The 144,179-nt window shown below is 34.3% G+C and overlaps 1 protein-coding gene across 2 annotated transcripts; it reads right to left on the bottom strand.

Annotated features, from left to right (window-relative positions):
* Positions 1 to 76,581: 76,581 nt before the first annotated feature.
* On the bottom strand, positions 76,582 to 137,866 carry LOC149533686 (uncharacterized). Of its 2 annotated transcripts, none has more exons than XM_089803244.1 (7): positions 137,747 to 137,866; positions 137,351 to 137,488; positions 108,378 to 108,454; positions 107,987 to 108,258; positions 105,726 to 105,803; positions 105,431 to 105,493; positions 76,582 to 76,984 (listed from the first exon to the last, which is right to left on the bottom strand). In XM_089803244.1, the coding sequence occupies exons 2-7, from the start codon at positions 137,458 to 137,460 to the stop codon at positions 76,934 to 76,936; spliced, it is 651 nt and encodes a 216-aa protein (XP_089659370.1). In that variant the 5' UTR covers positions 137,461 to 137,488; positions 137,747 to 137,866; the 3' UTR covers positions 76,582 to 76,933. The 2 variants fall into 2 exon arrangements, with proteins under 2 accessions (XP_089659370.1, XP_089659371.1); XM_089803245.1 differs by having other exon boundaries at positions 108,008 to 108,258.
* Between the last annotated feature and the right edge of the window lie 6,313 nt (positions 137,867 to 144,179).

The raw sequence follows: 144,179 nt of genomic DNA, 5'->3' as shown, positions 1-144,179 counted from the left end.
GTTGTTGATTCTCTCTTGAAATGGGCTCTTCCACATTCCTCTTGTAGTTGGGACCCTACTAAATCTAAGGCTTGAAATTGTCGAAAGGTGGAAAAAATCAGTATGTAGACTCTCACTCACCTCCCAAATGGTGGGTGAGTTGTCTACCTATTATTGATGTGGACTAGAAGTTGTGTACTAGTTTGTTTCTAATGATCTTTCTCTAATTTGTTGTACATGTTGGAATATTTAGGAAATGAAAGATGTTGAGGAAGGGGGTAAATGTGTATCCAATCAAAATTTGGAGAGACACTCATATAGGTGGGGTTGTTCATGCATTCCCTAGCAACAACCCACTTAGCACAATCATCATTTTCATCAATGCATTCATCAGAAGTGCCCATTTTAATGAAGTCATATGCCTTCACATGTATCCATTTTTTAGCAAACCACTTCTCTCCTTCTATAACAGGACAGCTTCCATGCAGAATATTTTCATCAGCTATCCCATTTGGAAAAAGACTGAAGTACAAAATAGCATCACCTTTTCTTGGCTTCACTATATTAAAAAAACAACATGAATTTCATTTTTGACTTGTACTACAATCATCTCACAGATCATTTTAGTTTTGACTATGAATTAGAAAATAAATTATATTGATAAAAATAAAGAATATAAGCTTCACTTCATCTTTCACTCTGAAGATTATTAAATGTAAACACGAATGCTTAGTCAATGTTAATTTGGAGAAAAAAAAAAATCGAAAGTATTTATACTTGAATATCCACCTTTGGCACATTCTGACCAAGAACTATCTTTTAACTGGCCATCACTTTCCTGACTACCCAACAAAGATAATTGAATAATATTTGTAAGAGCTCACTTACATTTTATGACATGGATTAACCACATAAAGTGGGTGTTTGATGCAAAGAAATTAACCTCTGAATAGGGAAAAATAGTCTCACCCCCCTTGATCACATCTAATAAATACATGAGCACTGTGGAAATTCAATGACTACCCACATCTTTGTTAAACTTATCATGGAAAAAATCAAAATGAGGTTCATATTTTTGGCCATTTTCATCCTTGATAAAATTCATGTCTAGAAAAGTCTTGTCTCAACCACAAAGAAATTATAACACCCAAATATCATGAAAAAGAAAATTAATATTTAACCTAATTAAAAGATACATTTTCTAACAAATATGATGCACATTTAGAACCATTTTATGTATTCAATTCAGTCTCAAACCTGGGTCTCCAAGACAAGCGAGTTACACGAGTTGGATTGAAGGTATTAGATTCTTCAATGGGATATTTGAATGCATCACTTTGAGCTCTTACTCACATTTTCTTCCTAACAAATAATATCAAAATCAAGAAATTATAAATAATATTATATACATTTGAAGCTAAATTGCTCGTGTAGTAGATACATCATAAATCCAGTTGTCAAACAAAGAATAGAATTCAAGAAAAGCCTAAAAAGTGGATGCCGATCTAAACTCTGACAAATTAAAAAACTAATATAAATCATTGAGTATATTGCTTACAATGACAACAAGAGCATACTTTATGTGAAACAAATCAAGTATTTTGGTCTTGGGCAGATTTTCCAACTCCTCTATATATTTCTATATAATATATTCAATAGATTGATAACCTAATATCAGCAAAAATCAACTATTTTTTTAACGTCTTCATTGGAACTGATTAACTCCAAATTTTTACTCAAATTTTAGCTTAAATTGAAATTGGAAGCTAACCTAGTTGATACTGGTGAATGAAAAAAAAAAAATTTCTAGAACAGACAAAGATACACACCAGGATTTCAGTTGCTTCATATGACACATCACATTGGCTTCCCCTAAGAGCTTTTGATGCTTCTTTAAAATCTTTATCACTACCAGCCTTTGCATGGAATGCATTGATAGAAAATGTATTAGAAAGAGCACCACATTTCGAACATGTAGGGTTTTTTAAATCCAATATTGTACAGTTCTTAGATGGTCATTTTAAAACATCTCACATTAATATGAATATTGAGTGTGGAAAATAAGACAATTTTGGCTATTTAATACTTTTAGTTTAGAAAAAAAGTCATAAATTATGTTCTTATCGTAAAAGAATACTACGACTTAAGAAAAAAAACTACACAATATTAAAATATGACATCATGTTTTAAAAACTAAAAAGGTACCTGTAACGAAGAACTTCATTTGGACTTGCTAATTGGTTGTCACTATTAACTATAAGCTTATCTTTAAAGTTTGAGCTTCAATTGGTTTTGAGAATGGTTTAATATTCTCCACTAAACAAGGCCAACCACATGAAGGTGGAAGCTCATTTGGCCCCTCCCCCCCCAACATCACTCTAAATTCCCCATTAACATTTAATAACATTCATTCATTCATCCATTTTTGAAATATGACATTCAATCATTATAATCACATGATAACATTCATTAACACACAACATTCATGAATAATTCATTAACACAAAATTCATTAGCGCGCAACATTCAAGAGTAAGTCATTCATGAATAATCCATTAACACAATATTCATTAACACCCAACATTCATGAATAAGTCATTAACATATAAAATTCATTAACACACAACAATCATTTCTTTTTTGCTTTCTTGTTGTTTTTTTTTCATGAAATTTCTAAGAGGAATATCAATTTCCTCGTCATCCCCCTGCTCTACTGGTTCTAATGCATGTCTCCTCCTCATCCATTGAGGAACATCATGAGGTCGTTGCACCAAAGGGGGGTCCACTACAATAACAAGTACTTCATGAGTTAAATTCACACCACTTTATATTACTGAATTATGAGTTTTTATTTAAGTAAAAGAACTATAAATCAAAAAATTAATTTAAAAGAACAAAACATAGATTTTCTTTACCTGAATATGCGACATGAGCTACTTGCTGATCAGTCTGAACATCTTTCAGCACTCGTTCATTAGCATGACATGATTGATCTATATCCTTTAAAATATACACAAAAAGGTTACACCAAGTTCAATTAAAGATGTTAAATTGTATTAATAATTACATATTTAGTTTTAAATAGTAAATGAGTACCTCCATGGATAGTATGAGGCACATCAGGGGCTTCATGATGTGGCGTATGATCTATGTCACGATTAACAAGCTGCATTGCAATGTTATGCTATTATTATCAAATAGATTGTTGCTCAATTATTCAATTTCTAATATATTTTTGGCATATTTACCTGTGCACACAATGCAAGAGACTGTTCGTTTGGGGAAATGGAAGCTTGTCATAGGAATTTAGCCACGGCTGCATAGCCTTGCTTGAAGGCAATTCTTTTGTGTTCTTCAGTGGCCTCTAAATTAAAATCAGGGCCCTACATTTTATTTGCATTTTTTATTAATTAACAAAATTATTTGTATTTTATAAATATTTTTTCTCTGCAATTTATTTATTGCTACTTACAACTCGTGCTTTGATTTTAGAATATCCCCCAGAGCCAAGTTTGTGCTGCCCAACCTTTTCCAGCCTGGCCTTTGTTGCCTTTGATGTGTCCTGCAACCTATGAAATGTTTGAAATATGTTAGATGATATAGATATAAAGATCAGTACTAATTAGTGCATTATTACATTAATGTACTAGTAGTTAATACTATTGCATACGTTCTCACACTTGTTGGTGTAGTTTCTCTTCGATCATCCGCCCCTTTCTCCTTTTCATCCAAAATGAACTCATTCCATTCCCTCACTATAATAAATGGAGAATGCTTGTACTTCGGGTTTAGGATGAGACTCTTTCTATATGAGTCTTTCACAACCTTAAGATGTTTGCAAGCTTTTTTGTAACATTTTCTTATGATCAAAAATATTATTACCAAACTCATGCTCTAAATCTTTGATAAGCTGATCTTTTAATTTTTTATCTTGAAAGTTCCACCTTTTAAGAAAAAATGCAAAATTGTTAGATATAGCTAGTAAAAGAAAAGACCCAAATGAAAGGAAAAATGTTGCACCAATCAATGATATGAAAAAAAAAAATAGTGGGATAAAATTAGTTCACTTATGATGTTCCACCTTGTATGTATGGTGGGCCTGAATATTTGCATTGTGAGGTGATCATAAAGCTTCCTATAAAATGTATCATTTCCTACAAAAAATGTCATGGGATAATCAATCCAAAGCTTCTTATGAATAGGTAAATGCATATTACAATATATAAAAAATTATTTAAAGTACCTAGAATCTTAGGACATTTTAAAGGAATCGATTCATCATTGTCAATCAACAATGATGTCTGCATAGCTCCCATGCTAGAAACACAGGTAGCTCCAAGAAATTATGGTGAATTATTGCCAATACTTGCACTATGATCTATCTCTGGTGTAGTAGATGGTACATATCCTACCATAAAAAATAAAAAAATCCACTATGTGGTGCACCCAAGATAAAAGTACAAATTATCAACTCATAATTAACACAAAACCAAATATAGAAAAATAAGGATTTACCAGTTGGACATCCCCTTGTTGCCAACATTGCAGTCGGCAATCTCGTATGGATGTCTATCAACCTCCTAGGAGTCTCCTGCACTTGATGACTTGAACAATGCATCATTAGCAAAGACATTCTGAAATAATAAAAGAGTTAACTTAAGAAGTTTTTGAATGTTCGAAATAAAAGATTCCTTGTAACTTGTCAACTAAAAGATTATTTTACCAGTGGCAATCAGAGCTCTGCTACTACCACCCTCACTGTGTTGTCCTTGACCAGGTTCTGGATCAGTTGCCAAAAAATCCTATAAGAAGAACACACATTACATATTTTACTTCACAACATAAAATATTATAAAATATAAATCTTTATTGAACTTTTGTTATAACTAAAGATTCATAACTGCTTACTTCATAACGACAAGCTTGCGCTCTCAAATTAGATAGCCTCTTCATCATCTACTCGGATGGGATATTTGCTTCATCCAAAGTTCTCATTATTTCTAAATTAATTTTTTAAATTTTCTTCTTCAACATTATTGTTACATTAGGAGTTTCTACAATATTGTCATCAAAAGGGGTAGCTAGTGGCTTTGTAGTTACTGCAGGTGCTTTTCCCTTATCCTAAACATTAGATTGTGAGAGGAATATCAATAAAACTATCATAAAAACTCAAAAATTGTAAATAAAATAATGTAATAATATAAAAAAATTCAACTATCTAATTTGTACAATTTCAATAAGGTTTACCCTTGCTGAAGAATGGGTGGGAGCAGCATCCTTGTGGCCTCTATCATCTGTCGGATCCATATTGTCCTATCACAAAGATTAAACATAAAAACTTCAGCTAACTAAAAGCAATAGACAACAAAAAAAACTTATTAACAAAATGGTATATAGTACTTATAACCCTAATGATAGTAACTTTGTTTGTATCTATGTGATTTAAATGGTAATCTATTAGCAGTTCTTCCCCTGCACTTATTGATTTTATTGCACAAACAAAAAATTCATTCCCCTCACACACCTCAAATATGTAATTGGATTGCTTACTAGTTGAGGAAGGTTGCTTACTATTTATAAAACCTACAATATTACCTATTGCTTTTGGTTTCCCATCAATGTACATAGAAAATCTTTTACGTTGATCATTTTCTTTATGTTGTATATAATTAGTTGATAGTGCATACCTACACATACTTTTTTTATATCAAACAATCTACATCCAATCACTATAATTGTAACATGGACTGACAAGCTTGAACAATTCGACAACTTTTTTGTAACATACCTTTATCCCATCCGTGGAAAATAGACCCAAACCATGTAATGAGGATGAAGCAATGCGAGATATCCTCTCATTAACACAAAAATCAATGTTAATTGGAGGTAGCTCATTGGGTACCCATTCTTTCTCAATGTGTGTGTACCAAAAAGGGTACCTTGATGTCACCTTTGGTCTCATCATCATAAGAACATGACCCCCCATTAGCAAGGAAAAATTTTATGCGTTTATCAATTTTTTTTCTAATCTTTTGACCTCTAGTTGATCTCCCTATTTTAGTTGTACTACATATAGGGCTTTCATCTACCATTTCCTCATTTCCCTCATGGCACCTGCAATCCATCAAATGGAAATTTCATAATATCTAATCAATATATATAGAATAATCAAGTCGTGACTTATACGTGTAGTTATTTCTTGTCTATACATGAGAGATATAAAATGTAGTAAGTTGAAAGTGATTATACAATTATATTTCTATATGGACCTTCTCTGTCTATATATACATTATATGATTATATAATATGTCTATTTATAACATATGTGGTCAATGATAAACAAGAAGAATATAAGAAAATTATGTCTATTTATAGACTTATACCTATTGATCCATGTGACTGTGCACGATCCAGGCCAAAGGGGTGATGATGTCTATAGTCAATTGACTGTTTGCAAAAAGAGTGATAATTAGACACAATATAAACAATGGTAATTATAAATAACATATGTTGTAATCATTAGAATTGAACACAATAAATATGTAATCATATTTCCTGCATATGTTAATAATTTATCTTAAGTTAGCTAAAAAGTACATGATATGTGTATGCTACAAATAACTTAGAAGACAACATGAATAATATGCAACATCATAAACATGAACAAATTTACCTTATATATGGAATGCAAGATCGTCAACAGAAGGGGTGACAATGTCTGTAGTCAATTGACTATTTGCAAAAAGGGTGATAATTAGACACAATATAAACAATGTTAATTATAATTAACATATGTCATAATCATTAGAATTGAACACAATAAATATGTAATCATATTTCTTGCATATGTTAATCATTTATCTTAAGTTAGCTAAAAATTAAATGATACGCATATGCTACAAATAACTTAGAAGACAACATGAACAATATGTAACATTGTAAACATGAACAAATTTATCTTATATATGGAATGTAAGATCATCAACAGAAGGGGTGATGATGTCTGTAGTCAATTGACTATTTGCAAAAAGGGTGATAATCAGACACAATATAAACAATGGTAATTATAAACAACATATGTTGTAATCATTAAAATTGAACACAATAAATATGTAATCATATTTCCTGCATATGTTAATCATTTATCTTAAGTTAGCTAAAAATTACATGATACACGTATGGTACAAATAACTTAGAAGACAACATGAACAATATGCAACATCGTAAACATGAACAAATTTACCTTATATATGGAATTCAAGATCATCAATAGAAGGGGTGATGATGTCTGTAGTCATTAATTATCTTCATCATCATCATCATCATCATCACCATCATCATTGCCATCACCACCATCATCATCGTCACCATCATCATCATCATCATCATCATCATCATCGTCATCACCATCATCATCACCATCATCATCATCACCATCATCTTGATCTTCATCATTTGCTTCTTCATCATTTTCGATATCTTTTTCTTCCATAACATTATACTTTATCAGCCTTCCTCTTGGATCATGTGTAACAACAAATGACCAACCCTATTTATGTGGAAAACTCTAAGTAAAACACTTTCTCACATTGGCTTGGAAAAACATAGGGCTCATCTCCAACTAGCTCAAATGACCTTGTATTAATCATTGTAAATCCATTATCATGTTGAATAACCATTCTATCTGGATCATTTTGATTTAGTCATAACATATACCATTTGATGACGAATAGAACTACTTTGAAGGAGTTAAAGTCACACTCAATTATATCATCCAAGATTCCATAGTATTGATTTTGAGATTGTTAAGGATGTATGTCATTTCTAGATGATATATTGGTGACCTTGAAAACTGCAGTTATCCTAGAATCACAAGTTTTCTTTGTCATCCAACTTTTTATGAAAAATTTGTGGCCATGAAAGTACATAGCTTTGTGGTGCTTGACCTAAATTTTTTGAAGCGTGTGTAAATTATTTGAATCGTGAGTTGATACAAAACATATGTTGACTTATGATCATTAATAAATTTCTACATACCTCTCCACCTCTTAAACCCTTTACTAGATCAACTACCATCGGCGTAACATTGGAATCTCCATTACGATGAGCTTCTGTAACCAATGAAGCACCACCTTCCCATGTTAATGAGCAACTATTTTGTTGAAATTGTTCAATCCATATTGTCATCTAATCAAAGAATGTTCGCAATATACAAATGTATTGCATCCCACTCCCAACCACCTATATCAAAAAAATACACCAATTATAAATAACTTATATTGAAGATTTATAAGAATTAATTAACTACAATAACATCTTAGATTTACCTCTCACTTTCCTCGATCTACCTTTTCCCATCAAGTACTCCCCTTCAATTTTTTTAATTGAGTTGGGATCGCAAATACGATCTACATGGATCTTTACTGCAAACTTTGGAAGATATTCACTAATGTACACCATGGTCTGGTATACCATATATCCCTCCACCATAGAACCCTTATGTTGTTCTCTCTATCGAACCAAGCCTTTCAAAAATTTCAAGCGCCTCTCAACCATCCACATTGACCTAGTTGGTACAGGTCCACACAATTCAATCTCCTCAGCTTGATGTATGAGGTAGCGTTCTTTTGCATTGAAAAAACTTGGAGGTAGACACTTTTGCATTTCACACATAAGAAGAGGAATTTTTCTCTTCCAATATTTTATATCTTTTTTATTGATTTCTTTAGATGACAACCACCTCACATATTTTCCAAGATCATATATAACCTATTTGACATTGTTGGCAAAGTGGTGTGGGAGAGATAGAGGTAGAACGTACTACAATATTTATAAAATGATCTTGTCAATATTTAATAAAAAAATGCAATTAAAACTACATGCAGTATACAAATATATAGTGAATACAAAATAACTTGAATTATCTTAATAAATGTATGACAATCATGTGTTTTCAACCCTAGCCCAAATTCACTTTTCTTTGATATGAGATTGTTTATGTTTGCAGCAAATCCTGTGGGAAATCATATTTTTTTATGACTTCTTTTATAGCATTACTCTACTATTCTAACAATAACCAAGGGCACTTGTATCAATTTAGTCTCCATTTTTATTTGATCAAATGCCATTTTTCATTGCATGGTTGGATTCTTCAATGTCACTACAAGTTTTGATAGTTTGGTCTTTGTCATGCCTTCCATCCAAGATTTTCCATAATGTCTCTGTTACATTCTTTCCAATATGTATAGGATCAAACAAATGCACAATTGGGAGTTGTTCATAGTACAAAAACCTAGTAAATTGTGTAGGATAAATTTTTAATCCTTTTGCAAGTTGGTCATTGATGCCTTGACGACCTTCACAAGCATCAATTACATCATCAGTAAACAAAACACAATATCGAAATATAAGTTTTAAATAAAAACCATTAGATGGAATGACATTACCTCAATGATTTATTTTATTGTTCACCAACTTCAATAGCTGAGGTATCATTCTCTGTGGCTTTGACATAATCTCTTCTTTCCCATTGAAAAGATGTTTTTCGATAATTCGGTACTTATGATTTCTATTTAGAAAGTGTCTATTCTCATCGAACACTTGCTTTCTTAAACTTTTTGAATGATGAGATTTCATCTTTGGACCACAAACTAGACATGCAAATTTTCCCTTTTTCTGAAGACCTACAAGATTGTGTATAATTGGGTTAAATGTGTTAACTTTGTGTTGTCACTATAACATACCAAAAAAGAGGTGTTAAGAAGAGAACATACCACAAAAATGTATTAGCCTAGGGGCATCATGTATTTTCCATACAAGCATTGCATGAAATTGAAATCATCTTTGTCCTATTGGTCTTATCAACTTGTTGATAAGGGGTACAATATATACATTGATATCTTTAACTTGGTACTTACCTAGTTGAATGAACGAAAATATTACATAATTATTATTACCATTTTGATGGATCAGTAATAATAAATTAATTTAGATGACCATTAAATCAAAAAATACCTGGAACAATCAGTGTCAACATTATGTGCTCTCTCTTTATGGACAACCAAGGAGGTATGTTATTGTTGATAACAAAAATAGGCCACATTGAGTAAGTAGATCTCATCTCTCCAAAAGGATTGACACCGTTTGCTGCCAATGAAAGCTTGAGATTACGAGGTTCTGCTTTAAAGTGTGGTCATTTTTCCTTTATTTCCTTAAATGCCAAACCATCTATAGGCATTCACATAATGTCATCTTGACTTCTATTGTGTGCATGGTAATCCATAAATTGTGCCAACCTATTACACCTAAATAATCATTGTAGACGTGGAATAATGGCAATATGTTGAAGAACCTTGCGAGGCACCTTTTTTTTTAATCAATCTGATTGATATCTACTAGTATGACAAATAGGGCATTGTGTTGCAAATTCATGCTATTTATGCTACATAATATGATTGTTCAGATATTCATGTATTGTTTGATACTCCATTCCAATATCTTTCATGATGGCAGATAATTCTAGGTACGAGTGAGGTAGAATGTTTGATGGTGGTAACAAACTCTCACCTATCAACCTATGACTAAAAATATAATTTGTTAATTTCAAAAATATTAATTGCTACACGAACCCAATGTTAATTGTAGAGGAATTATGAGTAAAATAATGAAAGAAGATGGCATACCTTAACATACGTGTCATTGCTATGTTGGATAAATCATTCATAACCTTCAAGTTCACCAACAATAATATAGTGGCAAGAAGAGTTGTTTTAGAGCCTTCATATAGGGACTCGTGTGCCTTCTCAAGTATAGGTACATCAAGCACTGTGTCAACATCATCATCATCATCATCATCTTGATCATTGTGATCATCTTGATAATCATGATCTTCATCATCGTGGTCTTCTTCCATGGTATCATTACCTTCTACCTCAATATTCACACCTCCATGTTCCCTCATTTGGAAATTCGCACTCTCTAAATTGTTATGGTCCATAACATGAAACTCAGGGATGTTGACCTATATGAAAATGATGACCTTATATTAGCCATGACCATGGTGTCATCATCAAATCATGTCTTATGTAATTTATAAATTATTAAAATACATACCAATGGATGATATTTGTTTCCCCCTTCACTATGAACGTGTTGCCTACAATGTTCCTCAGCTATTTTGATTAGATATCTTCAAATCTTTAAGCCCTTACAATTTTTGCAAGGACAATAATATTTTCCATCACCATTTCTTTTTAAGTTAGACCACAGTCTAGAAATTGTCTTCCTATTTTTTTGTGCATTGATATCGTTAGACATGGTCTTTCTTCAATGGAATGACTCATTGGTGGAAGAAGGATGATTTTTCTGCAACTTGCAAATGGAGTAGTAAGAGGAAGACACATATAGAAATGACTACTAAAGTGAGACAGATAGAAAGAGGTATAGATAGAGAGATAGATTGATAAAGAGATAAAGAGCAATGTTTACATCATCTCCAAAAATGGGAAGGAATACGCCATGAGACCACTGCTAGAAGATAGGAAGGAGATCCAACATGCATCTAGTATGATGATGCTTGGAGAGAAGGAGTTTTTGAAGACCCTCAAGGTGAAAAACACCCCTTGCTTTACCATAGTAGTAAAGCCAAAACTTGGAGAAAAAGGAAAGGAGTTAGGTCTGTGAACCAAGTAGGAGTTAGGACATATTTCATTTTCTTGCCAAACTAATAAACCTCTAGGGTGAACTGGAAGGGAGTTCAAGCCCTACAATTCTATGCCCTCGGCAATCTAGATAGTTTAGCTTAGAGGTACCCATTTCTTTATAGGCAGATGCAAAGAATGGTCCAGAAACAAAGGATGGCTTGGCTGAGAAACTTTCCTACATGTTGGAGTGGGGTCAGCCCAAGATATTTTTGAATCTTCGAGAACCTGGTAAAGGGTATCTGGAAAGGTGAAAATAAACAAGCATTTTTTAGCTACAAAGGAGGAATTGAGAGCATTATAAATAATGAAGAAACTTAAATCCATATGGCTTCACCTCTATTTACAATTTGACCTTTTTGCATGTGAAATATGACAATATATAAAATTTCTAGTCACATTTTTACTTTAAAAAGAACACCAAATATACATTTGGTACAATATCTTCTTCAACTTCTTCACTATCAGATTCTTCAGAATTGCAAGCTCCTGTGCAGAAAAAAGATGAGATGTACTAAGTAATTTTTGATGGGCAATATTTAAACAAATCAAGTATCAAAAAAAAAATTATGAAATTCAATTGCTTTATTATGTACTAAATATTTGGCTTAACCATGGAGTATCTCATCAGAAGACTCGTCCACACTTGATTCTTCTTTACCATTTTTTAAAGTTGCAATTGACCCATTCTTCGCTACAACTGAGTTATTCTTTCCCAAAGCACTTGGTTTTTTATGTGTTTCCTATAATGCACTTTGAATAATATTAAACACAAATTTCTTATCTCTCTTTCAAAAAGTACAAAAAAAAATTTATAAAATGAAAAATGTCACTATAGTATAGCAATATTTAAAGATAAAAATCAAATATCTATTAATGTTATGCTAGAAAAGTACAATGAATGTCTTCATCATTTAGAGAGCACCAATTTTTTTGTTTGATTTTCAATTTGAAATAAGGCATTTCAATTAACCATTTGTTCACTATTGAACATCAAAATTCCATAAGCTTTTGATTCCACTAAAACATGATTCTATTCTACAAATAATTATCCACAACAAAATGACTAACCTCCTGAGAAGAAGAAGAATCATGCTCTAAATATTTTACTGGCAGCTTCTTTGCAATGGCAAGATTTTTGCTTACAGGATGCTTCACCTTTATCTATAGAGAATTAACCCAAAAATGAGTACCATAAAGTCAAAACATATTTTATATTATCAATATGATGTCCCTTATTAAATTTATGAAGTGTCATGCAAAGATGTGGGGTACAGTTATGTATAATCCTATTGGTCTATGGTAACCATATACAATCCTTTGCTATGTTATAAAACTCTTTTAAAAGGGTATCAGGAAGTGTCTTTAGATTGTCAAACATTTTGAGGAAAGCTAAAGTTGTCCCCATTCCAAGCATGCAATAGGACTGACAGGTAGGGTATTGTGCATTTGAGCCAAATTTATAGAAGTATGGTATTGTCTTAGAGTCTTAAAGATCCCTGTGCCAGTTAATTGGGTGTTTAAGAAACCAAGTCAGCATCTAGGAATATTTTGATAGACTTAAACAAGTTAATTCCTTGAATAATTTGAAGTTGTCGATAGGTACAAGTATCTAAGTCTCTTAAGTTTGCAACTATTATTGTGTATTTAATACCAACCACCCTTCTTCTGCATTAGTAGTTATCATAGAAATTGCTCTAATTTGATTTCTAATTGTTGGAACACAACAACCTTTAGGAATCTATTAGGGAACTATAAATAACTTGGGGTCAATATGAAATGATCTTCTATTTTTGGAATTAATCCCTAGGTGGATTTGGGCATACCCGACAAGGTGACTTGATGGTTATAGGGTTTGGATAGAGGAGTAGTTTGATTGGTTTGTGCCAATCAAGGATTGAAGTATGCATAGAAATATCTAAAGGTATAGTTTCCAAGAACTAATAAGGATTTGAATCTTTTTTTGTTCCTTTTGAATCTTTGTAAGGCCCGTGAACAAGTAAAGTCTTAAAACCCTTGTAAGTAGGCTATTTTATAGGAATGAGTTGTACGGAGGGGTTGAAGAACTAAAACCTTGAAAATATTCAAGCACTCTAACACCATAACTTAATTGGTATCTTCTTGAGTTTTTTTTGAAATATTTTCAAAATGGAAAATTTGGACGCCTAATTAGGGCAAAATGCTACTAGCCCTAAAATAAGGGTTTAAGGAGATCGGTAAGAAACCATGGAATTTTGTGAGAAAGAACACTTTGAACCTAATCAAATAGACTTGTATGGGATCCCTCCATCCTACTACAACACTCATGAATTCCTCACTAAGTTGAATGAATCTTGATGCTTTGAGTCTTGCATCTTGTTAAAGTGGAATATTGAAGTAGGAAATTGGTAGAGATATCCTTGGAAAGAATAGGAGGATTAAGTAAAGAATTATCCTAGTATGGGGTCTTGGAGTAAACACTAAGAAGGCTTATTAGTGAGCCTTGTGAGGTCCTAGTAAAGGTTAATTAGTATCTGCTTACCATTATGACAAGTTGACAACTATAAACTTCCGAAAACATTCCATACATTTTTTTGGCCCCAATTCATAGTTGTCAAATTATTTTTGTAAAAAGAAAAGCAATCAATCTATTCAACAAGAGAAGAGAGTTAACTAATTTACGTCATTTCTTTACATTATTTATAAAGATTGTCACTTCTAGATATATATGAGATTGTTAATTTCTTAAGCTTTAATATTGTTTCTTTATGTGAACTCTACTTTGCAGATTCTCAAATATGATAATAAAAGCATTCAAATTTGATATGTGCTTCAATCTTTCAATGAAGCTTTCAATACTTACCTCATAGCTGCTAGAGGCTTTGGAGGTCTTTGAGCTCCCATTTCTATCTTTTGCTATTTTAAACCTTATGAAGACAGTGTAAATGTATACACTTCAGAGAAGTTAATGGAGGTCATCTGAATTATCAAATTCCTATGAAAATGGAGTTCAATTTATTACGATATAAGTTAGTTGACTTCATGTGAATAATGCATCTATGATGATAATAAAATACTTAAGAAGAATTCATTACAAGCAATAATATAAGAAAGACAATAAACTTATAAAGTATAAATCTCATATCAACTACAAATTTTACTTACTAAATAGTGCACAGACAATTCTTCTATAAATTGGGCAGAGCAAGCTTTTGAATAAATTATACTTTGAAACAAGGAATCACCATTTGGCCTACAATATACACCAAGCATCATGCACTCCTTGAACTTAACACGGAGTTTAGTAGAGGAGAAGCACTACAAAGGAAAAAAATAATTCCATATTAATTGCATAATACTTACTACCTAGCACAGAGGAAGCTCTTCTGGAAAAGTTCCACAAACCTCAATTAAAACTTTGTGAATGGCCCATTTCCTATTGCATAGACTCCTTCAAGTTAAAAGGCAATCAACCAAGTTGATTTGATAAAATGCACCATCGATTATGTACAAATAAATATAAGCCTGAGATTTAACATAGAATATATACAAAAGCCAATATAAATCCTATTAATTTAATAAATATACTTACCCATTAGTGATCTACTTGTAAAGGGAAATTCCATATAAATCCTGGATCAACCTTCTTTGCAGGGCATTTTTCAAGTTTTATGCCAATACATTACTATGCACCAGTCTATCAACTAGTTTCTCCTCTCTCAAATTCTTCATGTAATTGCATAAGGATCCATAGTTCATGCATGTTTTACCATATCTATTCAAATCTCCCTAATAGAAGTGGGATCTTCTCTATGGAGATTAAAACACTCAATACAAGCTTAGGGGAGAGTACCAGAATCCCCAATGTGCCATTTAGCTGTGGGATTAAAATTTGAGGACCTAGTTTTATAGGTTAAACATTTGTTGGAATATATTATGTAATGGGGTTGGGGAAGGGGCCTATTTTATTCACCTCACAACTTGGTAAACTTGTTGGAATAAAACTTCTTACTACTTGGTGGACTACACTATTTCTCTCCCCACACAAGTTAATTTATATTGGGGTAGACACCATTGAGGTAGTCATTTAAGAAATTGATTAGCTACTCTCCTTTTCTAAGGAACATATTTATAGAGACCTTTTACTACATTTGGATAAAGAAAGTTTTTTTTGATGGGGTTCTTCTTCCCATCCATCCCAAGGTTTGGATTATTGATGTTCAGGGAAATGGGAGAACTATCATTGATTTTGGCACCACCTTGACCTATATTGTAAAGCCTACATACCAGATAATCCTTGCAGCATTCAAAATGATTGTTGTGTCTGATAATAAGACTTGTACAGAGCTAATTTGATCTATGATTCAATATCTCGGGTATTTCCAGACTCTAATTACCAAAGCTTGCAATTATTTTCAAGGGTGGCACAATATTTAATTCTCCTCCTTTAAACTATTTCATCAATGTTGTTAATGACAAGTGCCTGACATTATAGGGTGTCTCTTCTCTTAGTGCTTTCTCTATTCTTGGTAAGATTTTGTAGCAGAACTTGTTTATCATGTATGATTGGGAATTTTCTAGACTTGATTTTTCTCATATTTATGTATGATAGGTGATTGTTGTATGATATATATGTGTAGAAATCCTATTTCCCTGTGATCTACTATGGTAATCATGAACTATTGTTAGTTCACTATTGACATTAGGAGAGAAAATCAGTTCACTATTGACATTAGGAGAAAAAATTGTGAAATCGTAGTGTCCTAAGACAATTCCTCTGTTAGGTTTAATGTCAGATCAGAGGCAAGACAATAACCTTCATAAAAATATAGTAGATTACTTAGACTCCCAAACACACAACTCGAACCACATAGAAAAACTCATAATGTATACTTCAAACAAAATATCAAAACCAGCCCATCATGTAAACTAACTAAATAGAGCAAAAAATGAAAGCAAAGTTTTTTTAAGTGACAAAAGATTGTTCAACCACTATGATGGTCCTACATCACTAAGTCACAAGTGAGCTTTATGAAGCCACTACAGGACCTTAACCACATCCTAAAATTGAAAGTAAAATTGGGAATTTAATCTAAATATACAAGTCACAAGGACATCTTGCATATTGATGTTGATGTTTATTGACATGGATGAAGCTCTTTAGGATTAGACGCTTATGAGATATAGTGCTTGCTTCTAGATTATTGAGCCAAGGAGCAAGTTCACCGGCTTGTGAAAGGAATTGAAGCTAGTTTGAGCATATTCAGTCTGATAAGGGACTATGGTTGTCTAGAAGATTGAGAAATCTTGTTTATGATTGCACTAATTTGAAGTGTATGAACAAAGTGACAAAAGATTCATCAATATCTTCTTCACAACTCAAAACCATTTTAGAAGACAAAGTAGCTATGGATATTCTAGAATATATTTGAGATTAATACAATAGCAAACCCTATGATGATGATATTGAGCCAAGGCCAAATTCCATCAAGTACTCTTGATATTTTAAAATATGATATGAAAAGCGAAAGGTACTCCATATAAAAAGTGAAAGGTACTCCATAGGAAGTTTAAGAAGGATTTAATGAAATAGATTTTGGACACTCATTTTTTGAAAATAAGACATGTTAAAATTGGTGTTGAACATACTTCTAATGGTCTAATTTTGATCACTTTCTGATGGCTTCTCTATTTGGATATCTTGTATATTTGTATTATGGATTGAAAATAAATTTATATTATTGTAGGCATTTTCTAGTTACGAGAAGAATTTTCTTTGTATCCTTGTTCTTATATTTTTGTAATTGTTTTCTTCTCTTAAGTATTATGAGATGGATTTTAACATCTTCCATAAATGTCAATGAAAAGTTATTCTTATAGCATGTGGGGTTTTTTTTAGTCTTAGATTTCAAATTCTTTCTTTTTTTGCTTACTGCAGCTTGGGGTTTGTGCTATATTTCGTTTCTGCCATGCAATTTGATTCTCAATTATTTCTCTCATATTATATCTTATAAATTTGTTCATCGAGTGATTGTTCAATTGTATTCATATAATATACCCATTATCAAAGTCCATTTCTTACAAAAAATAATGGAGGATGTTTATTGTAAGGAATGGTGCATTTGGAAACACTAAAATAAATAGACCCTAAAATATATGTCACCCAAAAACTCATTATTTAATCTTTGACATCATGATACTACCATACTATTTTTAACATTATAATACTATGATGCAATGCACAGCAAACATTATAATGTTGTGATGCAGTGCACAACTGAGGGAAAGAACTACTACACATTTGAGTTTATTGCCAAGGCGCCCAACTAAACACGGCATGCCCTTGGAACTATGGCTATTGGGAATGGTATGTACTCATAATTTCCTCTACAATGGTTTTTTTTCCAAAACATCATGCAAAAAATTGTTTAATTAATTTTATCCCTTGCATTTAAGACTACTCTTTTTCCTTAGAATTCATTATATAAAGAATAATTAGGGTTCATAAATTATTTTCCACCAAATATGAGGGAAAGGGACAACGAGGGATGTAGGACTTTTTTGAGTTTTTAGGGTGTAGAAGATTGTAATTAAGAAAACGGAGAAAATTATAAGAAATTTCAAATGTTCATAAGATAAGGTAGTCATCATATATGTTATAGAACACTTTTGCATAAAGTTAGAACTAAATTGAAATTTTCACATGAAAGCAACTGAATAGGAGTAATAAAAATTTCAATAAACTCTTTGTTAATGTATATGTATTATGTATATATATGTATAGCAACCAAATGTTCAATGACTACAAGTATCAGTTGCAAAGCTTCAAACAACTAAAACTAACTTCAAAATTGAAATTAAAACCAAAAAATAGTAAATGAATATATTTTTCCACAAATTGTCTATACCTTCCTTTCTAAAGAATCTTTTATGCTATTTAAACTAGTGGATGGTTTGCCATTCCTCTAAGCACTGCATAGATACCCTTCTTTGTCTATCAAGCCCACATTTAGATTTTAATGCAACCATGTTTGATCCTATGAGAACTGGTAACACATTAATTATACTCCCTTTATACTATTTCTTTTTTGCTATAATATGGTGTACACAACAAGGGGATCAAGTTTTCGTATGCTCTACTAATTCACTTATATTTTCATCTGCTTTACTAATTGAAATGACTCTTGTCAATGTTTAATCATCTTGTGGACTAAATTGTTTGCAAGCAAGTTTTAGACACTCACAACTAGGGAAAATGAATGGTGTTGGAGCAAAATAGAAAACAAACTACGGACAGTGGCAGAGTCACTTACATTATTCAATGTGTTAAAAAAATGTTATTTCATCCCTCTGGTAGGTTATTGTTGATTAAGTCCACTACATAGATGCCAAGGGTTTGAAATGTTGGAATTCATGTTAATTTAGAGTTTTAAAACTTTTATTGGCGCATAAGAGTTAAGACATGAATGTTGTTAGGAAGACTAGATTTAGACAAAAAACTCTTGGCACAACAAATCAAAATGAAGGACACCAGTCTCAAATTTATATTAAGGGTGAAGGAAATGAATTTGATAAAGTTAATGCACCAGAATTTGACACTATATATAGAATCATCCACAAATAGGAGGGTTTCCCTAAGGCATAAGGTAACCATCATAACTAGGGCTTCTTCAAACTATGCCTTCCCCCAATCAATCCCCAATCAATCATTGTTTAAACAAGAAGGTATCAACATAACTCACCTATTCACCTATTCACTGATTGCAACGTGAAGCCAGGAAAGTTTGTGTGTGTGTGCTTGAATGACGACCAACAGTTCTAGTTTAGGGATGTAGTAGATGGGTTTCCAAATGCTCCAAGGATGAAGAATCCACTTGAAATCCTTAATTATCTGTAGAATGATGCTTGATTGGTATGGCACGAAGTGAAATGCACTTAGCTAACTTGCCACGCTTAACTGATCAAATGCTCCAATGAAATGCCACTTTCTTTCTTTTTTGTCTTTATGTTGTCCATGTTGGTCGCAATTGCGACCAAGACAAAAAAAAAAAAAAGAATTGGTTGCAATTGCGACCAACGTGGGCATGTATTAAAAAAAAAAAAGTTTCCTTTATAATGTTGACCAACCAAGCCATTTAAATTTGTTGGTCCAAATTTTAGGTCAAAATTTAGGGTAAAATCTACTAGTGGGCTTTGGTTGCAGCCCAACCATGGGAGGCTCAAATTGGGCCGTTTGCTTTACCCCAACATTCAACCCTCCCTAAAAGATCAAGCAAATAATTCTTGAAGTTTTCTAGTGACACAAACCATGACCCATATGATCACATTAAAGCAGTTGCAGTTGCCTGTGGAATTCGTGATGTATAGTAGGAGAACATCTTTGTTAGATTATTTGTTGGAAGCCTCACTAGAAGTGCAATAGATTGGTTCTAGAATTTTCTAGATGGTTGCATTACCTATTGGAACAATCTTGAGGTAAAACTTATTCAAAGGTTTATGCCTACACTTGATGTTGTTGAATTGCTACTTAATTTCTTCCAAATTAAGATTAAAAAAGTGGTAGCCATGAGGGATTTCATTGATAGATTCAATAGAAATGTTGATAAGATTCCTCTAGCTAGCCAGCTGAGTGAGAATAACCAGTTGTGTATATTCATTGTTTCCATGCAAACTGAAGTTAGATTCTTGCTTCTACAATTAAAAATACAGAGGTTATATGATGTTCAAAGGGAGGTTGTTAGCTTGGATGATGATATGATCATAATTGGGTTAAGATGTACTAAATCCTCATAGGTAGAAATATGTACTTATGAACAACAACATTATCTAAAGGTGAAGCCTGCTCAAAAAAAGCTTGTTCTCAAAGAAGCAAAATCAGCACCCCCTATTTCTATTTTTCAAATCTAACAGCATTTAATTAAGAGGATTTGCTAATGCCTCCTGTGATTGAAGACAATCTGCATGATTTGGCTAGAGCATATCATTTAAATTTTGATTATGATGATGAAGATTTTCAAGAAACCCCATTAGCTGAAAATGATTCTTTTAACATGTCAAAATGTTGTTTGTATCTGAAAACAATAATGAGCACATTCCTCAATCATTTGATCTAATGAATTTCCTTGGTGTGCCTCTTGTTGAGGAAAATCTTGGTGGTGATAAATTAATTGATAGTTTACTAATGGTCTCTTATTTTTAGAATTTGAATATTTTTCTTTTGGATCCTCTAATGCAATTTCAGCCACTAATATTGTTCAGGAAGGTATGACAAATCAACAAGACCAAGAAAAGTGTAGCGGTGATAATGGTAAAATAGACAATGCCTTGCAGGACGATTATGAATATTTTCAATTTCATTACATGAGAAATGAATAATTGCAACCCCAATCATCATTGACCTGCTCGAGTGGTGATTCTTTACATAAGGTAAAAGTAATTGAAAGATACTTGTTAGATACTAAACAAGAAGATGCCCAAAAGTCAAGTATTGACTAGTTTGACACATTGATTTTGGATAAAGAATTTTCATATTTGGATGCAACAAGGAAAGATGAAGTTATTTCAGAAAATATTGATCCTATGTTGAATGAAGTGCCTACATATTTTCAGAGTGCTTTAAATGCTAAAATATTCTCATATGTCAAGTTTAATCCGTGTACTAGAGGTTATCTTGAGAATGATGTAGTATCTTCATTGGTGATGTTGGGGTATTATTTTGTTGATCCAAGAAGTTTTATGTAGAGGGAACATGAAAAATTAGAATGCTATAATGAGATATGGTTTTTTTGGGCCTAGCATTTTGATTCAAAAGTTTATCTAGAGCATGGTGTTTAGATCCATACTCATGACTAATGTCGTATGGTTGCTTGGAGTGATACATTCTATTTTTCAACCTCCTTTTTGTACTGATACATACTTTCCTCAACTAGTTAATGGCTTTCCATGAGCAGCTAGGTGTGTTACTCAAGGTATGGGCTACTTTCCCTACCCTTTGAACATAATTTTTTTGTTGTACTTAACGGTAATTTTTTTGGTGTTGTGTAGTTAGTTATTTTTTCTTGCTGGTAGTTTAGGTCTTGTTGGGTTTTCCCCTACTCTTCCTCTCTCTATGGGAAACCCCTTTGGTCTCTATTGTACATAGACTATATTTTTAAATGGCTAGACATTGGTCTTTTACCAGAGATTGTTGGATTCTTCATGTCCCTTACGACCCACAACCCCAATTAGAGACAATTATAAGCATACTTTCAACACTCAATTTTCAAACTTCAAAATCAACCCCATAAATCAATATTCAATTGGTTTTTATTACTAATGATGCCTTTGTAAATTTTGAACTATGTAGAAGTAGTTTCCTATGCTCATGACTGAATTTGAACTTGAACTTGAACCTAAAAGTTCAAATGTTCAATGTTCAAAGCTTGAAATGTAGTTTAGATATGTAAGGTGCATGATTTAGAGTTTAGATTCAAATTTCAGGTTCAATTGTAGAAGTTCAAGGTTCAAAGTTTGAATTTTAAAATATTAGTCTTGGTGCAAGGGAAATATCTCCAAATTCAACTATTGGATTTTTCTCATTTTGGATATGTTGTTAAGAGACAAAATTTTCAAACTCTCACTAGAGTGATTAAAAAAAAATTATCAAATGTAAAAGATATTGATGTTTTAGTACGAGCCTATCAAAACAAATAGATAGCCTAAAGTTCATGTAGAACTTGAACCTTGAACAACCAATTTCAAGTTCATTGTTCAAAATGTGGTGGTTCAGAGTTGCAAACAATCTAGTGGTTCAATTCTAAGGAGAAAATAATTCAAATGGTTCAACTAGTTCAAGTGTTTAGATAGTTTAAAATCATCTTGGTTTGAAATTTTAGGTTGGAAACTTGTCATGTTGAACTTGAACCTTGAACAAATAAGTTCAAGTTCACAAGTTCAAACTGTCCATTTTTTAATAGCAACAACCTATAACAACAAATTTTCCAATAGGAAACAAAGGGTCTTAGTGCAAGCATCTTAAATTTTAATCCAACAGATGGATTGAGCTAATTTTTGGATATGATTAAGAAAATATAGTTATATAAATGCTCTCCAAAGATTTTGTTTAGATTCTCAACATATCAAACCTTGCACATGCTTGACTACAACACTGTCAAAATTATCTATGATAGTTACAAAATGCTAATAGAAATATGATAGTGTGGGGGACCATATCTCCCAATCCCACCATTGGATCAATCTTATTTTTAGATATGTTTGAAGAAACCTAATTATGTAAATCCTCTCCAAATATTTTGTTTTTATTCTCAATGGATCAAAAATTTTACATGTCTAAGTGTAACACTATCAAACTTATCCATAATAGTTACAAAATGATGACATAAATATGTGTCATGTTTCGGGGGATATATTTCAATCGAACCATTCCATTGAGCTGATTTTTGGATATACTTTATAAATCCTAGTTTTGTAAATCCTCTCTAAATGGTTTTTTCAGATAATTTAGATATTAAAAGTTATTAGCATTGGCATGAACTATCAAAATTATCAATGACAATTATGAAATCATGACAACATCTCATCACCAAATTGCATATTTTGGCAGATGTATTTTATAAAAAAGAAAAAGGAGAGGAAATTGAAAAGAGGAGGGAAGAAAAAGAAGAGGTTTTCCAAGAATTAGTTATGATAACTAAGAAGTCACACGAAAGTTAAGAGGATAAATATGCAACAAAACATCAAAAAAAGGGTTCTTCTTTTTCACAAGTCATGTGGCTACAGGGAATAAGACATTTCTATTTGTAAAGGGAATAGTGAGAGTTGTTTTATTTTCTACAAACTAATTGTAATAGCATGGATGAAATAATAGTATCATTGTTTTGTTATTTTTTTTGAATAAAAGGAAATATATTTACATGCCAAATCTTGAGGTCTGGGTACTTATTTTTATAGATAAAATAGATCATATGGTCTTTTCTTTCCTATTTCAAATGTAGTCATGTTGCTCATAGCTTGTAGAAATGAAGCATTTAATCTCTTTCATTTCCTTCCTTACATGAAAGGTTCAATAAATGGTCATGTGGCTTTGTATACTTTCCTTCTTTGTTCTATTCATAAAACTTGTAATCGCATTCTTTCCATGTTGATGGATGAATGTTAGAAAGCCTTCGTGTCTTTAGGTAAAAGGCATAACTAGTCATTTAATTCACTATAAATCTTTATAAGAGGGAGCTATGGCTTTCAATTCAAAGGATAGTTATCAATCAATGATAACTCATCCAAATATTAGTATCTTTTTGTTCTTTTGTTTGGTTGTTTTGGGTCATATGTTGTATTTCTTTTTGAAGGACAAATGAGTTTACTAATAGAGGTCATGTTAGGAAAGCCCATAATGGACATGACCAAATTAATGATCACCCTAGGAATGAAAGAGGTATTCCAACATACAGATCAAGAAGAATCATTATTGATAACATTACTTAAGCAAATGAGCTACTTAGAGGCTACCCAAACAAAGTAGTGGGCCCTATTGACTTGAAAAATCTAGAGGTCACTCTTGGAGCTACATTGGGCAAAAAATAGATAGGCCCATAGATGGACTCATTTTTGGAGGTGACATGATAGTTTTGAGGAGAGGGGAGTGCAAAAAATATATGGCAATTTGAACCCATTGCACCACATCTAGTCAAGTGTTGATAAGTTGGTTTCTATAGTGAACCAAGAGTTTAGGCTTATGGATGAAGTACATACTTATACCAAGGACTTAAATGCATTAAGATAAATAAAGGGTCAAAGGTATCAGATGCTTATGGAGGTATACACTGGTGAGGAGCTAGATAAGCTTGATGATTGGATTGAAAAGATGTCAACATGAAATAAATTAATGGAGGGATTGCATGAAGAAATCCATCGGATTAAAAACAAAGCTCAGGAGAAATTTTTGGAAGTAGAGAGGTACTATAACACCATGTGCCTTGATATTTTTGAAGATGAATCTAAAACCAATATTTTTGCAGTCTAATTAGTAGTCCAAAAATTCAGAGGAACATTCGAAGAAGCTTCATTAGAAGATGACATCAGACAAACTTTCAAAACTGAAGAAGCACTATTGTAATTGGACACTAAGATTGGGGATTTTGTAGAGACAAGAATATAAATTAGTAACTACTGACAAGTAGTGAAGAAGAAGTATGATGCTTTAGATTTATCCAAAGCTAATCTAATAGAAAATATTATTGAGAAATTCAAGAATAAACATCCAAACATCATTTTGGTCTAAAGGGGAAGAAAACCTAGATGGTGGAAATTCAATTTAGACACTTCAAATATTTTTTGAATTTTTTGAACTTGTCACCAAAGTGTGCTGGTGTGATTTTCACAGAGGTGCACCGACAATTAGCTACCAATTACTATTTTAGAGCATTAAATGCACCAGAAATACATTTTTACAACAATTCAACTCTCATTAATGTCTAAAGAAGGCTAAGCTTCCATTTTTAGAGCTCCTAAAGACTTCTAGATAATCTCATAGCTTCCTTCTTCTTATCTTCCTATTCTTTCATTCTTTTTGTGTCATTTAAATGCTCATGCACCCATTAATGGATATAAAAAAGGGTGGAGACCTACTTAGGACTATTTAGAGAGTTAGTTTGTATATAATTAGATTTGTTTTATTAGATTTTAGCATGAGTTTTCATTTTGAGAGATCTCACTCCTAACACAAAGGGAGGAGACAATGTCTTATAAATACATGGATGCAATATGTACTCTAGGCTATTATTTTGATGTAATAGTATATGCTATTGGTGCTCTCATTCTGAGTTTAGTAAATCTTGCCAAAGTAAGTTATTTTTGTGAATGTATGTTCATGAATAATAATGAAGCCAAAGGTTTTATTGTGTTGTTATGATTGTGCAACCTTTTAGTTTTGGTGTTCTCCTTATGTTAACAAATTTTTCTATTGTGAGGAATTGGAGAAATGATCATCTTTTTTCTTGCATAGCATCTTTCCTTGCATAAGTACACTCTTCGTGGCCTCATTATTTGATAAACATGAAACATATTTAGTTTATATTGAGTTCCCATTGATGATTGCATCAATGGAGTTAAGGAAGCACTACTCCTAATTTTATTAGTTTGCTACCTGACCCTTTTGATAATTTAATTTCTAGATGTGTTGTTATCTTGGTTTATTCTTACTAGGAATTTCCCTTTCAAGTCATTTTATTTAATCTCTCCTTAGTCTCTCTCTCTTAATTACTTTTCAAATACTTGGTTAGAATAGGAATTCATATAGTTGCATCAATAAATTGCATTCATCATAAAATGGAAAATACAAAAATATATATCTTTTGTGGTTACATTTCTAACAACAAAAGATTATCCAAGGTTGGTTCGAACCAAAAAAGGTCTCCTTGTGAACATACACATTTATCTTCAATTGAGGGAACCCAATAGGTTGCAAAACCACCTAGAACCTTGGAGTTGGTCCTTCAAAAGGATCCTTGTCATTCAACATCTTACAAAATGATCCTTGTGATTCAACTTCATGCAAAATGACAACTCAATAAAAGTGGTGCTAGAAGGAGGGCTTGAAACCATTTGGATAAGGAAAGCAAGTTGTTATTTGAAAATTCTCCAAATTTTGGAAGTTCAAAAAAATATGTCTGACACTATGAAAAGGTGCATAGGTGTACTTTTTGAAGAGGTATGCTTTTCTAGAATCAATACAAATTGGAAGATCTTGATCCACCATCTCCATTTCAGTGAGATTTAAGGTCTTCACCCAATAGACACAAGTTCCTATAATTTAGTCATTTTCACAAGCATCACAATGATAAGGGGATACCCAAGATTTTTCCACTCCTATTCCAAATATCATCATCTTCAATTCCACCTCAAAACCAACCTCCACTAAAGACATTTTTTGCTAACACAGTAGATTCACCAATCAACTTGTAAGGAGAACTCAATGACCTTCCCAAGAATCCTAAGAAATTCTGCCCAAGATTCATCTACGAAGAGACATGAATAACTAAGAATCATATCAAGGTATTCAAAGAAATATGCAATCAAAAATAGATTCAAGAAGAGGATGTAGTCCTCCATTTATTCTCATACACATTGGGAGAAGTTGCCTTCAATTGGTACATATTGCATACCGCAAGTTAGAGATACCCTACACCATACCTATTGAAGCTGCAATCCAAATTTACTTTAATGCTATGGACCACCTTACTATCTTGCTAAGAAGACTACCTACTATGAACATTGAAAAATTGGAGAGAGTCTTCGAAGAAGCAATAAAATTTACTAAAAAAGCCAATCCTAATGGAGGAGGATTGATGGTTCTGGTCCAAGCTAGTATAATAGTACTGACATATCCTATTGGAGTGCAAGTGGTGACTATTCAAAGCATTCTAATGAATCTAATTCCACTACAACAAGAACCAACTATACCAGTTCCAACCATAACCTACCCAGGTATGAATCTCCAAAAGCTACATTCTTTGAGCATAAGGCAACGACATCCCCTGAAGCAAAAAATAATGTTACAACTGAGATCAACCAAATGAAGAAGACTATATCTCAGATTACCTATGAGCTAACCCATTTAAGGTTGTCAGAAGGGAAGAACAACTATTTTCAAAGAGAAAATGTAGGCCCTTACAACAACAACTATGGTCAGAATTACAACAAGAATTTTAGTGGAATGCAAGGAATAATCTCAATCCTCCAAATTGTAGTAAGGGTTTCAAAAAACATAATCGACAATGGAATACCCGTCCAAGCAATGAAGTGTCCTTGCAAATAACAAAAATAATGCTCAATTTGTGGACATCAATCAATTTGACACCAGTCAAAATATGCCTAATGATGGTGGCTCATATTTCAATGGAAATCAAGAAGTGAACCAAAATTTACAAGGCAATAATAATGAGCCCCCTATGTAGTTCAACACTATGCTATTATAATCTTATGATTCTCCAAATAAACCTAAAATGGAAGAACAAGTAAATGAATTATTTAACTTTCTATTTAGTCAAGAATCAAATCCTCAACTAGAAGAGATTTGAGAATGATAATCAAAATACTTACAATTTGTGAAATCGAGGGAAACCCATGACAGATGGAATTCCTCCTCCATTGCAACCAACACTTGTAGATTCAAGAGCTAATAACAATCCAATGCCTACTAGAGAACCCTATGTTGGGCAAAAAAATTAGAACCAAGGAAACATATCTATGATACTAATGAATCATGCTTGGTCAACTGAAAAGTATAATGCAATTGTAGATATAAAAAGGATGAAGGCTAATATATCCTTGTTTGATATGCTATAGAATCAAGTCCTAATTAGAGGGAAGCACTGTTTAAGACTCTTGATCATACCAAGGAAATGCTTGCTATAGGCCATTAGAAGATAGTATCAAACAAGTTAACACTTCTAAGGCTATGTTAACCAGGTAGAAGTGCCTCCTTTCTTGCTTGGTCATAGAATTTTTGGAAGAAACCTTCACAATTATCTCATAGATTCAGGAGCTTCCTATAATGTCATGCCACTTTCAATAGCTCAAAGGTTGGGAGCCACCCCTCAATATGCAAATTAGATAGTGATTCAGCTTGATAAAATAGAAGTAAAAGTTATTGGGGTATTTGAAGATGTTCAAATATAGTTAACTATGGACCCCATAATTTAAGACATCATAGATATACACATGATGGATATTTGGAAACATATGGTTTGTTACAAAGTAGAGAATGGGCCCGATGTCTAAGAGGATGGTCCTAAATTGATTTCACTCAACTATGGTTACCTTGGAAATGATTGAATAGTTAAATCAAGATAAACGTTGAGCCAAAGCTCATATAATGATCACATAATACAATGCGCTGAATGAAGTAGCATTCCTTTAATTAGACCTTGGTTCTTATAGGGTGATGACTCTTGACAAAGCTACAGTTAAAAGAAAAGACAATTTTAATAGAGAATCCATGAACCCTACCTTGAGAAAACAGGTTGTGACTCAGTTCATAGACAACATGTTTGTAAATTTGCAATGCATAGGTGAAGAAGTGGACCCAAGTATTTTTCTACTTCCAAGAATTTGCAAGTTACACAAAGTAAGTCATTCAAAATTTGAGTCCTCACAGTTCCAAGAAGAGATTTCTTGGGTATTGACTCAGATAATGCATTTGAAAAATGGTCAATCTCCAAGTGAGATACAAAAGGAAAATTTAAGTACCACATGTCTATCTTCAGTCATGGAGAATGATGAAGAGGAAAAGGAAGATCTTAATGTGTCATATAGTGACACCTCTTCAGATGGTGGAGCTTTGTCTTGTCCTTCACCAAGGATGATTAAAGTCTTAAGGAGAAGACATTTTGTAAAAGGCCAACGTTGGACCTCAGTAGTTTTTCATCCTAAGCCACAAATTGGTAAAATTATAGAATTTATTGGGGAAATTCAAGATCAACAAGAGAAACAAACAACCTCCATATCAAAGGTAAACAATGGTAGCTCACCAAGTCTTCCATGTGAAAGATTTCAATGGATCCCAAAGAAATAGTCCTTCAAAGTTCAATTGAAAGAAAAGATTCAAACAAAATAAATAGAAATCAAGAAAGCTAAAAGATCATCTAATTTGGAAACTCAGGTTTCATGGGTCTAAATGAAAATTAGGATCTATTGTAGGTATTGAACTAATTAATCCTAAAGGTAAGTATTTTTATGTTGTATATCATTTATAGTTTATATGTACTAACAATGTTGCAGAATATGAATCCTTGATTCATAGACTTCTCTTCGCATTAGAAAAAGGCATCAAAGATCTCATAATAGAAGGAGATTCTCAATTGGTGATTAGACAAGTTAAATCAATCTACTCTTTCAATAATAGAAGACTACTTGCTTATCAAAAAAGAGTTTGGGATTGAAGCCCTAAACATAAAGTCCATCTCCAGAAGGAGAAACATGGTATCTGACACCCTTGACATTTTAGCTAGTATATTATAGCCCATTAAAAGAAAAAAAATCAAAAGGTTTTTAGTCAAATTGGTGGCTGCCCCGTCTAATCTAGATAACATTACTAACTTCCAACTCTTCCAAGATGGCTAACATATTCTTGAGTTCATTATGTGCAATGGTTTTTTCAAAGGACAAGAGATTGATGATACTCCGAATGAAAAATATAAGGATGATGAACTACAAGAGGAAGACAAGATTATAAATTTGAAAACCAATACTATTCCTAAAGGGATGGTAGAGTCAGAACCTATCTTCGATTGAGATGAATCAACATGTAGCAAAAGAACTGTTGAAGAAAAAGGGATCAAAGAATGTGAGTCATATAATCTAGGCACAGAGGAAGACCCTAAGTTGGTGAGAATTGGAAAGGCATGTAATCCTCAAGAATGAGAAAGTGTGCTTCAATTGCTTACAAAATAAAGAGATTTCATAGCATGGAGTTATGAAGAACTAAAGATGTATAATCCTAAAATCATCACTCATGACATTCTGTTGAAGCCTGATGCCAAACCTTTTCGTCAAAGATAGAGACTGGTGAATCTCATTATTGACCATTAATAATGAAAGGGGTCCAAAAGTTGCTTGGTGCTAAAATCATCTTTCCAATCTAACATTCTACATGGGTTTGTAACTTAGTTCTAGTAAGGAAAAAGACCAAAGAAATATTTTTTTGCATAAATTCGCTATTTGAACTTAGCATCCCAGAAGGATAGCTACCCATTTCCCTCATTAGATGAGGTATTACAGATTGTAAATGGATCCAAAATGATGTCTTTTCTAGATGAATATTTAGGATACAACTAGGTGATAGTAGATTAGGAAGATAGGTTAAAGATTGCATTTACAACAAAATGGGGAACTTTTGCATATAGAATAATGCCATTTAGATTATTCAACGTAGGAGCCACATTCAAAAGAGAAATGGATAAAGCATTAAAAGGACAAATAAATAAATGTATACTTATCTATATGGATGACCTAACCATCATTTCAAAAGATCAGAGTACTCATATTGTTGATTTGGGACTAGTTTTCAACAAATGCTGGAGATATGACATATCTCTTAATCCTAAGAAGTGTTTATTTAGGGTTACTAAAGGAAATCTTTTGCGTCACATTATTTTAGAAGTTGGGATATTCATTTACCCTAAAAGGGTAGAAGCTATTATGAAGCTTTCATCTCCATGTAGTCACAAAGAGCTTAACTCTTTATTTGGGAAGATTAACCTTGTGAGAAAGTTTATTAGTGGGTTCACTAAAATAGTTTGTCCCCTCAATGACTTTCTAAAGAAAGGAGCAAAGATAGAATGGGTTCCTAATATAAAGAATTCTTTTGAAGATATCAAAATAGTTATCTCCACGACTTCAATACTTGTAAGTCTCGATTATGATTTACCTTTCAAAATCTATTCTTCTTCTTTGGAACACTCATGTGTAGGGATTCTCACTAAAAAGAAAGAAAAATAAGATGAGAGACCTATCACATTCATGATTTGTCCACTAAAGAATGCTGAATTGAACTATTCCAATAAAGAAAAATAATCTTTCACCCTGATAAAGGTAGTTAAGAAAAATTTTCATTAAATACTCAAGAGTAAGGTATATTATATTGTGTCAAATCCTACAATAAAATCAAAATTGATGAATAATGAATTACACAAAAGAATAGGAAAATGGATGGCTATATTATAAGAGTTTGATTTGGAAATTCAACCAATGAAGTTGGTGAGAGGACAAGGGCAAACCAAGATGATATTTGACAATGAGATCAATACTGACAATGAGATTAGATTTGATGATGAAACCAAGACTAACAATAAATAAAGGATCATAGTGTGTCAAGTGGACATTAATGAAGAAATAATCACAAATATTTGGTATCAAGATATTGTGTACTACCTCTTATAGAATCAATACCCTAACTGGATGAATAGTTCCCAATGTAGAGGAATCAAGATGAAATGTGAATTCTATATGCTTCAAGATAGGAAACTTTATAAAAGAAACTATGAGGGAATTTATTTGAAATGTTTGGGTTGTGAGGAAGTGAAAGAGGCATTGGAACAATATCATGATAATTATAGCATGAGACACGAATCAAAAGAGGCTATGACCCATATGATTTTGATATAAGGTTAATTTTGGCCTACAATTTTCAAGGACACATTTGAACATGTACGCTCTTTCTACACTTGTCAAACAAGTGCTAACAGGGAAAGACCTCCAACTATGCCACTATAATTAGTATTTGAAGTACACCCTTTTTTCCAAGTGGGGGTTGGATTTATTAGAGCAATAAACCTGCCATATCAACATGACATATGATCATTCTCATAGCTATAAACTATTGTATACACTGGATGAAGCTGAAACTTTTTGAAACTACATAGAAAAAGTGGTTATTAATTTCTTGGAAGAGCATATTGTCACTAGGTTTGGAATGTTGTTCTTCCTTTTATACAATAATGGGTCATCCTTTACTTTAATTTTCCTTACTCAATGGGAATTAGATGATCAGGTCATAATCAAGTTCTCATCTAATTATTGTCCCAAAGGGAATAGTGTGGTTGAGTCCATCAATAAGAACTTGATCGTAGTGATAAAGTGCTTGCTAAAGGAGAACCCAAAATATTGACACACTCAAATGAAATATACACTATGGACAGAAGGATTCAAGATTAAGAACACTTTGGGAACATCACCATATCTACTTGTCTATGAATAAGAATTGATATTGTCACTTAATCGCAGGATTCTAGTGGTTAAAATTCATGAGAGGGTATGATGAGGATGATGACAAAGTTCAAATTAGATTGATGACTCTCTTGGAATTGGATGAGAAAAGGACAACCACTTTAGAGCATATGTTGAAACGTCAAGCTATCATAAAATGTTGGTTCGACAAGTGAGCCACAATCAAATCTTTTAGAATCTTTGACCCTATTCTCTTGTGGCACAAGGCAAAAGAAAAACCACAAAATCCCACTAAGTTTCAAAGCTTTTGGATTGGCTCTTATCAGATTGTAGAGATTTTGGGAGAAAATACTTTTAGGATAAGTTATTTACAAGGGGAATTGGTCCAATTTCCAGTTAATGGTTAATTTCTAAAATATTATTTCAAGGCCTAAAAGTGAAAAAAAAAATCAAAAAAAATTAAAAATAATAATAATTTACTTTTTGCATGTGTGTTTATTTTCTGCAAGTGTGTTTTCTTTTAGTTGTGTGTTTTATTTTAAAGTTATGTCTATCTTTTCTTGTCAGTGCCGAGGTTAGGTGCAATCAAGACTCTTTCTTGATGCATTTAATAGATCACTATTTAAAAATAAAATTGTTGAAATATAAAAACCTATCATGGGAACAATCATTATTTTCTCACTAATGTCAAACCTACTACTTGTTGGTAACAAAATTGCTAACTTTGGTTAGAATGTTATTATTTGATTGATTGATGAAGAGGATTTGAAAAGCAAGGATAACAAGAGTACCTAGTGAAAGGTTGAGTTATATGGTTCATAAAAGGAGCATTAAGACCAAGTCTTTGATGATATAGTGTATTATTTATCTACTTAAGGTTACAATGAAAGGACACTAAAGCAAAGACACAAAGAAGTCTAAACAAAAAGAATGTGTTTCCCAAGCCTAATCAAACAAATAGTGTAAGCCAAGCACTTAGTTTAGGATGAGTTGAAATATGGTATGTGTCAAGCATCAAAAAATGGAAGTATTGACTGAGCAAGATTTAGTTTATACCAAGAAACCTAATGTTGACCGAGCATCAGAAGTTAGTTATTGTCGAGTGACATCATAAAGAGTTTGAATGAAGATTTGATGAATTTGAGCTGACATAAGTTGATTTCTTGAATTATGTGAATCATGTTGATGATAATCTTGATGAGTTGGTGGCATAGAATTCAAGATAAATTGTTTGAAGATGAATTTGATGAGGATTGTAAGAGAAGTTTCTAGAGGGAACATAATGGAAGTAAGTGAGGATTCAATGAATCTAACCTAAGCCTAAGATGGACAATTTTGACTAAGCAACAAAAGATAAAAATTATCTATTTAAAGAGATACAACCCCAGAAGCAAGTCTAAGTCTGGAGTCTGGAGGTGTTTCTTCATATGGTGGTTGAAGGAATGAACTTGCAATTGGCATACTAAGCAAGAAGGCTTAAGGAAGTGAAGGCTTTAAGGGTAAACAAGCAATCAAAGATGAATGGAAATGAATGCCAAGCAGAATGGAAAGATGAATGAGTGATCTCAAATTTGCAAGTGAGTTTTTTTGTTATCAGATTAAGTCTTACTTTTACACTCTAACAATTATATCAGTCTAGATAAATCTTTTGGATTAAGGTTGACCTAACAATCACAAGTAAATCTTTTAACCAAGTGACCTTCTAATAGAATGTTCTAAAGTCCTTCAACAAGGCTCACTTCTAATTGGGTGAACAAAATCCTTTTAATCAAGGTCATATTTAACAGTGTGCACTATAACCTTAAATAGGGTTGGCTCCTCACAGAGCTCATTTTAGATGAGTTTAACAAAGGCTATAAATACAAGGGAAATAAAGCTTAATATATTGTTGAAGAAGAGTCTAATGATGAATCAGATGATCATGATGAAGAAGTTGTCTATTTTTCTATGAAAGATGATTCAAATGAAGATGAGGCAACTGCATTAGTATCTTATATGACCAAAAGTGACAGATGGATCACTGATAGTGGATGTTTTCATCACATGACTAGTGACAAAAGTAAGTTCATGACTCTTTAGCATAATAATGGAAATAGTGTTAGATTTGGTAATTATGCACCCTGTCTAGTGAAAGGTAAAGGATCAATAAGATTGACAGACAAGATCATGTGTGATAATTCTTACTATGTGGAAGCACTTAATTATAATATTTTGAGTGTATCATAATTGAATAGTTTAGGATACAAAGTTGAATTTGAACACAAGAAGGAAAATATCTATGATATTGATGGAGAACTCATTGGAAGTGCTAAGGAGACAAGAGGTAATATGTTTTATCTTGACATGACTAAAGAAACCTATTTAGTTGTACAATTTGATGATGTGTGACTATGGCACAAAAGTTTATGTCATGTAAATTTGACAACTTGGTTAGTTTCAGTAAGATGAAAAGAGTTAGAGGTTTTCCAAAATTGAAGAAACCTGATAAAGTGATTTGCAAACAAAGTCAGTTAGGCAAGATGATAAAATCTAGTTCTAAGAGTAAGACTCATACTTGAAATGAAATACTAGAATTAGTTCATACTGATCTATGTGGACCAATTGATGTGAAAAGCTACACAGGTAACAAATATTTTATTCTATTTGTTAATGATTACTCTTGAATGTTGATAGTGATATTTTTGAGATAAAAATTTGATGATTTTCAAATGTTTAAGTGGTATATGGAAAGAGTTGAAAAGGAAACTAGTTATAGCTTAAAATGTCTGAGATCTAACAGAGGTGGAGAGCTTATATCAAATAAATTCAACAATTCCTACAATGATAGAGGAATTAAAAGACAAACTTCTGCACTAAGGACCCCTCCACAAAATGAGATAGCTGAAAGGAGAAACATATCTTTGATGGATTGTGCAAGAACATTGATGATGCATAAGAATGTTGCCTTGAAATACTAGAGAGAAGTTGTCAGTATAATTGTCTATACCTTGAAATGAGTACGAGTCAAGAAAGGTACAAATTTCATACCTTTTGAATTATTTTATGAATACTCACCCAATGTCAAATATTTTAAAGTATTTGGAATTGAGTACTACATTCTAAAGGACAACATAAATGGAAAACTTGATGCAAAAAGTGAAGAAGGTATATTCCTAGGATATTCCACAAGAAGTAAAGCTTATAATTGTTTAAATACTAACACTAACAAAGTTGTGGAAAGTGCAAATGTAAAAATTGATGAATATATAAAAATACATGAAGATGAACAAAAGAAGGAATCTAAAAATTACAAAACCTTTATGTACTACTATGATGGAATGTCTTCTAATAATGATTATTTTGAGAACCAAGTTGCTAATTAACAAGAATCAATGACTTCTAAGTCACTTACAATGGATAGTGAGTTACAATCAAAAGTTGAGGTACATTATGATGCCAAGATTGGTTTACAAGAAAGGAATTTCAAGTTACCTGGTAGACAAGTACACAATAAACCTAAGATTAAACTTCATGAACAATCTATTATTGAAGAAAGAAGAATAGAGCCAAGATTATTAAAATATGTTAGAAGACATCATCCTGCTAAATAGATAATTGGAGAAAAAGAGGATGGACCAATGAAAAGGAATAGATTAAGAAATGAAACATGTTTGTTAAGCATACATGAACCTAAAATAGTGAATGATGCACTAGAGAATGAAGACTAGATTCAAGCTATGAAAGAAGAAATTGATTAGACTGAGAAAAACTAAACATGAACACTAGTACCGAGATCAAAGGACAAGAATTTTATTGGAACAAAGTGGGTATACAAAAAAAAATTAGATGAAAATGGTAAAGTAACACAGAATATGGAAATATTAGTCTACAAAGGTTATGCACAAGAAGAGGGAATTGACTATGGAGAGACATTTGCTCTAGTTGCAAGATTGGAAGGAGTAAGAACTCTGCTTGCTTATTCTACTTATAAAGGATATTAAATTTTATCAAATAGGTGTTAAGTAAATATTTATGAATGCTATATTGGAAGAGGAGGCTTACATTAAACAACCTTGAATGATTTGTTGATCCAAACAATATAAACATGGTTTGTAATTTACACAAAGATTTATATGGTTTAAAGAAAGCTCCCAAAGCATGGTATGAAAGACTGCACAATTATCTTCTAAAGATTGGTTTTTACAAGATTGATGACAATACTAGTCTATACTTGAAGATAAAAGGAGGGAAAGGAATTTTACTAGCTAAAATATTTGTTGATGATATCATATTTGGAGGAAAAAATGCATTATGCAAAAAATTTGCAATGAAATGATGAAAGAATTTGAGATGTCTATGTTTGGAGAAATAAAGTTCTTCATTGGATTACAAGTATATTAGATAAAATATGATATTTACATTACTCAATCCAAGTATGTAAAGGAAATCTTGAAGACTTTTGGTATGGAAGATTCAAGACCAGTTAGTACTCCCATGGTGACAGGACATAAACTATCCAAAACTGATGATTTTGCTAAGGTAAATAAAACATTGTTTAGGTCTATGATTGTAAATTTGCAATATATAGTTCATAGAAGACTTGATATTTGCACTAGTTGTTGGGATTGTTGCAAGATTTTCTACAAATCCTAAGGAGAATCACTTAATTTTTGTTAAAAGTATTATGAGATACCTTAAAGGGACAAAAGACTATGGTCTATACTATAAGAAGAATGACAAGTTTGACTTGAGAGCCTATATGGATGCAGATTGGGCTGGAAGCATTGATGACAGGAAAAGCACAAGTCGTGGAGCATTTTTCTTAGGAAAAAGATTAGTTTCCTGGACCATCAAGAAATAAAATTGTATTTTATAATCTACCGTTGAAGTTGAATATGTGGCTGCTACAATGAATTGTACAAATGTGGTATGGATTAAACAGTTACTCAAAGGAATGAAGGAAGAAACTACTAAACCTGTGGTAATCTATTGTGGTAATAGAAGTGCTATAAACATATCCAAGAATCATTTGATGCACACAAAGACAAAGCACATTGCAATAAAATATCATTATTTGAGAGAATTAGTTTAGGACAAAGAAGTGAGAATGGAATATGTGAATACAAAGGAAAAAATAGCTGATATATTCACAAAGGCTTTACCTAAAGATGTACATGAATATCTCAAAGGTAAGCTAGGGTGATACCCCTATCTAAAGCTACTTTAAAAAGTAATAGTAGTGTTGGAATGCTTTAGAATAATTAAGAGGGGGCCTAAATCAACTATCTAAGGTCCAAGTGTATAGATAAAACTTTTTAGTACTTAAAAAATATGCATGCATGCATTGATCATCCAATATCTCAAACCATAGTATATTATTGTTCTAGCTCAAATGAACTTTGCATAAATGTAAACATGAAATACCACAAAATAATTCACACAATTTGACACAAGGATTTTATTTGGAAACCCACTTTGGGAAAAACCACTAGTAACATGCTACTATTTTTCACTCTTTTGAAGTGAGCTATATGAGGAACCAACCCTGTTAAAGGTTATAATGTACTGTTAAATGTGACCTTGATTAAAGGATTTCAATCACCCTATTAGGAGTAAGCCTTGTTAGAGGACTTTGAAAATTTTCATCAGAATTTCACCATGTTAAAAGATTTACTCATGATTGTTAAATTAACCTTAATCCAAAGGATTTATCCACACTGCTTTAGTTGTTAGAAACTAACAATAGGACTTGATCTAATAACAAAAAAACTCACTTATAGACTAAAAATCTCTTATTTAGTCCTCCATACTAATTGGCATTCAATCTCCTTCATCTCTAACTTCTTGTTCACCGTTCAAGCCTTCACCTCCTTAAGCCTTCATGCTCAGTATGCCATCTATAGGTTTGCTCCTCCAGCCACCAAATGAAGCAACACCTCAAGACTCCTTGTCTCTCTCTGGTTTGCACTATGACACTTTTCTTCTAGCTTTTTATCTCCTTATGTAGATAATTTAGATATTTTTCTTCTTAACCCCAATCGTCCATCTTAGGGTTAGGTTAGATTCATCAAATCTACCCTCTTGTCCATTTTATTTCCTCTAGAAACTTCCTTTACAATCCTCTTCAAAGTCATATTTAAATAGTTTATCTTGAATTTTTTGCCACTAGCTCATCATATTCATCTTCCATACACTTCACACGATTCAAGAAATCAACTTTGTAAGCTCAAATTTTTCAAATCTTTGATCAAACTCATTTTACGAGCACTCGGCAATAACATGCTATTTGCTAGGCAATAATTGTGTTCTGATGCTCGATCAACACTAGGTTGTTTGACATACACTAAGTCTTACTGGTGCTTGACACACATTAATCTTTCTTTGCTCAAAACCTACTAGATTTATCTTTGCTCAACACATACTGAAATTCCTCGGTCACAACTAACTTTCTGCTCAGCCTACACTAACTTTCTCAACTTCCACTATTTGCTCGGTTAGGCTTACCAGAAACATTTCTTTTTGTTTAGTCTTCTTCTTGTCTTTTCTCAAGTATCCTTTCATTGTAGCCTTAAGTAGATAAACAATACACTATATCATCAAAATATTAATTGGTCTTAGTGCTTCTTTTATACACCATATAACTCAACCTTTCTCTAGGTACCCTTGTTATCCCTTCTTTTCAAATCCTCTTCATCAATCAATCAAATGATAGCATTCAACCCAAATTAGCAATTTTCTTACCAAAAAGTAGTAGGTTTGACATTAGTGAAAAAAATAATTATTATTTTTATGATAGGTTTCATCAATTTCCCTCATTTCTATACTTCAACAATCTTCTTCATTTCAACAATCTTCCTCTTTAGCATTAATGGAAAACCAATACCAACAACAACACCAAAAAGAAACTTAATACCTTGTATTGAAATCCCCCCTCTATCAAAATCTATCCTTCTTCTGTATAGGCTACAATCTCTGTTCTTCTTCTTCTTCAGATATCCAGTGTAACTCTTCTTCTTTTTCTTTCTCATCTTTCTTATCTCTCTCTTTTTAGGTACTAACTCTTCCTCATACTTGTAGTAATTTCTCCCTAATTTCTCCTAATTTCTCCCTGTATTCCTAATTTCTCCCTCTTTGACAACAATGCCAAAGACTTGACATCTTCTCATGTAGATATTAGCAATTCAGGTTCTCCCTCTGTCACCTTGCATGTGACTGTAAATCTTTTGTCTCAGTTCCTTCCTTACTTCAGATAGATCCTAAAGTAAGATCCACTGCATCAAGTTGTAAAGTATCTCATTTAATTCAATTGATGCAGGGCACTACTCTTGCTTCTTAAGTCTCTGTGGATAGGGGTATCACCCCTAGTTTACCTCTAAGATATTCATGTGCATTCTTAGGTAAGGCCTTTGTGAATATATTAGGTAATTGTTCCTTTGTATTCATATATTCTATTATCACTTCTTTGTCTTGAACCAACTCTCTCAAGTAATGATACTTGATTGCAATGTGCCTTCTCTTTGTACGCATCACATGGTTGTTAGATATGTTTATAGCACTTATATTGTTATAGTAAATTACCATAGGTTTAGTAGCACATTTTTACAATTCACTATAGTAGGCACATATTCAGCTTTGGTAGTAGATTGTGAAATACAAATTTGTTTTTTCCTAGTCTGGATAACCAATCTTTTTCCTAAGAAAAATGCTTCTCCACTTGTATTGTTTTTGTCATGAATGTTTCCAGCCCAATCAACATCTATATAGGCTCTCAATTCAAACTTGTCATTTTTCTTGTAGTATAGACCATAGTCTTCTATACTTTTTAAGTATCTCATAATCCTTTTAATAGCCATTAAGTGATTCTCCTTAGGATTTGTAGAAAATTTTGCAAAAATCCCAACAACTAGTGCAATATCAAGTTTACTATGAACTACATATTGCAATTCTCCAATCATAGACCTGCACCATGGAAGTACTAACTAGTTTGGAATCTTCCACACCAAAAGTTCTCAAGATTTCCTTTACATACTTGGACTGAGTAATGTAAATACCATATTTCATCTAATAATTTTGTAATCCAATGAAGAAATTTATTTCTCCAAACATAGACATATCAAATTCTTCCATCATTTCATTTTCAAATATCTTATACAATGCATTTTGTCCTCCAAATATGATATCATCAACAAATATTTCACCTACCAAAATTCCTTTACCTCCTTCTATCTTCAAGTATAGATTGTTGTTGTCACCAATCTTTGCAAAACCAATCTTCACAAAATAATTATTTAATCTTTCATACAATTCTCTCGGAGCTTTCTTTAAACCATATAAAACTCTGTAAAATCTACACACCATGTTGTTATTGTTTGGATCAACCAATCCTTCAGGTTGTTCAATGTAAATATCCTCTTCTAGTATACCATTCAGAAATGTTGACTTAACATCCATTTGATAAACTTTGAATCCTTTATAGGTAGAATAAGCAAGAAGATTTCTTACTCCTTCCAATCTTGCAACTAGGGCAAATGTCTCTCCATAGCCAATTCCCTCTTCTTGTGCATAACCTTTGTAGACCAACTTTACCTTGTTACTTCAACATTCTCATCCAATTTTTTTATGTACACCCACTGGGTTATAATGACATTCTTGTCCTCTGATCTTGGTATTCATGTCCATGTTTTATTCTTCTCCATATGACCAATTTCTTCTTTCATGGCTTGACTCAATCTTCATTCTCTAATACATCCTTTAATGATTAGGTTCATGTATGCTTAAAAAACATATCTCATTCCTTAATCTATTCCTTGTCATTGGTCCAACCTCTTTTTCTCCAATGAGTTTTTAGCAGGATAATATCTTCACACATATTTTGATATTATTTACTGTGTTTTTCTTTCTTCAACAATAAGTTGTTCATGAAGTTAAATCTCAAGTTCAAAATTTACTTGTCTATCAGGTAACTTGACATTCCTTTCAGGTAAATTGATCTCAACATTAGAATGTATTGTTCACCATTTTTTTCCCCCATTCAGCCCATCACTAATAACTGATATGAGAGATCTTCAATGGGCTGATTTCTTTGAGGTGGGTTAACACACTTTTTTGTTGGGTTAACATCTCATGTTAACTTGATCTCTTCATGAATCAAGTTGGCTCGGTCCCTTCATGGTTCAAGCTAGTTCAACTTGTTCATTGACCAGGTTGGCTCAATTTCCTTCATGTATTGAGTTGCAAGTTAACACACATTTTTTGCCAGGGTTAACATTTTGCATTAACCATTTCCACTATTTCAAAGAATGACTTTGCTACTCTTTCCAAAATCACAAAATCGCTTCTACCTCTTCAACCAAACATTCAAGAAATGTGCCAACCAATTGATTTCTTCCACACGGCAAATCCTTCTTATCTAGGTTGCTTTTAATCTGATGGCAGTTGTATTTTTACATCATTTCTTAGGCCTCTATGAAGATACGATGGCCATTATATCTTGAGGCTTCTTTGGATATTTTGAGTGTATCTCAACCATCCATTAGAGAATAAAGAAGATATGCATCCACAGTTGGGTTTTATTCAGTTGTTAAGGAGATTTCTCGTAGCATCTGAGTTGTTCATTCCAAAATAAAGATCTACATCAATGGTTCACACCTTTTATAGGAAAATCAAATTTATTCCATCAGTGTCAACTCTGTATTTTCACGGAAGGTTAACTTGCATTTTATCCCATCCCACATTTTTTGATGGTGGTACAGATTTATTTGTTGTGGCTATGGCACATTACAAGGACTATTCTTTAATGATGAATGACATTCTTTGGCCTTGTTTTCTCGACATATATGAATCTTCATTCCTTATTAATTATTTTAATGATCAAATCTCATGCAATTTGATTTCTTATGGCTGGGTGCATTTCTTTTGCCCTTCCTATCAATTCATCATAACACATTGATTTCAAGATCAAACTTTGTTCTAATATTCATTTATTGCTAATCTCTGCAACTTCACTCCATCTTGTGGGGTTTGAACTTTAAGTTAGATCTGAGTTATGCCTAAACTCTTTAAAAGGTAATTGTAAATACTTTTTTAGGTTCTTCTCCATTTGTATTTTGCAGCAGTATTATGCTCTGCAACTTTTTCCTTCCATTAATAAAATATTTGTTCCTTACCTTTTCTTACCATTCCATTTACTAGTGCATGTATTTTCCTTGTAGTGAATCTTTCTTTTCAATTTTCTTGATTCATTTGTTGTGTTAAGTCTATTAGTAGTTGCTACATAGTGAAGTTCCTTTCCTTTCAACACCTCAACCAGTTCCAAACCTACATGTGGTTTCTTGGAGATTGAATAGAGTTAAAACTAGTGTATTTTGGTACTTTCATTAATGTGTAGTGCAGTTATAGGTAGAGTTGTAACCATATTTCTATCTTGGTGCATCAACCCCCCTTTCCTTTTTAACATTTTAATTTATGTTCTCCTTCTCCCTTTTCCTCTAAAGAAGTAGTTTAGGTGCACCTTGATAGTAAGGAAGTTAGCCTTCTCCAGAGATTCAACCTCAAAGTGCAAGTCTCACACTAGGAGGTCATTTCCATGTTACACAAGGTCACCTAAGAAGTAGTTCCTCAAGCAAGGGTGTAGAATTTTGTGTCAACAGTTTTTGGCACACCCGATGGGACAAACATTTTCAGCTACACAAGTCCATTGGAAGCCATTTCGAAATCCATTCACTGAGATTTTGGGTGTTATTCTTGGTGCAATCAGCCTTTAGAGGCATTTCATCAAACACCATGGCAACTCTAGTGCACATCTACTAGTTTAAAATAGAAATAGTGTTGGTATGTAAAGATCAACTTTGATCTTTTGTGATTTTTCAAAGTTTTCTATGAGATTGCAAATTTTATGTAGCTCTAACCATGGACCTATTTCATAGAAATAACTACTATTCCCCCCAATATCATGACAATACTATTCCTCAGCCATCATATTGCCAATTTCAATCTCACCCCAAAGCTGGCTATAGCTAATCTGTTCAAAGCTATTCCTATCCTCCCACCCTTTCTCCACTAGTCCCAACGTCCCTATATAAAAATCTTGAAGATATGATGTTCGACTTTCAAAAGAAGATTGATTGGATATTTCATGAAAATACTGAGTAGTTGTTGGCCTGTGATAGGTGGCTTGATGAGGTTGCAAGGTGGAAAAATATTGAGAGACATTAGGAGGAGATTCCATACCAAGCCTATCTCCAACAAGAAGCAAAAGACAAGGAGAGACAAAGACATGTTGAGGAGAGACTTGCTATGCAAGTTGTTGTAGCAAGAGAGGAGGAAATGAGGCTAATTTGGCTCATTTTTAGACCAAGGAAGTAGAGGCAACCCGTTCTCCAAGATTTGTCATTCCAAGCTTCAAGAAGCCCCCTCCATTACAACAGTTTGTTGTTGTACCCGCACTCCTCGTGCGAGAGAACTAGCTGGGTCATGAGCCTTTCATGCCTGTCACCATTTCACTCTTTAAGGGTCAACTAGTTCTATGGACTCTTGATGGCCCAAATAAGGAGTTTTGGGAGAGTGAAAACAAGCCATTACCTAAGGATGAATTTTTGTATCTAAGAGGTAAGATAGGGGTCATTCCCCTATCTAAAGCTCACTAAATGAAATTTAGTGATGCATCAGCCAGAGTATTGTTGAAGATCATTCAGTTGGTGCAATATTGACAAGGGTATATTGCAAATTAATCAGTACTTGAGGTACATTGCTATTAACTGATTATTGTCTTTGGCATGAGATGTCAAAGAGGGAGAAGTTTGTTGTCATATCTCATAGAAAGAGTCGTCAAAGAGGGAGAATGAACTTGGTAGAAGTTCTAGCAGACAAAATTTTTCTGATAGAGGGATTTCTCATGGATAAGAATTAGAATAAAACTAAAGACATGTTACTTTATTCTTGCTCCAAAATTTCATTGTGTTATGACATATTATGTTGCCATCAATGCCAAAGAGGGATATTTTTGGAACAATTGATTAATTGTATATAGTCTTTAATATTACACAAAATGTCATACCATTACTAGTCAGTCCATGTTGAGCTCACTCGGGCATTGAAGACAGTTTTATGTGTCTACTGAGGGATCTAGAGTTTTCCTAGTTTAGAAGGTAGTATCTATCGACTTCACTTAGGCACCAAAGGTAAGTCTATGAAAGATGAGTGTTAACTGAGCTCACTCGGTTAATGAAGGAAATGTTGGATGGAACTAGTTTTAACCAAGCTCACTTGGTTACCAATGGAACTTAGCAAGTATATAGTGTTAACCGAGTTCACCTAGTTAACACAAGAAAATCATTTCAGAGTTAGTGTCTACTAAGCAAGGTCGACGAATGAAGGATTTTCTTGTTCTGGCATATTGAGTTCAATTGATTTATCTATTAGTTATAGCTAACTAAGAAGATGAATATTAATTATTCTAAGTTTTATTTGATCCAACTTGACAATATGAAAGATATAAATAAAAGGTCAAGTTGAGGGTTAGAACATATGAAGTGTGAATGCATGGAGGATTTTTGAAGATCTAATGATGCTAAGAGGAAGCGAATTAGAAGGATAAGCAAAATATCCTTGAGATGTTGAAAGGATACATTTTATTAGGAAGAATCAAGTACAACCCAAAATTGAGATATGTAATTAGCAATTCAGTTGCATCCAAATCAAGACATATCATTGTTACTTCTAACCATTGTAGCAGGGATCTAAATCTCTTAAAAGATTTTTCTTAACAGCTATTTATAAAACCTCTAACAAGGTGGTAGTTCTATTAAATTGTCTAAAGACCTCTAACAAGGCCACTCCTTATAGGGTGATTAAATTCTCTAATAGGGTCACACCTAGCAGTTTGTTTTGTAACTTTTAACAGGGTTAGCTCCTAATAAGGCTCACCTTAGAAGAGTGAAAATCTGTAACTAGTAATAATTGGTGGTTTTTCCAAATTGGGTTTCCACATTAAATCTTGGTGTCAAATGTGTTCATTTTTTGTATTTGTTTTCTGCTAAGTTAAAGTAATAAGTAATCACAGATAATATCTTAATATTTTCATGTTATGTGTTTACCGAGCATTCTTAGTATTTATTAAGTTACAATATTTTTTGTGAGTTTGTCGAGCATCGACAGAATTTCATTTTCAGAGATTATTTTGTACTAACATCTAAGGGATCTGAGATTTACTTTTGTAGTAATGGATTCACTCCTCCCCTCTCAGTTACTCCTCTTACATTTTCAATAGGTACATGGCCCTATTCCTAAGGGTGCATACTTTTATGTTATCATATGAGTTAGTTATGCTATGTAAACTTGGGGCCTATCCTAAGTATTTAGTTTTTTGAGTGTTTATTTAATGTGATTTTCTATTTAGTGTAACTTGCTAGGATGACTTGTGGCTTGGTTTGGTATAAGTAGAGGGTCTTATCTTGTCTAGAGTTATTCATTCATAATGGATTTTAGCATGGAGTAGTTGAGAGGAGCAAAGTCAAGCATAATTGTTAGCTAAATGTGGGCTTGGGAAGAAAGAAGGTTGCTTGGTGGCTTGCAAGCACAAACTTAGATTATTCTAGGGGTTTTCTACCAGATTATGGTTGTAGGCTAGCTAGGAGTTGCATCTTGTGAGGTCTTGTAGAACTGTTATTGTAATTTTTGATGTATTTGGTTGTAACCCAGAAGGCCTTATAGTCAGGCATGTTGGATGTAACTCTAATTATCATATTCTGAGAATATGGGTTGTAATTGTTCCAAACATTTGATTCATTATTATTCTTCCATTGTATGGTTATTTTTTGGGTGCTAGGACATCTCCTTTGGGGGATCTTCTTGTACTACATCAATTATATTATAGACATGGTGGAGAGAAATATCATACAATTGAGATACATTAGCACGGATGAGAAAACTATTGATATTTTAATAAAGCATCTCTCTAAAATAAAATTAAATCACTTCAAAGGTAATCTTGGTATGGTAAAAATGTAATTATGTTTTGAGGTTGAGTCTTAATAAATTTTAATGTTGAAATATGTTTTATGTTAGATTCTTTGTTTATCATGTGAGTTACTACATGATTTTGTAGAAACATCATGCAAAGTCATAATCTTTCAATGATGTTTGGTTGTGGTTATTATTGTAAGGTAATGACCTTAACAATAGTTTAACCTACTATCATGATGGATTTCATATGGTTGATGTCTATAATAGATCATGATAGTTCAAATCTTTTATGTAGTTAACTAAGTACTGTGAAACTACAATGAGTAACATTACTAAGATATGTCATGGTGGATACTATGAGAGTTAGTATCTGTGGATATACCATGAGTAGAAATCTTCTTTGGTAAGCATCATGAGACATGATGCAAGTGCACATACCAAAGATGATATAAGTATGGTGAATATCACATGGTTGATATTCATGAATATACCATACTTCTAAAGATATTGTGAGGTAACATCTAAAATGGTGGATCAATGTTGTTATCCTTAAATACACTATTACTTTGATTATCATGTTGAGATTATATTCCTCTCATAGTACGTGAGATAAATTTCGTATTAAAAAAATCATCCCTTAGTTACAGTTTTTCATGAAATGGTACATTAAAGCTACAGCATTGGTGGGGCATGTCTCATGTAGAGACATTTCCCTACATGGACTAAGGCCATGTAGATACATGTCTCTACATCAAGCATGTCTCTAATATATATATATATATATATATATATATATATATATATATATATATATATATATATATATATATATATATATAGTAATTTTCCCAAACACTCAAAACACACATAAATTATTAGTGTTATTACAAGTTGCACCAATCATTAACATTTATACATTTGCATCTCCATTCAAATCAAGCATTCATACTTACATTTTGATAGCCCATATCTCTTACATGAATCTACAAGGAGAATTCATGCCATTGCAAAGGGGATTCAAGAGATAATTCAGTTACCATATACCAAGGTAATTAAAAAAATCTCTATCAATCATATGATATTATTAACTTAACACTCAGATGTCCTAACCTCTATCAATATCATCTCTATCAAGTGTATCCAAGGGAACCTCCTATCAATTTAACATTATCATGGGTGAGGTATGCATTGTGAATGGCTTAGACCAGGGAAAGTAGAATGAATATGATGTTATCATCTATATACTGAAGGATCATCCTTGCGTAGCTTGGGATGACCATGTTGACCATTCACATGGGACCCAAGGATATATTTTCCAATTTCATTATGATTTTTGAAATAGACTTTTTCAAGTTCAAGTTGTGAATTTCTTAGACGACCTCCATGGGAGTTATCTCTTTGGTAGTTCACAAATGCCTAAATCTCCCACAAGAATAGACTATCCATATAGTCTAGAATATTGGATTCCATCCTATAGTATCCCATGGGGGGTTAATCTTATTTATTTTAGGTCTAGTCTAATTGGTTACCTACATCCATAATAGGATAATACATTCCTTTCATATCAAGCACACAAATTTAGGGAGATGAACTTTCATGTTGTGGCATCTTCACATATTTATCCCTCTTGTGAGGCTTGGTGGGCATCCTCTTCTCCTTCTTTGTTAGGGGCTTAGGGGAAGTGCATACCTAAAAGGATACTCCCTCAGCTCACCCACTAAAGGTCGTACAACCTCCAATTATGTCTTACTACCTAAATGAAAGGAAATTTTACTACCTAAATCTAAGGTGTGTACGCTTCCTATGCAAACAAATGAAAGGAACTTTTACTACCTAAATATAAGGTGTGTATGCCTTCCACCATCCCTATCATCCTAGATATTTCTTACACTATCCTTTTGTGTCATGGAATGAAGTATCATAATAATGCACAATATTATTGACACCTACCACTCAACCTTTCAAGGTAGCTCCTATTCCCCTAGTTTTCCATGGAGAAAAAGGAGGATTATCTCTTATAATTAAGCATAGCACCTCCTTCATTTACCCTACATCCTACTCTATCAGTTGGTACCTTTTCAAAGTTGACAATGACATTAATAACCTATCCTATATAAAAGGATTTCACTTCTCCCCTACAACCTTTCCAGCTAAGTCTACATTTACTTCAAGACTATCTTGCATGCAAGCATAAGCTTCGTCAATCAGAGAGGGACTTAGCTCATGAGATTTTTACAAGGGGAGAGAACATATCTTATGTTCCTTTGTTCATTATTTTCATGTATACTTCTAGCTCCACTCCTACTTGTGTTTCTCGCCATCTCTATATTACCTTTATCAAGTGTCCCCTTGCATTAGGAGTGGTCATTAGACCTTCCACCAATAGTCTAGAGGTTTACTTCCCCTTTAAAGGATCCATCGCTGGGTGAAAGCACAAACCTGTGTCACCATTTTTGATATTTGGAGGGGTTACGGCCGAAATAGTTTCGGCTATAACTATTATGGCCGAAAAAGTTTCGGTCGTACATATGTGGCAAATTTTTTCTGCGACGTGGCACGCACAGTTATGACCGAAACACTTCTAGCCGAAATAGTTTTGACCGTAACCACCATGTTTCAAATGACTCAAAATATCATAAAAATAGCCAAAAAGTGATTGACGATAATTTTATACACTGGGGGGTTACGACCGAAACCCTTTCGGCCGAAACTATTACGGTCGAAACCGTTTCGGCCATAACTACCTATGTGGCATCCTAGGTGGCAGCCACACAAGAAAAAATAAGAACTTCTGCAAACTTCTAACTTTGAAGGCCAATTTGACTTACTAAATTGAAGTTTTTTTTAAAACTAAAAATATAGTTTTGTAGGTCTCGGAGTCAAGATTATGATTATATAATTTTTTTTTAAATTTTGATTAAGGATAATATATTATAATTTGAAAATAGTACAAGTAGGTATTTTAAGATTTAGGAAGATGTTTATTCAAAAATAAGAAAAAAATAGTAAATCATGTTCAAAAATTATTATTTTTTAATGTTGCACTAGAGGAGAGAGTCTTCTTCAAGAATATGTAATTTGTTTTAAAAAATATATAGATTTGATGGAAAACGTTTGACGGGAGAAAAAAATTGTCAATTTTTGATAACTTTGACTTTGACCAGTTATAACTTAAAAAATATTAGCTGAATTTCAATTTTTCTTTTTTGGTGCACTAGGTATACATGTTGACTCTAACATATTCCAAAATCAGACCAAAATATGAACATTTTCATTTTTTTTTTTATGGGAACAAAACTCTATATTTTCAGCATTTAAAAAAAATTAAAAAATAGACTTTAAAAATTAAAAAATAGATAAAATTTTCACTTAATTTTTTTCAAAAAAATTATAAACATAAACTTTATCTAATTTTACACATTTCATTAGTTTACATCATCTTCAAATTCCAAGCACAAATGCCACTTTTATGTCATTAAAGTTGAAGACTTTAAATTCTGATATCACTTCTCCTTTATAAAAGGTGACACAGGTTTGTGCTTTTACCCCACTGATCACTACTCTAACATTCCTCCATTTCCCAAACCTATAGACATTTTGCATGCACAAAACATCTCTAGTGTAGTCATGCATGTGCATCCTATTTTAGCTCCATCTTCTCACCATCATGTCAACCTAATGAATATCATAAATATAGATGCACTAGATTGGAGTGCCTCATCTCTAGCTTCTAAGCACAACTTTGAGCATGTTCCTACTCTAGAGTTTAGATGCCACAAGTCTGCTTCAATGAACCCTTTTGCCCATTTTTATTCTTATAGTGGAAAGATTTGGCTTCTCGTAAGTTCATATTGGTTTCTTTTCTAGATAATGGAAGGGAATATTTTTCATCTAAACCTCTGCATGGTTCTCTTACAAGCATCGATGCTTGGGTTTTCAATTGATTGGAGGTGACTCTTACATTGACAATAATTTTTAGATGACCCTTCTCACTAACCATGATAGAGCTTTTAGATGATGACTTATTAGGTGCTTTATCCTTGGACTTGTCTACTATTGACGTCCCTCAAACTACGTTAGAATTTCTAGCATTGTAGTGTTGAACTACTGCCTTGTATGATCAAGTTCGGGAGGACGAGGATTTACTAATTTAAAACCTATGAGGATCAAGATTGTTTCTACATTTATAGATTAGAGTGTACATGTAGGTGCTCCCCAATGCTTGTCTTTTAATGTTGTTCCCTCCTAGACAACATTTCTACTCTTTTGGTACCTAGAAATAGGGGGTTTTCTATCATACACTTCTTCCATTTTTTGTTTAGGTCTTCTATTCTTTGTGATATTAATTTTTGGCATTTGGAGATGATGCAAAGTGTTGGGGTTATTTTGGCACCCCTTCCATGTTGACTCATTTTTTCCTTTTTTCATGTTTCCTTCTCAAAATTATACCTCGTATGGTAGCAATAAAATATCCCCGAAGAGTAGATATATGTTAATGCTTCTAAATTCTAATGTCAATTTAATTGGATCCCTATATCTTTGTGCAATTTGTGGAAACATGTGTTAGCCATCAGGAAGTGACATTTCATGACATGATCCCATAATTTTCTATAACACATCATCTCTTTTCTTCCTTGGAATTATTTATTCTCCACTCTGAGCATGATACTTCATCATAAGGGGGTTTTATTATGTGTGTCTCTAATCCTATTTGTCTAATGATGTCTCTATAGCATAGGATTTTCTAGAGAAAAAAAACCTAGTTTTGGCATCATCTTCTTTTGTGGGGTCCAAACCAAACCACTAACATCTATCATTTTAAACTCAAATATCTCCTTGAAGGGAGAGATCAATGGCTTTTAATTTTAGAAGAAAATAAACTAGAAGATTCTACCCTATCGAATAAGGAGTGGAAAATGTTAGATAAGAAGGCATTAGGAATCACTCAAATGTAATTGTTATAATATTTCCTCTTGAATGTCCCTACAAAAGATAGAACCTACAAGCTCTAGAGGAAAATTGATGATATCTATCAAACTAAGAGTTTCTCTAACAAGTTATTGTTGGGCATTTGAATTCTTTTAATTTGATTTTTTATGTCAAATTTCTCCAATAGATGTTAAGATGGAATATCAAGAGAATGTATCTTGTTAATTTTTTCTTTTTCGAATTCTTGGGATATTTAAGTGTTGTCATTTGTAACAGTGGTGTAGATCCAAAGATGTGGAGAAAGGATATGAATGTTCGCACCCAAGATGCATTTCATGTGTGAGGAAGTCCTAAGAGAACAAAACTATTGAAGGGGATATGAAGAAGGATAATTCAAAAGGATGTTCTAAGACCTTTTGGAAGTGTAGAGTGAAGTGCTTGAATTAAGGTAAGAGAGGACATGTAAAGGAGTGCAAATATAAGAAAAAAGCATTGATACTTGCATGAATAAGTACTCAAATGATAGTGATTTTGATACTTTATTTATTTCATCTAATTCTATTAGTAATAATTCTTATCTTGTCAATTCAAGTGATTCCTAGCATATGAATCCTCACAAGGAGTGGTTTTCTAACTATAAGGAATATTATGGAAAAGTTTTTCTTTATTGATAGCCGCTTAGTGTGGATTTTTTGCAAAGGAGAGTTAAAGTTTTACTTCAATAGTGAGAGGATTGCTTTCATAACAATATTTTACATATTTCAAATCGCACAAAAATTTTATTTTTGGTTTCCAAGTCAAATGATTCTGGAATGCATGCGGCATTTAATAAGTCTCATTGCAGTTTGGTAAGGGGAACTATGATAGTTGATTTATTTTGTATTGATAATGAACCTAGATCTTATAAGGAGGAACTCTCTTCCAAAGAAAGTGAATATTGGATGTAGACCATATAGGAGGAGATGAGAGTGTTGGATAGTTGTAACACAATATTTTATTAGTTTACTCAATGGAAGAAAACTCACTAGATGCAAGTGGGTATGTAAGAATAATTTTGGAGCAAATTGGTAACCAAGGGATACTCTCATAGAGGATGAGCTAATTTTGGTGAAATATTCTCTTTTTTTGCTAAGTTAATTTCTACTAGATTCTTGTTGACATTTTTTGTCACCATTTATCCCATTGTAGATAACCGATCAAAGACATCTTTCATGGGATAAGTTCTGTAGTTTTCAACCAGGAATAGTTGTGTAGTTTCAAACATTCTCAGGTGCACAAAAATATAGTGCAGTTTTGATTGTCATAGGAGCTATATCAAATGAGTCCAATATCGAAAGAACACTTTTCTACTCATTTGACATTCACAAGTCAAAAAATGCAGTGCAGTTTCGTGCCTACGGGACATTGTAGGATAGATTTATGAAGGGAGCTTTCAAGTTGCGATCCTACGATCAGTGCAATTTCATGCATCGAAGGAGTTGCATCTTGAATGAGTTTCTCATCAAATGAGCATTTTTTCACTATTTTGATGTTGTGAAGTTGTGGCCTTGCGATGTTGTGGTATCCTTGTTTCATGTCGTTGTGGGGCCACTTTTTGTTGCAATCATTATAGTTTCATGCTTTACATAGTGTCACAAGTCTTTTGTGCAGAGAGAAGTTGTGTTGCAATGGCTCATAGGCTGAAACTATTGTGTAGTTTTGTGCCATGGTTATTTTCTCTCTTGACTATTTTGTGACCCAAGAACCCAGTATTTATTGCCAAACTATAGTTTTTGGCTTTTTTAGGTAACGTAAGTGGTCTTCCTTTATTTTTTACCACTTGAAAAGGGTATGGGCATGATTTTATTGATTTTATGAACATTTATTGGCTCATTTTTGTCACTTCATGAGCAGATTTGTGTACAGAATCATATTTTATCTGATTTCTTTTTTGATTTGCACTCTATAATCTTAACTCCAATTGTGTGGAAGTTTGAATTGTATTGTGGTAATTGAGTTATGTCTTATCTCTTTAAAAGGAAACTTTGTGCATATTTTAGGCTTTCTTCTATGTTGTATTTTTATAGTAGTTTTATGCTCTGCAACTATATTCCTTTTGTCTACTATTAATGAAATTTTTGTTTTTACCTCTTCTTGTCATTCATGATTTGTGCATGTTTTTTGCCTTGTTTTGAATGTTTATTTCCTATTTCTTAGGGTTATATTTTGCATTTAATCTATTGATAATTATTGTTTTGTGAAAATATCCTTCCTTTCAGCATTTAATCAATTCCAAACATGCATGTGAATTCTTAGGATATGGAATAGAGTTGAGATCTATGTATTTGGATATTTTATTCATGTTTTGTGCATCTATAGGAAGGGATTGTAATCACATTTCAATCTGGTGCATCACCTTTCCCTTTCAAAAGTTTATTTTCAACATATCCTTCTCCCTTTTCCTAAAAAGTTGTAGTTTAGGTGCATCCTAATTGTAAGGAAGTTGGCCTTCTTTGGAGATTCAACCTTAGAGAGAAATTCCCACAATTGGAGGTTGTTTCCATGTTACATGAGGTTGTTTGAGGGTCATATCTCAAGCAAGGGTGCAGATTTTTGTGTCAATAATTCTTATTATCTAATAGTGTTTCTTATGATTCAGAGATAGAGTAAATGGATGTTAAAATTGTTTTCCTGCATGGGGATCTTGGAGAATAGATTTACATGTGATGACCTAAAATTTTTGTTGAGAAACGAAAAAGAAACCTTGGTTTTTCGGTTAAAGTGGTCGTTGTATGGTTTGAAACAATCACTTGAGATACGGTACTAGAAGTTTTATGCATGTGCATTAAAATTGGATTATATTATAAAAGAAGAATGTCATGGTGCTTATATTAAGATTATTGATGATAAGTTATTAATTAACGTTGTGTATGTTGATGATATGTCATTATTTTTTGGCACATTTGATATGAGGGACTTGGGGTTCTCAGATATATTATTGGGATAAAAATTAGTTGGGATCAAGTTCACAAAAGTCTTTGACTAAGTCGAAGTAAGTATATTGACACCATTTTGCAGATATTTAATATGTAGGATTGTAAGCCAGTGAGTATTACATTTATAGTTTTTGCTAACTTGAGTTCAAACATGTTTTATAAAACAAATAAAGATATTAAATATATGTCTAATGTTCCTTATGCTAGTGTCATTGATAGCTTAATATAAGTAATGAATTTTACTAGACCAAATATAGCCCAAGTAGTGGGAGTTGTAAGGAGGTTAATGTCTAACCCTAGTAGAGAGCATTGGACTTATGTTAAAAGGATTTTAAGATATTGCAAGGTACTTCTCATTACTATTTGGTTTATTGTGGTATTGATGATGTGAATAAGTCATTGGATATGCAATGTTTTATTGATGTAGATTGGGTAGGAAAAGGTCCATAGGTGGCTATGTGTTTTGCTTAGAGGTGTAGTGAGTTTGACAACTAAAAGATAGGTTACAATTGCATGTTCCACTACTTAAGAAATGTATGTAGTCTCTACATGTCTCTAAGGAGGTAGTATGGTTACAAAATTTTGGTAATGGTACTGGTTTTTATTGTGGGATGGTAAGAATTGTATGATATAGTTAAGAGTTTCATGTGTTTGGAAAAAGATCCTATGTATCATGCTTATACTAAGTATATTGATGTTTAGTGTCGCTTTGTGTGAGAAATGGTTGAAAGAGGACACACAAATAGTTGAAAGAGGACAATGTTTCAGATTCTCTCACAAAAATCAATAACCATGGATATGTTATCTTGGTGCAGCAAGGCCATGACCCTTAATCATTGTACTTGATTTCTATGTTCCAACTATGCAGGGTAATTTACAATGTATGATGTCAACTGGGAGAAGGTTGGGATTTAGGTGTCATCAACTTTGTAAATCCTTAATTTATTATTTTCCTAATATATTTTGTAATTTTTCGATAAGAGGTAGAATCGGTTAGCCAATAAAATTGAAAGAGACCATGACGAAAAAGTCAATTTTACAATTTGTAATTGGCGTCCCCTCTCAGTATCCTCTATTTTGAGGTAACTAGACTTTTGTTAGAGGTTGTAAGAGCATCTATGATAGTTATTTCTTGTAATAGCAATAAGAGCATCTATATGAGGTTATTTTATGGAGTGGGCATGAGATTTTTCCAGGTGGTTTTATTGCTTTGTTTATAGGATACCATAATGGTATTCATCCTCACAAATCCTTATAAATCGGTGCCTTAAGCTAGAGTTATTCATTGAGTCTTGTTCAATTTTTAGGGTAACTGGGTGTCATCGAATTTTCTACATGGGTCTATAGAGAAGAGTTTTTGTTGTTGTATTCTTCATTGGATCAATTATCATTCTTTTCATAGTTGATTTTTTCCTAAAAGGGTTTCTCCCCTTAAATCTGGTGTTTTACGTGCAATGGCTTTCTAGTTCTTATTTTTGATATTGCAATCACTTTATTAATGGTTAATCTTTGGTATAATTAATTTAAGTTCTTCTTGCAAGCTTTCTTCACCTTTTTTTACAACTATCTATCGAGGTGTAAACACAAAAGCAGAGGTTTGACTAGGGCAAGCTTCTTTACAGCCACAACTATTTCTCTTTCTTGTTTGTGTGCATGTTTTCATCACAAGTTCATTTATTTGAAAGCTTTGGTTGGATCACATTATCAACCATCGAACCAAGTTTATCATAAAATACATAATCAGTGGAAGCAATACATGATACAATTTTTTGATGTCAAAAAAAGGATAAGGTTTACTATTTTTTCTCCAACGAAACTATCATGACCATGACTAGATGTCATGATCCCTAGCATTCAATTGGAGATCCCATTCCCTAGCCTTGACATTTGACTAGAGATGCCCTGCCATGATCCCTAGTATTTGACTGGAGATGCCCTGCCGTGAATAAATCCTCCACTTGCAATGAACATGCAAGTAAGGAATGGAGAATTTATGAATCATGATCCAATCTGTGTCTCCTTCCCTTATAGAGGGGTTTTCTCTAGTTGATGACCAATTGTTTAACAAAATACCTCTACAACTAGGTTATCCACCATATGACAGATTGCACATGAATTGGTTGACAGAATGTCTAGTAGCATATCTACTTTGTTTTATTCAAATACGGCTTAGTATTGCTTATTCATATATGCTTGGTATTGTTTTGAATCATGGACCCCCCACCCAATCCAATAACATTACAGTAGATAGTTGACCACTTGAAATTATTAGAGAAGGATAATGTAGCTCTGAAAGTCACAACTCTTTCTCTCTCAGCAGTTTCCCTAGGTCTCTTAGTGCAGCTCTAAAAGTTTGAATTAGTGAATCAAACTCTCCAGGATACTATTCACTCCCTATTGCAATCATTAAATAACTTGAACCAGCAAGTTGTGGCTAATTCTTCACGTATCCATGACCTCTCTGAAACTTTCACCACACACACAACGGGCATTACAAAAGATATCAGCTCCATTATTGATGACTTCAAGGACATTGAAAACCTCAAGGATAAGCAGATCAAGCTTGTTAATAAACATTCATCTCTTTTGAATGAAACAGAGCAACAAATTAAAACTTGTGCAAAAACTCCAACACTACGTGTCTGCCAGAGATTGAAAAAATTGTCCAAGAGAAGTTGGCAAAAGACTGAGTTAGGGGCTTTAGGGAACTCAACCTTTGGGTTAAAGGTCTTCCTTCATCCTCCATTGATCCTCTCCCCACAAGTTACTCATTTCTCAGCAAGCAACTGGGTATTTCTGATATTACATTAGACAGAGCATGGTTTGGACACGATGGCACCCTTTTTCTTAGGTTTCTCTCATTGGCTTATTGACTACAAGCTCTCAGGGAAAAGAAAAAGCTCTTCCTTCTTCCCATAAAGATATTTCTTGATGAGGACCTCACAAAATCACAGTTAGCTAAACTAAAGCACTCTAGGAGTTTTGTGGTAGAAGCAAGGACTAATGGGAAATGGGCAATTATAAGGAATCTAAAAGCAGTTATTTGTGACTCGCCTCCCATGGTTTGGGATGAGAGACATACCCAAGCCAAATGATAGTCTAAGCACCAATAGTTGGGCAAGTCTAAGCCCTTCATTGGCTCTCTACTTATCAACTGTTGGAATGACAATGACTCCTTGTGGTCTTTGTCAGGCTTACTTCATGATGCAGTTGAGGATGTTTATTTGTTAGTTGTTACTGAGACCCATGAGAGTCCTGCCTAGCCCCTTCCAGTTTACACAAGGTATCAGTGGTCCCCAATTTGTAGAGAGGAGGTCTGAGCTTCGGGTGGTATGTGTGGTTCTGATGGGATTTCTTGTTTGATTAGAGATGATCAATTAAGTGCTACCATATTGGTTCTTTCTGACACTCATGCCAGATTTATGTGGATTTGGGTTGGAGGCATTAGTCGCCATCAGAAAGATATCTTCATTGTCATTTTTTATTTCCCACTGACTTCCTCACTTTATGCCATCCATAGTGTTGAGGACAGGAACACTTTTTCTGACCTATTTGAGAGCATCTCCAAGTTTGGGGCTATGAGCGACATCATCATCTTAGGAGGTTTTAATGCATGAACTAAAGATCTCCAAACCCCCAATATGACTATGGGTTTAATTTGATTTGTACGATTGAGAGGGATCCTACTAGTATGAGGATTCATCATTTGTCTGTGGATCACAGTGGACCTCTAACTTGCTATGGTTGCCACCTTCTCCAGCTCTGTGAATCCTCCAACTTGGTGATTCTGAATGGCCTCTCTTGCTTCTTGAGTTCTAATCTTTTTACGTGTTGGCCTCATAGTGGGGGTGCGAGTGTGGTTTATTATATCCTCGTTGTTGCTTCCTTCCTCCCCTCCATCCAAAAATTTACTATCTCTTATCTTCCCTTAACTAATCATGCCCTTCTTAGCCTTTCACTCTTTGTTTCTTCCCACCCTTTATCACCCATCTCTACTCACCCTTCCCAGATCCGCCCCCATACTCATTTCTATTTTAAGGATAGTGATCAAGACCTCTTCATTTTCCATTTGAGAAGATTCCTCTGCCCTGCTAGCTTCATGGATCATAGTCAGGTGTCCATCATGTTTCACTCGCTAGCTACTACAATTTGGGAGTTGACTCTCCTCTCTATCCATCACCGCTCCATTCCCAACACTCCTAAATTGGTTCGATGGAATACTTGCCCCATGAACCAGTGGTTTGATGATGCCTATAAAAATTTCCACTGCTCCTTGTGTTTGGATTTTGATACTCATTCCTTGCTTTCACCAATTTATGACTCTCTTACAAATGCTTTCTTTGCCATAAGAAGCAATTATTTATTGCTTCACAAGGCATATCCCCCCAAGACACGCTTATTCAGTATCCCAAGTTGTTTTGGTGCATCATGTTCCCCAAACGTAGCCAACCCAAGTCCACCCCCAACCTTCACCTCCTTGCCTCCCATGTCTCCACGTTGTATGGCATCCTAGGTTAGCTCACCCCCCTTCCCAGCCCACTCCCCCATTGTCACTTATTCTCCACCTCCAGCATTTACAAGGCCATTAGACTTATGAGATGCAACAGGGCAGCTGATAAGCAGGGTTTTTAGGCTAAGCTCTTCAAGCTCAGTACCACGATCCTAGGCCCTTATCTCTCTACACTCTTTAATAGTGATTTATTTTGGTTTTCCATACTCTTGGTGGAGACACATTATTTACCTGATCCATAAGTTTGGGCTAGCCTCTGATCCCAGAAACTATAGGACCATCATGATTGGGCATACATTTGCCATATTTTATGCTACAACTTTGAATACCATTTTATCCAGTGAACTTGACAGGAGGAATTGCAGGGCTAAGGATCAAGCAGGATTTAGAGCAGACTACCAAACCATGGATCATATCTTTACATTACAGGTTATTATTGAGGAGGCTTGACATTACTTAAAGAAAGTCTACTGTTGTTTTGTGGATTTTTGTAAGGCTTTTGATTACATCTCCAGAGTGGCCCTTTTTTAAAGACTAAGAGATATTGGTATTTCTGAGATCTTAGTGGCAGCAATCATGAAGTTATATGTGCCAGTGATTGGTATACTCAAAATCATAGAGGGCCTCTTTGATCCTATCCAAAGCACCATTGGGGTGAAGTAGGGATGCCCTCTCTCACCCACCTAGTTCAAGATCTACATTGATGAGCTTGAGGCTTTTCTCAATGACTCCTTACTTCTAGGTGATGGTTATCATCTACACCAGGTATTGATCTTCATCCTTCTCTTTTTTGATGATGTGTTTCTTCTTGCTTCCTCTCTTGAGGGTCTTCAGAGGCTTTTGGATAGACTTGCATCTTTTTGTGACATGAGACAATTGGTTGTTAACCTTGAGAAGACTCGTGTTATGGTCTTCAACGGTCTGAAGATCTCACGTCTCCATTTTCACTTCTAGGGTCGAGAAGTTGAGATTACATCATCTTACACATGTAGACACCTAAAAACCTTTAGAAAATAAAGTATTTTTATTTTCTGAAAAAGTCCTGATGACATCATCATTTATTAATTAATTATTTATTTTATTTATTTATTTATTTTTATGCCATTAAAGCCCTTTATCTTAATTAAAAATATTTAATTAAGGAATCCCTCCCAAAAATGTTTAAATCTTATTTAAACATTATTTCCTTATTTATTAATTATTTAATTAATAAATTGACCAAAAAACCCAAAATAAATTAAAAAATTATTTTTTGCCCAAAACTTGGCCAATTTCCTTAAGACCACTAACCTCTTCCAAAATCTTCTAATCCTTCTTTAATTTTGATTAAAGGCTAATCCCATCAATTCCTACCCCTAATCCCAACTCAAAATATTTAATTAAGATTAAATATTAATCCTCATGTTTATTAAAAAAAAGTTTTAATAAATATCTCCTCAACCCAAACCCTTGAAATAAATAAAACTTTATTTATTTGCTAAAAATCTAATTTATCCTCATCCTAAGAAGTTCTAGACTCTTCTAGAAAGTCTTCATCCTCATCCTAAGAAATTCTAGACTATTCTAGAAAGTCTTTATCCTCATCCAAAGTCTAGACTCTTCTAGAAGATGTCTTTAAACCTAATCCTAATCCCCTCCTAACCTTGTCACATTCCCTAAAAATGGGTTAAGACTTACTAACCCAAGCCAAAGTTAACAAATATCTCCTCCTTCACCCACCCTCATTAAATGCCATCCACTTGCCTATCCCTAAGCTAATCCTAAACCATCCTAATCCATCCTCTAATCATTTGCACAATCCTAAGCAAGCTTAAAACCCTCCTAATCAAGCCCAAGTCGAAATTGCTCTCATCTCCCTCAAAATATCTCAACCATAAAACTTTATGAAGCCCACTAGGCCATAAATGACTCTTCCAAGCCCTTTTATTTCTCTTACAAGCCATTATGAAGGTCTTTATGAAGATTTTATCCCTTGAGCCTCCTTTGTTGACTCATACATCCCCTTTCCTCCATCCTCTCACCATGTGACATGTGTCACTCCTTGATTGGTTGTAAGGAAGCACAATCCATGTGCTCTCCTCTCATGCAATCTAAGCCCTCCATGAGCTTTTTCCCATCCAAGCATCTTAGCCCTCAAACCCTCAAGCCTCTTGCCTATAAATTGGATCCTTCCCCTTTGCAAAACAACACAATCCATGAAGTAAAGTCATAATGCCATTTTAAGAAGCCATTTTACATCAAAACCATACACTCACACCTAAATTCCAACTCCATTTGAAGCCCTTTTTGAAGCATAAGCTTGAGCATACATCCTATCTATTTAGACAAAGCCACTCAACAAAAGAGCTTCTCATTGAGAGAGCCCATTAATGGCTCATATTCTCAATTGAGAGTTCATCTTAGTCTATCTTGAAGTTTATGAATTTTGTTTAGTTTATAGAAGCTTTATTTAAATTTGGTTTCTATTAGCATACTAACATTGCTCATATACAACACATACCTTGGGGTTAAGCTTTTAAAATCTCATTTGAGCTCAAGATCAGCCATTCATCCTTGGATCAATAAAGGGTTGGCTTCCCTTGCCATGCTCAAGAGACAGTGCTTCAGACACCACTTTCAAGATACATTATCTAAGCTATCCCTCTTGGATTCCTTAGTAAGACCCATAGTGCTCTGTGGTTTGGTGGTTTGGGGTCCTTCCCTTTTAGACTCAGATTGGGCCATGATCGAGCATACCTAGATTGTGCTCCTCCATCGGATTGTCAGATGTCACAGATCTACCCACCACAGTATTATTCTGCCTAAGTTTGGTGCTCACCCATTTAGACTTGCAAGCATTTTTTATTTGATATGGTTTCTCCACCATCTTTGTGGCTTTTTTGACTCAGAGGAAGGCCAACACAAATACCCTTGCTTAGCCTATTTCTCCTCAGTTGCTATTGCAAACTCTGATCCTGCCACTAGAGGCCGCAGTTGGTATGCTCAGGCTACTATCCTGCTAGGTTCAGTTGGGATCAACATTGACCCTCTTCCTCCCTACCAATTCTCATTGGATTCTCTTTCTCATCTACTCTCCTCTTAGTATGATTTGAATGGGCATGTCAAACTGGACATTTATAAGAAGTATATCACACAGACCTAGGTGGATCCTCCAGGGGGACTATGTTTGAGGATGGCTTTCTACGTTGAGCACTTCTTAGATATTCAAGATGGGATTATTGTATGCCTGAGTACTTACATAGATACTAGACACACGCCCTACATATATCCCTTGGCTCCTTCAAGGTGGGTTCGCATAGACTCCGGATCCAGGTCAATCACCATATTGCTAGAGGATCAGGTGTGTACACTTTGTACCTTAGCAGAGGTAGAATCAGAGATTCATTTTCTTTTCAAATTCCCCATACACTGTGAGATTAGAGGGAGATTTTATTGTCTGTTTAGAGATTGCAGATCCCTCTCAGATTTTTTCAGTTACATCGATCAATGTTGCATTGTGCTCTATCTCTATGAGTCCTTACAACTTCGTGACCATACTTTACAGCTATCATTTCCTATGAGTCAGACCCAAGCACAACTTATTATGACCACCTTCTCACCCTTAACTCTAGCTTGGGATGTGAAGTGACCATACAGTTTCCCTAACATGGGCCATTCTAAATTTGTGAGACTCTGCAAGGGACCTTTTTGCTAGCAACACTCCTCTCGTAGCACTCAGCTTCACCACAAGGCCTCTGGTAGCTGCACAGATCAGTCGTTGTTGGACCTTTTCCCTATGAGGATGGATACCTAATCTTTTATGTGATGTCTCTTTCTTTCTTCTTCTTTTGTTGTGCTTGTTCTTTTATGGACATTGTTTGGTGCTCTATTTGTCTACTTCTTCTTGGTGTAAGCTTCCAGTCCCATAGACCCACATTGTGATCTTTTGTTAGACATTAATCAATTTATCTTATCTATCTTATCTATCCTAGTTTATCATGCATTTCTCTTTTATTCTAGTTTATCATAAAATACATAAAGTAATCACTTGTATTTTAAACTATTATTCTACAACTCTTACCTCATTTGTGTTAAGAAGTTAGCTTGTGTGAAATTGAATCTATATTATTTGTATCTATCCTCAAGTTAATATTACATAACTGATTCATTAATTATGTATGCATGCATGCATGCATATATATATATATATATATATATATATATATATATATATATATATATGTCTTGTTATTATTATTATTATTATTATTATTATTATATATAATATTATACATATACATATATACTTAAGATTATATTAAGAATCTACGTAACACAATTAGTCTGTATGCAATCAAATCACCGATAGCACATTATGTTAACTTGTAGTTCAGTCAAATTGATATAATCATGAGATTCATTATAAATGGTAAATCATCATTAGATATATATATATATATATATATATATATATATATATATATATATATATATATATATATATATAACATATGGTTAGTTATATTAATATACTAACCAATGATGATTAACTATAGAGACGTGTCCCTTTATGAGACATGTCTTCTCCTCATATTTATATGAGAAGCAAATTTGCAATTGGAACACATCAATAACAAGGGCAATGATAATTACATTTGTAGAGATCCTAAATCTAACATAGTATCAGAGCCTACTGCATATGTATGAAAGCTAGAAAGAAATAATGAGATTATTCAAAAAGAGATCAATAAAATCAGATTTAATGGATCAATTTTTTGTACAGACAAAACTTGAGCAAAGATTCATGACAGCAGCAGAGAATTCACAAGTATAACCCAATGGAAGTGAGAGACCTTAGAAGCAGAAATCTCATGCTATGCTTCTACAATGGGAGTGGTTTCTATTAGGCAAAATCTACAATTTTGTCACCTACTATCCAGGCAGTGACAACATTCCTATGGTGGCTCCAGCATTATTTCTGCCAAACTCTTGATATCGGGTGCAAAGAATACTTATGGACTGTTGTTCCTGTCAGACTACTGCTCATTTTGAATTTGCAATAAAGGTTATGGCACAATAGATACATTAATAGCCCTATGGCTTCTCGTGGCAGTGTATTTCTATTCATAATCTCACCCACAAGTGGATGCATTGTAACTTGAAGCACTAGGCATGACAAATGGTTGACAAACTTCCTCAAAGAAATGTCATTTCTTGAAATCTATATTTGCTATAGATGTGTACAGAACATATCTGTAGAAAAAGTTGTAGATGATTTTGAGCATAGGTGATTGGGTATGCATATAAGGAATAGAGAGGGCTTCGAGCCTTGAAACTTTAGAAAGCATGATCATGACAGGAATATTCAGAATTTTCACATGATTAAAATGGACATGGATTATAGACCAACAATGTCATTGTAATCAGCGAGAGTTTTTTCGTCCTCGAGCTACTTCCCAGTGAAGATGAGGCATTGTTGATCGGGAGGTATACCCTCCTTGTGCTGGATCTTCGCCTTGACGTTTTGGATTGTATCGAAGCTCTCCACTTCCAAAGTAATAGTCTTGTCGGTTAGGGTTTTCAAAAAGATCTACATACCACCACACAGGCTTATAGGCTTCTCAGATGTTGCTGCCCATGACAGGGATAGAGTGACCAAATCTTCCAGTCACATGGAGTTCAAGATTTGTGTTCTTATATTGACTCAAAACAAAGACATTGAATATACTCTTCAATCACATACGCTCAAATGTGAATATATGCTTCAATCATATATAGTGGAACAAAGTTATACGTTTTCGACCATGAATAAAACATCAATAAAGTTCATCATTGAATTCATTATCATGTGACATGAGTTGATATAGCTAGCATTAAATATGACAGGAAGTCAACAATAGAGATAACAAATTATATCACAGAAGAGAGACGTCACAAATATAGCAGAAGATAATACTTCTTATATTGCAGAAGATAATATACTTATAGCAGAGGATAATATATATCTCAGAAGACATTATCACCAAGATATGATGCCTCCTGTACTATTGTTGACGCGGGAGGAAGACCATCAGACTCCACATATAAGTTACAGTTTGAAACATATGTTAACAAGAGTCTTACGTAGAAGACTATCGGTATTAAGGGTAAGAAGTATGAAGATTACATGTTTATACCAAACACTAGAGGAAGATATTAAGATGAATCGTGAGAAAGATGTGGATAGCCATTGGTGACAAAGATTAGTTAATAAAACACCTCCTTGAAAAATGTTGAACGCATCGGCATCAAACTCTTACATAAAGTGGTGAGGAATATTGAGAAAGCATCGGTTACTATGGAGTACACAAGGTAATATTGAGGTAACATATTTCCTTTACATTATTTTTTATTTTAAGATAATGTGTCATAATTAATAATATATATATATGGTGATTGTATATATGAATATAAAGTCATAATATGTGAAAACATAGATTAAAGAGATATGTTTAGAAGATTGAATATATATATATATATATATATATATATATATATATATATATATATATATATATATATATATATATATATATATATATATGTTTTATATGTTTTATATGTTTAAAGTGTGTGTGTATATATATAGATCTTATATCATTGTATTTTTTAAATTTTTTTCTTTGGGTGGATGGAGGGAAGAAAGAATATTTCCTTGTGAACATTTTCTTTGGCAATCGTTACTACATTTATATGTAATTTTAAATTAAAATATAAATATTATTGAAATCTTGAATATGATATATATATTTGTATACATGTATTCATTTATATATGTATAAGTGTATTTGAATTTTATACATTCATTCAAAATGATATTTAATAAATTTGATATAATGTTTGTCAAATATAAAGAGACGTGTTAAGGGAGAAAGTAGTGGAAACATGTATTCCGAAGAGTACAATCTCCTCAAAACCAAGGAAAACCTTACCACATATCAAAGTGAAAGCAGTTGGATATATTCAAAACAAACATAAACTTGAGTATGAGGATTCATTACTACTTGAAATTAGAATCAGAAAGAGCATTGGTAAATTAAAAGAAGCTATTCTCACTATGTCATCAGTATCCTTATACATGCATCACATTTAGGCCATTGAAATCCACTTACCACTAGAAGAAAGAAACAAGAAATGACAACCCTCAACTCTACTCTCAGCATTGACTCCAGAAAATTGATCTATGTTAGCACCCATTTCATGTTCACCAATCCCAAATAAGAGTTTGCATGTGGCGAAGACATTCACCAATTCATTATGGCCAAATATAATATTGTAGGCCTCATAATATACTGCAATGATCATAGCACCCACTATATGATCTTAGATGGAAGATAAATGAAAATTGATATAATTCTCTAAGCCTAACTCCATTAAAAGAAATATTGTCTTCAATCAAAATAAGTAAGAAAGGACAGTTGAAATTGTAATGAGAAGCAAGTATATCTATCAAGACATTACATAATCCAATCAAATATCTTCCCAAGGCACATTACAAGATTTATATGTAAATCTTTGAGTATTGATTATAGTGATTGAACAAATACAAGAAGATGACAAAAAGGACAATATTTCCTTGATGGGGTAATTTAATGGATTTTGATTGTTAGCTTTTATAAACATGGGCATAGGATTGTATAACCTATCTATGCAAATATCCTCAAAATGTTAAAAGGTTGACAAAACATCACTAGATCTAATATGACACATATTGATCCTACTACTATGGAAAACTAGGGCAATTTTTATGTGACAACATTAAATTTGAGTAAACTCTTTCTTTGGTTTTGCTAAAATTGTCTATCAACTCAGAAGTATATATAAGAGTGGGAATTTTACATTGTGGGGGGGTGAATAATTACCTTGACCAACATTTCATTCTCATTGAAGGCATTTTCTAGTAAATGATTGCCTTAACCAATGTTTCATTCCTCATTGGAGGCAGATAAGTATTCATTATCTTTGATTATTATATTTACTTATTTATTATTTGTAATTCGACACATACTATAAGATTAATTTTCCTTAATCTTTTTCCTTGTATTTAAAGTTGATATTGCAGGAAAAAGGTTGGTACTTTTCATATGCTACCAAGTATTGTGTAGACTCAATCTTATGAAGTAGTGCCAAAGACATTATGATCTAGAATTCATTAGTCTTATGATGATCAAGTTGGATAAAGTGAGGATCTTGAAACAAATATCCATGACGATCAAGATTATAAATATCCTTCTTTATTAAGAGGGAGTTTTACACTTCTTGTAAAGGCAATGTTGGAGTTCGGAAGACTTATAGTCAGAGGGAGTCTAGAAATACATGGGTGTGACTTCGTGATTTTGATGGGCCTACCTCTATGTATATCATGACCAATTATTGACTTATCACCTGAAGATTGAAAAGATTAATATTTTACTTAGAGGGAGTAGACCATATCACTTTAGAGGTAAACTTGACATGATTAATGTTTGTTGGTTCTTATGCACTTATTGACTAACATCATATGGTTGATGATTATATGCATACAGTGATAAATCTATTTTTGTAGAAAATGTTCCATGACTTAATGTCATGTGACCCTATGATACTAGTGCACTTATCACAAGGATGAGTTATATCTGTACAATGAGCAAAATGTTGATATTTTACCAAGCCTCTTGAAAAGTTGAAAATTGTATACTTTAGAGGTAAACTTTGTATGAGATTTTTGCAAATGCATTTATTAACTAATATATTAATCAAAATAAAATTGCTTACAAGCTTGTATTGTGAAAAGTGGCGACTTTTCTTGTGAAAGGTGATGACCTTTCGTGTGTTTTGATCCTATTATAAAGTGACGACTTTATTTTAGTTGATCTATCTTCAAACAATGATTGAATTTGGTGTTATCTTTGTTCTTTGGGCCAGATTTTGTCAGACACATTGGTAACCTTCATGGGTCTTTTGGGCAATAACCGGACACCATGAAAACCCATTGTTTTGAAAGTTTGGGTTATCCTTGTTCTTTGGGCCAGATTTTGCCGGACACATTGATAACCTTCATAGGTCTTTTGGGCAATAGCCAAACACCATGAAACTCCATTATGTTTTCTTTCCTCTTTCTCTTTCTTGGTTTAAAACATAATGATGGTTACACATTATTGTGTAAGTTAAAGCTTACTTCAATTTCCCTTTCTAAAGAGAGAGTGTTAAGAAGGTAGCTTGTGTGAAATTGAATCTATATTGTTTATGTCTATCCTCAAGTTAATATTACATAACTGATTCATTAATTGTGTGTGTGTGTGTGTGTGTGTGTGTGTGTGTATTTATTTTTTATTATTATTATTGTTATATATATATATATATATATATATATATATATATATATATATATATATATATATATATATATATATATATATATATATATATATATATATATATATATATATATATATATATATATATATACTTAAGATTATATTAAGAATTTACATAATGTAATCAGTTTGTATGTAATCAAATCGCCAATAGCACATTATGTTAATTTGTAGTTCAGTCAGATTGATATAATCATGAGATTCACTATAAATGGTAAATCATCATCATATATATATATATATATGGTTAGTTATATTAAATATACTAACCAATGATGATTAACTATAGAGACATGTCTCCTCCTTCTCATGTTTATATGAGAAGAAAATCTGCAATTGGGACACATCAATAACAAGGGCAATGATAATTACATTTGCAGAGATCCTAAATCTAGCAATTTGATGTACTTAGATTAAATTTTTCTTGCTTATCTATATTTTGTTATTTTCACTTTATTTCATACATTATGTTATTAGACTTTTTATTCTATCCTGGCTAGTTCATACTTTGTATGTATAAGATTTTAGTGTCCTACGGGGATGTTATAGTCCATTTCATCATTGTGGTTTGTTGTACTCACGCTATTTTATAAAGTGCCATGGGAGGGATAGTTGTTTGCCGCTTTTGTGCCCTCTTCCTTTTTTGCCTCATGCAGTGCTAGTGACATGTGCCTTTATAGGTGTCTGTACCTCACTCTTGATGTGTCTGGTTCCTGTGTTGTAGGAGATTTTTGGCCCATCTTTTCAATCTCCTATCTCCTCACCTTATCTGCATTAAGGGGGGGTTATATTTTGTTTCTCATGCTTCCTTGGTTCGATGGTTCGTTAGTGTGAGCTATGTATTTAGTACCTGATCCTATATACTAGGCGACTGCAGTGGTTGGCTACCTATGCATTTCGGTGAGATGGATCATCTACCATATAGACACTCTCGGTTCGTGCCTTCTATTTCCATTGAGGTTCTACAGATCAGTAGTTTCTTTTTTACAGAGTTTTGTGGCTTCTTCTACTTCAGTGGTTCTCTTCATGATCTTTCTTTGTTCCTATCTTCTAGAACATTCTTTGCTATCTCTTTTGGGAGTAAGGTTGTTCCCATGTGGTTTTTTCTATTTCTCCATTTCATAGAGATTTTGTTGTGATTGGGTACCTGATCAGGCCTTGTTGTCGGGACCCATTTTTTTGCTTTCATAGTTGTGCTAGGTTAGCTTACCTCTTGAGCTTCACTTAAGGGGGGGTGTTAAAGTAATTAGTTGGTTTTACTTATTAATTAAATCACTTTGATTTAATTAAATAAGTTGCCTATTACTCTAGTTTTCTTAAGCTATTTTGTAGGTGCATATAATTAATATTTTATATTAATTATAATGTGCAACCTATCTTTTTTAGGCTTTAGGTTACCCTTTTCGAGTTTCAATCTCCATTATAAGGATTGATCTCTTTGTAATTCATTGAATCCGTTAAATAATATTTTTTCATCTGAATACAATTTTGCATGTTTTTTCAGATCAAACCCTTGTCTCTTCTTGTCTTTTTCTTCTTCGTGACAGGTTTTGTACATGCAGGTGTTGCTTCGTGGATTTGATAGATAATCCATCTCACCGAAATGCACAGGTAGCCAGCTACTACAATTGCCTAGTATATATGATCAGGTACTAAATACATAGCTCACACTAATGAACCATCAAGCCAAGGAAGCATGAGAAACAACAATATAACCTCCCCCCCCCCCCCCCTCCCTTAATGCATACGAGGTGAGGAGATAGGCAACTAAAAAGGTGGGGCAAAAATCTCCTACAACCCAGGAACCAGACACATCAAGAGTGAGGTACAGACACCTATAAAGGCACGTCACTGACACTGCATGGGGCAAAAAAGGAAGAGGTCACAAAAGTGGAAAACAACTATCCCCCCCCCCCCATGGATTTGAGCAAATATGCCAATCAAATCTACGAAGCCCAAGAAAACCTGCATGTACAAAACCTATCACGGAGAAGAAAAAGACAACAAGAGGCAAGGGTTTGATCTAAAAAAAATGCAAAATTGTATTCAGACGAAGAAAAAATATTATTCAACGGATTCAATGAATTACAAAAAGATCAATCCTTATAAAGGAGATCGGAACTCGAAAAGGGTAACCTAAAGCCTAAAAAAGCTAGGTTCATATAATTAATAGATGAAGGAAAAAGGAAGAGGGCACAAAAGCGACAAACAACTATACCCCCCATGGCACTTTATAAAATAGTGTGAGTACAACAAACCACAATGATCAAACCCTTGCCTATTTGTAAGATTTGAGCAAATATGCCAATCAAATCCATGAAGCCCAAGAAAACTTACATGTACAAAACTTGTTACGGAGAAGAAAAAGACAAGTAGAGGCAAGGGTTTGATCTGAAAAACATGTAAAATTGTATTCAGATGAAAAAAAAATATTATTCAACGGATTCAATGAATTACAAAGAGATCAATCCTTATAAAGGAGATCGAAACCCGAAAAGGGTAACCTAAAGCCTAAAAAAGCTAAGTTGCACATTATAATTAATATAAAATATTAATTATATGCACCTACGAGATAGCTTAAGCAAACTAAAGTAATAGGCAACTTATTTAATTAAATCAAAGTGATTTAATTAATAAGTGAAAACAACTAATTACTCTAACACCCCCCTTAAGCGAAGCTCAGGAGGTAAGCTAACCTAGCACAACTATGAAAGCAAAAAAATGGGTCCCGACAACAAGGCCTAATTAGGTACCCAATCACAACAAAATCTCTATGAAACGGAGAAATAGAGAAAACCACATGGGAAAAACCCTACTCCAAAAAGAGATAGCAAAGAATGTTTCAGAAGATAGGAACAAAGAGAGATCATGAAAAGAACCACTGAAACAGAAGAAGCCACAAAACTCTATCAAAAAGAAACTATTGATCAGTAGAATCTCCATGGAAATAAAAGGCACGAACCGAGAGTGTCTATATGGTAGAGGATCCATCTCACCGAAATGCATAAGTAGTCAGCCACTGCAATCGCCTAGTATATAGTATTAGGTACTAAATACATAGCTCACACTAACGAACCATCGAACCAAGGAAGCATGAGAAACAATAATATAACCCCCCCTTAATGCAGATGGGGTGAGGAGACAAGCAACTGAAAAGGTGGGCCAAAAATCTCCTACAACACAGGAACCAAACACATCGAAAGTGAAGTACAGACACCTATAAAGACACGTATCACCGACACTGCATGAGGCAAAAAAGGAAGAGGGCACAAAAGTGGCAAACAACTATCCCCCCCCCCCAAATGGCACTTTATAAAAGTGCGAGTACAAAAAACCACAATGATAAAGGATCCTGAAATGCAAGAGGGGCACTTTATCTCAGTGTGTTTGCATAAAGATGCTTACAAATGATATCAAAAATGATCAAAAAAAGCATAAGACTGATACAATACAAGGTACAAGCCAAAATGAAGCAACTGAAGCAACAAAATTGATCTCCAAACTTGAAACAGCCAGGGTATCCACCAGAATGCAAAAACGCAAAAGATTGAATAGAATGTGCCTGGAGCAAAATCTAGAAGAACAACCAGCATCACTAGAAAGAGCGCGGAAAACAGCTTTCCAACGATATAAAGAAGTCCAAAATCAAAGATCGAATGTTCAAGATATGACTCCCGGAGTGCAAAACAGAACATCCGACTTTGACTGCCAAAACAAGCAACTAAACTGCATCAAAACTCAAAAACACCTGCACAAATGTCTGTCTCGGAACTAGCTTACTGACGCATTTTTGAAATCGAAAAAATACATCTGTATACTCAAATTACGGAGAAAAAATCGACAGGGCCCCTAAAAGATGCAAAAAATATTAATTAATTAATTTAAAAAAAACAAAAATCTCCAAAAAAAAATTGCGCCACCACTGGGCAAAGGTGGAGTAGAGGAGTGGCTGAGCCGCTACTAAGCAGGGCTACAATGGGGTTGTGGCGTAGCTGCTACGAGCCGCTGGGTGGTAACTACCAGCGATGACTGCAGCGGTGACCGCAGTGGTAACTGCCAGCGGTTCCGCTGCGGTTAGTAAACCAACATGGGATTTAAAATCGCTTTTTTAATTTTTTTCAATTATTTTAACAATTTTCTACCTTGAACTGCGTGCCAAGGGTCGTACGGGCCTGTCGAGCAAAAAAAATTGCCTCTTGGGTCAACGTTGTCCAAATTGGACAAATTTTATATGGAAACGAGAGTTTTGACGTCTTCTAATTCCATATGTGAAGTCTGTTTGGCCTCAGACTGCTCCAAAAATCAGTGAGCCCCCTGTTTTCTCAAAAAAAAAACACCAGATTTAATCCATCAAACCCTTGTTCTATCTTTTTCTCCAAATACCGAACAAGCTAAAGCAGATCTAGCTCTGATACCATGTAGGATTTGAGCAAATATGTCAATCAAATCCACAAAGCCCAAGAAAGCCTACATGTACAAAACCTGTCACGAAGAAGAAAAAGACAAGAAAAAGGAAGGGTTTGATTTGAAAAACATGCAAAATTGTATTCAGATGAAAAAATATTATTCAACGGATTCAATGAATTACAAAGAGATCAATCCTTATAAAGGAGATTGAAATCCGAAAAGGGTAACCTAAAGCCTAAAATAGCTAGGTTGCACATTATAATTAATATTAAATATTAATTATATGCACCTACGAGATAGCTTAAACAAACTCAAGTAATAGGCAACTTATTTAATTAAATCAAAGTGATTTAATTAATAAGTGAAAACAACTAATTACTCTTAACACTTTGGTCACCCTTTTCCCGAAGGCAAATATCTCGCAAAGCTCGCGATTTAATTGGCTAAGTTAGCTCTTTCATTTTTTGTAATCAAAACATTTTAATCACTTTCTCTATCATGGTCAATTCACATATAATCAACTATAATATAATGATATAATATATAATATATCAAAATTAATTATTTTAATAGTTTTGAATGAAAATTGTGAGCAATATAATGATAAAGGAGATGCAAACAATGGAATCTTTTAAATTAATTCATTTTAAAAATAAGAATATTAATGGTGCGCACTTATATATGTCATTTTTAATTTTATTTCATATTTGATAAATGACATTTTGTTGTTATCAATAAAAAAAAAAAAGTTGCATACATTAATATTGTTTTAATCCAATTGCCTTTTTCACATACAATTAACCCTAACATTCATATACAAAAACTTCAAAACTATTAGGTGCTACCTAATGCTAAATTAGACATAATTTGAAAAAACAACACGTTATCATGAAGTTGGCCTACCTCCTTAAGACATAACAAAATAGCCAACATGTGAAAAACTAGCACTTACGGATTTTTTTTCTTTTTTAATGCATAAAACAAAGGGCATTCAATCCTAAGAAACTTTATTTCCTTCTCTCTACCACCTTCTGCACCATGTTATTGAGTGAAAGTCTCTAAACTAAAAGAGTGGTTTGAACACAACTTGTTTCCTCACCTTTGCCTCAACATACATCATAACCTCCCCCTCGTGCAAGAATTCTTGAAGGAATTCCCATCCCACCTCAGCTTAAGTTTGGCATTCCTCTTGTCAACCCTTCCTACTCCAAATGACAAAGGGTTGAAGACCATCTTCATGTGCGCCCACACCAAGCCTATGTTCATCATCCTTGATTCCTTTCCTTGGAATAGCTCATGCCATTATGGTATTTACACCTGAACACCTATCCTTGAGCAACACCATCATTGATCAACACACTCATAGACCACCCACTCTACTTCCCCCTTAATACCCAATTCTAACCTTTGTGCCATGAATATTGAGACAACACATTCATCCTATATTTGTGCTCCATTTTCATGAACTCTTCACCAAGGAAGCATCATAAAGATAGTATCATGTATTTTAAACATTCATTTCAACCTCTTTGAGAGATTTTCTCATTCATATATATATATATATATATATATATATATATATATATATATATATATATATATATATATATATATATATATATCCTTTGTACTTCAAGTCACTATTTCTCTACGAGAACCTCACTATTCCAAAAACCTCTTTTCCAATATAACAATTAGAATGCCCAAATTAGCCTAGAGAGTTGCTTATATTAGTGCCACCTATCTACCCACAAATCTTCAATGTATTTGTCTAAATGATAGCCATCTAACATTGTCAATGTACTTTCTTCATTTTTACTCTAATCCTAAATCCACATTTTTTCATAACATTACTGCAATTATTCCTTCATTGAATGACACCACCCACTTGACCAAGGCATTTGCCAATTAAGTATGCTATCTTAAAGGCAAGAAAATATTTTAATAGGCTACAAGTAGAGTTAACATACTTGTTGATACTCCATGCTAGCACCTAGACTTGCAAATGGGGCCTCACTATTACCAACAAAGATTCTAATCTACTTTGTCCACCTCGAGTTCCTTTGCATCAAAATAACTTTGATAGTCGATGGAGACTCTACAAGATTGTTGGAGCCATCATTTGACTCCTTCACACCAATACAACACCAAACAAACCAAAAGATTCCTTCAATGCACCATCAAAGTTCACCTTGACCCATCCATCTTTTGAGCGAACCTGCCACACTAATTTGCACTTTACTGAAATTAGATCTAAACCTAACATTCACCATTAATATGTAAATGACAATGTTTTCATTCAAAAGTTTATAAAACTATATTTCAAGGTTACCTAAAGTTTTGGAGACAGGAATGCTAGGTAATGAGGGATGAGTTTGTGACAATATAAAATTTGCCTACTTTTGAGATAAACATGAGTGCAGTTACTTACAACTAGAGAAAATTAAAATATGTAGAAACTCTAAAAAAATCATACAAAACTATGGAGAAAGCATGTATGGACCCATTCTAGAACTTCAAAGTAAGAATCAAAATAAAACTCCTGTATTTGTGTAAAATTGAAGTTAAAGAAACAAAATAAAACTCCTGTATTTGTGTAAAATTGAAGTTAAAGAAACAAAATAAAACTCCTGTATTTGTGTAAAATTGAAGTTAAAAGTCATATCACCTCTAGAATGTGAAGTCAAAGTCACCAAAGCATTCCCTTGTCTTAAGGTATATTTGATTAGCTTTTAAATTATTGAAAAGGTGAAATGGAGAAACGTAGGAGATTGTGACTAAAATAATTAAAAATTAAAATATTATTTGTTGAGATTGATTATTATTGTGTTAACCCAGTTATTTGTTGAGATTGATTATTATTGTGTTAAGCTGGGTTACCGTGAGTAAATCATAATATAAAAGTAAAAAAAAAATAGCAACACAATTTTATGTAGATGATAATAGCCAGCACAAATAAGAATTTATTTGTTTAGTAGGGCCCATTCAAATCATTATATCAAATTTACCAACACTTTAATAAATATTTCTTACAATCGCCCAACTTATCAAACAACAAAATTCATTACATGCACATAAAAGTTGCAAGAACCTTATGCAATGTCTCTTGTTTATTTATTAAATGCGACAATGCCTCTTGTTCAACTCCGGTAAGAGAACCTGAATTTCCTCGTTAAAATAAAAGCGGTCGTGCCTAGCCTTGGAATCAAGTCAAAAAGTTCTCATTTCTGAATAATTTATTTCGCATCATTCATTTGACCGAGCAGCTTCTCCAAATCATCACAAACGCTTGTCTACAATTATATACAGCAGGGATATAGATCTATTGCTATTCAAAGAAACCAATTTATAGCAAATTGATTAAATAAAATTGGAAATGTTCTAAAGATCTAACTTAATAGTGAAAAATGGAAGGAGTAATCCACTCAATTAGCCACTTGGAGAAAATTAATTTGTAGGCAAAGTTCATTGTCAAAATCAGTAGCAGGAAACCAGAAAGTAAGCTTCCTCGTCAAAATCAATTCTAGGATATCTGACATGGAAAAGAGGATAAAGATATTACCAATCTTCAAGGTAAAAGTGCATTCCCAATGAAAATTGACACTAGCATTTGTTTCAATGATATTGGAGAGAATGCTGTCTGAAAGTTTCAAATCTTTTCAAAGATTTGACCTGAAGCAGTGCTTGCTTCTTCCAAACACTTTACAACTCTTTCCATCATATATACCAAATCTCTTCCATTCAGATCTGTGAGTATTCCGACACATTCCACAGCACATGGATTATCCCACATTGGATGTTCATATTCTAATAGTCACCCAGCAAGAAATTTTCAGCATCTTCGGATCATGCAGGAGTTGTCTAAACCGATGGCTTAAAAACTCGGAACAGCAAATAGAACCAGGTACTAATATGAAATTTATCGTCTATAAATCTCCATTCTTAGTCCCTTTCTAAGAAAATTAGAAAAAAAACATTATATGGCAACAGAAAAATGGTTAGCAGACTCGAGAAACTGCAGAAGGGGATCCAAAACTACCAGGTAAAGCAGCTACGTAGACAACATAGGCCAAAAAATAATTTACAGCTGATGTATAACCCTACAAAAATTTCAAGATGCAAGTATGCTTAAGCTTGCATGGGGAGTCAAACCTTGCCCAAAGAACACAGTGTGAATCACTGCTTGAAATTTACAGCATCAGAAAATCTTCTCCCAAACAATTTAACAATCTTACAGCCTTGTAAAATCCATAGTAAACAAAGTTGCATGGTTTGCAGAGCACCAGTTACATGGAAATATGGAGGACGGCTATGAATGCCTAAAGCACATCATTCCATGTGCTCACCCAAATGGACCGACTTTTTAGGTAAGATTGGGTGAAGGATGTATTGAAAAACGTGATATCATAGTAACTTCAATCACCGCTTGGCATTTGAGTCCATTGCAAGCAATATCTTCTTCCTCGGACCCTGCAAATATGACAAGAGTTTAATAAAAAATATATAATTAGACCAATTACCTAAAAAGCTCAACTGACAGCACAAACAAAACCAAAAAAGAAATGAATTGCTGGTTATGCTATTGGCATTCCTATCATTTTACTCCCTGGACATTTGGCAGATAACTTCTCTAACCATCAATTTAATCACACCCACACTTACGTATCATATCATTCACACTCGGCACTGTACTTCCAGAAAGAGCAATGACAATATAACATCAGCAAGGCATTACGGGCACTATAATATGATATACATTGCTGCATTACCTTTATGTCCGTACTCATAAATATTCATGCATTTTCTTCAATCTTTTCGTTTGTGTTCTTTAATTAGTACCTAGTCATTTTCTGCCTGTTTCTGGACTTTCTCAAGTTCATCTGCCTTCAAAAGTCAAAGAAGAGGTGAAATGAGAGAATCTGGAGGGTTGATGTATCAAGATTAAATTTTATGAAGCATCCAAAGGGGAACCTTGGCCCTTCTGGCACTGGTTGTGTGGCGCAAGATGGATGAGGTATTAATCTAGTAATTAAAGCCCACAAAATTGACAATGGCACTAAAAGGCAAAAGTTGCTCTTCTAGCAGTTGTGTCAGCAAAAATAATTGGGCCTAACCAATTGCACCCTGAGAGAGTCTCCCAAATCGTAGTCAACACCATTGCCAACAGCAAAGCTCAATTTGTAAAATTGATAAAATATTTGTATTATTCAAGAAAAGCTTGAAATTTTACAAAAATTGAAATCACACATATCCTATGTTAAGGCAGTCAAATTGTCAATGCATTGTTCAAGTTGGCTGTATCTTTTCAAACCAACAATGGTGGCATTCCATATGACGAGTTCAGGAGATTGTGCCTGACAGAGTAGATGGGAAAAGGGATCATTTGCCACACATGTAGTACTTTGCATTCAATGTCGAGCTTTTCTCAAGGTGTAGATTCCCACAGATGGGTTTTTGGGCAACCAGCCACTTCAATCGTCATTTCATTTTCCTGGCTTCCAAGAAACCAAGGTTGCATGGAGAAGGGGGTACTTGAGTACTTAGGATACAGGTATTTTTCAAAAGAGGGGACCACAGTGCGTCAATTATTTTTAATATAATTAATATTATAGAAAATCTGAAAATATGACTCATGACAATGGTTTTTTTAACACAAGAACAGTGATAAAGTTTGTAGATGTAATGTATTTGTTTTTGATTTCAGATTTGCAATATGTTTGTTATAATAATGTATGCTAAATGTTTAGATGCATAACAGAGAAGGCAAAATTTGAACATGAACACAAACATAAATCATATAACAATGACATTGCAAATGACAAACTTTTGACTTGAACAGTGATAAAGTCTACTGTTAATCAGTATTCTATCAAAGTTACAAACTGATGTGTTAAATTAAGCTTGATAAACAAGAAGCCGATACGCAAACAAAAAAACCGAAACAAAAATCAGAAATCTTAAACGAGGTCTTTAGCTATGATAGTCTCCACTGAGTACCCAGTACTCGGGTACGTGTACTCGGTACTTGGGTACGTGGGCATGTGTTCCAGGGGTGTGGGTATGCATACCCATGCAACCTAGCTGAAAAACCCCTCTGTGATAGGTGTGTGCTCTGCGTTGATGAAAATCATTGACTCAAATTTCAGCTTGCAATCAAAAAACAACAAATGGCATTCTGGGTTCAGGTGGTGAAGCAGTGGATGAAGAAAATTTTCACCATGCATGGCCTGTTTTTCTTCATGCTAGTGTGAACCCTATTGGGTGACAACTACTTGATGGCCACATACAAATACAAATCAAATTCCATGTTGCTTGCTTGTTACCTGTGTTGCAATGTGAAGTCATCATATTCATCATCAAGTTATGGTTGAGTCATCATAGCTGCTCATGCAGTAAGTTCAAGTCAACTTACTATAGATAGCAAGTCATTTTGGTGAGTTGCCAAAAATAGTAATTTCGACAAGTGTTTAACATGTAGTTGTACAAGTTATACTAAATTTAGTAAGTGGTTCGTAATTTGAACTCTGCAACTCAAAGTCGTAATTGTTCATATGTTTTGAACATTTCCTCAACTGTGAAAATTCCAGAGAAATAAAGTTGAGAGATTGGCCCATGGATTTTTACTGGCATATTTTTACCAGGTTTTGCCACATAAATACTATGTTCCCCTGAGTTTCCGTTACGGGGACAGCAGGGGATGGCGGGGGACAGCGGGACGGGTTTCCGGGATGCCAAATTTTTTTGATGATTTTGGGGAAGGGGGTACGGCAAACGGGGACAGTTATATATATATATATATGGGGAAATTTTAAAATGTACATTGAAATTTGCAAATATGCATGTCATTCATATGAAACTAAGCATAAAACATGTCATTTAAACACTATAGAACCATAAAATACAACATTTGAATGCCATCTAGGAAATAATATCCGATTTCAGTTAGTGAACAATATCATAATGATAAACATGATAAATCTGAAAATCTAAATCTAAATATGCCTAAAGCTATACGCCCAAAGGCTAGAGGGCTGCCATAAAGTAATAAGTATCAATTTATCATAATCATGTTCACGTTCAACATAAAAAACATAACATAGAAAAATGAAGCAGACTGCTGCTCCTATCCTGCCTCTACCGCATTTGGAGGGGTGAGGCCCACCTCGGTGACCTAGTAAGGAGCCTTAAAATTATTTTTTAATATTATCTTTTTAATTTTTTTTGCATAAAAATAAATTAAATTAAAAAAAATTGGGACAGCTGGCCATACCCGGTACGGTTGGGGATGTCTAGGTGTCCCCTTTCTATACCGGGGACAGCCAGCTGTCCCCCTTTTTTTCCCAGCTGTCCCCAAGTTTCGGGGATGTCCACTGCAATTTTTCACTTTTAGGGGGCGGCTGGGGGATGTCCAATACCCGTCCCCCTGTCCCCATTTCCGGAACGCCTGGTTTTAGGCCGGGTACGCCTGGTATTTTCTACACTACTTTATTTTTCATTACAGCCTGGAGCTGGGAGAGTGAGGAGAAGCTGCTAATGTGGTGGAGAATCACGTTCAGGAAAAAAGGTGTCATGGTCTCAAAACATTTCTATCTGTGGCAGCACTAGCTCAAGGTCTTATCGCCAATGGGAGAAATTGGGTGGATGTCCCAGGCAACACACCTCCTTTTCACCCTTTACTACTATGGAGAGCTTCCTCAGACAAAGAATTCAGGCATGCCGAAGCTACTCAAGGATTGGGTTCATCAAAGACAATGTCCAATATAGGGAAACTGTAATCAATGCATGCATCCAAAGAAATTGGAAAAGGGGGAGTTGAATCTCCAAAGTGCAAACTATTGTATAGGCAATGTGAAGGAGGAGATTGAGATCAAAAGGTTCAGGCAAAGAGCCCCAGAGTCTTAATAAATGCATAGGGAGGACATTAAGACCCTCTGTCAATTTTTTTTTCTATAAAGCCGTTAGCGTAAAAAAAATGCTCAGATGCACCGTAAATGAGGGCATGTATAAAGGATATATACTGGTTTAGATTTTGTCTCAAAGATGTAGGGATTTGTTATTTTTTGGACAGATGTTCTCGATTGGCTTGCTGAAAATCCATGGATATAGACATTTTTGTTACTGCAATTCATAGATTAAATAATAGGATATTTTACCAATCAAAAATATATAAATGCTTCAGGTATATCCTTCATTAAGTATTTAATTCATTGATTTTAAATTTTAATATATCTTATTCTGCAAACATTTTATAATTTTCATTAGATGTATTATTTTAAATAAAAGACTATAGGCCTGAACTTTGAATTATAATTTAAAGAGATACAGAGCTTTCAAATTATTTTGTGTTACAATACGCAATACCTATCCTTACTGTGTCAGGTCTGACAACAGGAAAACAGTGGACCAGTAGCAACGATCAAGATTCCATACATAATTTGTCAGACTTCTGGAGTTGTGGTCTACTTGAACCACCTCAGTTCTAAATATCAGATCAATGCCTTTCTCAAAATACCATACTAGGAATTGCCTCTCTCCTTCACTGCGAACACAGACATGGAAACCTGGGTACACAAACTACCCCTTCTGAGAAAAGATGAGCCTTTCTAAGAGCGGGTCACTCGCATGGTGTTACTTCTGTGAAATGATGGCAAGCTCTCCAGATTTAAGCCCAGATTGACAAATTCTCTGGTGACATAATCGACCGCTAGGCCTCTGCCCAAAATAATAAACCTTAAAAAGCCTCAACATGACAATCCGATAATCCTGAACTGTGAACAAAACCAAATCCAAACACACTATATCTGATTTACTTGGCCAGATTCACATTTCAGAAGAGCCCAAATGTTATTATGTTAATGATTTTGCCTAGAAATTAGGTAAACAGCAGCAAAGAAGGTACACACAAGACTCAAAACATTTATCTTGGGAAAACCCTTACACTTGAAGGGAAACACCCAGCCACGCCAGCTTGATAATCAAAATGTTCGAGTACAAGGCTTTCATTTGATTACAATAAAGCAAGCAATCATATAAATAGATCGCATAAGACTCTTTATCTTTCACACAAAGGTCTCTTTGACTCCCAAAAAATAAGACCCTTCATATTTTCATATATACAACACTTCACATTTCCATACGCATGCCTCTTTTTGCATGACATATGACACATCTTTGTACATAATATTACTTAAATATAATCACAAATATCTCTTTCAATTTTAAATGTGACTATAACAGTCATAAAAAACATATTTCTATCTCATAAAATCAGAGATGAAGATCTCTATCACAGCTACAAACTTCAACACTTCCTCTTAGCAAGAGAGAAATCTTTAGTCAAGGATGCACACATAGCTGCAATCAAAGATGATAAGTTCACATAACCTACGTTACCTTAGCATAACATAATCCACCATAGTTACTTCATAAGCACATAGAATAAGTCACACATGCCTTTCACCATGCCTACTTGCAAAGGGTGGAATGAAAACTTTTATCAAAAACTTCTCACATAGAAGGATACATATCCACCATGCCTTTTCACAGAGGGTGGAACGAGGGCTTTCACCTTAGACTTCTCCCAAAGAAGAATGCATTTCCACCATGTCTACTCGCAGAGGGTGGAACGAGGACTTTCACCTAAGACTTCTCCAAGAGAAGAATACATTTCCACTATGCCTACTCGTAGAGGGTGGTCCACCGTACCTAATCACAGAGAGTGGAACGAGGACTTTCACCTCAAACTTCTCTCAGAGAAGAATATTAATAACTGAGATTTCCTCTTAAGTGAGACTCCCTTTCAGCAAGAACTATGAATTTCTCTTAACTGAGACTCCCTCTCAACAGGGACAACTCAAATTTTCTCTTAATAGAGACTCCCTCTTAGCAGGGACAACTTTAATAATAGAGACTCCCTTCCAACGAGGACAACTGAGATTTTCTCTTAACAAAGACTTCCTCTTACCAAAGACAACTTTAATAATAGAGACTCCCTCTCAACAAGGATAGTCACAATAAGATAGTTGAGGTTACCTCCCTCTAAGACCAAACATCTCCCTCTGAATCACAAGCTCCCTCTAAATGCAAAAATTAAGAAACATCATGTTAATAATATCACCTCATCTCATAACTTTTTGTTGCATTATTGTCCTGCAACCAAGAGAGATAAACCCATTAAAAATGCATATACCAATTTATGATCTACATTCAAAATGAGTTACTTATATCTTTTGCTAATCTTCCTCGAGAAGAATCTCAACATGCAAAATACATAAATAATGCAAACCATCACCATCGCAGAATTGTGCAGCTACGTTATATCTAGAAACAGAGGAGTAGATGCCAATAGAAGATAACCACGATGCTCTCCTTTTCAGAAAGGCTGACATCGTTTGAGCTACTTGTTTGCCACCATGTTCACAACTATGAGCTAAATAGCCACTCTAAAATGCTTGCAAAGGTTATAAAAATTGTCTCTTCCCTTCATTGATTCCAATGTATGCTGCAAGAAGATCGCCAAATTACTGTTACTTGTCAGAAGACCAGTGACATGCAAAATAACTTCGATTCCTTGAACAACAATCATTCTCGGTTTTGTTATCGGACCTTTTCCTTGGCACTCCACTAACTACCAAGCAATAAATGCCATACATTCATTCATCTTGAGAATTATTTTCATTACTGTAGATGAAAATAACTCTAACAGGATTCTGAATATTTAGGAGTCTGACCAAATTTTTACCACAAAACTGATTAATTTTGTATTCTTCTCTATTTTGAATCTCTAATAAGTGCCTTTGATCTCTTGCCTATTGCGGATAGGGAATACAACCACCGTAACATCTGAAGATTTTCTCCACGACATATTGAAGAATTCCACACCGTAAAAATGAAGAGCTTGATCATGGAATATGCAAAAGCCAACCAATATGAAGCAAAGAAATACAAATTGTATCCAAACGTCAATTATAAATTTCAAAAATTTCAAACGCCACTCATAATGGCAAGGGACAATAAAGAAATGACAATGTCTAGTCATGAAAACTAGCACTTTTTTTTTGGAGGGTTCAAACCTGCGAGGCACGAAACCTGTGAGTTACCAACTAGCAAAGGCCACCAGCCTGCGAGAAAACTATAACTTTGAAAGATGCCAAGAATAAGTAAAATGGCAGACGATATCAAGTGTAAAGATAAAGAGACTGAAACCTTTACAACAAACTTAAAAACTACTATCGCCCTAAAAGCATAGGGAAACTGGAGTCAAACCTACTATCGTTACAACCACAGCATCAAAATGACGAGCGGGAGATGAATAGCCTTCGTAGCTCAACTATTCTACAATTCCTATGCAATACCCAACAAATATCTTTTGCTTCTTGCAATTACTCTCAGCGGGATATAATTTCTCCAAAGGCCCCGATCAGTTCCAAAAATAACACAAATAAAATCAATGCCAAAAAGAACCAGAAAGATCGATCGATGACAAATATAACCAAAAAGATTGAGAAAGAGAACTGATACACTGGGAGTAGAACAACATGATTCACCCTCCAATAAGAAAAGTTTGACAAGATAAGTCAAAACAGGCAATCAAACCATAACCAATGATTGTAGTCACTTTGAGTAATCTCATGCACAAAAGAAGGAATCTCGTGCTCTGCCCTTCGTGAGAATAGAAGAATGAAATGAAGGTTCTAAAAAAATTGAAAAACGCGAGAAAAATTGTTGGCACGGCATTGATGAATGACTAACCAAGTCATGATTAGCATATAATAATTACAGCATATATCAAAATGAATTTATCATAGCACATGAATGAAAAACAAAATCTTTTGCTACACTCCCCTTTCCAAGTCCTCATCGCGCTCGACTTTCAAAAATTTGCGGGTGTAAAAACACCAGACATATCCATGTCTAGGCCAGTGGAAGTGCTTGAGATGGAAGCTAAAATATCCATCATAAGAGGTAGTGATAACAAGAGAACATCCATAAATATGAAATGACAATCTTATGCAAGTGTTGAGCAACTCGATATTAGTGAGAACCATGGTGGTCACATGTAAGAAGTATTTCTCAAGAATCAAAATAGCACTTGATGTCAACAGAGCCATGTTTCCCCCAAATGAGAGATTATATACAAAACTAAATATAGAACCTTTTAATCAACAAACGATGACAGAAGCTTTTAAACCACTAAACTGGCTCCGCTACCATGTTTATGTTTTTGCCCAGAAATTAGATAAACAACAACAACAAAGAATGTACATAGAAGACTCAAAACATTTATCTTGGGAAAACCCTTCCATTTGAGGGGAAAAACCCAGCCACACCAGAAAAATATCACTTTTATTGATAATCAAAATGTTTGAGTACAAGGCTTTCACTTGACTTGATTACAATAAAGCATAGTTCCAAGAATCACGGCGATTCATGCGATTCACGCGATTTGGCGATTCGATTCAAGCCAAACGATTTTTTGTGAATTGGTGAATCGAATCAGCGATAAAGGGTTCATGAAATAAGTTACTCACTAAATTTCAAGGGTTTTTTTAATTTTCCGATTCATGGCCGATTCACGATTTGATTCAGCCTTGCCGATTCCGATCCGATTCCGATTCTTGTTACTTTGCAATAAAGCAAGCAATCATATAAATAGATTGCATAAGACTCTTCATCTTTCACACGAAGGTCTCCTTAAGTCCCAAAAAATAAGACCCTTCATATTTCCACATATACAACACTTCACATTTCCATGCACATGCCTCTTTGCATGATGTATAACACAATTTTTTACATAATATTAACTTAAATATAATCACAAATATCTCTTTCAGCTGAAGATGACCATAATGGTCATAACAAACATATATCCTAAGTTGTTGGTTCAGATTCCAATTCGGATGCGGGTTCGACATTCAGTCAAAAAAAAAAATGAGATGGGTTTGGATTCATTTTTGGTCCGTTCGTACACTTTTTAAAATAGATAAAGAAATATATATATCAAATAAATTGAAAATGGAAAAATATGACGTGGTAACTTAGCTTTTAACTACAGATCATGTTTCATTATCATGATTCTTATTACAGAGTAAGTATTTAATCTCGTTGCAGAACAAACTTTATCAGATTGTGAATTTCAACTACTATTTAATATGAATTGGCAACTTGGCTTTTATCTATAGAACTTAGCCAATACAGATCCTACAAAAAAAATTTGTCATTTTTTGCTAAGCCTATGTTGTTTTTTGTTGAGCTCGTGTCTTTTTTGCTAAGCCCACCATATATTCTCAACGTCCTGTATTGAGAATGCAAGTGACCTTACATTTAAACTTTAGGGAAGAAAACTTTTTAAAACTATTGAAGTTGATGAAAGATCAACCCCACAGTGCCCAAGAATCACCTTCATGCAAACACCTGTCATAGAAGAGAGAAGCAAAAACCTATGGAGGCTGAAATTGCCAGATCCATAGGTGAGACATTCTTGATGAACAAAAAAGAGATTGCTATATTCAAAAATGAATTGTCTCAATTTACAAAGAGAGATCGTCCTTATAAAGGAGATCGAAACCCTAAAAGGGTCTAACCTAGGTTGCATCATAATAATTAATAAAAGATTTAATTATTAAATGCCTAAAGTTTAGCTTAAGCAAACTAGAGTAAATTAGAAAATATCTAATCACTCTAACACCCCCCTTAAGATAGACTTGGGGAGTAGCTAAAAACCTAAAAACTACTACAGAAAGTAGATTTGGTTCTTGGCAAACAAGGCCTGATGAGGTACCCAAGCACAACCAAATCTCTAAAAAGAGGAGAAATGGAGAAATCCACATGGGAAAAGCTCTACTCCAAAAAGAGATGGAAAACATGCTGAAAGAAACTAGTTAAGGACCGAAGAAGCCTCCAAACTAGAAAATGTTCTAGAAGATAGGAACAAAAGATGATCCTGAAGAACACCACTAAAGCATGTAGAAGTTGCAAAGTTTTATCAAAAGTAACTGCTGATCTGAAGAACCTCCACTGAAATAGAACTTAACCGGGTAGAGAAGACTGTAATCTGCATCGAATCAGGAGGCACACAAAGCAAACAACTGAACTCAAAGATACAAATGGCATGAAACACCAAAGCCTGAAGCGTTGATCAATCGAACCAAGGAAGCATGAGAAACAACATAAGAACCCTCCCTAATGCAGACAAGGGTGAGGTGACAAGCAACCAAAAAAGTGGGCCAAAAGAACTATATTTCAAGGAATCGTGATCAAGATGCACAAAAGAGTACATATGTGTTACTGAGGTGATCAATCTTAGAAACGTAATGAGGCTAATGTCATGGAAAAGACACTCACTGGAGAAAGGAAGATGGCAAACAAAAGCAAAACATCAAACCCCCCATGGCACTTTATCGAAGTAGTCCATGTACAATAAGGCACAAGATATGAGGAATCCCAAGAATACAATAATTTGTAGGAGTGTCCTCAGAGGACAATGCTCAAATCATATGGCAAAACAAAGGAAAACAACTTAAATGAAAATACCGATGCAATATGGCACTTTATCTTAATGCGTTTGCAAGAATGCATGCAAATGATGTCTAAATAGACCAAAACAAACATAAGAGTAATACAATAGATAGTACAAGTCATGAGACACTTTATCTTAATGCGTTTGCAAGAATGCATGCAAATGATGTTTAAATAGACCAAAAAGGACATAAGAGTAATACAATAGATAGTACAAGTCATGATGAATCATTTGAAGCAACAAAATCGATCCTCGAACCTGAAACAACCAAGATATCCACCAAAATGCAAAAATGCAAAAGACTGAATAGAATGTGCTTGGAGCAAAATCTGGAAAAACAAACATCACTAGAAAGAGATTGGAAAGACCTTTCCAACAATATAAAGAATTCCCAAATCAAAGATTGGATGCTCAAGATGTCTCCCGGAGTGCAAAATTGTAACCCTAACTTTGATAGCAAAAAAATCCATCAAATAAGCATCAAAACTGAAAACTAACTGTACCATTGTGATAGGCTCTAAACAAGCTTTCTGACAATATCTCATTTGCCAAAAACAGAGTCCATATGCCTGAGATATGAGCAAAAACACAAAGGTAGGTCCAAACTGAGCCCGAGGTGACAAGAACGTTGATGCAATGCTGACATGGTGCTGACATCAGCAAGTGATGAGCCCAAATTTGACAGTCTAACAGTCATCAAGGCAAAAAAAAGCCTGAAAAATGACCCCTGCCAGGAAAAAATATCCAGCCAGTATGCCGAAAAAACAATTCCTCGACAAACAAAGAGTCGGTGCCAAAGTATAAATCCGATGGCCAATATAGCACATGTGAGAATTAAAAGTCATATTAAAAAACTTTGGAACACGTGCCAAAAACCACTATGAAGGGGGACTAAACAACCTGTGAATCAGTGAAACGCCATGAGAGAAGAGGTAGAGCCCACACATAGTATTAATTTTGTCAAAGAAAAACTACCTATAAAAATGGCAACCTGGCAAAACTAATCCACCAATGGCAAAAGACAGAGCCAAAAACTTACGATGATGGTGTGAAGACCCATACACCAACTCCAACAAGCCAAGTGGAGGATCAAAAAACCCATCTCCACTTTTACAAAATCACCTAGGCATCAACCAAAAGAAGGTGCGACTACATGAAATCCATCGGGAAGTGCAGGTTCCGCCAACCACACCCAAAGACACTAAGAGAGGGTCATTATGGACAGAGGCAGACTTCAAAAAACCGTGAACAAGGCCATAGGTTACTAACGTGAGAGGCTATAGTCGCAGAAGAGGGCCTGTTCTTTTAAAACTGTGCCATAACTCCAAGGCAAAGCGCTTCACAACAGCTCCAACAGCTCAGCTTCCAATCACCAAAAATCATGTCATTGACTGCCAAGAAAAATGTGCTCTCCATCATAAAGGTGTTGCTGACTTGGCATCCTTGAAAACCACAATCCAACATTGACACAAGACCTAACAAATCTGCTGATGGTGCAAAAGGCCAATGGTAATCACCAAAAATCACACCATAACCACCAAAAAATGTGCCATGAAGTATGGATCAGCGGAGGTATTAATGGAGCGCCAGTTTGTAAAGGTTGGCAGATCACATGGAAACACACCATCAAGTAAAGCACTGCAAAACAATACTCTTCCCATAAAAAAATGCCAAAAAACTCGCAATCATCGAGGCTTGAGCCAAAAACATTGCGTGGGTCTTCACTCCAGCCCGGTCATTTAAAAAAGTGAGCTCCAAACATGAAGTCGCCAAAACAACATGACCTCCAAGGCGTTGTCCAATGACAGGTAGATTGTTCGATGGGTCAAAAAAAAGAGGCCAATTATTAAAGAAACATGCATATCCTTTCACGAATCTGACTCTCCCAATCAGCACTGGAGATAGCCATCCCCCAAACAAATCCACTGCCAATAACTCCAAACCATAGGTCAACCCTCTCAAAAGAAGCCCTGCAAGTGTTGAAGAAGGCTTTCGTGCTTGACAAGGAAAGAGAAGAACCATGAGGAACAATAACTCTCTGTAGCCTTCTCCACCTCTAAATTTTAAAAAGATGCCCATGCTGGGTAGTGATGTGATTAAGCATATCATGTCCAACTTTAATACTGCAAACAGGACACACCGCGGATTTTGCCTCATAGGAGTATTCTCCAAATGAGAACAAAGAGAAGCAATGTGATACTCCTCATAACAATAGGGGCAAGGGAAATATGGTTGTACATCCTCCTCAACCTCAAAACCATCAACACTATGCCAGAAATGGTGGGCAGCGATACAAAGTCTGTCCCACAAAAAAAAGTGAACCCCAAACTTCTGCTCAATCCATACTTGGGTGTTGTACCCAAAAAAACCGGGGGTGGTTGGCAATTTTTTAAGGCAAGGCCATCAAGGAAGGATCGGCAATGGGGGAGCATGCAGCACTCTTTTCTCCAAAAGGATTTGTGCTTCACCCAAAAACAAAGCTGCCAAAGATGATGCCAAAACCACTTGAGCAGGGGTACAACGTGCTTAAGAAAATACCAAAACAATGTCCCCCAACTTTGTAAAAATCACCTCTAATTGCATTCACTCTGCCAAAATAAATTTTGCTGAAAATTCTTGATGATAAAAAAAATTTGCCTCGAAGTGTGTGCCTAGCTAAAACGGCCTAGGTGTAAAAAAAAATTTGCCTCTGATTTCAATAGCGTCCAAACTGGACGCATTTTATATGGAAAAGAGTGTTTTCGAACGATCTGAGCTCAACAGTGATGTCTGTTTGGGCTCAAGGTGCTCCAAAAAAATAGGTCCCCCCCAGATCCAATACAAAAAACCTCTGAAAGCCATAGGTCTGAAAACCAATGCCAAATCTCTCAAAAACAAAACAAGGGCATGAAGATCTGGAGCTCTAGTACCATGTTGAAGTTGATGAAAGATCAACCCCACAACTCCCAAGAAGCACCTACATGCAAACACCTATCACAAAAAGAGAGAAGCAAAAGCTATGGAGGCTGAAATTCTCAGATCCATAGATGAGACATTCTTGATGAGCAAAAAGAGAGATTGCTATTATCAAAAGTGAATGAATCTCAATGAATGTTTACAAAGAGAGATCATCCTTATAAAGGAGATTGAAACCCTGAAAAGGTTTAACCTAGGTTGCATCAAAATAATTAATAAAAGAATTAATTATTAGATGCCTAAAGTTTGGCTTAAGCAACTAGAGTTAATTAAAAAATATCTAATTACTCTAACAAAAACTGCAGGTGACTTCAACTTTAAAATATTAAAAAACTTTAATAAAAAACAAAAGCCATGTTAGCTTACAGGAGAGTCAAACCAAATTCGCCGAAAATTAGAGAAATGCATTTACAACTAGTCTAGATAAATCTAAATTTGGTCAAAGCTGCCTCCCATTCCACCTGTGTCCTATGTGGTGCTTTTCAAACGAATTTGATACAAATTTGAACCGAATTTTGAATGTCAAGCGAATCAACTTGCGAATTTGGTCATCCACCAGTGAATACGGTAACTTAGCAATATTTCTATCTCATAAAATCATTGATGAAGATCTCTATCGCAGCTACAAACTTCAAAATATTATATATTATTTTTTCCATTATTTATTTATTTAGTGACACTATAATTACATATTGTAATTAATATTTTGGTTCCATTTATTATAAGATAGAAAATCATGTTAGGCAATAGCCTACAACACAATGGTAATTGACACTCTTATGTGGGAGGTCTTGGGTTCAGATCACTCAAGTTAAATAAATAATAATAATTAATCAACACATAATAATAATTAATCTTGGATTCGACCTGTTACCGATCAAAAATATATATATAAATAGAATTTCATGTTATATTTCCTGTTTAAAACCCTTTTTTTCATAATATCATTCATAAAGTTTTATTCATTATCTAAGTTACAAGGTTTGAATTCAAATTCCCCGATCATAAAATTCGGATGAACTTCAGCGAGGGTAAAAATTTGAAAAAAAAATACGCTATTAAATTTACCTCATTATTTTATTAATTTTTAAATATAAGTAATAACTCCACAAAAATAATCAAAATACTTAGACATCACTAAATAACTCAATATTATTTAAAATTAAATAATATTACATTAAATAACAATATTATATTAAAGATCATAAAATTCGAATTAAGTTTGGAAAGGGCAAAAATTCACTGAAATTCAAATTTCATGAAGGAAATTCAAATTGCATGAAGGAAATTCGACATATCGTGTGACTTATTTCATTATTATCATATGTCGCACAGTAATGTTTAAGGTAAAAAATCCCAAAAATCCACCAAATTTTCTCAATTGATCAACCAAAACTGGACCATATAACTCAAAACATAAAGACTGAAACATGAAATGGGGTTTTCTGATTTGTTTTTCCATTCATTTTACCCATTTACAACAATGAAGCTGTGAGTTGCTATGTATTCAACTCAAATATTTTATTAATATATGATGGCATTCTCAAATCAGTATATGTTCTACAAATTTGGTGTATACGTGTGTCATTATGAATATTTTAAGAAATTAAATATTTTCAAATGTTCAATAAAAGTGTCAATTTATTACTGATCTTTTCGCCGAGATTTTGTAATACTCGTGAGTTTTCCAAAATGTTTGGGTTGGTTGAGTCATATCAAGTCAATGTTTTTCAACTAGAATGTGTATGCTCCATGGCCTGATGGGGATGGGGAAAGGGACAGCATGGATGCATTCCCAACACAGTTTCTGAAGAGTCTAAAATAAGGGATGTCAGGCAACAGCAGTATACAAATTTTTATGTGTAAATTTCAAAATATAATAGGATATTAGAGAGAGAGAAAGATCATGAATAACAACACAATATGCAACTAAATCACCGATTCACAAGTTACAACAGTAGTAAAAAAACATAAATGATAATAGCAGCAGTATATATCAATATAACAGCATTATAACAATAGTCTCATACATCAATACCATGGTCTATCAATATAAAATAGACAAATCAAAATGTCTCAAACATGAATCCGGAAGCCTCAAACATCAAAATATAATAGGCTACAAGCACAGCATATAGAACTCAGCCTTATTCTGGCTATCAACAACCAAAGGCTCAGAATCATCTAAGTTGCCATCTCCCTCTAGCAGAAGTGGATCATCCAATGGTAGCCTGACAAGTTCGTGCTGCTTGCAACTCCATGTGAATTTTATCATCTGCAGACACAAGTTCGAACCTTGTGGGCCACCCAATTTGCCACTTTGGCAAAAAGATTGTTTTACAAAAACAAGTGTTTTTTATGCCAAAAAGCATCCAAATCTGTAGAAGACACTTCTTGTGTTTCAATGATGGGTGGGGGGGATGTTTCGAGGGTCCCCTAGGCATTTCGGGGACAGATAGCCCTCACCAAAGGTCAGGGGATGTTTTCTAACATTTCCTGCAGTTATTTACAATTAAGGGCAGCTGGGGGGGTCCCCTTTTTGTCCCACTATCCCCGAAATGTTTTGGGGACAGAAATAGGGACAGGAAACGTCCCCGTGTAACATAGCTATATTATAATTTTCAATTATTTGATTGCAACTTATCTTAGTATAATACTATAATACAAAATTTTTGTATGGGTTTTTTTGAAACAACAATTAAGGACAGCTTAGGGGGGTCCCCTTTTTGTCTCACTATCCCCGAAATGTTTTAGGGACAGGAAACATGCCCCCATGTAACATAGCTATATTATAATTTACAATTATTTGATTTTTGTATTGGTTTTTCTAATACAACATATAACTTCTTACTGCATTAATTGTTAATACATCACTTTTTTATATTTAGCATTATCCATTTTGTTTACCTATAATATGATTAGGCATTTGAATTTATTTCCTAATATTTCTTCTGTCGGTCCTCCTTTCTTTAAAATCCATCTGTTTTGTGTGTCCTATCCTTTTAGTTGTTCTTTGGGCTTCTTCCCCTCTCTTCTCACCCCTTCAAATATCTCCCTAAATCATTTAAGTCTGCAATTTAAAATTTAAAATCTCCTTGCATTCTTGTACATCCTTCTGATGGATTGTCATTGAAATGTTGATGCTAAAAATATATACACAATCAAATCCAGAAGCAGCTAAGAGAAAATCTAATGGGTTGTGGAAATCTGATAAAACTTATAAATAATAAATCAAGGAGTTATAAAATACCTCACTGAAAACCCTGATTCAACATTTTGGTGTGGATTTGCAATAAAAGAATGGGTCGTGGAAGCTACTGAACCCCCGTGTATAAGCACAAATGCTGACTATAGACATTTGTGAGAAATCATTGACTTAGAGAGAATAAAAGCTCTACAGTCCTCTGCATTCTGTACAGGTACTATCTACACCCATCTTACCTCTATAATATGTCCTTCCATGCTCATGTGTAGGTGAATTGAGGTATTCTCTGCACAATTGTGCATTCAAAATCATTGACTAGTCTCAAAAACACAAGGCTCCTTAAGTTATCTTTGCATCATCACGATGGTACTCTTTCCCAAGTGAACCTTGAATATTTTTCCTGTGTTTTCACAGTTATTATCTGATTAGTAACTTTATCAGCATTATACGATTCTAGGAAACTACAAGAACCACCGACTCTTCTGAGCTTCAGATGCTTCTTGTATCTAGTCAAGCCTTTGCCAGTTCCAATTATTAGAGTACTTGAAGCATGATAGGTGCACATAAATTCCAAAGATGTTATCTTCCACAAAGGAATGTCAGGACATGTAGAGACCGTGCCTGAGTCACAGTTTAAAAATATAAACAAATTCAAATAAATTTAAAATTAAAATTTGAAGTATTCACTGATTTTACTTGTATGCAATCATGAGGATTAGGGTTAGTATTGAAACTAGGTTCTGTTAATAAGTCTTAAAAATTTCAGCTTCAACTAATCCTCTCCGGTGAGGGCATGTGAACATCTACATGTATCCCCCTAGGGTGCCAACATGTGGCTGTGGAATACAGACAACTCATGTAATTTGAAGCAAAACCATTTGCATAATCAAATCTTAGTCATACTAATAATCAAATATCTATTAAATATTGAGCTATGCATGCCAACAATAGATGAAGGTTTATAGGCACCAAAATTCATAGGGTTTATTCTGTTTTATAATGTTAAATGAATTCAATCCCTGTCTATGTTGTCTATTATCGAGACAAATGAATTCAATCCCTCTATATGTTGTCTATTATTCATTCTATGGAATTTAACAAAATGTTGCCCAACAGCTGCAACGTTAACAAGGTTGCATTATCTTGAGGATTGCCTAAGAGAAATCCAGCAGACAAATATTAAAATACGTTAAATAAGTAAATTTTTAAAAAAAAATGTTTTGTAACACTTTTCAATATAATGAATAAGTAAATATGTTGATGTTTGGCAGCTTTTGTCGTGTGTGTGTGTGTGTGTGTGTGTGTGTGTGTGTGTAGGTAAAAGGCCATGAGGCCCCAGATTGTGTTTAGATTAAGAAAATCATCTCAATTGGGCACCAAAGGTTAGGGATGGATGAGCATCTTTGGTGTAGCCCTTACATAAATATCTTAAATTTAACCAATTAGCGTGTGTTTTTTATTTCCTACTTTATAGATTTACTCTTGATAATTCTTTCTAAATATAACCTAAAAATTACACTTGGCTACGATCAAGTTGTTAGAACAAAAAAATGGAACTTATCTCCTCTTAACTTAATTTTAAAATCAAATAGTATATAAGGAAAAATAAAGAATAACCAAAAATAGCTCACTCATTAACATTAAACTTCCATGATATCAGCTACATTGATCAATCATACTACTAGTCTACTTATACAAAGACATAAAGAATCTATCAAAAGAAATTAACATGCTTATTTTGACTGTAAGAGTTCTAAACAAATTTTGCTTCAAGAGCGAGTGTCTAACTTATCATATTAGCTTGTCTTATTTGAATATCTTCTCCATATGTTCCTTTGTTAGCGAGATTATCTGCTTATGTATTACCTTCTCTATAGATATGTTTTATGATTGTTTCTACGAATTGATCAATGATGGCTAAAGCATATTCAAGTTGCGAATTAAGGATTTAGTTTGGGGTCTTTCTCTTACTTATTGCATTTAGGATAATTTGCAAGTCTCCTTTGATAACTAATTTGTTAATACCTATCTCTCTACTTAGAGTCAAGCCTTCTATCAAGGCCTCTAATTCAACTAAGTTATTGGACATTACTCCTAAAGGTTTGGCACGTTTAATTAGGCAAGATCCATTATCTCAACAAATAATACATCCTAAGCCTACTGGACCTAGATTACCTCCAGAGGCCCCATCAAAATTTAACTTTGACCATCCTGCAAGCGAAAGTTCCAATTTACATTCTTTCCTAGTTATCTTGTTGGATTTTGTGTATATCATTGGAGGGTTAATTAGTTTAAACCAATTTTTACGCATATCTACATCCCAGTTTAAAAATGAAACTTCCTCCTTATATGAGTTACTGAGATTATTGTTAGCTACCTCAGTAATACAAGCCTCCACTTTATTGAAAAAGGATTTTAGATCCATCTTTTCATTATAGCGATTTTTTCTATTCCTTTTTTTCCATAATTCTCATAGAAGTATGGAAGAGGATATTTTCCATAAATTACTATAAACCTTAGAGCAACCATGATTCGCCAACTTTTTTTAAAAATTAATAGGTTATTAGCGAAAGTGATTTGTCAATTTAATTTCTTACATAACCAATACCAACAATTCTTAGCAAAGGGGCAATCATAAAGCAAGTGTTCTGACGTTTCAGATTCTTTTTCACAAAGTGGACATCTAGATGGTCCTTCAAAACCCATCTTGATGAACCTATTTGCTCTTAGAATTCTCTATTGAAGAGCAGCCCGGAGGAAGATACCTACTTTGAGAAGACATACTGGATCTCAACATAGATTTAGAGGGATGTCAATCTTATCTCGTTGTTGAGAATTAATTATCTTTTCATACCCTAGTTTGACTTTATAATTTCCATCTTTTGAGGCTCCCCAAAATAATTTATCTTTCCTTTCTTTATGATTTGTCTGCCTACTTTTTAAAACTTGATTAAAAATGCACTTTTCCTATGATGAAAGTGGAGTTTCGTCTAGGGTTTTCCATTGCCATCCTCCATGCTCATTATCATTAATTTTAATTTTGTAATCACCCACATTCTTAGACCACGGAGATGATAGAGTATTTTTTATGTTCATAGGTAGATTTGCACTGTTTGGAGATGGGAGCCCATCCCAAGAATCTTCCCAAAATAAAGCATCATGCCCTGAACCGATATCCAATGTTAGCGTATTGGCTATTATTGGACGACAGTTCAACATAAAGTTCCAAATTCTTGAACCTTTTAGAGGATTTTTAGTTCTGAAAAAAGATAGAGGATTATTATTTGTTTAAATAGTTATGATACAAAATTTTGGCCCATTTACTATTATGTTCATTAAATATTCTCCAAATAAGTTTTGCCCCTAGTGTCTCATTTTGCCAACTCAAATTTTTTAGGCCTAGGCCTCCACAATCTTTAAGTCTACATATATTATTCCATTCTATAAAGCTTGTTTTTACTTATCTTTAGTTCCTTGCCAAAAGAAGTTTTTAAATTTTAGAATCTAATTTTGTTTTTACACCTTTAGGTAGGTGAAGACATGACATATGATATGTAGAGATGGCCGATAGTACTACTTTGATCATAGACATATAAGTTTATTATTATTTGAGAGAACTTAATATAATATATGTATATACATATATATAACAATGATTAAATGTTTATTATATTAACTATCAAATTAATGAATGGACATGTCCCATGAAGGGACGTGTCTCTTCATATTCTTTTCTCAAAATAAATAAGAGGTCGCTGCAATCTGGAAAACACATACCAAGAATATGGTAGTGCTATTACATTTTGAGAAAACTAACATGGTATCACAACCATGCTACAAATATATTGATTAACAATGGACAAGGAGGTGGTTCTATAGAGAAATATACAATGGAAAATATAACGCATTATCTCCTTATAAATTAAAGTGATCAATAAAGCATAAGCAGATGGCGAATTACAGAGGAAAAAGTGTGGGTCCGATAACATCAAAGATTAAATGAAGATCAAATATGTCGTACTCGCAAGGTGGACAGACATAAAAAGAGGCATCGAGTATACAAAGAACTCTTTACTTCTATTGTCAATCCATAAGGATAGAATTGCCCTTGTTATTGGGCATGAGAGAAGACATCATTCATAAGGGAACGGTAAACTACGAAGGACCAACGACATCAGGTAACACACAAACCAAATAGTCCAAAGCAAGAACTACATCATGTTGCTTTGCTTGAGCTTAGTAAAAGCAGTTCTAGTCTCTTCCCTTGCCATGGCCAAAGAGTTTCTTAAAACCTAGGATCTGATCTTTGCAAATAGACTACCTTCAAGGGCCACAAAGTAAATGGCCTATGAGAGCAGATACACGGCGTTTCCCCATAAGGAGAGTATTGGTGGCAAATCAGAAAGCTATGCACCATCCAATTACTGATGACCAAGAGAATGGAGTCATTCAGGTGGTTGAGGGAGGAAGAGGTGTCTGCCATGGTCAAATCTCTATCGGAGGGGAGGGAAAACGGTATGCGCTACATCCAACTCTAGAAGCTCATCTCCTTTTCACTCAACACGGGGTGCAAGAAGAAGTTACTCAAACGATGAACTCGGCAAAGGGGAGTGTTTTTTAAAGATAATGGATGAGAATATGCATCTCGGGGGAGTAGTTCTTTTGGGAGACTTCATACCCTCCTCTTGCCTTTCTCAATTGGTGGGGCTATTGTCGTTGCATGCGAGGCGTTCATACAATATACAATGAGTTTGTGGAGAAGTTGACTGATGAGCACATTGAGCAGAGAAAAGGTTGGACTCTTAGGTTGTGGATGTGTTGTTGGACATGGCTGAGAGTTCTAAGATACTAGTATCTCGCCTTCACATTGAAGGAATAATATGGGCAGGTTCAGTTTACATAGCTTGAACAAAACCTAATATTGCATTGTAGAGATAATAACCTCAATACATCATACTTCGCCTTGAGATGTGTGTCAACCGAGGTGTAGGGAGAGTAAATTAAAAATGACATCTGCCACTTATGGATCTAATAATATGGCCCACATCACCATTGAGCAAACCACATAAATCTCGATTGGCTTGACCCATGTTTTCTATACAAACTTATGTGATAGGCAAACCAATTAAAACAACCACTATACCCTGTGAAGAATGTGAACGAAGTCAATATTATCAGCAGACAAGGGAATAAAAAAGAAATTATATATTATTTCGTAGCATTTGCTCCACCTAGGAATACCTAACCCTACATCACACATTGAATGGAGGAGACTACATAGTTAGGTAAAAATAAGACTTATTGTCCCTTAATGCATATAACATAAGAAAAGTCAATAGAGTGTTCAAGGGGAAAAGACATAAGGTAAGCACAATAAAGATATGTTCTATCTATAATATTTATTTATTTCATAAATGTTCGTGTTTGATATTATATGAATATGAAATTTTCAAAATAAATAAGTTATATAACACCATAATATGAAAAGTTTGAATAAAGATGTAAAAATATGAGCGACTCAAAACGGAGTGAGAAACATAAAATTATGTTCAGTAAGGTTTTGATGAAGAGGAACTCTCTTACACTAAATTAGTCTCAAATCCTATGGGGATTCACCATTCTAGCATCGTTCTTTGACTACAAGAGATAAGTATTCTTTGTAGGTACAATTTTAAGTATCATATTTAATAAAGTAAATATCAAATTTGTATTTCTATATGAGCATTTGCCCTCATCTTTTTCTTGTAAGAATGTTATTGCAGGAAGAGGGAGACTGATATTCAGAGAATGTTATTGCAGGAAGAGGGAGACTAATATTCAGAGGGAGCCTGACATTTCATTAGAGGCAACCTTGACAAAGAGGGAGCAAATAGAGGATATGATTCAGGAGCAAATGGAGGATATAACTCAGTCAACCTTTGGTGATCTCCATCATATTCATTCAGAGAGAGTAAACCATGTTGAGATGGATTCTCCAATGATCAATAAATTGCAGCAGTCAAGAGGATTGTGATTCATAAATATACATCAACTATGTGATTTTAATGGGTCTATCCCCAGTGTACATCATGAGGAAATGACGACTTCCAAATGACGTCACTTGTATTTGCTATTATGATGGACATACCCCCTGTGTGCAAGAACTTAATTTTCTATTATGATGGGCATCGTACAAATGTCTATGCAAATCATAAATAGATTATAGTTTGCATGATGGATGTTTATATGGCAAGCATTATGAGAATGAGTATGCACATACCTTATAAACATTTTTTGAAGTACATGGTGAACGTTATGCATAATGATATTTTTGAAGGCCATTACACAGAGTACTCGATGAATATCAGGTGTCTTGATATTCTGGAAAGGCATTACTCACAGAGTACTTAGTTAATATCACGGGACTAGATGTTCTCGAAGGTCATTACTCACAGTATTTGGTGAATGTCTTGCATCTCAACATTTTGGAATGCCATTACTCAAAGAGTATTTGGTGAATATCATTCACATTTTGGAAGGCCAATACTCATGATATCAAATGTGATATCAGACACTTTTGAGTAATTGGTAAATATCATGTCCTCTAGGAGACCAATCCTCATGATATCAGATGTGATATCAAACCTTATTGAGTATTTGGTGAATATCATATGTTGATATTCTAGGAGACCAATACTCTTGATATCAAATGTAATATCAAATTGATGGACATATCTGATCAAAGATATCCTTGATCGTGCTAACTTGATATTACTTTAAGTTAATACGTATGTTTATCCTCCCTAGCTAAGAGGGAGAGTTAATGTTTGGTAGCTTCTTTCGGATAAACCTATATATAATTATATATCAAATATAATTTATATATATAAATTTATTATTATTGAGAGAAATATGTATATATATATATATATCAATGATTGAATGTTTATTATATTAATTATCAAATAAACGAATAGACATGTCCATTCTTATTCTTTTCTCAAAATAAATAAGAGGTCACTGCCATTTGGAAAACACATACCACGAATATGGCAGTGCTATTTACAGTTGCAGCAGATTTGGGAAAACTAACAAAAGAAATACTAAAAATTAAAATTTTTAAAAAAATGAATATGGTGGCACCCAAAATAGGGTCCATGGGTACTATGTAGTATATTGACAAATATCATTTGCTCAGTTGGATCATTCAAATTTGCATATCCAAAAAATTGATGTTTGAGTTTCAGCTCTCACCACTGCAGGGATAAACCCCTTGACAGCATCTTCATACTTGGCAAACTCTGCTCAGGAATTGCAGATTGGGCTGAATTGGAAATTTGTTTTTCAATTTAGGGGAATCTGAGTCTAATCCAGGTAGATTAATTATGGTATTCTTGTTGCTGGGTTGGATCTAGACTAGGTGCCACTATTTGAAGTTGATCACAATTTTCACGCTGCTGGGTTATATCTGGACTGGATGCTGCATTAATTGAAGGTCATTTGCTTGTTCAAGGACATTATTCACTCACCAGAATGCCAATCACATCATGGGCACCTCCCACCACATGTGGCCACTGCAGAGGACCTGCTGCCCAGTGCATATTGCAATGACTACTCATTCAACTCAATGTCCTTCGAATTGAAACCAAATTCACATCCCCTCCCCCCCCCCCCCTCCTCCATAACCTGCTTATTCAAATCACTGGTGTCATCCTCTTCAAAAACCATCTCAATTCTGCTTCAAATCAATAGAAATCAGTTCGCAAATGTTTGGAAAATTATTTTCCTCCTCTCAGCCTAAGATACCAGTGCATCTAGGAATTCACCCCAGGTTAATGCTGGTGCGTTTGGATGTGTCAATGCATTTGAATGCTACACCAATTTGCACAGGAAGCTTTACCAACATATGTGGATGCATGCGGGATGCATCCAAGAGCATCCAGAGAAAACCTAGACAGCATCTAGGCACATCTAGAAAGCACCTGTGACTATTTCAACGCATGTGTTTAACTGATTTTCTTAATTATATTTTTGCTCTCTTTTTTCCCAAAACCCTAAAACGGCCCTAAAAGAAGTCATTCATTGCTCTGGGCTCTCTTCTCATTTGGTCTCCATTTTGGTATTTTGAAAGCAAGGCCATTATTTTTTTTTAAGGATCATTCGTAGGGTGTCTAATAGCTTCAACGAAGGACATATAAGCATCTAAGGTAAGCACTTGATCCCCTTCATAATTTTTTTACTGATTTGTTTTAAGATGATGATGAATTTTTCAGATTTTGGAAGAATATTTTCAAGTTTTTCCTTTTTTTATGAAATGAAGGAACAAATTTAGCTATCTTTTTTTAATATATTTGTATCGTATTGTTGCACTTGTATGCTTGATGTTCATAGTTTATTTAATTATTTCCAATTTAAAAAAAATTGATTTTTTTATTAAATTTATAGTTTGTATTGTGCAAGAATGGCCACTACTGGTAGTCAAAGTTCAGCAGCAGGGCAAGGTGAATGAAGTGATAACTTCAATCTTGATGTAGCATCAACATTACAAAGACACACCACAAGATTATCACAGGTTTCAAAAGGTGGGTCATACATTTGGAAATGCAACGTATGTCATTGTAAACCATTCAACAGCTCATATTCTCAGGTCAAAGCTCATTTTAGGGACCCTGCTGGTAAAGTTATAGGATTGTGCAAGGGAAGAAAAGATGTAAAAGGATGAGCGATGCCCAACTAGCCAAATTTATATAAGAACAAGAAGCTGCTGATCATTTAGTAAGCAAATCAAAAACAAGTCTGTATAAATCTTCATCCACAAAGAGCAAAGCGAATGTGCCCACAGATCATGTTGCATCCTCCAAACATCCACTCTTGGAAGTGGGAGAGGAAGAGGAAGAAGTAGAAGTTATAACCCGCAAAAGAGGTCAATTGGATTAACCATTCAAAATGGAGGCAAGAAAACTTGCTGATGAAGCAATTGTACGTTGCCTTTATGCTAATGGTCTTCCTTTCAATTTAGTAAGATCGCCATATTGCAAGTAAGTGGTCTCAGTCATCCTTAATGTGCCAGCTGATTACACTCGTCCTAGGTTTGAAAAGGTGTACATGACTCTTATGCAAAAAGAAAATATTTCTATAGAGAAAGCTCTTCAACCAATTAGAACTTCTTGGAAAACTTCTAGTATAACTATTGTGTCTAATGGATGGAAAGATACAAGAAACTGACCATTGATTAATGTGATTGCAATGTCCTCCGAACGGGCAATGTTTTTGAGGGTGGTTGATAGTGAAGGAGAAGTTAAGGATTCACAGTTCATTTCTAGAATTCTCATTGAGGCGATAGAAATGGTGGGCAATGAGAATGTTGTCCAAGTGGTCATAGATTATGCCAAAAATTATAGGGGTGTGCAAGTGCTTTGGTTGAATCTCAATACGACCATATTTTTTGAACACCATGCATGTACACTCTCAACTTGGTCATTAAACAAATTGGCACCCAAATAGATTGTGTGAAGCAAATATACCATGAGGGAGAGGAGATGCAAATGTTTGTGAAAAACCACCACATGTCACAATCCATATTCAAATTATTCTCCAAATTGGAGTTGTTGAAGGTAAACTTAAGATTGTTACTAATTAGTTTCATTTATTTATTTATTTTGAATAAGATTTATATTCACATTCAATTATCAAATTTTTACTTGTATATAACTTTGCTTTATTTTACAGTCATATTGTTTTAACTTGCTTAGGTTTGTTAAGACTAGATTTGCATCTCATACAATTGTTATGAGACGATTCAAGGTGCAAGTGGCATTGACCCAAATGGTTATTTCTAGCCAATGGGGTGTATGGAAGGCTTCAAATTCAAAGAGATCCTAGAAGGTCAAAGCTTTGACCTTGGATGACACTTGGTGGGCTTGTGGCAATTTGCATTGGATTTCACCAAACCTATCATGACTATGCTACACTTTGCTAATACAGATGCACCTTGCTTGGGGGATGTGTACAAAGGCATGGACACCATGTTAGAAAAGGTAAAGCTTTCCATACAAGCACACGCAAATGACCCCATAGAATGTGTAGCCTTTTGCAATAAGGTGGAAGCACTCAATCATCGTCATTGGGAGAAGATGACTACCACATTACACCTCCTTGCATATGCCTTATCTCCAGGGTACTATAGCCAAGAAATACTTGCTAAGTTGGATAGAGTTGCTACTAGGTGCTACAATGCATTTGCAAGGCTCTTCTCAAATGATGAAATGCACAAAAAGGTTAGGCTAGAATTTGGCTTATTTGCTTCAGAATCAAGACTTACTCCATATGCAATAAGGACCAAAATGACATGGGAGTTGTTACATGGTGGTACATGTACGGTCAAGCATTCAAGAATCTACAACCTCTTGCAATCAAGATCCTCTCACAAGTAAGTTTTCATTTATTTTTGTTTAACAATTGTATTATACAATTTAGTGTTTAACATTCTTTAATTTGCTTTTCATTAGTATGTTTAATTTTATGAACACTATCCAGGTTGTAAGTTCTTCTACTGCTGAATGGAACTAGAGTACAAACTCCTATATCCATTCAGTGAAGTGCAACCAATTGAGCTCAAAGAAAGTTGAGGACTTGACTTATATACATACCAACTTGAATCTTTTGTCACATAAAGAAGATGGATACAAGGAAGGGTCAACCAAGCTCTGGGATGTAGCCCCTAAATGTGCAAACTTAGACACAACATTTCAGGATCTTATTGTAATTATAGATGATGATGTTGATAACATTGTGGCATGTGCATCTAGCACAAGTGGAACCATGTTTGGCTCAAATGATCTTGCAACTCTTGCAGCAAAAAGAGAGTATGAGAATGTGGGATTTTTTTAGAATCCTTATTATTCTGGTTTACTGAATTTGATTCGTGAATCTTGAGCCTTCACTCTTGATTGATCAACATTGAATCATGAACTATGTTTTAAATTTGTAATTCAAATTACATTGGAATCTTGAACTTGAGTAATTTACTAATTAGTTATTTTATTTTTTTATGGCGAAAGTTTATATAGATATATAATAATAACTGGTTCAAAAAGGGCTCCCGAAGAAAAGAACCAATGAAGAAAAACTCCAGTCATTGCCTGATACAAAAAAGGAATGCAGAAAAAAATTTACTAATTAGTTATTACTGTTATTTCAATTTGAACTATCAATGGCGAAGTATCATGCTATGGAATGGTTTATTTTTGTATATTTCTTGCTTTTCTTTGCATACATAAATTATTGTGCGTATGTGTGTGTGTCTATATAAAGAATATATATTTATATATGGACACACCCAAACACATCCAAAATCCACCCCCAAAAAAATACGTGCATTGGCACACCAGCACCCCTCACCCACATCAGCATCAGAACCAGCATCGGTAACTTAACTCTCAGCAAAGTACAAGTGAAGAAACAAGAAATGAAATTAATTTGGGCCGTTTTTGGCAAAAACTCAGCAAGTACTCGGCGCGTTTTGCCAAACATTGGTGAGGTTTTGGTGCCCATAAAAGTCGTAAAAACTTCCCAGGCCTGAAAACTCAATCAGCTTTTGCAACTAGGAGAGTATTCTCTCAGTAGTACATTTATGGTCTGGACTCTGAATATTGTTTGAAATGGCAATACTTTGTTTGCAAATAGAACTCAATGTCAGATCCAAATCTGTAAAAGTATATGCAGGGATGCAAGAAATCAATTTATTTCCAGAAATGGTTCTGGATTTGGTTTAGCTGTTTCAAACTTCAAGTGCTAGGCCTGTTTGATTCATCTCCTGTTACAATCAGTACATATTATTTCCAGTTGTTTCCATTTTAGTTTCGGTTCGAAGTGCAGAAACAAAAATTAAAAAACTAATGGGAATATCTCATAGCCATTAAGAATATGTGGATCAGAAGAATATACTAGTGTGCATAGTCAAAAGAGGTTTAATATTGTGCCTCTATGGCTATGCCTCTATGGCTATGCCAAATATCTTCTTTTGTTAACTAAGTATGGAACTGATCCCCCAGACTGGTGGACAGATCCACTTCTTACACAGCACATTGGAGAGCAAAAGAATGTGGCAGTAAACATTTCCCAGAAAGGTGGGTCATTTTCTGCCACCTATAAGCATATTTTTGCAATATCTGCATCTACCGACAAGAAGTTGACATCATCTAACACAAATAACATCCACATTTGCTAGATGTAAAAGAAAAGGTTTTTGCGAAAATACCATAGGTATTCCCAAAGCCTTGAGATCATCATCACTCATGTGCCTTAAAGCAGCCATATCCACCTGTCAATTTCAAATGTACAAAATAAAACTTCCCAGGTTTTGGCAATTCAGGACAACGTACAGAAGTTACATTTAATGGGACATGTTATTTTTACCAAGGAGAAATGCTGACATATCTTCCCAACAGCAAAATATACATTTAGAGATTTTTAATTGCCATTATAATAAGTTGTCTCCAATATTTTATATAGCAAAAAGCCAAAAACTAGTGTACTGCAAGATGATCACTCACTTCTTCTGCCTGAAAAATGATCAGGTATTTAACCAAGCCTAATGATTGCAACAGACCAGCCACTGACCGTTCTTCAGCCTGCATAGTTAAAAAAACATTAAAATGATCAATAGCAGATGAAAGGAATTCATATGATGTTAGACTAAAGACCACATTAAAAACAACTCCTCAAAGTCATATAATTAAAATATCAAAGTTATCTACAAGGATGACACAGCAGTTTACCATTTTATATTTTAAGTACTTTTTCCAAGAAATGATGACCTTATTACATTGATCTAGCCTAAAAGTTCAAAATTTTCATTGCGACTCCTTCCATAATATACAGACACTTCATAGTGGTGGAACCTGGACCATACCAGTATGTTTTTTATTTAGATAGCAAAAAATTAGTATTTTAGCACACATAATGTCTGGGTGAGGGAATTACATACAATTTTTTTATTTTTCCATTGCAATATTGAAACTTTTCCAGTTAGGAAGCTGTTTCGATTACTAAGACATGTTCATTCAGATTTTACCTTTTTGAGGGAGCGAAAAGATCATGATGCTAACTGTGGCATGTGTAAACATGATAGGCAACTGTTCATCCGAAGCAAGGATGTCAGCATTTATATTACCTTTCTGTCTATGTTGGGATAGTTCATGCCTTCCTAAAGCCAGGCATTCTTGTGAGCAGCATTGCAGAACAAAATCCTAACTATGGATTGGTTCCAGAAATTCAGTTATGAGGGTCCAAATATATTGCCCCTGTGAAAAGGATGAATGTTGGGCTTGGCTGTTAAATAAACTTGACTGACACACCATGGCACCTAATCTGCTAGGCTTCCTACAAGCGTGGTCTATTCACCTCAAACACAGTTTTTATGGTATACTACGGTAATCTCCCTATCAATACTATTATGGAAAGTATGGAAGGAAAGGAATAGGACTTCCAAGGGAACCAAATGGCATTGGAACAACAAACTTACAAGACAGAAGCTTCAATTATATAAGTATCACAGGTTTGGTAGTTGCAAGTTTACCAAGACCACTTGGAGAAATAAAAAATAATGTAGCAGTAATCAATGCACTAATTGAAATATGAGGTGAATTATCTGGGTTTGTTTTCATCCTTGATTAGTTGATCAGTCAATTAGGAACCTCCTTTTCCCTAAGTGCCCTGAGTGGGGAAATCCATTATCATATTATAGGATAATATGCACGATGGCTCCATGACCTTCAAATCTGAGTATATTTTAAGTTATGGTCTTAGGAGCTCTATGGTTTTATTTGATACTCATATGGGACTAGAGGTTTATCTTCAGCACACTGATTATTCATAGGATTCTCAGCTTTTATGTGACCTTTTGTCTGGAATTTCAATACAAACTACGAGTTTCAGCTCTCGTGTCTCTTGTTTAATGTTTATTTAGTGGAAAGTTTAGTGCAGTGTGATATAATATATGATTGAAATTTCAGATCTTTATGATGATGCTCCTACATTTAAGGTTAATAAATGTTCTAAGATATCTTGGTGGTTGTAAGATGTTGTCAAGGCAAAAGATAACCCCTATATTGGCATGGAAGTTTCTCAATTGGGTCTCTTTGGATGAGACATTGTTTTAGATAAAGGTCTCATCTTGGAGATGGATCAAAAGCAAAGTTTCTTCTTAATTAGGGATATATTACAGGGAGCTCAGATGTTTTAGAGGATAGGTTGATATCCTATTGCAAGCCCATTAAAACTAGCATATCAGAGTATCAGTGGTATGTGGTTTTTGTATCATCTGTTGGATCTGTATATTCTGTGTCTAGGTTTGCCTACGGGCCAAATCGATGTAATTATGAATATATTTTAGGTTGAAACGAGCTACAACGAGGGGTGTTCTTCCAGGTTCTTTCCTATCGGTATGCTCGCTTGAGCCTGGATTGTAATCACTCTAAATGAAAAAATAAAATATTATGGCTACAGCCCGTTATAACCAAAAAAACTTGTAGGTAACTAAATAATTAGGTTCAAAAACAATACTTAGAAGATTGATTATAGCCAATTCCAGATATAATATATTTGTTCTTCAGTTTCAACCTGTGTAGCAATGGATCTTACAGCATGCCCACATATGATAAATTATTAAATGCTGATCTCAGAACCAAATTATAATGCACCAGAGCATTAATCAGCTATATACATATATCAAACATAAAAATTAAAACAAGGCAAGAATTAAGTGTGAATAAAACACAGATTTCCACTTATGATAAATGCATGGACAATCTACCGCAGGAGCTTGTTTCTGTACAGGCTTGGGTGGAGCAGGTACAGGTTGTGTCACTGGCTTGCTAGCTGGAACAGGTTTGGGAGCAGAGTTCCCTTTTACAGCAGAGACAATACGTTGTGTAGCCTCCACCTTTACTGGACGCGGTTGTGTAGGTCCTGACAGCTTTTCACGTAAATCTCTGACTCCAGTCTGGCTGTCATTGCCACTTTGAGACTTTCGATATGAGGTTCTCTGAAGCTTCATGCGAAGATCTTGTACACCAGCTTGTCCATCTTCAAATGCATTTAGTGAAAGCCAAGAGTTAAAAAAGTTAGAAATAATTTTAAGGGAAAAAAATGATATATTAAATGTTGTGAATTCTCTGCCATAAATAGAGACAAAGAGGGAGTACTTGAAACTCGCGGTGCTTCTCCCTCCTCCTCATCGTCATAAAGATCATGCTTCCATTTTTCATCACCGTGGCGGGCGCTGTAGTCATAAAATTAGAAGCTCAATATTCATATACGTGAAGCTCATATATAGCATGTAAGCAAGAATCACATCAAATATAGATGAGCAAGAACATGTCATTTAAAGAAAGTGACCCAAATATCTATAACATCACTAAAGAACACTGTACCAAAGAAACGCAAATTATGAAACTATACCCACTGAAAGATAAGAAACTAGACTTGAACTCCTTATGCAGCTATGACTTACTACAGCAATGATTAGGATGTTCCTGCCTTAAAGGCAATGAGAATGTAAGTTCTAAAAGATCCCTAGATTAACGTATAAACAGATACTGAAAACTTTCCAAGTTCTGATCTCATTTTTCACTTCGTTGACAAATCACAGAGCAAGTGTACCGTTTCATTGTCGGTGAATGTAAGATAGTGTAAGATATCGAACATAAACCTAAGTTTCCAATATTGGTACTGGGTCGGGTTCATTTTGGGTTAATGAATACAAGAACATTTTAAAACCATATTACATACATACATGCGTACATGCATGCGTCCATACATACATCCATGCATGTATGCGCATTGTATGTGCACATGCATGCATACATACGTACAGCAAATAAAAATAGCAAGAATTAGAAAACATGCTGATCAGCACCAAAGCAGAGACTAGGAAGCTTCAGATTTACAAGATTCAAGGTCAAAAAATTAGGGCAAAAATGAATTGGATCAATGACGGAGATAGAGATTCCAAATACTTTTTTAATTTGATCAGAGCTAAGAAGGCTAGGGAAAGAATTGAAGAAATTCAGGATGATAATGGTATCTGTTCCTCTCAAGAAGACATCTCCAATGACTTTTTCAAGTTCTATTTGAACCTATTCTCTCCAGAGGAAGAGTCTCATAATGAGGATGCTCGGAATAAATGTTTGCGGTTGATCCCTAAGAAGGTGGCGAAAGAAGATGCTAGGGCTTTAAATGGTAACATCACTAATAAAGAAATTGAGGAGGCTGTCAGAGATATGAACAATGGCAAGTCTCCAAGCCTTGATGGGCTCCCTGTTGAGTTCTATAAGAAAAATATTGATTGGGTTGTAATATGAACTTCTAGAACTTTATGAAGATGCCTTTGATAGAGGAACATTGGGAGAGGAGATCAATAGAGGTGAGGTGAACCTGGAGACAAAACACTAGTTAAAAACTGGAGGCCAATTACCCTCCCGAATCTCTTATATAAAATTATTGCTGAAGTGATAGCTGTCATTCAAGGTGCATTCTTGAAAACCTCATCACCAGTTGGGAAGGTATGAATTGAGCCTAGGACTCAGGACAGCAGTTGGGGATGATATTACTTGATTTTGAAAATGTTTATGACTGAGTGGAATGGCCCTTTATGATTGGAGTTTTAAAAGCCTTTTGCTTACCTTAGTACTTCTGTAGATGGATATCTATTCTCTTCTGAAATTCCTCCACTGTGATTGAGATTAATGGTTAGATCTCTACCCCTAGTAAGCTCAAGAGGTCCATTAGACAAGGCTGTCCTATTGCTCCTGCACTCTTTGTCATTGCTGCTGATGCTCTTCATTACATTCTCAGAGCCTCTAGCCTTAGTCCTCCCCTCAGAGGTCTTTCTCTCCCTAACAATGATAATATTCTTAACATGCAATTTGCTGATGACCAATTTGTTTGTTTATTGATACTGCTGTCAACAGGATCCAATTTTTTTGTTCTGCCTCTAGTACTAAAATTGCGCCCCTTAATCTTTAATCTTAGGATCTAAGTCACAGGATTCGGCGAATCCCAAGCATGATATTCGGATTTTGCCAAATGTTAATTTTTCCTAAAATATTCGATGAAAATTGTCAATGTTCGCCAGCAAAAATTGGGAACCATTTTTATAGGGTTTTGGAACCATTTTTTCGGCCCTGAAACACATAGAGTTCTGAAAACAAAGGATTCAACAGAGGTTGCAACAAAGGTTTGTATAGTCCTGTAGCAGTGGAGTGTGCACATGCAATATCTCCAGCTCCTGTAGACGAGTGTGCACAGGCTCTTGCAAACAACAACAATTTTCGTTATGCTTGCAATTTTCCGGCTCCCGCATCTCCAAAGCCCTCAAATGTCCTTCTTAAATTTATTTCATGTAATAATATAGTTAAATTTATTTCATGTAATAATATAACGTAATAGTCTTTGTTAACTTTATTTAATAATGTTATGTAATAATGTATTTATTAGGTTCATTTCATTGTAATGTATAAATGAATTCTTTGTTATATTAAATTTATTTAGTACAAATGAAATAATATTCATGAATCTTAGGTTTATTTCTTTATAATGTAATAATACATATATTATATTTATTCATTATAAATAAGTTTTTGTTTTATTAAATTTGTTGATTATAAATGAAATGTTTAAAATATATATTATCTTTAAGTAATATAATTGATTCTTTAAAATTTAAAATGTTTGAGTAATAGGCCATTAGATATATATTTAATCAGTTTATTAAATTAATGTGAAACAAAAAATTTGTTTTATACTTAATAAATATTAAATACTATGTTTTATACTTTATAAATGTGTCATCATGTTTTATAGTTTTAAAATCTATTAGGCAATTTTAATTATTTTGATAATTTATGGGATATATTACATATATTTAAAAAATAATTAAAACTATATAAGATGAATTTAATTAGAATTTTTTTTCGAATTTTTTCTCTTGCTGAACTTCATTCGAATTTTATAGTCGTCGAACTCGAATTCGAATTCAAACCTTGTGACTTAGCTTAGGATGGTCTAACAGTGGTCATAATTGGCTTTTGATGAAGAATTGGCCTTGGGCTGGGCCTAATCACATTGTAAGGTATTTGGGCATCCCTTTTGCTGTGGACCCTTCTACTAAGAATATGTCAAATTGGGTACAAGACAAGTCTTAAATGGAAGACCCATCTTCTCTCCCTTGGTGGTAGATTTCAGGTTATTCAGAAAGTGCTCTCTTCCCATGCTCTCTGATTTTCCTCTGCTTGGCTATTCTCCTATTATCAATTTAATGATTATCAACTTGAAATAGTTCTAAGGGACTTTCTCGGGTCTGATGGTATGGGTGAGAAGAAAAGACACTGTGTGAAATGGGAATGGTGCACCATCCCTAGACAAGATGGAGGATTTGGCCTCAAAGATCTAAAACAGCAGGGTATTGCTTTGGCATGTAAACGGGTTTTTAAGCTCTGGTGAGTAATGAACCATGGAAAATTCTGTTTAGAAATAACATTCAATCTTCTGTCGCTCAGAAAGGCAAAAAATGGAAAGAGGTTCCTATCATGGATATTGTATTGGGGGACTTCAAAGTTACAGTCTTTGGCTCTAAAGTTTTGTGTTCAGGTGAGGAAGCTTATTTGCTCCAAAGATGCTGTACGTGGCCCCCCTGCTTATTCTGTTCTGGACAATTCTCTTTGGGGGGAGTTTATCTTAATTCCAAGCCTCTTGCTCTCACTCAATCTTGTTCTGGTAGAAAGTGGGCAGATTTGGGGGTAGTCTGTGTGAGGGATATCCTTATTAGCAACCAGATGCGTTCCTAGGGTGAAATTATGAATAAATTTGCCATTCCTTCTTCACATAAGAAGACATACTCTCTAATTGTTAAAGATATGGGGCAGTGGTTTCCTGGTAGATTCTACAATTGTGACAATTTTGTCTTGCAGCTCAAATGGAATGATGGAGAGATATTTAAAGAGAGAAAATTGCATTATTGAAAGAATTAATCATGTGGGGAAGCTAGACTGGCCTAGCTATAGGTGGATTTTCTACTTTGATTTCTCTTGGCATTCGCATGTTGAATGCCTAAAAAGCTGTGCTTTAGATGATTACTTCTGTTGAAAATTTTAGCTGTTGGTTCTGTGTTGTCTTTCTGCTGGTGTGAATAATGTTTCTTGCTCATTTGTGGTTGCCCTGAGTCTTTCCAGCACCTGTTCTTTGATTGTCTCTTTGCTAAGAAAATCTGGTCCTTATTTTTTCCTTGCCTGATTGATTGGATGATTAAACCTGGTCTCTCTATTCATGATGCTCTTACTGGCCTTTCTGATCTTTTTATTTAAAGCTTAACAAATTCTGCTTTGCTTAGTCACTTGAAATCTTATGGTATATCCAGTTGAGGAGAAACGAAGAGATTTTCCAAAGCAACAGGAGGAAACTTTCTGAGTTTAACTATAAACTGCACATTTTCATATTATGTTTCAGGTCTCCTTGGTGCTGGACATTCCAAAAGATAGATTCATGATCCTTGTCCAAGGTGCATTGCTGGTTTACAAGCAAGACATCCAATCAGCCAGCCACTTCAAAGTATACAATGACATGCTCAATCAGGAGGAATTAGATTCACTGAGGCAGTTCACAAGCAGCAAAGGCTTTGATATTCAAGCAGAGAATAAAAAGGCCTTCATGTGAGGACCCCATCCCTGCTGGACCTGCTGTGGAGCCTATTCTGGGAACCTTTAAAACTGACGGAGCTGATGTTAGCATCATAGGAGCCTGGGACTAGAGTAAATATACTTTTTTGATGAGTCGTCAGTTTTTCTGTGTATATCCTCTTAATGCTGATTTCTATATCTAGGTACCTGTGTTGGTACCTAATAGGCTCTGGGTTCTGCTCGGTACAGCCACTAAACTGTTTCAAATTGTCTATATTGACTATGTTTTCAAGCTTTACTCTCTGTCTTAATAGAAAAAAAAAAGATATAGCAAGGATTACATTAAAATTTATATATTACATTAAATTAGATAATGTTTAATTTTAAATATATCATATCAATATAAAATTATTAAATATTTAAAATAAAAAAACATATATTTGCAGCATTAATAAACCAAACATTTTACAGGGATAAATGTCTTTTTCTATTTAAATATCGTTCCTTTAATATATTATAATTTGACCCAGCTATTTTATATTTGTAATATATAAATTAAATGAATTACCACTAAGCAAACAGAAAAGAATGTGCACCTAATGCATTTAGAGCCAAGAAGCTTAATAAAAATTTTAATATTGTGTGCTATCACCCCTTGCTAGTCAAGTGCTATTGCAGGTAAATACTGCTGAATATACCAAACTAGTATGAACAGAACAGCAAAATCCAACTGACAGGTTGCAACAAAACAAAAAAGAAAAAAAAGAAAAAAATCCCCTAGAAACACTGGTATGTTAAAAAAGACACTCCAAAGTCCAAGTGATTTCAACATCCCTTGTACAATCCACCAGCCACACCAAACTGGAATCTAAACCAGGTCCAAGTTTCACCTGGATCTGGGGCTTCTAGCTGACAAACTGGTAACATAAACATAAAGACAATCCTATGGGTGTAATTAATGGCTAGGAATATTCTCCTGCTCTTCCATTTTTATCTGTCCAGGATCATTATTGAGACTCAAAATCTATGTCTGAGAATGACTGTGACATTTTATTGCCTATAGACAACAGAAAATATAAAACAAAAATTCTAATGCTGCTGAATTTTTCCAGACGCACAAACCTCCGAATTTTTGCAAAGAAAAAGGCAAGCGTTTGAATCTTCTGTATATCACAAATGTTCACTCAACCTTCTTTAATGAGTTTATAACCATCAGAGAACACTCCGGAAAGTGCTATATAAAATCACTTGATAAATTAATTAATTATTAAAACCGCGCAGTGTGATTTATTTAGATATTTAATGATTCCAGACCTGCTAATCTCAAAGTAAAGCGTCCAAAATTTAAAACTTTATGTTTTCTTTCTAACGAGCTAATATTTTGAGTAAAGTAATAGAGAAAATTGATATTATACAAAGCAGCAGAAGGCTCCTTGAATAGGTAATTACAGAAGATCTTTCCATTATGGAAACAATTGAGAATTAAAGAAATAAAAGAAAGATACTAAAAGCCATGTTTCTCCTTAACTTTGTCAAGACAGTCAGCAAAAAAATTGTCAAGACTCAAACCCACGATTTTATGAAAAATTGTTTAAAAAATAGTTGTTAGGTCTGAAACCCCAGACAGATTTGGGGGCTCACATTTTTTTATAAAAAACATAAAAAACAAACAGCTGCACAAAAATTGTAAACCCAAGTCTGCAGCTGACTAGAGCCAAAAAAAATTGAACACTAGCAAATGGGCTCACTAAAGCCAAAAAGAATTGAAATCTTTGGTGCGAAGAAAAAATGGTGCACAAAACCCTCGTTATTGCACAAGCCATAATTTATGAAGAAAATTATTCAAAAAATGCAGAGATATGGTTGCATGATTTACCAAGCCAAAACACACCATGAACATGTGTAAAATGACTCCTCACATGGCTTATGTGCTAATTTACCAGTTCTCCTGTTTTAAGGCCAGACCAGGGTTAACTTCGAACTGGTACTTGGTTCTGATCTGGTTCACCCGGGGTTTGAACGCAGGCAGACTGGTTCATCTGGGCCAAACACTGGTCGAACCATGGCAGACCCAAGCAGACCAAGTGTGAACCAGCTACGTTTCAACTGAGAAATATTCTTTATTTTACAGCAGATAACAATTATTACAGAATTTGAATAAGATCTTTAACATTACAAAATGAAATTTGCTGAAGTTCAGATATTTATTACAGCAAATAAAACTAGCCCTCAAGATTTCTTCTAGTGAAATTTTTATATTCAATTGCTGATAATGACCCCTGTCCGATTAATTGGAAGCTCTCTCTAGTGATGAATCATATTTTAAGCATTAAAGCAATACTTCAATAGGTGAAGGCAGTTGCAAGCTACTTTTTTAACATTTTTCAAGTAGGATGTTAATTACAAACAAAGAAGCTCTCTGTACAGTGAAAAGTAATAAGCACATGAGGACTTCGAAAGAAAGAATGTTATTGATGCAGCTGACCCCATTGACATTGGCACTGTTTCACTAATGAAGAAGAAGAAGACGAAGAAGATAATCCATTAGACAATTGATGCTTAGTAAAAGTTCCAATCATTGAAAGTCAAAACAATGATACTTTAACTCGGTATTATTATTTTAATATTTTGATGTTGATATGATGCTATGATTACAAGTTTATGGTGTTTTTGTTGTTTTTATCATAGTTCAAAATAGTTCCAATATATTGGCAATATAACATTTTCTTGCAAGAGTCTGTGAAGGCAGCTAGAAAATATGAGTTTTTAATGCCAAATTTTGGTGCCGAGAAGTTGGTAAAATCTCAGTGCAAAGTTAGCCAATTATCGGCAATATCTCGCAACTTCTTCGCGAGAAATTCATAAGTTATCGTGGGCTGAATGCCAGTAAATACCCACACCCAGAAAAACAGCAGTCCACTGTGTTTTTTGCAGCATTTAGCTTCTTGGGTGGAGGAGAAGGGTTTAGGAGGAGAAACTAAGTGTTTGACAGTGATTCAAAGCGATTTCCATTGTATTAGGAGTGGACTCAAAGCAAATCTGGATTCAAGCAAATCCGGATTCACAAGTAAGTTTCTTAATTTTTTGATCTTTTGAGTTAAAAATCATCTTGCCTTGCCAGACTTGCATAATTTGCATCTAATTTAATTAAGACTCTAGGAATACTATTTCTAATGTTCTCTAACGTTTTGGAGTGCTATGACAAAAATCTAACACCACAGTTTTGCAAATTTTACAAACAAAATCATTATTTTCTAAATAATTTCATAACCTAATATATTTTTTGTTTTATTCTTTGAAATTTCAGCTTGTGTTTTAACTTATTTGAAGTTTTAATCTAATATCGTTTGTTCCTAAATATGTTTATTAAATTTGTGGCTTAATTTGTATGTGTACGTTGATTTTACGTTAAATGGCAAATATGGCTTCCTCTACAACTGGTCAGCTGCAGCATCTGTTAGTGTCCACATAACATGTCCATCTGGATTCATAGGCAGCGCCCTAAGGGTCCGTTTGGTTGCTGGAATATGATTTCAGAATTGGCATCCGGAATCCTTGATTTGGGATTCTAGAACTTGAAATCCAGGTTTCAGTTTTGGGAATTTGATTTGGGCCCGTTTGGTTCGCCAATTTAGACGACAATGAAGACTGAGGCTTCTCAAAAACTTGGCAGGTCTCTGTCTCAATAAACCTCATAAAATGTATGGAATGGGTATTAGAAAATTTGGGACATTTCTCAAAGCTGTCTCATACCCCTCATTGTACACATGGGTTGAAAGTTTTTGTGTGTTTTATAGTTCCGCCCACAACAAGATTTAGGAAATTTAAATCATATATAAGAAAGCCCATCTAACGTACTCTGCAACCAGTCCCAGTTCTAGCTGTTGGAAAACATTGTCATTACAGTAATGCTCAATTAAATCGAACCGCTTTTTCGTTTAAAGACATTTGAAATTCAAATCAACTATGGAAGGAGGATAAATTCATGGCAGCTCACCCAGATTTGTCACCATTTCCAGAAAAGAAGGGTTCAAGTTTGCAAAGAAATGGTATGGAACCCGCCAAGAAAGCCCTACCCGCTGATGAAGATTGCAATCAAACTAACTTGCATCCTCACCTCTGCTGTAAACCTCTGCAACGTGAAGAGAAATGGAGAAGTAGAAGCCTCAACGCAAAAATGCAAACACATACCTGGTCGAGCAAACCGAGCAATGGCAACAGATACTTTTGAGCGGGAAATAAAATAGCTCTTGGCGGATGCGAAAAATTATCGCTTTCAACAAATATCGTATGCCCATTTTAATAAAAATGGGAATTAAAATGGGTTTATCGTCAATTCCAAGTATTTTGATGGAAGACGAAATCCACGAAATGGAGTATAAATGAGGATACGGAATCCCATTTTTATCAAATTCTAATTCGTGTTTTGCACACCCAAACAGTGGATTGAAAAGTTTTTAGAATACGGAATTCTAATTCCACCTCAAATCCACGATCCAAACGGCCCCTAAAGGGGCTAGAGACTTTGCATGGAAATATGGCTTTGAAGGAACGGAGTATAATAGTGTCATGTGCATAAAATGCGAAAGATAAATTCATGTAGGCATATCTTGTTTGAAGTACGACCTTGCTGGTATACAAAAGCGTGACACAAGGATTTGTGATAACACTACAGAGGAAATAAAAAGAGAGATGATTGCTTTGCTCAGTGCCCAAGAAGAGAAGTTGAAAAGGGAAAGGGCCAAATAGGCCATGAGGACATCCATTTACGAATTCCAAGGTATGTTTCCTTAAGAATTATTTATTGTTTTCTAATCATCATTATTAATTTGATTGTGCTAAAGCAATCATCATGATTCATAATAGAATGATGTGGGTTGTGACTAGGTATCCCAGTTGCCCTTGATGATGAAGGAGGCACTTGAGGGGATAGTGGGCTCTCTTCGTGGCCCACAGATCTGCACACGAGTCGCACCTACCCATGGCAGGCCCTTAAGGTCTGACACATCCACTAGTTCTAGTAGACTACAAAACTCTTCTATTGATGGTTATTTTGTGCATAGAAACACACCTAGAGCACAACCATCACTAAAGGGTACTGGATGGAACCGTGATGTGCATCAACAACTTGACATTCAATGTGTTAATTTTTGGTTTTTTAACCTCCCTTTAATATTGCAGCAAGTCCAGACTCTCTAAATTTTGTGACTGGTTCTACAGTAGCGGTAAAGGGCTACATGTCGTCTTCTCCTGCAGACTGCAGTGGGAGATTAGTTTACTTGTTTCCAACTTAAATACTTTTGCAGTTTTATAATTTACTTATTTTTGTTGAAAGTAAATTTATTTTAATCAAAGTTGTGTACTTAATATCATTTTGTGCTTGTAGATTGCTAAAAGATGTTGTTTCTAGGGGTAACGATGTGGTTGAAGAGAAAAAATTACAATAGAAACAGTATGGCTACACCATACTTTCAGATGGATAGATGGATGCAAGAAAACATACCATCATCCACTTTTTGGTTTCTTGCAAGGATCAAGTGGTCTTTCTTATATCCATGGATGCCTCAGACAAGGTAAAGACGGCTCAGATTTTGGCTCTAATATTAGAGAATGTTCTAATGGAGGTTGGGACTGAAAATGTGGCGCAAATCATAACCAACAATGCAGCAGCATATGTGGCAGTGGATAGGATCTTACAAGAAAAGCATGGCACACTCTTTTGGTCTCCTTGTGCAGCGCATGTTATTGACCTTCTTTCGAAGGATCTAGGGAAATTGGATTGGGTGGAACCAATTGTAGAAGAAGCAAGGAAGATAACAGAATATATCTACAATCACCCCTAGGTCCTTTGCTTGATGATAGACTTCACCAAAGAGAAGGAGTTGGTTAGACACATAGTCACAAGATTTGCAACGATCTTTTTGACATTGCAAAGTGTTCTTCATATGAATCCTTTGAGGTAGATGTTTGTGTGTCCAAAATGGCTCGAGTCAAGTTATTCAAAGAAGGCCAATGGATGGCATCCTATTTTTTTATCAAGCTACAGAAATTGTGGAGGTAACTTGGAAACTTCAAAAGTTCAATATTTAATTTTTTTTGAACTTATTAATCAAGTCTTTCATTATTAATTTATAACCCTACTCTTTGATTAATTTTTGTGTTCTACGTTTCAATTGTAGGTGGTGAAGCCCTTGGTTAGAATTTTACACTTGGTAGATGGGAAGCAAACCCCGATGGGGTCCCTTGATGGGGCCATTGATAGGGCCAAAGAGGTTGTAAGAAATAAATAGAGGGGGGGCAGCCTGAAATTTCAGGCATATGGGATATTATTGATAGGAGGTGGAGCAATCAGCTCCTTCAAACCATTCATGTTGCGGGCTATTTCCTCAACCCTTGTTACTGCTTCTCTCAATCATACGTGAATCCCAATAGAGAGGTCATGGAGGGCTTCAGTCAATGCATGCAAAGGATGATACCTAACATTGTGGTGAGAGATCTCATTGTGGCCGAGATGGAAGTGTATCAAAATGCAACAAGCAAACTATTCTCCTCAGCCGGCAAAGAGAGGCAGACACACTCAAACCCTAGCTACAATATTTGGAATTAGATAAATACTAGATAAGTAGATAAATACTAAGCTACAAAAACTTGTCCTCACCTTGTTTTCTTACTCTTTAATATTTATCTTGCAGATGCTTAGTGGTGAAATTGAGGTGGAGATGTCCCAAATCTAAAAAAACTTGCTCTTTGCATCTTATGTCAGCCATGTAGCTCATCCAGTTGTGAGTGTGTCAGAGCTTATTTAAATCCATTCACACAAAGAAGAGTAATAAGTTGGCATAGAAATGCCTGAGTGACCTTGTCTTTGTGCAATTTAACCTTAAGTTGCGCATAAGAAAGGTAGTCATTACCAACTGAGCCACTTGATCTGGATGACATATATCCTTTTGGTGATTGGACAACACAGGAGCAGCCCTCATTGTTCACCGAGGATGACATATACGAGTTGGAGAGGTAGGATATGGAGGAGGGGGGTTTTGCAGCGGGACTGGACAACATTCAGGAGGAGGGCAACCAGAGTGAGGACACTAACAGGGAGTCCAGTGATAGTGGGGATTCAAGGGATGAGGAGTCATTGCCAGGGCCAGCACCAACACCACCACAGACAACTGCTACGACTAGAGCCGCTAGAACCCCTCCTTCACCCATAGTTTTTACTAGAACTACTAGAAAGGGGAAGAGGAAGATGTAGACTAGCTTCATATTGAACTTGACATTTGCATTTGCTTATCTTTTTACAAAGACATTTCGGTATTTGTAGTTTGCTTTGGAGTTTAGAGTCTCTAACTACATCAACATTCCATGTGAGGATGTAGTTTTGTTACTTATAATGTTATTACATTTATCTATATCTAGATCAGCTTTTTTGGTTTGTTTACTCATTTGCTGACTCATTACATGCATCTACTTATTGAATTTTGTTCAAAATTTGAATTTAAATTTAAATTTAAGCCAGTTTTAAAATTCCTGATATTTTCCCGAGACGTTGCTGATTTCTCTCCGATATTTGCCGAGAAAACATTCTTTTGCCTTGTTGATAAGTGGCCAAGAATGAGATTTTGAACTATGGTTTTTCTAATACCATGTGACATTCTAATTTTAATTCACTTCAAGGATGCATACATACATATATAATTTTTACATGTTTTATACCAAAGAACCCAAACCCCATTTCATAATTTTGTCGTACCGGAAAAATTGTTCTTCAAACCCAAACTGACAACTTAGCTTATGAATCTTGACGAAAAAAATCATGTGCTTAGCAAAAGAAAAGGCATAATTTGTTCACAAGAAAATTCTAAGACTCTTATAGAAAAAACCATTGATTTTATCTAAAAAATCAATAAAAAAACCCTTCAAAAAAATGTGCAAATTTAAGCAAATATTAATCCCTTACTTTTATCAAAATATTGTTCAAAAAACTTCTAAAATAATTTCCACAAATTTTATTATTAAAATAATTAGATAAATAAATGTGTCTACTCTAATACAATAAAATAAATGAAATAACCAATAAATTGGTGATTGTAGAAGATATATCCAATAATGGAAAGCATCGAGAACTAAATGAAAACTTAAGTGACAATTATAAGCTACAATAAAAATATTACTTCAATAATAAGATGCTCATTTAATTATTTAAAGTAAATTGACAACCTTAGTCAAATTTACTAAATATAGCTCAAGAATACATCTGAGCTGCAAATATGCTCAAAATACTTTTTCTAATTGTTTCTTTTGTACATCAATAGTTGTCTTGTTTTTCACGGCTTCATTTCCTCTCTCTTACATGATTATGTTTTGCAATCCTAGTCCTATATTTTGCCACATCCTTGATGCAAAACAGCTTATACGATTTTATCCAAATGCACTCAAAAACATCTTTAAGTTTTTCACCAACAAGAAGAAATAATTCTCAATTGATACCACAAGAACTAAACACTTGAGCTGTGAAATAAAAAATGCATCCCACTCCCACGACTATAGGTCAAAGTATAGACCTATTAAGATAATAATGTAATGTTTATAATGGTCATCATTAGTGAGTGCAGTTTTATTAATTAGTTTCTATTTTCATATTCAGTTAATGATTGTTTTATTTAGATGTATCCTCTTGAAATTTCTATTTAAGGAGACTTCCATCTTGAGATTCAGGTTCAATATTTGTCCATATTTTTAATAGTTTGGGTTTGGATTCGTCTTGGGTTCATCTGTACAGAAACATATGTTTTATTTTTTAAATATGTGTGTGTATACAACAACAAATAAGTTCATACACCACTCTACTAATAGTAACGCAACATAGAAAAATAAACTACCATATCTATGTTTTAGTTCAATAAGATATTAATTGCATAATACATTCAACATGATACACTTGCTTGGTCATAAGCACGGGACATATTTCCATATCAAGGGGACTCTTTGAGAATGAAAGGAATTGTCAAAAGATAAGTGCACTTGTCTGAATTTTTATTAGCCAATTGGCTATTTTATGTGGGAATGACCTCTTGTTGGTTTCAATTGCTCTTATGTCGTGAAAATATATTTTCTGTTCAAAGAGAAAATAGATGATGTTGCATCCAACGACGTCATTATGAATCCGGGAACAAGCATTTGCACTCGGATAGTCAAAGCCGAAACCTGCTTATTGTGCTAAACTACCGACATAATAGTTGAGTCGAATTATAGGCTGGTGTCCGAGCACTAGCTTTGGACAGCCTATGATGATTGTACAAAGAACATGGAAAACACGCTGCAGAGCATACAGAGTCGCCAAAGGAGTGGCTTTCGTCATATGTCATGGATTTTAACCGTGGTTTTTCTGCTGAAGATAGTGCTAGAGCGAACATCCTTTACCTCGTTGGACTGCAGATTGCCGACATGGATCGAAGCTTGGTGGCGGTGAAGGGAATGGTTACTATTAAAGTACCATTTTTGGGGGGTGAGGAAATGGCGAAGACAAAGGAAACACCATATGAAGTTTACATTACATTACAAAACACCTATTTGGGCAAGAACATATTCTTCTTGGAAACTGGCGGAACTCAGATTAATCATACTCTGCATATAAGCGATTTCTATGTTAAGATTGTTGAGTTTACTCATAAGATAGAAATATTGTTTTGTGGCGATGGATGGTTTTTATAGTCGTTTGCCTTTTTATATGTAACATTTGAATTTATTAATGGATTAACTTCTCTGTTCTTAGTGAATAGTTTAACTATAAGCTCTAATGCCAGAGTTAGCACATCTAAGGTTGTGCAAGAACTTTTAGAGCCTTTGGAGAAAAAACGAACCCATATATTTTGTAGAAGCTCTATTTTTCTGCAACTTCACAAAAAGCCGATTGCATGCCTCCAAAGGTAATGCCATTCATTGTTAGTTGCTACTCATTCTACTTTGTCCCAAACCCTAAAACTTTGATCTTGATCTTGAAATCAGGCAAGCGTTGAAACGCAATGGATGAGCAGTTTTGGCATAGGAGTACAGACATTTTAAGGAGTTGGGGAGAAAATTGGTTACTTGCAGAGCAAAAAACTCGACCGATACGAATTGGCAATGGATGTTGGTGATCGTTTGTCGGAGATTAATAAATAAAATTGGTAGACAAAAAGTTTGTGAGAGTTTACAAAAATTAAAATATTTGCCCACGTTTTCGAATTTGTTTTTCAATTGAGGCATAAGTATTTTTTTAAATATTTTTATTAATTTCATATGTATGAATTCTTTTACTTTATCATATTATTTTTTAATATTCATAATTTGTTGTGATATATATTTTTTAAAACTTCGTATATGTTCAATTTACTAGTATAATATACTTCTAAAGATTTATATTTTATATATATATATAATTTATATAGATATATATATGGTTATAAAACAATTTTGTTTTGTTGTTTTGTTTAATATATTTCTGAAAAAAAGGTTTGAGAATAAAAAGATATTTTGAATATATGGTGAAATGAAAAGGCAAAAATAATTAATGGGAAAAATAGTAAAAATTAGAATAATTCTAAATTAAGTTGACATTATAATATAAGGTCGGAGGCTAACTTTTTCATCATCCTAATAAATGGTTATTTTGAACAGTGTACAATTATTTTCATTAATAAAATTTTTAACAATATAAGTGGAACAACTAAAATTAAAAATATATATATTTTAAATGACTACAAATAAAATGTGCCTTCTCCATATAATAATTTTCTTTTACAAATTAAAATTTTAAATTAAATTTTCAAATGTTGTTGCTAGATCCACCCTAATAGATATGCTTTGCAAATGTGGAAGAATAGATAATTCAGAGTAAATCTCCTTCCCAACTCAATTTGAATATGATTTCTATATTATATTAGATTACATTTATCTAAAATAAAATATTGCTTTGATTAAATAAAATAAAATATTGCTACTACAAATTGAAATTTAAATAGGATAATAATTAGTAAATTCAAATGCAAATGTGCTAAAATATAAGGATAGTACAAGGTATAAACATCTTTCATAGCATGGCCCATAAATTGAATTCAATGAATGAAAAATCATCTTCAAAAATAGAAATCAATTTATTTACATTGTAAATGATTATCTTTATTACTTAACTATATTTTACTATCGACTTAACTGTTGCACCTCCTTAAGGGGAAATACTAGTTTTGTATTAGTTAGAAGATTTCTAACCTGGCTAGATCAAAAGTTAAGATTCAAATTTTAAGCCCTGGATTCAAAAATATCATTTCTTTTTTAAACAACTTCCTCTATAATCGTCAATTTGGATTTCCTCTATAAGCAAGTTTTTATTTTCAGTCACAAATGCATAAATGACATATAAAGCATCATTTATTGCTTTTTTAGTGGTCACTTTTAGGGTGGGGACAATCAAATAAACCAAATTCGACAACAAAAAAATCTTTTAAACAATAAAGAAAATTGTTTCAAATCGGCCCAAATTTCAGCCCAGGCTCGATCGTTGGGCAGCAAATTCTTCAAAATTTACTCCAAATTCAACCCGGGTTCAGTCATTGGGCAGAAAAATTTTCAAAATTCACTCCAAATTCAACACAGGGTCGACCATTGGGCAGCAATCTCTTCAAAATTCACTCCAAATTCTGCCCAAGTTCCTCAGATAGAATTTAGAATGTAGAACAACATTCCTCCCCTTAGGAAGAAACAAAACTAAAGGTGTGTTGATAAAGCCTCCCCAATTTGTAGGAAGAAACCTCAAAAAGTATGGAATCTCTGAAACCTGCTCAAGTGTCCTCGTGTCAATACTAAAAGGCACCTCCTCCAAATCATGTGTACTATGCCACTCTACTAAAAAAGACAAGTCAAGATCAACTTGGGATGGATGTAGAACTTGCATCAAAGACTCAAGTGTCTCCTCTGAAGAGAATGTGACCTCTTCCAACTATTGTATCAAAGTATCCACCATCATGTCAACCTTGAAAGAATGACCAAGTAGAGAATGAAGATGAGGGTCAACATGCTCCCTCGTAACAACTGAAGAAGGATCAGCTTCACCAAAGAAAAGCTGAATGTAATCAATAATGTTTGCCACATCTGAAATATAGGACTCTACAAATGCAACTGATGGTTGTGTGAATGCAAGCATCATCAAAAACAATAGTAGATGTAATGTTAATAGGAAGAGAAGACATGGATGGTTTAAGAACTTGATCACATATGAGAATACCCGAGTTCAAGTACAAAGTTCTCCTCGAAATCTGAATCAACACTAGAAGTGTAATCAAAATCTGTTGAAGAATCACTATCATCAATGAGCACAGTTGGAGAAGTAGTACAGCTGAGATGCATGATCAACCACCCCTATAGCAAGGATCTCTTTAGTCCCCAAGTCTCTGATAAAAAATGAATCAGATGTGAATTCCACAATCCTCCTTGTTCCCCATTAGTGAGCTAACAAATGGAAAGAAGGTCATGAGTTAGATGAGGTACAGACATCTTTGAAGTATCCCTCCCCCTTATCAATAGTTCCTTTCCCAACCACATTCATGTAAGTATGATTGCCCATCAAAATAGGTGCAGTATGACAAGGATCAAATGATGAAAACATAGACTGTAAAGATGTCATATGATGAGAAGCCCCTTAATCAAGAAGAAATCTCCCTGAATCGTGACTTGAAGTAGCAACTAATGCTTGACCTTTGCCCTTGTCATCCTTGCCTTTATCAAATTTGTATGTGAAGAAGAGAATAAAGTAGTCATTCTTAAATGTAGACTTATTTGATCCTTTGTAAGAAGATTCTTGAGTTTATCTATTTCCTCCTTGTAGCAATGATGTTCTTCATGTCTATTTTTCTTGCAATATGCACAAGTAAGCAGCTCCTTCTTGGATGATTGTCCCTTATTGTTGGAATTGTCTTGTGGTGAGAAGGTTGACTATTCAATCTCTTGTTGTGACTTTTGTTGCCATGGTCTCTGCTTTTTGTTAGACCCTTTTCTTTGATTCCTTTATTACCCACCAATACTTTAGACTTTGAGGACTTGTAAATTCCCATGCCTATCAATTTTGTTTGTTCTACCATCAACATCTCTATGAAGACATCAAATGAAAGCATGGTGTATGACAGACCCATAGTCAACTTTGTGAGTTTTGAAGCTAGAAACAAATGATGAATACTCAGATGGAAGAAGATGCGACAAATTTTCAATAAAGCTCTCATATGATTTGTCCATGCCACAATCCTTGAGTTTAGCTCTAAGTTCTATATATTTGGCTACATAATCTTGGATTGTATCAAAGTCTTTGGGATCCAAAAGGATGAGATCTCTATCAAGTTGAAAATCCCTAGATTTGTCAACCTACCAATGCAAACTGCTAAGTTTTTCCCAAGCTTTTTTTACTATGTTACAACTTACAACCATCAATATGAAAAAAAGCTCTTTTGTGCATATTGCCTCAAAATGCCAACAACCTTTTTTATTTTCCTTTTGTCGTTTGTTTAGATTATAAAGATCAGAGGGTGCATCAATAGTTCCATCAATATAATCAACACATCATTATTCTGTTAGCTTACTCCATGCATCAATTTTCCATGTAGCATAATTATGTGGAGTTAGAAGTGGAAATTTAGGAGAGCCCAAGATGCAAAATGAAAGAACACAAGACGAAGAGAAGGAAAACCACTCAAGCGACCACCCCCTCCTTGCAAAATAGATGTTTTGGCACTTTATACTTAGTGCGTGCACAATTTTTACTTGTCAAAAATGGACCAAAGTGGACTTCTGATTTTGATGATTACAACAAAAAAAATAGAGGCTATATAGCAAACTCAAAAATATACGACACAAGATCACTCAAGGATCTAATCAATTACAAGTGCAAAATTAGGCCAATATAGACCAAATGTTGAAAGTACAATGTCCACTTGGAAATGCTCCAAATAGGAACCAAGTCTATACTATAGATGAAAAATCATGCACTTTCAAAAAAAAATGCACCTAAAAATGTATAAGACCAAACAAAGCCTCTGAAGTTGCAAAAAACAAGATAAGACAAATGCAATCACCAAAATCTATCAATTCAATAAAATATGTCTAGGAAAACCAAAAAATAGTTGTGCCAATGGAAAGTTTAGGAGATTCTAGCTGCAATCAAAAAAAAATCTCAATTTGGAGCCTTGATGACCAAGAAATGGCCTCCCAGAGTTGGAATGGTCAAATCAAAAATGTTTATGGTGAAGGGTCGGATGTGCAAGCACCTGTTGACTTCAACATAACATATTTAAATTTGACAGTCAAATAGATGTCGATGCAAAATAAAAAGCCCAGTTGTGACAGCCTAAAGATTGTCAAATTCAATACCACTGTATGATGATCAAAGCATTGTATAGAAATTGACGTCCTCTTGCCCATCAAATCAAAACAGAAAACATGCCTGATGACAACAAGGTCGTCAAATTTAACATCATAAACCTGCGATAAATGCAATTTTCTTGGAAAATATATATTTTGCATGGGTGGCACTTTGTGTGTGGACTTGGCGATCAAAAATGCCACTTGAACAACTCAATGTGACTCTCTAGATTTGTGATGTTTGCCTCGCCAAATCATTGTGAATGTAATGAGCAATTGGATCACCCAATTTGAATCAGGTCTGATGAGTTGTCATTGAGATCGCAAAGGGGAGTGATTTATTTGGCAGATCTTGTACCATCGAGAAAGTGTGATCAAGGGTATGAGTCGGGTGTACGAGCCAAAGGATTGGTTGTGTTGATGAGCTCATATGGTGACTATCGATCTACCCAAATGTGGATCCTTCAACCTCCAAAAAATGTTTGTTCACCAACTATGTTGCAATCTCATAGGTTGAAGACAAGTTTCTATGGGAAGAAGCCCTAAGATCTTATTGTTGAGGACCGAGTGGAAAGTCCCTTTCAGATTTGTTGATATAGGAGGACCAAATGTTTGTTCCTGTACTAGTTTAGATGTTGAGCAAATCTCGATTCTCTATAGTTCACGTGAATGGTGCACTAACAGAGAGATCTGCTTGGCTAAAGAAATGGAGCTCTTTGGGCTCGATGTTGATGTCGTAGAGGAGTTGTGTAAAAGGAGGGTAATGTGGGGTTCAATTATCCCACATTTCATGTATTCAAGAACTTGTGCATTAATAATATCATGCGCTTCAAGCAACAATGCAAGCAATAAGCTGTTGAGTACAGTGCATCGATATTTGAGTGATTTGCCTAAGGGTGGAAGTGACTGCTCACTGAAAAAACCAACTAAAAACAAAGAGCTTGTCCCAATATTTTGTAGAATATTTTTGAAAAAATAAATTGGCAAAAATCAATTAGATCCAACAATTAATGAAATCAATTTCCAAAATTCATACCAAATAGCAAATCGGACTTCCACCTCTAGTTTGCAAAAGAAATTTGCATCGATTTTAACTTTCACCAAATATAGGCAAATTTATAGTCAAAGTTCTTAGAAGCAGCCACCCGAACACAATGGCAAGGTCAAAACTTGCTCTAGGTGCTCGCAATAACTACTTATTCTCTGGATCTTAATCGTGGCCTTCCAAAATGTGAAGCAAATATGCTATCCAATGGCTAACCAATAAATGCTCCTTTAGCTCTGATACCATGTAGGAATTTGCCTAAGGAAAAGAATAAAAATGCCAAGATCTAGAAGCTCAATTGATAGCACAAGAGAGACAAATGATATGATCCTCAATTGACTTGATTCAATGATGATCAATAATACAATAATGGGATAATTAGATGTCCCAATCAAATTGTAATACAATGTAGGTGTGCCCCAAGATAACTAGGAGTGATGCAAGTGATAAGCATAACAACAAAGCTCATTTCCATCAAAGGTAGACTATCATCCATTGTGCATGAAAGTATGTGCAACAATGAGAGGATAAGAACACAAAGGTGGAGCTCCCAAACAACAAGGTGTGAGACAACAATTATGTGCAAGAGAATTTCTCCTACACCATGGGCTAAAATGAAGTGCAGACTCTTATACATCTACATGACAACTAAGTTCAAAACTCGCCTTGTTCAATACAAAAAAAAAAGTGTAATTAGCAATATGTAATTACACCAAAACCTCAAAAAATCATGTTGGTGGGTTTTCTAATTTCTTTCCAAAAAACATTATCGTGACTCATTTTCTATTTTTTGTCCTTAGAAAATTCGTTGGTGAGCTTACAAATTTTGTCTTCAAAATTATACTGTAGGTTTTCATTGTTTTTTCCTTAAAAGGTTTTGGAAGAGTTTTATAATTCCGTCCATATAAATAAATATTGAGTTTCATACAATTTTGTGCCTCAAAAATTGATCTGTAAAAGAGTTTTGTCATTTTCTATAGAAGACAAAGTTTTGTAAGCTGATTCATGTCTCAATTTTTTTTCTACTCACTGATGTTTCAGTGTTCAGTTCTAATTAATGTTTGTTAATGTTTGCCTAGAAAATAATGATAAACAATAAGAAATCTAGAACAAAAATACACAAAGGAAGCAAGAGGTTACCCTAGGAAAACCCTTCAACTTGAAGGGGGAAACCTATCCACACCACGAAAATATCTCTTTTATTGATAATAAATATTGCAAATGCTTTCCACTTGATGTCATATACATTACACTAAGAAATCACATATATAAATTGAGATAAGAGACTCTTCATATTTCCAAATGCACGACTCTTTGCATGACAGGTCTCTTCATATAATATTATCTCACATATTATCATAAATATCTTCTCCAGCTATAAACACAACATAGGGATTATGTCATATAGCAAATCAAAGATAAAGATCTCTATTGCAGCTACAATCTTCGACACTCCCTCTTAGCAAGAGAGAGATCTTCAATATTGTAGGCACACATAGTTGCAACCCAAAGATGTCAATGATAAATTCTCATCCCATAGATTCTCATTAAAACATCTTATATCAGAATAACGCAATTCACCATAGTAGCATGGAGCCATGGACATGACTTACACCATGCCTTATCAAAAAGGATGGAACAAGGGCTTTCATCTAGGACTTCTCCCCAAGAAGAATGTATTTTTAGGATGCCTCAATGCAGAGGGTGGAACAGGGGGTTTCACCTCGAACTTCTCTCATAGAGAACTCATTAACAAGGGATTGCATCTCGAACTTCTCCCTCTCAGAGAAGAACTCATTAACAACATGTAAAAGAATAGTTGAGATTGCGCAAAGACTCCCTCTCAACAGGGACAACTTTGATCACCACAATAGGATAGTTGACGAAATGTCCCTCTGAATATCATTTCATCAAAGCAACATCCTCATGTTCATAATTTCACCTCATGTCATTGCTTCTTGTTGCACCCTGCAACCAAGAGAGATTAATAAATCAACCCATCATGAAGAGAAATATATGGAGATCAACACAAAAGGCATACGCAACTCACATTCCAATTAACCATGATTCGTACTCAAGTGTATAAAATACTTATCTCTTTGTAGTTTAAACTTATTCGAATGAAAAATGAAATATTCAGGTTTGATCTAAATTTGAATTGAAAAGATACTCACAACAATATCAAACTTGGTGGCACACAAAACATAAGTTGAATATTACAATGCAGCAAATACAGATTGTTAGTATAATGATGATTTGATTGACAACAAAATGTTCAGATATGAACCATACTTGTCTAATAGATTTTCCTATGTACCTCTCACATCTACAAGTACTAATATTCAACCTTTATAAGAATAAATAATGATAAAATATATAGCAGCAAGCCACTGGTGATTCCCATACTCCTCAAATCTAATAAAAATTATGATTATTCAATGGAAATAATTTCCAACAGAAAAACACGTCCACTAAACAAGTCATTCTATCTTTCTCAGTTGCACTAAATAAAATATTCTCCACATCTTACGAAAATAAGAATTAAGGAGAAACGAGTGTCAAGATAGAGAGTTAAATCATACCTATAGTTTAACCCTTCTATCCCATCAATATAGCTTTTATAGACTATTTTCTACACGAATGGGGCAACTCTTGTGAGATATTACACAAGGCCAATCTCTAGAACCTAGCATGGTAGATGATGCAATATTAAGTGTTGAGGATAGCATGGTAGGAACTACAGCGAAGAAGATCATATAAGAGAAGTGGCACACTGTGGAGTGCAGAGGATGCCCAATGGGATCACCATCTATTTCGTCTCTATAGGAGTGTTCGCCCACAATTTCCATGGTCATTGTAGTCCAACAATAGATAGCCTAGAATTCACTGAAATACATTCTATACGATCAATTCTTCTTCACATATCTACACAACACCTTCTTCTTCTTTCATGTTTTATCTCCTTCATTTCATTTGCCACTTCTGCAAAATCAAAGCAAATTTCCAATTCACTTTCATTCCTACCCATTGATTTAATCTTTTGGAAGATGTAAACTTTGCTTTCAATCTCTTGCCTTAAAAATGAAGAGCCCAATCATTATTGAGAACCAGTGATGAATCTTCCATAGAAGCGACAAAGGCTTTGTCCACTACAAACTCCGTAGAATATGACATAAATGAAATACAAATTTCACAGCATACAATTTGAGCCAAGGCAACTAACACTTATGATTAAGAACGAAGGAAGGTTGTTCATACATAAAATGACAGCTTAAACATATGAGAGGACTCTATTCAGAGCTGATGAGTCCAGTTAGCAGTGCACAAAGGTAAAAATAATGCCATCATAATTATAATCAATGACAAAAGATGAAGTGCCCAAAGAAACTTGACAAATTAAAGAAGAGAAGTCAAGAAGAAGTTCAAATAGTAGCCACTAAGGATAGAACAAAACCTTCAATAAGGCATCCAATGACACTAAATACCTCGAACAATGTCAGATCAAGAATAAGAAAAGCTCCAAAATGTGCGATGTCAGAATCGCGAACTGGAGAACAGTCACCCCCACTGTGACTATTATTGAATCTTTGATATGAAACAATAAAGATGGATGAAGAAGGAATACGACCACAACATAATCACTCAATACAAGGCACGAAAATTAACTAACGACATATACTTTTCCACGATAGCTCAATAAAAATAAGAAAATAATTGTGATGACAGTCATTAGACATCATAAAACTTGAAGAATCTAAAGATCCAATCTTGGTTTATAATCTGGCTTTGATACCATGTTAACGTTTTCCCAAAAAATAATGATAAACAACAATAAGAAAAAACTGACCATAATAGCACAAAGGACACGCGATTATCCTAGGTAAACACTTCAATTTGAAAGGAAAAACCCAGCCACACCAGAAAAATATCTCTTTTATTGATAATAAATATTCAAGTACAAATGCTTTCAACTTGATGCCATATACATTACACTAAGCAATCACATATATAAGTTGAGATGAGAGACTCTTCACATTTCTGAATGCATGACTCTTCGCATGACATGTCTCTTCATATAATATTATCTCAAATAATATCATAAATATCTTCTCCATTTGTAAACACAATACAAAGGTATTATGTCATATAGCAAAATCAAAGATAAAGATCTTTGTCACAGCTACAATCTTCAACAATTTTTCTCGTCCAAAATCCTATTTGGTTTATTTATTTTATTGTCAAAAAAAGTTTCTAGGTTTTCAGATTTTCTCCAAAATAAAAATCATGATTGGTGTTACTAGTCTTCTGTTTTTTTCCATTTTTCACAGAAAAAAAAAATCATTGGAGGGTTTTGGAAGTTATTTTCACAAAAATCGTGGTATCTTGTTGTTCTAGATTGGCACCTAGAGTTGCTAACAAGCGATAGCACTCACAAGGGTTTGTCATTTTCTCCTCAAAATCATAGTTTCAGTTTCATATCACTGTCTTTGGCTACAAGGAGTGATACCTTTGCTGCCCAACACTAGATTAAAAGGATTGTGATTATTTTGGTCATTTCCAGAAATGCTGTAAATTCAAGGGGGCTCTCAATAGCAGGCTCAAGCCGCAAAGTCTTTTGGAAAGAAGGGGGCAGACTTCTATGGTTAGCATGTTGACCATCAAGGGAGGGTATTATAATAATAATGTAATGTTTAAAATATTCATCCTTAGTGAGTTTGATTGTACTAGTTAGTTACAATTTTCATATTCAATTAATAGTTGTTTTGTTTATAAACATGGTCCTGTACTTTTCTATTTAAGGAGACCTCATCTTCATTGTTAAATATCAAGCTATAAGTTTTATAACAAGACCTTCCCCTATGTATCCATTTCAAGCATCACCAAAGATATTTGATTTAACTCCTAGAAAGTCATCATCTATCTTGTTATCACTCAAGTTGATCCCCATTTCCTAATGTTGTCCTTTACTAAAAAATTCAAGTAAAAAAGGAATTTCATATGATGTTAGTGTAACAATTGCACTTCAAAACCCATACAAAGCCTTAAGAATCTTTTTATTCCTTGGACATTTATTTCAGAAAAGTACATCAAACAAGCATGTAATTAAGTGGTGCTCTATCTTAACTGTTATATATTAAGTTCAATTTCATATGTTTTGACCCTTTCAATTTGTTCATGTGGTTTGACAGAAATATAAAATCAGGGAAAACGGTACATTGACCAAAACCTAAGTAGTTGAATCTCTTCCCTGAGGGCATCATTTTCGGGTACAAGTTGATTCGGAATCTGAAACTGGTGTGAATCACTTATAGGCATGCATATTAAGTTTTTAATCTGAAAGATCCATACATTTTTCATTTTGTTTCCACTCGATTCCACTATTGACATGGTGATTCCACATCAACTCCAAGTAGACTCCTGTTAGCTTTTGACTTTGACAGTGAAAAAACCCAAAAAAATTGTCTTTGTTTTTGCATTTATTGTTGTGTCTTTCCTTCATGCGGCAGTTGCATTTACATTTACCCAAAACAGTTGTTTTTCCTTTCATGTGGAAGCTTTCACCTGTGATAGCTTTTAGGCATTCACCTGTGATGACTTTCACCGGCAACCTACAATGACTATTTTTTGTTGCAAACCTGCAACTTGCGACGACTTTCAGCTATCATGACGAACAGAATTTTGAAAGGTTTGTCATTAGATTTTTAGTTTTTTTTCAAAGTTCAAATATTATTAATTTATTTCTTCTTCTTTTTCAAAGTTTAAAGATTATATTAAGGATTTTAAAATGTCTTAAGTTTCCTTCCATTCAAAATGAATTTACAAGATCTTAAAATTCCAATCCTCGAAGCTGTATAAATTTCACAAATCTTCAAATAAAATATGATCTCTCTCAACTATTTGTTGTTTTAAAATAGATTATATTAATTATAGTCGTAAACTATAGTTATGTAACTATTGAAATTACTTACATTTTATTTTTATTTTTCAATGTGAAGTTTAAAGTATTCTATTTAAACTGTGGTAATGATTTGCAGTATTTGGTTTTTTTGGAAGTTTATAGCTTACAAAAATGAAACCAAAATATTCCTAAAAAATCAAAACTAAAATAAACTTTGAAAAGTTTATGGATTTCTTTAAAAAAAGTACATAAATTTCTCGTTTTTTTCAATATATAATTTAGTATTACAATTTTTTATTTTGTAATACTACTACTGTTTTACTATAAGCTCTGGATTATTTTACTAACATTGTGTATTATTCCCTTCCCCCCAGTAGCCCCACAATGTGAAATTTCCACTTATTCACGCCACCTGTAACACTGAGCAAAGCCTATCATGCTACATACTAAAAAGCAAAATGCCATCAAAGTTAATGAGCCATCGTTGGTGACTGATGAGAATACCTTGATTGTCCTCCAACCTCCATTGCCTCCTCCCTCCAACAGATTTCCTACTTGCTTAGTAAATTTGGCTTTCAAGGCTCATTTCATCAATTATGAAAAAATAATACATCTTCTCCATCCCTTGATATGAACTTCTTAGGAGTGTTAGTTGTCAAGTACCACTAGTTAGGCACTCCAATTACAACTGAAACGATTTTCAGATTTTCAAAGATCATGATGACATTACCTACATTCTAACGAATTAAACAACTTTGACTTTTCATGACATAATAAGTCTAACTATTCAATAGAAACTTCATTTCCTAATGTTGCAATGAGACTTTCTATATATCAATTGGTGCAGCTATCAAAATACACTTAAATTTAACCAAGACTAGAAACATGCAAAGTACAAGATCACCCTGGAGATGATTAGCTATGACTCACGAGTGTGCTCAATATTCTCAGTGATGTCGAATATGCCCTTTTGAATGTCATTTTGTGAGTAGACCACAGCTACTATCATGTGCACCAGAAAACTTTAGACCTAATTTAGGTTGACTACTTAGAAACGTCATTTATTTTTTGCTTGCCTTCCTAATGTGCATACTGACCTTCAGTTCTGATCCTCTATGACTACATATCCAGTATTATACCTGCTTGGTAGAATGCCCCTGCTTGGTAGAGTGCCCCTTGCAGTACAAAAGTAGAGGCCACACAGAAACTCGTGAGCATCTTCTGGATTTCTATCAATTTGAGGGCTAATATTGTGGTGAGTAACGTAATCAAGTTTCCACATAAAAAATGGGCCAGTAACAACACAAATATAAAGCTTCCAGCATGGATCTCTGATCTATTAGAAAATACATCAGCCAAAGGAGTTAACCACAACAAGGACATAGGATCCAATTACAGCAGTAAGAAAGACAACTAATACTTGACAAAGAATTGTGGCCGATCAAATAAGTATTGTGACCATCGCATCAGAGTCTGGTGGAAATGGGCTCAAATTTGTTTCGCATACATCAGAACATAGTCTCCCTTGCTATATCAGTGATCCAAGAAACCATCATTAACTATGTATGCATCCATCTAGTACAGTACAAAAATTAGCATTGATTTATTGAGTCTCTTCCTGGGATTCGACCAAAACTCTGATACAGCCCTGTATGAGCTTAAATTACTTCCATGAGCTTTCTTCTAGCTTCATGCGATGCATGTGTGCTAATGCCTTGACAAAGATAGCTAAGATATAAACCAAGGCAATCCACAAGAATAAGATTTAGCTCATCATTACTAAAGTATAGGCATAGCAAACAATTAGCCCTGATACCAAACTATAGATTTTAAGAAGAATAATAGAGCAAATAACTCAATTCATAATATCATTCATCCTCTTCATTAAAAGTAAGTTAAATATTTATAGGATTTCCATATCCTATTTATAGGAAACTTCTTATATAAACTCTCCTAAAAATGATGAGTTTTTGAACAGTCCAGATCCTTACAAATACTCTACCTGAGTAGTATTCACAACTCACATTGTTATACTTATTATCGCATAGAACTACACAAATTATAAAATTTGTTACACATTATCAAATATGTGAACACTAATCCCCAAAACCCATCCACAATTTTTGAATTGATAACAACAAGTGAAATCAAACAATTTTCATTTATTGTCTGTCACCAACTGTTATTTCCATTTACTGTCTATCACAAGCTTCCTAAATGTGTTTATTCAAATTAATGTCTGTAGAATCCTGATTCAAAACTCCAGAAGTAGTTTTTCTTTCCTGTGATGGACAGCATGTGCAGGTATAGCAGTTTTGGAGGGGTTAATAAGTCCTTATGCTATGTTCATTTCCCTTTCAGATGCAAAAAATATATATAACCGATTTTAGAAAAAAAAATCAACACTCGGGAGCCATCTGCATGATTGGTAACAAGGAAACCCCAATCAACAGCAATTTGTAAAATCACTTACATGCTATATATAAATTTGCACAATTGTAGGTGTATATTTTCCTAACCGTCAACTGTTTATACTTTATATACCTTTAAGTCTTTAAAAATATTACTATTAGATATACACTTGTACATTGGTTTATTGACTACTCCAAAATTTAAACCATTGATTGCAAAATTACTGACTCATACTATCACTAGTTTATTAATTTTGAATGCTTATATTATTTTAATAAATTCTACCAAAATCGTTTGCAAAAGGTCTTTTAGACCAAATATTGTACACCGATTATCTGGACAAGAAGCAGATGTTGATTTTGTTTGATTTCAATTTATTTTAGTTGAGCTATCTGAAAATATGTGTGAATTCAAGCCTAACATTTCGATTCTCACTTATGGGCATTATCATCAAGTAAAAGGTTTGAAGAAATTGCCAATATTGTCGTCAAATGCTATGTTTCATCAACCTAAACTCGGAACACAACAATTAGTACACTTTTTACTTCGGCGTCAGAAAGTTAGAAACTACAGCAAAATTACTCCGAATACACATTAAATACCTGGAAATGAACATAGTGCAGCCCCCGAAAGCGAATATCAGTAGTAATGAGAACAAACGACTGAACCCTAATCTATAAAATTATGTCTAAAATGAACCCTAGGAACAACCCTGATATCTTTTGTCGAAGGATTAAAAAAGGTACAACTATTAAAAAAACATACCGTTTAAGAGTGCTCTGACCAGCATAAGAGGAGGAACCATCGGTACCGCCTCCCAAGCGATCCTTTACGGACCTTTTCCTGCCGGTTGCCACTACTCTATCTGAATACATCTTATTATTCTCGACCACGTTCTAAACCCTGAAATTAAAATAAAAGTTATCAATGTGTATTTCAACACATTCGAACATTTTACAAGAGCCCAAAATATATCAAATGTTCGTTTAACAGTAATAATGACCCTAAACCCAGGCAATAAGCCTAATATGTGAATGGATCTACTAAATTGAATTCAAAACTCCATCAAAACATTAAAAATGTAATGTTCGAGTGCCCTAGCTCAACCAAAATGCCAGGTTTGTAAGAAAATAAGAGGATTTTCAAAGGAAGACTACCCACCTTCTCAGCTTTGACAAAAATTCAAATTGTTCACTGGAATGTATGTAGGATCGATTCTGTGAATCTTCTGCACGATCGCTTACTATGAACAGAAGGCACGAACAGAAAGGAGGAAGAGTCGAAGAGATCACTGCTGCGGTGTATACACAGTTTGTATATATTTTCACGTCAGTTAACGGGAAGGACTGCATGCGTCAGCTCATGACAAAGAGTTTTTCCCCTGTTTCCCGGCGATTGACGTCCTCATTGATCACTAAGTTTACGCAGAAGACCTTGCCGCCGCGTAACGGCTTTGGGAGGAGATATGTGAAACCTTAGCCGTCCATTAGTTGAATACGTCACTGTGTGGGCTGAAGATAGATAGATAGATAAAATTTTAACGTCCACGAGGCCAAAAATAGCCTATGGGACAGCAAGACAACTCAAGCAGACTTAAGTAGCGCTGTTTGCCTCTTGTGTAGACTAATGATGAGCCCCCCCAATTGCTCAATGTACTCTTCGTTGAACAGGTTATGCCAAGAACTGTCACATATAGTATCCGCAAACTTATCCCTGCTATCCTTGTAGGCCTCACATTCTAGAATAAAGTGCTGTTCAATTTCCACTTTCCCAGAATTGCAAAATCTGCAAATTCTCTCTTCCCAAGCCTCCTTTGGCCTTTTCCAACGCCCGGTCTGACAACGAAGTTGGTGAGAGTTGGTTCTCAGCTGAGCAATAAGAATTTTAGCTCTCCAAGAAATGTTGGCTCCTATGTACACTTTTTCGAGTTGATCACAAGTGGGGTTGAACTCATTTATATAATATAGTTTCTTCCTCCCAATCTCGCTTCCCCAATTTCTCTTGTAGAATTTCTCCATAACAAAGACCTTTATTTCTTTATTACTTGTGGGGCACATATTGAAATGAATATTCCATTTACTCATCCACTTGATGTTTTGTTGCATCCATGACCTTTTTCGCTTACATAGTGTGTCACTAAAGACAACTTTCGGCCATCTATCCTCTTCCATTTTTTCGATTCTTTTTAGATAGCTTAAAAGGCGAACCATAGCAAGTGCCTCAATAGGCGCAGCCCCCATTTCACTTAGCATGATGTCATATGGAACAGTGCTTTTAATTTTAAACTTGCTTGTAATCAAGCGCTTTTGGATTCCTTCGATTTGTTTCCATTGTGCTATAGTAGTGCTGCTGGCCCATAATTCACACCCATAAAGAACAACTGGCAGCACAAGAAGACCAAACAAGGTTTGAATAGTTTTCCAATCCCACAACTCCACTTCACGGCACCTATTCTGAAGAGCGTAGAAAGCCTTCCATCCACCTAATGTCCTTTTATACCTGCAGCTAGACCAGCTTAGTTTTTCGTTGAAATCGATGCCAAGGTATTTATATTCCGCAACTTCTTCGAGAACACTTCCATTGTAATAAAATTCATGTTGATGCTGTTTTTTATTATTAGAGAAAATCATAACCTTGGTTTTGCTGATATTGACTTGCATCCCCACCATTCTACAAAAGCGCTCAAGAGAAGATAGATGGTCTTGCAAACCACAAGCAGATTTGGCAATTAAAATGAGGTCGTCCGCATATAGGAGTAGCTTTATAACAAATTCCCCTAGCTGAATGTAAGATGGACGATTGAGAAGAGTCGTATGTGGGCTTTTTGTAAAGAGCTTCCATTTCTTTCGCTTCACACTACATCTTCCTATTTTATTTTTTCCTTCTACTTCGGTTTTAAAGATGGCCAGCCTTCCATAATATAATCACTACAATCCCACCTAATTGTAGTGGGCTGAAGAAGTGATTTGTGTGGTACATGAGATCATTTACCAAATGACTTCTTCTTTTATTTTTCTTTTTCTTTTATAAGGTCTCTAGAAGACGAAAAATTACTAGTTTAAATAATATATACATTTATTTACATGGATCGACACATGAACGAAGTACAACTTAGTAATTTTAGAAGATAAGCAGACTTTATTGGGGGTCTCGAAAAGAAAGAAAATTACTAGCTTAAATAATATATACATTTATTTACATGGATCAACACATGAACGAAGTACAACTTAGTAATTTTAGAAGATAAGCAGACTTCATTGGGGATGAAGATATAAGGAAAGAGAGAAATAAAGAAAGAGATTAAATATATAGAGAAAAATAGAGGGAAAGAATGGGGGAGATAAAGATAGAGATATGAAGTTTATATGGAGAGAGGAAGAGATGCAGTCATAGGGAGAGATGGAAAGATAATGAGATAGAGACAAGGAGGGAAGTAGGTATGGTTGTAGAGATCTAAGAAGAGAGGGAGGGGAAGATAAATGGATGAACAGAGAGATAGGGATGTGTCTAGAGATGGGAAATAGGAAGATAGAGGTAAAGATAGAAAAAAAGGAAGAGGGTAGAAATAGATAGGGAGAGAGGGAGAGGGAGAGAGATAGGAAGAGAAATGGATAGAGAAAAACACCCTTGGCATAAATGGCAATGTACTCCCCTTCTGTTAGATTTGGTTCTTCCTTATAGTCTTCCATTATCAAGCCCTCCACAACCAGATATTTCTATAGCCCATCAAGACCACCCCCATTGGTTAGGTCCAGCATTTTTGCGAAGAACAAAATAATATTGATTAGTGCAATCCTCATATGCTCCCTCCTTGTCTCATCCTCATGAACAAAAAATTTTAGTTTCTTTACTTCTTTATTTTTGTTGAATAATATATTGGTCCTAGGGTTGAGGAATGAATCTTTTCTTCTCATACACATTCTCAAGGTTATCCCCCAGTTCCTCCATAAAACATTTTTTATGAGTTGTCAACATGGTGTTGTTGCCCTATATTTCTCTCACTAGCATCAATGAGGCTTGCTACAAGCATTACATAGATGTTGGTATTAACTTTACGTCAATGTTAAGCTCGTAATATATCTCCCCCTTAGACCTTTTGTATGGCATAAATAGCCAACCCATGTGTGTAATACCCCTCTTATCTTAACAAATATCAATAGAGTTGGAGATAGTATAACTATACTTGGACTATATGTTGAAGCTAAGGTTACTTTTGGTGCTCCTTGCTTTCACAACTTGACAAATTAACATATAAGTAACACTGTTAGATTACATTCAACATCCTAAATACAAAAGAATGGTACCTATCTACTCAGGAACTAGTAATCAACTAGGTGATTATGTTATAATATGTTTAGAAACATTTTTATACTTATCATACACATCCATCTTGCTTATGATATTAGATATTGCTTTGCATTAGATACTTGATTGTGTTTTGTGTGTGTGTGTGTGTGTGTGTGTTAGGAGATTAGGTATAAGGTTGATTTGTATAATGCTTTATATACTATCCTATATTCATTATTATGCTTCCAATACCTTATTTATAATGTTCTTATTATTATCTGTTCTTAAACTAACCCAACTAACCCATGTTGCCTTTTGTGTGTGTGTGTCTTCAAGATGAGGGGAGGCAGTCGTAGTCACTTCTTTGGGAGATCTACATGATGTCGCACTCCTTCTTTGCTTGTCATTGTTTGTATATGTGTGTGTGTGTGTGTATATATTGTATTTTTTGGGTTGGTAATGTAGGTGGCAAGCATCGACTCCACCTAGATACATAGGGTTGAGCATGCCTCAAAAATCCTCAAACCAATTATTGTTAAAAGGGAGATGGAACTATGGTCCATATAAGAACCCCAAGCCTTAAATTCATGATTAGGGAGTTGACGACCATTTAAATATATTTTCGGATTCTTTCCTCCATTTGGTATTGTGATAGTTGACTTTTATTTTGGTGGTTTTACATTTGATTTTGATCTCCATACATTAATATTGTAATTGTGATTTTTGGGTGATCGTGATCTCATGATGTTGTATGGGTTAATCAAGTATATCTACTTAAGTATATATGGGTGCATACATATATCCCTAAACAAATATACATTTACTTTAGTTGCATGTGTGGCATTAATTTAGATGTGTGATGTGAGTTTTAGTTTAATTTGCAGTGTCTACCCCTAGTTTACTTTTCATGTTATATTATTGGAATTTTTTAGGTCACCTTTTATGGTTATGTGTTATGATTTAGTGGTACTTGGTTACCTAATTTGATTGATGTTATTTCATATTTAGTTATTTATTTTATGAGCTACTTGATACTTGGTTATTTCATGTGTTCATGGTTATTCTTTTGACGATGATGTTTTGTATGTTTCATGTAGTGATTTCAGTTGTTTCATGATGACAGTTAGATGGATGATGTATATATGATTTTTATGGTTACTTACCCCATACTTGCACGTGTATGGTTTACATGTATGTTTTACTTTATCTTTGACATTTCTAATACGGTTGAGGGAGGGAATTGTAGTCACATGCTAGTCAAGATCTACATGGTGTACCACTCCCTGCCATTGTCTGTTTAATTTAGATATATATGCATATGTACATGTTCAACTTTTATGTAGATTGCAGGTAATGGGTATCGACTTCCCTGAATTATCAGGATGAGCGTGCCCTATCCTAGTATCTCAATGGTAAAGAGGGGAGATAGTTCTCGAGTCCAAATCCTAAACCTAAGCCAACTGTCTTAAAATATAGGACAAGTATTTGAGTTACTTACCTTTCAAAATTTGTCAAGTGGCGTGAATTTGAGGTTTTTGACCTTTGAGTTTGATTTTGTACTTCATCTTTTAGATGAGTTTCCTTTCAGTTTGTGGGTCTATTATGATTTATTATTATTATTAAATAAAATAAAGATATTATCAAATGATTTAATTTAACAAAAAAATTATAAAGTAATTATATTTAATTAATTGAGAAATTAATTAAATAATTGAGAAATTAATTAATTAATTGATAAATTAATTAAATAGAGGAAATAAATTTAAAGATTTAATTAAAAGTCTAAATTTGGCGTAGTTATATTATTTTAATTGTTAGCTTGATAAGGAAGGAGTTATGGAGCGAGGGTGGGCGAACCAGGGATTTGAAAGATGGGGGCAATGGTCAAGAGTTTTAGGAAGAAGGCTGTCTGGGCGAGCAAAAGATAGATGCGAGGGTTTCAGACACCATGAAGGTTGGATCTACGAGGATCAACTAACTAGAAAATGGCCAATGAATCGGTTCAGGAGGAATGGGGGGCAACCAGCAAAACCCTTCTTTCATGAACATGGGCGTTTTAATCCCCATCAAAGAAGGCAAAATGGAGGATATGAAGGGAAATGGGGAAATGGAAGGAATAGGAGTGATTTATTCTATAGGCGGTTTGATAAGTTTGACTACTCAAAGATTGCTCATAAGTTTTACAGGGTGAAACAAACAGTGGAAGCGGCAAAGGGGGAGAAAGTAATGGAGAAAGAACCTACCCACAACTCAGAGGAGAATGTTACTTATGAGGTAATGTCTATTCTCCATATTGATAGTGCAAACTTGCTTGAAACAATTAATGAATTAAGAGAGAAAGCCTTTTTTCTTTAAATGGCTAGGACCATGGCCATCATTAGAACTGTTCGGATGGGTTGCAAATTTTTATGGGGGGTGGAATGTAGATTAAAAACCCTTACAAATGGTTTCTATACAGGAATAGCACCGTGTAAAGCAGATAAAAATGCCATTATGAATAATGGCCCTTATCTTCTAGAGGGAAAGGGTATCATTATTAAGGAGTGGAGGCCAAATTTTGACCCGAGTAAAGAGAAATTACAGACATTCCCTATCTGGGTCAATCTTTACAATTTACCAATGGAACATTGGGGAGAGCAGGTGTTAGAATAGATTGGAAACATAATAGGGGATTATGTTAGTTCAGAGATGGTCCTTAATTAAACAGATTCATCTTCCCACCCAAGGCTCTTAATTCTTTTGAAGGAAGGAAATCCATGCCCAGATTTCATTAACCTAAGCACGAAATCTGGGGTTTGGAAACAACAAATTAAAACATGGGAAGGGGAGGAAAACAACACTCAAACAGAGGCTATCATGAATATCAAAAATAAGAAAGGGAAAGGATTGGAGGTAGACAAACTTTTAGATGACTTGGAGAGGATAGAAGGTAAGGTGCAACAGGATCAACAAAAAAGCTATCAATCACCTACAAATAATGTAAAGGAATTTCAGGAACCCCCAAAACAGATGATGTTTGAGGAAAGGGGAAGAGAGCATAGTGAAGATGTGATGGGTGTAATGGGAGAAAAAGAAAACTCCATTCAAGTGGTAATAGAAACTCCATGGGAAGAGGAGTTAGTTTTGAGGGACTATAATGGGCAAGGATGCATCCAATCAGGAGACAACAATCAGCAAAGGAAGGAAAACTCTCCTCACAATCTAGTAAGGGAGGATGAACAAAAAGAAGATCCTGGTGTGCAAGATCAGCAGAATCCAAACGAAGAAAAGGAAGTAAGGAATGAAACTTTGAGAAGGGAGATGCTTT

This window comes from Cupressus sempervirens, chromosome 10 (assembly GCF_028749045.1).
Source record: "Cupressus sempervirens isolate cs-2001-9-10 chromosome 10, ASM2874904v1, whole genome shotgun sequence".
In the NCBI taxonomy this organism is placed as follows: domain Eukaryota; kingdom Viridiplantae; phylum Streptophyta; class Pinopsida; order Cupressales; family Cupressaceae; genus Cupressus; species Cupressus sempervirens.
The sequence above is the reverse complement of the archived record's forward strand: the minus strand, read 5'-3'. Positions and strand labels throughout refer to the sequence as shown.

Coding starts and splice junctions, on each gene's coding strand:
- LOC149533686 (XM_089803244.1), bottom strand. CDS start 137,460: ATGTATTCAGATAGAGTAGTGGCAACCGGCAGGAAAAGGTCCGTAAAG. Junction 108,455..137,350: donor GGTCAGAGCACTCTTAAACG/GTATGTTTTTTT, acceptor TTATGACTACAG/CGCCCGCCACGGTGATGAAA. Junction 105,804..107,986: donor TACAGAAACAAGCTCCTGCG/GTAGATTGTCCA, acceptor TTAACTATGCAG/GCTGAAGAACGGTCAGTGGC.